This window comes from Fringilla coelebs (assembly GCF_963513975.1).
Source record: "Fringilla coelebs genome assembly, chromosome: 5".
Lineage (NCBI taxonomy): Eukaryota > Metazoa > Chordata > Aves > Passeriformes > Fringillidae > Fringilla > Fringilla coelebs.
This window is the reverse complement of record NC_140033.1, coordinates 28803379-28925274: the sequence shown is the minus strand read 5'-3', so window position 1 is coordinate 28925274 and position 121896 is coordinate 28803379. Positions and strand designations below refer to the sequence as shown.

Genomic DNA, 121896 nt, shown 5'->3' with positions numbered 1-121896 from the left:
CTGTTTGCACAGCATCCTGCAAAATGGCATCCTAGTCTGTGACTGGGCTCTGGTGCACTCTGATAATAGAGGTGATAAACACCCGTGTCCTGTCTGAGGTTGCAATGATGCATGAGAACCACGCTGTACTTGCAAGCTTTTAAGCGCAAAAGTAGCTTGCTGCACACAGGGACAAGGTAACACCTGGTTTTGTATTGGTACCCATCCCGTTCTCCCTTGGCCTCAGGCCAACGGGATGCTTCAGAGCAAGACTTCTAAGCAGAAGTTCATATTCCGTTTATTCCCGTTTGTTTCTTATTGTAAATCACGGCCTGGAGCAATTTCTGTGGGAAGAAGCGCAAGACAATCTAGACGCTAACGGGAGCAACCTTGGGCGATAACAAGGGCGGCTCTAAGACAAGAGCCTGCAGGCCGGCCGCAGACACTCACACTGCCGGTCTGCTCGTTCTGCCCAGCACCGCCTCCCCGCCGGGGCCGCCCCCCGGCGCCGGTACCGCCCCCGCTCCGCCCGCCGCCCCCAGCAGCCCCCGCGTTGCCCCGGCCCCGCCGCCGCTCGCAGCGCCCGAGCCGCCGGCGGAGCGAAGGTGCCGCCGTGCGCGGCCCGCCGGGCGCCGCGGCCTGCGGGCGCCGCTGGTTGGCGGCGGGGGGACACGTGAGCGGGGAGGCGGCGGCAGCGGCGGGGGCAGCAGCGGGAGTTTCCCCGACAGCTGGAGGTTGCGGCGGCGGCTCCTCCTCCCCGGGTCCCCGCTAGAGCCCAGAGACCCCCCGCGCTCCTCCTTATTGACAAACGCACAAAGGGCCGCGCCGGGGCCGGGCCGGGACGCGTCTGGAGCCGGCATGGGAGACAAGAAGAGCCCGACCAGGTAGGGGCAGCGGCGGCGCTTTCTCAGTCCCCCGGGCCCTCCGGGAGCGCGCGGCCGGCGGCGGTGGCGGCGGGGGCGCCCCGGGGGCGGCGGGCGCGTCGCGGCCGGTGCTGCCCCTGGCGCGCGTGTGTCTCCGCAGGCCGAAGCGGCAGCCGAAACCCTCCTCGGACGAGGGGTACTGGGACTGCAGCGTCTGCACCTTCCGCAACAGCGCCGAGGCCTTCAAGTGCTTGATGTGCGACGTGAGGAAGGGCACCTCCACACGGTGGGTCGCCGGCGGGGGCGGCGGGGGAGCGGCTGTGCGGCCGTGACAGGAATTGGGGCCGGGGAGCCGCGGTGCATCCCCAGGGTGTGAGGGAGGGCGGCCGTGACGGGAATCGGGTCTCGTTTATCAGGGGTGGGGACGGGAACACACAGCCTCCCCCGGCCCGGGGCTCCTCGGTGAACCTGACCCAGCGCTGCGCCGGCGTCTGTAGAAACAGAAATAATAAATACCAGGAAGGGCATAATTACCTGCACAGCGTAACCCTGGAGAGATTGTGCCCTCTCACGAAAAAGAGCTGTCCCCTAGGGTGTGCCTGCTAATATGCTCACCCTTTTAATTTTTTTTTTAATTTATTTAAATTTTTTTTTTTATGTGTTTAACTTTGCCTCCTACATAACCCCCTTTTTATTATTATTTGAAGTATTAGTATTATTTTAATTTGCTTTTCATCACAGAGCATCACCATGCAGGTTTCCGAGGGGTGTAGGGGGTGGGTTATAACCCTTCAGTGTTTAGGGAGAAACTGTTAGCTGAATTGTGCTTTATGGAATTGTCTCCCTGTGTAACCGTGACTTTCCAGGAGGACCTTTTCTCTATACACCGGTCATAAAGCTTGCGGTGGATTAACTGGTTCCTGCGCCTGCCGGTGGCCTAAACATGTGTGCTTGGGGAATGGAGGCTTTTTACAAACGAACTTGAGTGCACTTGTAGCCATGCATGCTAATTAATGGAAGAGAAGGTTGCTCAGGAATCCTTTCTTACCGTTACCATACCTATGGGTTAATCCTATCAGCAAGAGAAGTTTAAATGGCAATCAAGTTGCAATCCTATCAAAAGCCGCAATTACATTGTAGATATTGGTCAAAGCAGTGCTGAGTATGACTTGCAATAAATGTTACATGTTTGAAATCGTAAATGCAAGGTTGCGTCCAATTACTTGTCAAAAATTATTATTCTTTATTTTTGGAGCTAGTTTCCCTGACTTCTGAAAACCAGAATAAATATTGGAAGGACTTCCCATAACTTCAGTTGTGAATATTAGTTGAACGTTTTGGTTTGTTTGGTGTGTGTGTTTTTGTTTTTTTGTTTTTTTTCTTTAAACAAAGGAAATCAGTAAGGTAAATGTGACAAGAGGGAATTGCATCTGTCACATATATTATGGTTTCCAGTTATAACAATGGCATTATATTTATATCACAGAGAGATGTCTGCAAATCGGCATTGTTCAGCAAAATAAGACTGATGAATTAATGCCAAGTCTTTAAAAACATAATAAAAAAAACCCTCTTTAACATCCAGTCAGTTTGATAAGAAAAGTCAGTTTAAAATGATGTTTTATTGCTTTGGAAACTCAGCTGGATAAAAGCACTGAAACTTAACAAACAAACAAAAAATGGAGCTCCTGAGAAAGAAAAAAGACACTTTGTTGCAAACTTACTTAAAAGATTAAATATTCAAGTAGGGAAACTAGAAGACAATGAAAATATTTCTTTCTTTGGTTTCCACTTTCTCCCTGACAGTGACCTGGTAGGCAAACTGTGGTTGATAGATTTTTTTTTTTTCCCTCTACTTAAACTCTATAACAATGTGTTCCTGAATAGGTGTATGGGACTATTTTTTTTTTCCTCCTAAGGTTTAGATGGGTTGCATCTTCATATGACTCCAAAATCCAGGTTTTACACATGACATGAGGTAGATAAGAAGTTTTAGGCCAGGCAGCTTTTGTCTCCAGTTCTGATATATGATTTGAGCCAGTAAGTAGACCTTTGTGTCCATGAAGAGAATCATTAGGGTGCCAAAGAAGCACAAAAGGCCAGCTGGGTAGTTGTTTTTTTGCTTGTGTGTTTTTTCTTTTTTTCCCTAAGGACCTGGAGTCCAAGTGACCAAATTATTACCTTGGTAAAGCATTTGTTGGTGTTGCCTATAGGACAAAATGGTTTTCATCAATATGGGGCAGGATAACAATACTACCATGGCACTGAAAATGCATTAATTATTTATTTATTTTAGTCTTCCATTTTGAAGTTTGATGTTAGATTAAGGTGATGCATCAGCATGGTTGTTGCTGTGCAATAATTCTTACTTAGAAGTTTTAACTGTGTTTTATTTTACTGATTAGAGCTTTGTCTATAAGACATTGTAAAATGCTACTTTTTTTTAAAATTCAGAGCAATCTCTGTCTTTGTGTTGAAATACGTAATACCTGATTCTGCATGTTAAACTTCATTAAATGTGACCAGATTTGCAGGTGGAAAAACAGGCAATTATATTGAAGCTAAGTGGGTTTGAAGGCCACTGGAAATTAGGCGCAAAGTTGATTAAAACTTTTTTTTTTAATACTTACTATGCGCATTTACAGAAATATTTTCAGGTACGGGTAGGGTTTGTGGGTATTTTCACTGTTGAATAATTTTTTTCTCTCTAAAAGAGTTATCTTTTGTGCCAGAGGCTAGAAGTGGATTATGCTCTTTAGTAATTGATAGAATTGTTAAGATTAGTGCAAATTTTTACAATTCCTTTATTATATTTTATTTCTAGACTGAATTTTCAAAGCAGATTAGATAACGGAGTAAAATTTAGTTTTTGTGTATGGCAGTATTGCATTGAATGGTAAAACTGGGTTGTCCTTGGAGGGGGATGTCCCAAGGGAAATCCTGGATGCTGCAGGAAGTGGTGTAACTGATTCCCACCTCGTACTAAAGGGGTGCTGCAGCGTGGTGCCAGTTAGATGTGCCACAAGTCAGATGTAAAACTAAGATGCTATCTGCCAGATGGATATCCCTCTACCTATTACTCTGCAGCTCTTGTCAGACATTAGTTTGGTAATGTCACTGAGGATCTAAACTCTCCATGTACACATGGCTTTAGTATTTACTTTCTAACCTAAATTATTCTGTTTTGTTGCTTGGGTACTGAGAAATTACTATGTTCCTCTTGATAGGAGAGGAACTGAGTATAGTAATTTTCTACATGTGACCTTTAAGACATTTTGAAATTTTTCTAGATGAAAGATATTATATAAATGTAAGGAACATAGGACTGTAATAAGTACTCCTTTCTTGAACAAGTCTCCTGCTGAAGTTCATTAGAAGCACAAGTAAGGAATAGTGAATAGAACCCTAATGTACTGTATTGTAGAGGGAACTAGTAGCAACTGCTATATTTAGATTGCCTAATAGTTTCCATTATAAAGAAACTGTATGACCTTTTTGAGAAGGTTTGTTTGCAAAACCCATTGTAGTTTGGCAAGAGGAAAAGTCTTTAGGCTAAATAAGTGGTCTGATTTCCTTCCCCCATGAAATTAAGTTTTGCTGAGACTTAATCACTTGGAAATCTTCATTCCCCTTTTGTCACTCATGCTGTACAGAAAAGTCTTTGGTAGTGCACTGAAAAACCCAGACTGGAACTGAGTAAAAGCAACAGAGGCAATGATGATATGCTGAAAACACAGAATTATATGGCTCCTGGGGAGGTTATAATGGGGTTGCTGAATTTGGGTTGGCTCTCACAATTACTACTTTGTCAAAAGACAGTTGCCTCCACTGGCAAGCTACCATTTCTTCTTCTGTTCTTCATGGCATTATCTGAATCAGGAATGTACCAATACTGGTTGACCTTCAAGAATTGGGCTGGATCCTTGGACAGACCTTATTACAGCAAGTATTTGCTCTCAGTTTGTCTGTCTTTCAATAGATGTTTGGATTTTGCTTTCCTTGCCAGCTAACACCATTAATCACTGTAATTTAGGTGTGTTGTAAAGCTGAAGATTAAGAGTTTGTGTTGCTGGGAAGAAGTACACAAGAGGATTGGCATTCTCTCTAAAGGAATGCATGTTTCCTAGTCTCTGCTGCCTTCTAGGAGGCGGCATTACTGCCCTATTGTTACCTCTCTGCTTCAACTTCCTCAGAAGTGTTATTAAAGCTGTTGTTATTCAGTTAGCAATAGCATCCAGATTTAAAATTACCTGTCACTTTGCTTTCCTTCATGTGTTTTTTATGCATGTGGTCTGATCTCTAGTTGCAGGATCCTATTCTTTTTTTCCATGCTGTTACAAACCACTTCTCCTTTCAGTGTGAATGATGAGTATCCAGGGCAGTGTAGTGAGAGCTACAGGAGGAACTGCAAATACTGGCTTTTTAAACTTTGAAGTGCTTCTAATGATATTCTGCTAAATTCCTGTGTAAACAAAGGAAAAACGGATGCAGGGATATAAGGAATAATTTTTCCTTTTCTGACTAGACAACATTCTGTGATTTTCAAATTACAGAAAGGTGCCACAAGTGTGGCTTTAAGGATAAAGAATGTTTTCTCTAATAGTGAGAATTCTTGTGGCTAGTAGTAGGGGAAAATTTGTTATACAAACATGTATTTTATGATTGTTATGGTTTTATTTTATTTTTTAGAACAACTTTCATTACTTGCTTTGAATTAAAAAAAAACTTAATCTTGTCAATGAATCTGAGTCTTAGTGCCTGCTGTTCAAGTTCTTTTTCTTTTGTTTGACTGGGGGAAAGGGAGTGTAAGAGATGAGACAGGTACAAATGACTTCTGTGAAGTTTTTTGAGGTTTTCCTTTTTTTTTTTAAATTTGGATTTAGGAACGTTTTATAAGAGGTTCCTATTTGATACACACATTGAGTGAGCTCTTATATGCAATATCATTCATAAAATAGTCCCTGAAATTTGTAGTCAGAGTGAGAAAGTCTTGTTTTGTAAGGATGAATTTTTGTGGATTTGGGATCTCTACCTCTTAATGTCCTTTACTGCTGAAGTAGAGATAATATATAACCAGCCAAATGGGGACATGGCTTCTGCATTCTATGATCTATTGATCTTCATCACTGAATTGTTCCTTTTCTCACAGCCTAAGGTATGAAAAACCAAATTTAAATCCCACCAGACGCCTAAGAGTGTGAGATATAGGGAACTGGGATAGAATCTTTCTGTATTTCCTTGGTATTTGGTTGATGTTCCTTAACTGTGCCTGAGTGTTTGGCCCTCTAATGTATTTTATAATCATATCTGATGATCTCCTAAATATGAGATACAGGTCTCTGCTTGGAACTGCTGTGAGTTTGTTTTGTGCTTTGAGACTCATAAATAAAATGTTTAATTTTTAAACTTGGATATCAAGGTCATTTTTCTTCAGAAAACATGTGCAATGTGTTTAGTCATGTACCATCTGGATGTTTATAAGCACAAATCAGTTACATTTAATCAAATCTGGTATTTGTATTTCTGTTGAAATGCAATACTGCTGAGGACAGAGAGTTGGTACTTCTCTTGTATATCTGGTTTAACATGTCTGTTTCACAACAGCTTGTTAAGGACTCTTCTGCCTTCCAGAATGCAGCCTCTGTGTGTGCACATGCGCGTGCGTGTCGGGGGGAAGGTTGGGAAGGAGAAAAAGAGGAAGAGCTGCCTGTCATGCTGATTTCACAAATACATGACTGAATCAAGCTCAACAGAGTCAAGAGCTCGTTCCTTATGGTAGTTTAGAGAAGGAAATATTTGCAGGAATGAAGTGAATGGAAAAGTCATACAGAGCTTGGTAAAATATGGGTTGTGTATTGCAAGCTTTATGGTTTAGTGTTATTATTAAATTATGAAGAGTAGAAAGAATAAATAGTTCTCTTGCTCTGTCGATAGCCGTTGAGTAATCCAGTCATTCTGGACTTCCAGTTTTATTTTTAAAGAGAGTTTTTAAAAATAACCTTTGAAATTGTTCAGGAATTTATTTAGGAATTGTTTTCCCTGAAAAATATAGTGAAACTTAAGAATTCTGCACACATAATTTTCAATGCTGTTATAAAACAATGAATTAATTTTTATTGATTGGGTCGCTCTGTTAGATGCTCCTCATGGGTGGAGTTTGTATGGGCAATAGAGAATGCAATGGACAGCCAAGCAAAAGAAAATCAAGCCTGTATTTTAGAAAGGAGTAGGGAGAGTATTGTTGACTTTTTTTTGAGATTAAATCTCATGTTAAATCTTTGTAGTTTTGAACCTGACAGGTATTTTAATTTGTTGCTCTAAGAAGCTCATAAAAATTGTAATCTACTTGATTCACTATGGTCTGGTATCCTTTTGTATCTTATTGTTACTTAAGTAGGGCTTTTTTTCATGTCGTTGTGGGGCCTGCTGTGCTTTGTGCTGTCTTTTTTGGAATACATAATTTTCATTTTGAGTCACCTTCATGCAGGATTGTCTTGTCAGATAGTTCTCACCACCTCTCAGCTTGATTCTTGTTCTATTCCTCATACCTTGTCCAAATTATAATTAAAAATATTAGTGTCCCTGTAGAACCTCACTATAAATGCTACCCCATAGATATATGTAAATATACCTACAGTTGGTTATTGGGAACTATTAAGCAAGCAGACTCAAATTTTGAACTTCATTCTGCACAACTTTGTCCTCATCATAGTTTAACTTAAGTGGGAGAATATATTTTTACTCTGTTGCGAGTCAAGACTGGCAACGTGTATTTCTTCTCTCCTAGTCAGCAGGGCTCCTAGTCCATTAAAGAAAGAAACTGGACTGTCAAGCCAATTGGCTTTATCCTTTAATGCTCTCAATTCTTAAATAATTTCTTTCTAGTATCTTTCTGAAATTGAATTAGATTGAAGTTTTTATTTGCCCATCTTATGATTTTTTTCCTCTCATTATTTTCTTCTGCAGTACTTGATGACTTCTTTCACCTTTCCTGTATTCTCTACACATCTTTTTATGAGGGTGAATTTCATTAGATGCTGTTGACTGCCATAAATAACATTCAGTGGTCTGTTTCTTCTATTCTAGCTTGAACTCATACTCCCTTGTTTAATTTGGTGATGTGGAATTAAATTTTTGTGTGGGTACTGAAGCAAAGAAGACTTTATGCCATCCGATGTTTGCTTTCTTTCCATGATTAAGTACTTTCCTTTGGGGCATAAGTAGTGTGTGTTTTGATTATATGTCGCTTTGGTTGCTGGTTTTTGTTTTGGTTTTTTTGGGGTTTTTTTTGGTGGAAATATCATCTTTGTTTTTAGTGCCACCAGTGGTATTCTATGCGTCTTTTATAGGGAAAATAGTCTGTCCTAACTAAATGCTACTAGAATTTGAATGAACACCTAATATGAGATGAGGTATGTTAAAAGAGGAGATTACCTGGCAAAAAAAACCCTCTTGTATCACTTATAAAGTGATGAGAATTTGCATTTTCTGCCCTTAACTTTTTATCCAGTTTTTCCTTGATTGCTGTGACAGCCCACTATGCCTGTTCCTGTTTAAAACTTGATAGAAATATCTGTACTTTTCATCTTGAAAGTCAGGTTAGAATGAACAGTATGCTTTGCAGAACATCCTCAGAGTATCAAATGATGTCTTTTCTTGGCTCATGCAGTCAGCTACAAGATACTTTTGAAGTAGGCGAGTTAGAACAAAATACTAAGTGTTCAATTTTTATACTTTCACGCAGTGGCTTATCCTGGTTTAAGTAGGACAGAGAGATCCTGAGGATTGTCTGTTCTCTGAAGTGCATTCCACTGGTATGTGCTATGCTGATGTAGAGCAGGCTTGAACTTGGAGAGTTCAGCTGCAGAATGTTGTTGGGAGGCTTTTGGCTGGCAAACTTTCCATCAAAAGTCAGATTGAAGACTAGAAGATATGACCTTGATGTCTGCTACAAGTTTTTTCTTGTTTTCTTAGGAATTGAGGGGTGGGGAGGAAACAAGCAATTGAAAATTTTCCTATTCTAACTTACTGAAGATTTGGAACCTATCTTTAAACTTTTCCAAAATGCTTGACTATACTTTCACTGTACCATATAGCTCATATGACAGTGCCTAGTAGAAAAAAATTGTGTAAATGAGTAGGGGTTTGAAAATCCACTATGGAAATAGAGTTCCCGACTCTAAAAGCTGAAAAAAGTTGGTTTGCTACATGCTGTGAAAGGAAAGTTATTTGTTATGGCTATCACTGAAATCTGTGATTAGGGTCATGCACTAGAAATTCTGTAATTGATTTAGCATAAAAGACAATGTGACAACTCATTCTCTGGCATCTTTTTAGATTGATATTCATCTTAATGAAGAACATTATGGAGACTTAATATTTTTAGGGAAAGTGTGTAGCCTTTTCCTCTGCTTAAGGTAGAGGAAATTTACCTCTTCTAAATCTACCTGAGGAAAACCTTTGTGGGGCTGGCTCTGAATGGAAGAAGTTTCTAGATTGCTTCCAACTTCTGGGAAGATGATACCTGCAGTGCAGAGCAAATACGATAAACCAGAAACAAGCTCCTTCCAGTGTGATCACAAAACTATCTGTACCAAGTGTTGGCCCTGTTCAGTGCAACAATGACTGTGCTGCTGCATCAGTGTGAGCCTCGTATTTTGCATGTCTTTTTGCATAGGTGCAAGGTTTCACAGTTTCTGCAGGAAAGGGACAGAGGAGCAGTGTGAAGGATACAATCCTTTGTGGTGTCGGCATTTGGAAGAGATCACTTCCCCGTGTATCCCAAGTATCAAGGGGTCTAGGAGACTGTAACCACTCCTTTTTCTGTAGACTCCCAAATACTGTCTCCTCAGAGGATATCATTAGAGAACATTGAGCTTCCTGACCCCTGCTCATATGTAGCTCATTGTCATCTTGGAAACATAAATTAGTTGATACCAATATCTGTTTCTCAAGCAGGGTATTTTCACTGAGCATTGGTGCACCACGGGTTGTGCCATATGGGGAAGAGTTCTAACAGCAATATACAAGAGGTTGGAGCCTTTTAACTGGTTGTTGGAGAAGTAACATTTGATGGCTGCTTTGAAAACTATCCATGAAAATGAACTTTGTCCTCCTAAAGGTCCTGATACAGATAGTTCTTAGAGTAGGCTGTTGTGTACTGTACCGGTTGTCTTTAGGAGACTTGCTGGCCTCATCTGTTAAATGTCATCTGGAAAATAGGGCATTCCCTTTAAGGGAATGATTAAATAGGGACACTGCCTCAAGGGGTAGTTTTCTGCACATTTTTACAGTGACTGATAAAACCATATGGGTCATGTGAGTCTATTCTAATTGAATCAGCTTCTATTGAAAGATGGAATTGCTAGAAATGCACTGAATGGATGAATTCCAAGTAAATGATTCATACTGGAATATGAAAGCACAAATTAGAGCTGTCTGAAAGTTAGAATTCAAATATACATAGGATGTGTAGAAATTGCATTGCTACTCAGCTATATGCAGATGGATCTATATCATGTTTTTTCATACAGACCACTAGCTCCATTGTTTGCACTGTCATAATTATTCACTTGCATTATTTGCAGAGGCAGTGAAATGGCCTGTTAACACTCTAGCATATGACAGAAGTAATGGTAATGAGAAAAAATAATTTTGGATGGCAAAGTGTTGAAGATGCATTTAATAATGAACTGCTTCAATGTAGCAATAATTACTAGTTTCTCACAAGACGGCTTTGTGTGGTGATTAGTGAGGTCATATTCATGTGACACAGCAGGCTAAATGTAGTTTAATCTGATAGTTTTTATTCTATGAATAGCTTAATAGAGTGCTGATGACTGAGGAAGAGTGAGCTGATCTGTGTCAGAACCCAAAGACTGCTGCTCCTGATAGTGATTTAATTTAATTGCTAGCAACTTGTACTTGCATTACAAGAACTTGGCAGTAAGAAATATTTTTTACTTTTCACAGGACTTAAACTGTTAAAAATCAGGAGTGGCATCACAAGATGAACTGCTTGCTTCTGTGTAGAAAACAGTTCGCAAGATCTAACTGGCCACAGCATTTGCAATACCACTTAGTATACACATTGTCCCTGATTTCCTGTTTGCTTTAAATAATATCAATGATGTGCTTAATAGTCGTTGATGTGAGCCTTTTTTATTAGGAGGTAAGTTGTGGCTTACTGGAACTTGATCTCAAAAGCCAGCAATAGTAATGGAACAAAGGTTTGTGCTGGATTTATAGTGAAGTTGAAAAAGCAACTTCTTTTGTTATGGAATATGGTTTGGCAGAACCTAAAAGCTCTTGTACAGGGTGCTGCAGAAAGAGATTGTGGACTAGATATGATAGTCAATAAAAAGTTAAGTGTAATTGTAAAAAGCAAATTTTTGCTTTCATATCAAATTTTTTTTTGCTTATGTATCAAATCTAGAAGAAAATGTTAAGTTAGTTGAAAAATTGCCTGACAGAAGAAAATGAAGTCTGAAATGCTGTAGCTACTAGTCTGCAAATATATGGAAGGATATATTGAAAGCTGTTGTGTATTTTGTGTGTAGTAATGCTTAACAATTCTCTAATTATTTGGGAATTAGCATTTTAGATTTGACAAAAATAGTCCCTCTACTATTGAAGTTTAAAAAACACTGCATACTTTTAAGTGTTTACTGTCAAACTAATACTTGAAAATTTCATTGTCTTGAAGCACAAAGAAAGATCAGTAAAAAAGGTAGAGAGTTTTTTGCTTGGTTTCTGTGCAGCCAGACTGCATATACTTACACCTTAATGGTACAGATTTAAGCAGAAACTGAAATAACCAGCCTAAAATGTAACAATTAAACTTTTTCCTTCTTACTTGGAAGTTTAATAAGATTCTGCCATTCTCTGTGTCAAATTGGTTGATGATTGCCAGCATTTTTACTTTAGGACAGCTACTGCAGTACCTTGATACATGTATGCATGTCTTGATTGTAGTTAATTTTTCTGTATTATAGAGAATTCAAGCCTTGATAAGATTATGATGCAAAATTTAATTAGTTCCTGTTTATTTTACTTAACACTGACAATACCATTTCAATGCCTATACAAATGTAGGCCTCAGCCTTCCAACATTTTTTGTGAATTCCTAGTCTCGAAAAGAAGAGCATTCTCTTTGAAGTTAAGCTCTTCAGAGGCAGAGGTTAGCTCAAAGCAGGGAAGAGTCAGATAGCTCTGTATGTGCTTAATTTTTAGGTGAATGTTTAGGTGAAGTTGCTTGTATTTTTTGTCCTTGAAACCAGTTACATTGGGAGGGAAAAGACACTCTGGAAGAGACATAGGTACAAAAATCACTAGTGTTAGTGTACCTGTTTTGCAGAAGACTTTTTCACTCTGATAAAGAGTGAAGAATTGGAAATGTTAACTGTTTGCTTGACATAGTAACTTATCAGTATATGGGGGTTAGAGAAGGGAGGTAACCCTCAAAAAAAAACTGGCTAATGGGTGGGAGGAAAGTTTATTGACTTCTTAGTAAGGTTTACTTCAGGGTAATGTGTTACTTGTTGCAGAAACTGAATTTGGAGTATCTGTATTTCGTTCTGGAGCCATCTAGACGTTCTGCCATCTAAATCTACATCACTGATCCATCATGGAAAATCACATTCCAAAGCTGCTGGTTGCACACTGTTCTGTGATATGCTGAGTGAAAATCTGCCTAAGCTCTATTACAAAATTAGAGTTAGATCTTTGTATAATTAATGTCCTTTTGAAAATGCACAGGAAGCTTCATACTCTCATATTGCTGCAATACTCAACTATAGATGTGCCCTGTAAAAGTTACTGAAATAAATGCTGTAAGAATTGCTCAAAAGATTGATATCTATGTGAAGATGTTCTTATATGTTACAGGAGTATTCATGTCTTAGAAAATCTTCTACCTAAAACCACTTCTTCACATCTTTCAAGTTGTTTAAAAAGCTGCTTACTGTAAAATCATGCCTCTATTTTTCTCCCTGTATATATCTACTTGCTTTCAAGATTAGGAACAACCACTTATTTTTTAATTATTGCTCTAGTTACTGTGTTAAGAGGTAGTTGAGAATGTGGACATTAGAGAAACAAGGACATGTACTACAGGAGTTTTTAGTAGAGACTAGCTAGAATATGATGAGGAAGTAGAAAGTATGTGAAGATAAGCTTTTCTTGACATTGCAGTAATGACTGGAAAAATGGAGATTAGAGTATTACTGTGGATATCAGATTTCTATTAGCCTCTTGAGACATTAATATTTAGGATAGATGTGAGTGGAAAATGATCTTCAAATAAATTATAAGATATTTAAAGTCTGTACGTTTGTATTGCAAGATGACTCAGTATAGTAATGAAAGAACAGAGTATAATTTGAATTATCAACTTTGTTCTCAACAAGATTTTAATGCCCTTAACTGTATTCTGTTTAGCCTTTAAAAATACATATATGAAACAAACATCAGCAAATCAGGATTTTTATCAGGGTTTGGAATGTTTACAAGGCATTTCTAAAATGATTGCTAGATGAGGGAGTAGCAAAAGCTGGTGGAGGAAGAATAGTAGTATAAGAATGATGCTGGAATTCCATTTAAAAAAAATATTAGCTGAGTCAGCTCAGTTAGAAACAAAGGAGCAGATAGAAAGGAGATAGAAATCTGCCGGGCATGAATGAGAGAGGGATACAATCATCTCTTCTATTTACAGAAGGTTGCTTTTAAGCAATTGTCCTTCATAGGTAGTAGATGAAGAGGAAGGTGGGATTCAGGAACACTTTAGTGGTTAGCAGCTGACTGACTTTCTCTGGAGCCCAGTGAGTAGTTCTAGGTATCTTTTCCTACAAGCTGATTGACCTTGTTCTTTTATGCTTTGCACAAAGATACTGAATGGGGAATGCCTGATTGATTTTAGAGTTTGTACTACATTAGTCAGAACTGTGATGAGTGTTCTAGGTTTAATCCATAGTGCATCAGCATACCCTGTCTACAATGCAGTTTTTGGAATGATCTCCAAGACTTTCCCAAGGAGGCACCATAGAAAAAGTCATATGTGAAAACTCTAAAGGCAAAAGCATTTCTTTTTTGTACTGATCCTATTTGTTAGCAGTCAGCTTCATGAGTTTGACCAAAGATGACATATATAAATAGATTATTTACTACTCACTGCTACTTGTGAGACCTCTTAACTATAGCAGTTTTACTAATTCCTGTAAAACCCTGGAGAGTAAAATTCAGGGCACTAATTGACTAGACTACAGGTTTCCAGAGAATGAGTCCTATCATGCCATTTTGGTGGGACAGAAAGAAACTGATGTTCAGAAACATGCTGAATTCACTGCCTAAGCCCTGTGCAGTGAGGGCCTAGAAGCAGCAAGAAGTTGAGTAGAAGATGTGGGAACTTGCATTAGCTTGGAAGCATTTATTCGGTCCTCCTGAATCACCTGAAAGGGAAAAAAACTTTAAATATAAAAAGTTTTCATTTTTAAGGAAATAAGTCTATGACCAAGGGTAAGATGAAATCAGTCAGGTTTCTGTTCCAGATATTTCTAACTTCTCTTTCTTGAGGAATAAATCTGCTGTCTTGAACAAGAAGTCCATGTCTTCTTGCAGGGAAGATAAGTGTAGACAAATGTTACTGCTTAAGGATTGGGAGTGTCTTTGAATAAAACCTCTTTAAGTCCCTGAAGCCAATTTGGTTTGGTGATAGGGTTTTTTTCCCTAAGAAATGGAGAAAAGGATGACATTCATTTGCAAAGTTGGAATTTTGAAATGTATGTGATACCATGTAGAGATTCTACATTAAAAAATGTGAAAAAATATGAAGAAATACCACAGGCTTTGTTTTTCTTGGGACCTTTTCTTTTTCTGGGAAGGAAAACATGGTAGGAGATAAGATATTGCTGATCAGTCTTGAACTCTTCTGATGAATAGGCAATTCCAGGTATATAGTAGTTACCCTTCTGTTTGATAGTATCATGATGATCATAGAGGTCTTTTCCAACCTAAACGATTCTTCAATTCCATGATAATACCTCTCTCATTGAATCCTGCTGTCATCCAAAAGGTAACTGATCAGTATTTGGAAGAGAAATTTGAGTCCATTAATCCAGAATAAATCAATACCAATAAATCTTGGGCAGCTAAGACATAACATCCTTCTGCAGGAACAGTGTTTCACAGACAATTTCTTCCTGATTTTTAAGATAGGACAAGTTTAATACAAAACCAGGAAGTAAGAGGAATTAAAATTGTATCAGATTTTTTGATAGCTAAGTAAAACTGGACTAGATTATTCTCTAGTTATTGGAGGAAAAGTTTAGCAGGTAAGTTGACCAGAGCCCAGTAGTAGACTTAAATATCAGGTTTAATGTGCTGTTTGAAGTTTTTAGATAAATTGTGTGTGTCCCTAGTTTTAGAAAACAGATAATTTGCCACTTGAGACCAGCCTCTGGCAAGAGCTATTGGCCTGAATTGAAGCCAGGAGGTGGCTGGACTTGACGAAAGGGAAGGAAAGGATCACAGTAAAATGGAAGCTCTTCTTCCATTTTAAGCAGAATTGAAGGATATTCTTGATCCAAGTGATCTGTTGAAGAACATCTTTCAGCTTGATTGAATGCTGAGGTGACAGCATTTCCTTAATCTAGACCCATTGCGTTTCAATTGGGAAATTGTAATTTTAATATTTCTGCAGTAGTACAATATACAAAACGGGAGATAGAGCTTCTGGAAAGGGTGTGTCTTTGAGTAAGTTGCCCATTCTTCAGGATGTCTGAAGCCTCTAAACTGCACATTATAAATGACAATACACTTCCCTCAACAGGTTGGAAAAAGCAATGAGATTTAATTATAGCATCTAGATTTCTGTATAGAAAAATATAGGTTATATTCTGACATCTGTGGATAATGGGAGGATATGGGTACTGGTTCCATGTGGACCACTTCAAGTCCAGGATGGCTCCCCTAAAATCAAAGCGAATGTGTTGGCTGCTCTGTTGGACTGTTGATGTCTGTGCTTTCAGCAGTCTCGCTTGGCAGCACTGTGTGCTACTTGGCAGGCTTATTTGGCAGGCTCTGGCCATTCAGTATATGTGGCACTAAATGGACAAATCAACTCCCAACTTTACATGCAGGGTAATCTCATGCTAACACAGAACTCTATTGAGATGTAGGTAGATTTGGGGTTGGTTCATGGAAAAATTATCACAGTTGGCCCCATCATGCTCCTTGTTTCCAGACTGTAGCAGATGAATCCTAAAGCTGATCGACAGGTAAGTAGTTCAGGTCTGTCAGAGTTGGAGCTTATACTCTGAGTAGTACAGAAGACATTAGATGCTTTGTGGACTTTTAATGGCTGCAGAAGCAGAATTGTGCAAATGTAGTTGTGCTCTGTATAAATTAAATTCAGCTAAACACCAAGATGCTTCAGCATTAAGCCAGTTTGGTTGTCTGCATGTTTGATGCACAGCTTGGGCAACTGAGAGCTTACTGTACTTCTGGTGTCTGTGTTGGTCATCAGTATTGTATAGATATTTTTTTTTTATTTTTGTTCTCAAAATGGATCTGCTTTGCTATAATGAGACCAAGTTATTCATCATATCAAATTAGTCAACATACTGTTAATGTAGGTTATTGGTGAATACTAGGTGAGAGAAATCAAGGAGGCATGTACTGCTGTGAGAGGTCCAAAATTATTTACGTGCATGTAGGTATTGTGTTGAGCTCTGGGTAATGGAAATGACTCAGGGCAACAGTTCCTGATACCATGTGGTCTTCTTGAGTATTTTTCATCTCTAGGCATGTAAATTTCTGTGCTACAAAGATTTTTTTTTTTTTAAGAATGTCAGCAATGAAAACCAGTTAATCCTTCGCAGTATTAAATATCTGAGAATGTCAGTACTGAATGAGTTTCTGCACACCAATCCTAAAGCAAAGACAAGTTTTTGCAGTCTCTATAAATATGCTTTCTAAACCAGCAGCTAGATAAAACCTGGTAAGATAAAATGTAGCTATATCTTGCAACAAGAAGACTAGAGTTAAAATGATGAAATCCTTGTTTTTGAGCATTTATGGGAATTTAAGCAAAGACAAAAACTTTATCCTTGTATGTTTGTCTTAGTGACTGTTGGCTGTTAAATGTTAGTTTTCCTAATTTTTTAAAGGAGTCTATGAAGTGCCTATCACGTAGGACCTTGAAAACAGCATTGGAATTAGATAATTAAAAAAACTGTAATGGATGAGATTGGAATAGAAGTGTAGGTAGAAGTAGGGCTGATGTCAGCTTAGAAGAAAACACTGTCTGAAAAGGAAAACTAGGTAGAGAAGGGGAGTGTAATATTCAGAGATGTGTTGTTTATAGATCTCTTGGAAGCTCAGTAAATCAGTTTCTTGATATGACTACAGTGCTTAAAGCATGAAGTTCACCTCTGGAAAGAATTGCTAGTGCTTATCTTCTGTAACAGTGTATGCCTTTCTTAGTGTTCTCCTTTCAGTGACTAAAGTGGAATTACTAGGCAAAAATACAAAGCTTTTAGGGGCTGGATAAATAATGGGTATTGTTTTTATGAACATTTCTGCTTGTAGTTCTGGAATGTTCAGTTGTGGTGGTCCAATAGTGGTCCAGTGATAGGCAAAAATGGTCGTAATCTTAATGCAGACGATTATAGAGCTTCTTTCTAAACACCAGTTAGCTCAGGTGCTCTTGAATATTCTTAAAGAGCAAATTACCATAAATATAAACAAAAGGCCATATTAACATCAAATCTACTTAATCTGTAGCAGTGTATTGCAAGGAGTCTTTAACTGGCTTTGAAAATAAGTAATGTAAAATGTTGTATTTTGGCAAATCATCAAAATCAATTTCCTGTTACAGGGACAGTTTCTCTTATCTTCTCTAAAATAGCCTTTTCTCTATGAATTTATTCATGCTTGAATGACATGATTCAGCTGCCACTAAGCAGGAGCAATTCTATCAGGTTCAAGCTTCATGAGGGCAGTAGAGTTATCTCCTGATACCTGCACGGCTTGTGAAGCACTTGGTTACAGTTCATTAGCCCCTTTTGAATACCTGGAGAAAAAAATTGAGCACTTGAAAGGCATTCCTAGTGTTGAGAGATACATTACTTTTTTCTCAATGTTTTTAATATAGGAACCTTGAATGCCTCATTTAATAAATCAGAATGTGAGAAAGCAGATAATAAAATTTAGGACAGAGATGTAACTGATAGCTATAGAAAAAATTGACAGGAAAAATATGGCTGTTTAATGGAAGGAATCTCCTGTCACAGCAAAGCCACATATAACTTCTTGATTAATTTTTAGTGCATCTTCCAAAATATGAGTTCTCTGTATTTTTTGTTTGTTTGTTTGTTTTTACCAACTTCTTCTCTTTGTTGCAGGGATTTTTTTTGGTCCCATTCATTTTATGGTATTAGGAGGAAAGTTCTAAGACCAGGACTTAGAACTAAGCTTAATTTCCTATCCGTACTCTTAACAGAAATTATCTAGTTTTCCCTCAGGAACTGAAATGGTTATAAATTCAGATCTTATTTGGCTAAAATTGTTTTTCTCCTCTCTACCCCTTTCTAACAAATTTCCATAATCATGGTGTTGTTCATGCTCCTGGGAAACAATTCATTGTGTGTTAAGTTCACTAGTGTCTTGTTCATAAGTAACACGTCCAATCATTCTCTCAGGTCACTGTATAGTAATGATGGGATTGTCACTTGACTGTCAGGACAAACTGCATCCCTATCTCCCAGAGCAATCTTCAATTCAAGACAGATCATCAGTTTTCTTTATATATCACAACTGCTTTCCACCTGAAATTATAAGCTTGTGTATCAATTACACCTTGGTGGTTTTGCTCTGTTATGAACTACTGTTACAAAAGGTTGAAAAAATTCTGAGGCAAGTTTTCTTAAAAATGTCTTATATATTCTGTTAACCCACATATTTATAGTCTATTGAGACCATTTGAGTTGTTCAAATGGTCACTCAATGTGGGCTCACTACAGTGTGTGCTTTGCAAGATTCTAGTGCTGTAAGCTGGGTTGTTTTCATTAAAGGGATTTGTTCCTCTTCTTCCCCCCTCCATGAGTCAATGTAGGCTCAGTTCATGAGTGAGTAAGGGGTAGTCTAGTTTTTATGCCAAAGTTCTATTGTGTTGACAATTTATTAATAGTAATTCTTTTCATTTATTTTAATTCATTAAGAACTTACTGTGAAGACTCATGAAATCTCAGCTGATTAATATTAAACTCTCTTTCCTACACTTTATGAGTTCTTGTAATTTGGATTTCAGTCTGTAACTTGAACTATTGCAATCATTACTGAAAATATAACTTGTTAATGGGAGCTGCCTTGATTTCCTGAACTTGTTAGTTTTCTCATCTCTTCACCCAAGCAAGAAGTGCCAGTGGTGTGATCCTGTGAGTTGGGATAACTATGTGTGTGAGCTGATAGCTTCTGTTGCTTTGATAACGGTTTTGTATTTTCAGAGTATCACAGTGCATATAATTTGTGCTTTTTCTATTTTAAAAGACCTAACATCACAATCCAGCTAACAAAACCCAAGAGCTTGGCAGGGTGAGCATTCATTTGGAGAAGAAATTTACATCTTCAAAGTGTTAATAACAGAAACTTTTTTTTGTATGACTTAAAATTTCTTAATTCCAAAACTGCAGAACAAGTAAATACACTTGCAATGGAATGAGTAAAATGTTTCATTTCAAACTAGGATCATTGTATTCTAATACAAAACAGAATAGAAAATTAGTCTAATTCAAAATAATATTTTGGGAAAATGTAAAAATAATAAACTGTTGAAATTCTTTTGCCTGTTGTTGCTCTTTTCACACTGGTTTTTAGTTTGGATCAAAACTTGGAAATGAAACCTGCACTCTGTATACTGTTGGAATGTGGTCTTATGTTTCTGTTGCCAGCTTCCAAAGTGTATGTGTTCTGACAGCTATATCCTACATATTAATTAGCAGTGTATTTTTTTCCAGTGAACAACATGATGAAAATTATACACAACAGGATTTATTATTGCCTCCAATAAATTTGTTTGAGCTGAAAACACTTGAATTTTATTCTATAAGGCCAACAATGGCTTTAGCTCTGATACCTCAAAGGTCAGCTTTTTCCTTTTTGTGATAAGGATTGTCTGCTTCTGTATTGGAGTAGACTCAAACCAGACCATTCCAGCATTTGAAGGGGCTGGGAGTGGGTGGTAATGTAATTTCTGGAAGAATTGTCTTTTGGAGCTCGCTCTGAGCTCTCTGTCTGGATATGACAGCTGCAAGAAGAGGGCTCATTGCAAATACAGTCTCTAAATACTATAAAATAAAAAAAAGGGTATCTCATTTGTTGATAATGCAAGTAAGTGAAACAAAAGGCTATAATGTGTTTAAATTTTATATGCTGTCTTAATGAAGTATTAGCAGGCTGTCTTAATGAAATATTAGCAGCAAGATATGTTTAAACAATATTTCTTCTTACAGTGATGGTTAATGTTAATAACTGAACTGTAGACAGTTTGAGACTTGAAAAGTCTAAGCATTATGCATATCTATATATATGTGTACACAGGAAACCTCGGCCTGTCTCTCAGCTGGTTGCACAACAGGTTCCTCAGCAATTTGTGCCCCCTACACAATCAAAGAAAGAGAAAAAAGACAAAGTAGAAAAGGAAAAAAGTGAAAAGGAAACAACAAGCAAAAAGAACAGTCATAAGAAAACCAGGTAAAAAACTTAGAAACCTTTGCAGTATTCATAAAATGTCATTTACAAACAAAAATAAAGTGTTCTTTGATTTTACTGCTTTCTAAGTGCTGTGGCAAACAGGTTATATATTGGTGTGAAGTTTTATTGGTTTAGGCTGTCTATAAAATACGAAGAAGACCTGCAGTGTGTTCTTGTGGCCAGAAGATGGAGATCAGCTGAACAGAGAAAGACTTTTTAAGGGTTATTTAGTATATTGCTTTAAGAGTTTATAGAAGTTTATAGTTTCATACCATTTGTTGATAGGCAAATTGGTGATATTAATCTCTGGAAAAAAGAGGGGATGGGAGTCATTAGTTTTCATGCAAAATAGTAGTGGGAGGAGAGAGAACCAGTACCAGACTACAGATGAGTAGGGAAAATAACTTAGTTATTGATAGCCTTGTAGAACCCTTCAGCTTTGAAGGGCTGAACTAGGGCATAAATTAATGTGACAGGATAAGGTATGTCAATTACCTAGTGATAGAACTCTCTTTGCCACATCTGGGATGCTGAAGGACTCTTAGAAGTGAAAGCATGAAATATTGCAGTACAGACAAGCAGTTGTAAAAGCCTTGATCTTGCTGTAAGGAAGGAGAGTGCAAACTGCTAAACAAAAGCAGCAGGTTTAACCCCTAATTCATCATGATCTCAGCATAAAGTTATTGTGGCAAGAATGCTGTGTCGAAAAAGCTGAAAAGTGTGTAAGACATGTAGTCTAAGCAAATGTGGGAGGAACTATTGATTTTTTTTTTTTGGAAGCACTCCAAAATAGCCCAGCCAAGAAATATCCTTTGGGATTAGTTATGCAGAGAAGTAGCAGATGCTTCTGTTGTGCCTGAAATAGGATCATTAGGATCAGAACAAGGGAGAGACTGAGAGTCAGTAGAGAGCAGTCATTAGAAAAGTCATGGTTACGATTAAGGACACTGAGGTGCTATTTCCTTTCATTATTCTTTTTTTAAATACTTTTTTCAAATTTACAAGCTTACCTCATGCAGCTGAAGTACTTCAGTTATGAAGTATTTGATGTTAGCATAGTGAGCTTTAGTTAAGCCTATTATAAATTGAAATATTAATGAATAAATTGCAGTAATACATTAAAAATGCAAAAAGTGAGATAGGGAAAGATTAAGGAAATTTGAAAAATAACTAAAATAAAATCTTGGACCAAAATACCAGTATGACCTTGCATTAAGAATTGATTTTTTTTTTAATGCTTTAAACAGTTTATTTCTTCCAAGAATTATTTCACTAGGTACAATAGTAAGTTAAGAGTGCTTGATTAGTTTAGGCAGATTTCTTCAGTATTCTTTGAGAAAAGGATAGCCTTTTCTTTCTGCCTTAAAATGGGTATATTGTTGCTGGAAACAGCTACAAAAATCTTCATGCACACTCAATATAATTAATAAGCTCCAGGTACACAGCACTTGCACAAGTTGATAATTCTGAAGTTTTCATTCTATTCCCATGATGCACATCAGTAGATTTTCAGGTTTTTTCTGAGTTGCTTCAGCCTCAGGGGAGGATGATGTCAAAGCCTATCTCGGTTGTAGTGAAGAAAAGACATGTGTTGTTTCAGCTGAAGTGAATGGGAACCAATTCTACTTCAAAGCTGTTGATAGCGTAAAGGTTAGAGCTTTGCTGTTATCACACCTGCAAACATGTGGTGTCATTATTTTATCGCAGCTTGAGCCAGTGGTAGCTGTGGAGTCAATTAAATGCACAGACTGTGCTGTTCATTACTGCTTGTATGAATTCAGCTACCTGGTATCAGTTTTTCATAGTGATCATGGGAAAGGACTAAATTGAAAGTATTTTATGCATATGACTAGCAGAAATATGATAGCAGAACATAAGTCAAATTATTCTTTAGTTCTTTTTGTTGTGAAAAATTAAACAGTTGAAAGATTGAATGAAGATACTTTGTCAACACTATGTATCATTCATCTCTGCATAATTTAAAACAGAGCCTACACCAGGAATACCAGTTATACTGTGAACACAAAGTCCAGTTCAAATAGTATACTAGTGGTCCTAGTGAGGTTTTGAACTGAGGTAACACCTGCTGCAAGTTAACACTGTCTGTGCTGTTGAATTCAAAAGATGGACACCAACATCTTCATTACTGAACATAATTTTCTACTTAGAATTGTTGCTTCAGGCTGCTGCAGAGATGGATGTTTCCCTGGATCAAATTTATAACTTTACATAGTCACAATAAAGAAAGAATTGGCTTTTAAAAGTAAAAACCTTCACATATTGCTGCATAGTGACATTATTCAAAATGTCAACTTCTGAATAGTTTTAGGAGATGGTAATATGTTATATTCAACTATTTCAATGTAAAACATACTAGGAAACACTCCACTGTTATTACTTCTGATACTTTGTTTTACATATTACATGTTGCAAAAAGAAGTCTTATATACACATTTGTTCTCCTGAGCTCCTAAAAAGTAGGAAGGAGACAAGGTAATTAGATGGTGTGTGTGCTTTTAATATGATTATTTGCTTTATTTAGGCCAAGGTTGAAAAATGTGGATCGAAGTAGTGCTCAGCATTTGGAAGTTACCGTTGGAGATCTGACAGTCATTATTACAGACTTTAAGGAGAAAACTAAGTCACCACCTGCTTCCAGTGCTGCTTCTGCAGATCAACACAGTCAGAGTGGTTCTAGCTCTGACAACACAGAGAGAGGAATGTCCAGGTCATCTTCACCCAGAGGAGAAGCATCATCACTGAACGGGGAATCTCATTAAAGTTTATTTTCTCCAGTTTCATTAGTCTCTTCAAAACATGCAAATACGTAAGTTCTGTCACCACATTTTCATGACAGATTAGTCATGCATAATTGATATGTTCACTGGTACATAATGCAGTTTAAAAAAACAAAAGAAAAAAAGTGCAGTGATAGTAACAGCATGAAGCTGAGTCAGGGGAGGTTTAGGTTAGATACCACAAAAAGTTTCTCACCCAGAAGATGTCTGGGCACTGGAACAGGCTCCCCAGGGAAGTGGTCACAGCACCAGCCTGACAGAGTTCAAGAAGTGTTTGGACAATGCTCTCAGGTGCATGGTGTGACTCTTGGGGCTGTCCTGTGCAAGGCCAGAATTTGGACTTGATGATCCTTTTCAGTCCCTTCCAACTCAGCTTATTTTGTGATTCTGTAGTAATTTAAATGCTATCTACAAATGCTTATGAAGCATCTTCAGACCAACTTTTTAATCTACATGTGTAAGGGTGCCATGAAAATGTGGTTTGAATGTTCATTATGCAGTGTTACCGGTATGTCCATTTTCATTTTTAGTTTAGTGAATTCTAACACAACTCTTGGAATCTCTACTATTGGCATGTACTGAATTTAAATTTTTATAACATAGTTCAAGCTGCCTAAATATGTATTATTTGAGAATTGTGAAACATAGTTATATGTATCCAAGTCAAAGATCAACTTAATCAATTATTGCTGCAACAGAATTTTCATAATAATTATCTTCTTAAAAACACCTGCTGGTACTTGGTGTGGTTAAATAGGAAAAATGTTATTAAAGAAAACATTTGTATGGATTTTTGCCAATGTTTGACACATTTTACTAGATTACTGTTACTGAATTATGTTGATGGTTTTAACAATATTTTTTGACACTTAAAACACTTATTGTAATGTTTACAAGCAAAATAGAAAACACATTCTAAGCATTGATTAGTTAACCTTGCAATTCAGGTAAAGTACTGCATTGTCGCTGTACACTGGTATTTTGTGTTGTGTAACAAATACTGAACCTCAGATGGTGATGCATTTGGCAAAAACTATTTGGAAATATGAAAGTTTGGAAAAGCTTTAAAAAGAACAGATCTGCAGTTCTCATTTCTGCTTAGTGCTGTTTCCTTGCCCCAGATTTTTCTAGTGTCACATAGTCATTTATTTTCAGTACAGGAATATCAGATGTTGCACAAGAATAAGGAAATAATAATTCTTTTTTTTTCTTTTGTTCCTGAATCAATTTCTTTAATATTGAATTGGCCTGTTAGAATATAATATGTCATAAATCATTTGAAAAAGACTCAGTATCCTACTTTATGGCATAAGCTGTCAACATTTACGCACTTAGCAATATACTGATAAAGAGCAGAACTATTTACAATACCATCTGGTATTATGTAAAAATACCAATAAAATATTTTTGTGAATACAGATTTTGCATTTTTGTTTACAACCAATAAGTGTTTTGATACATACATGCAATTCATGTATAGATTTTAAATTATATAATCTGGTTCAGTACAAAAGTTCATTTAGCTCTTTTTAGTGAGGTAGGGCACTTACACTCCCGTGAGCCTTTTCTTTTTCTTTCAAAGTAAATATATTTTTTAGCCTATGTGAAAGTTGGATGGACCTTCTTGGTAGTGAATCCAGCCCCAAATTATTACCCACATATGATATGTCTTCTTAACGGCTTAAAATAATGGATTTTTGTAGCCCCTGACAATTGTGATGTTTGGTGGTTTCTTGTAGTAATGTATTTTTCTGTTTTTAATGCAGTACTTCTACAGGCACAATGGTACTGTTCTATTTTGTAAGATGCTAGTTGTGAAATACAGTTAGTTGCATAAAATGAGAGTCTGATGTGATATCTGAGAACATACATACCTCATTCCTTGGTGTTGCTGTTTAAACTTTTTAGACATCAAATGTTAATTATAGGCTGTTTCAGATGGATAACTACTGACCTGTTTATTATGTATTCTGCTTTATCTTACTAAAAATAGGATGTCTGTTCATTGCTGTTACCTGGCCAAATTTAGTACCTGTAAAACATGCTTTTTAAGGTTCTTAAATGTTTTTGGGGCCGGGCTAGTGTTCAGAGTTAACATACACTAGTTTTTAAAAGAAAAAATACATGTTTCTCAACTTTATTTTTTTATATTTTATTTTAGGTGGAACTATTTGCAGAATATACTGATGTAATGGATTACAAAAGAGCTGAAACTGCTTAAAGTAAGCAGTTTAAGGATAGTAAATCTCATTGCAAGAAGTTTTATGAAATGTGTTTCTAATTTGAAATGTAATGAATTCCAACACATTTCAGAATTCCTTGCAAAGAAATAGTAATCTATTACCAGTATTTCACTAAATGGGAAATGCATTTTTATTTAAGTTTATGTGAATAAACCACCCAGCACTGCCAACAAAAGGATTCTATCTTCAGAATTAAGTAGCTATTTGGTTTGAAAGGAAGGATGGAGTGGATTTTACTATGATTCAACTGTCTCTAGAGAATAATCTCAAAAATGTGGTACAAGTATGGTTATCAAAAATAATGCAGAAAGTCTCAGTGTTCGTTATGGAACAAGACATTGAAGAACAATTTCTACTACAGGTGCTACAGAAGTCAGCTAGGATCTTAAAAGCTGTGGTGGTTTTAACTGAACAATTAGGTTGCTAGAGTTTTATTGCAATGATGCTTGTTTTAGCATTAAGCAAAGTTAAGTTTTTGCCTGTTGGTGATTAAAAGAATAGGACAATACTGACAGCAGAGTAGACAAATTCTAAGCAAAATACTGCATTTGAGTCTGTTCATAATATAATTTAAATTAACTTCACTTTCATAATTTCTAAATAATTTTGACTTGTAGTAATCCTAAATCCTTTTTTCTAACTGTAAATATATTTAAAAGCATCTTTACTCCATTTATAAAAAGTGAAAATTTAATGTTGTAATGTGTTCTGATTAGGTATTTTTCTCTGTGATAGCTCTCTGCATAAGAACTGTTATTTGTTAAATCTATATATGCATCAGTCTTCAACAGCCATACATCCTGGGATGTTCATGAAATGGTGGCCCCACAAGGACAAGTGTGATAGTGTTCCATGTAAATGAGTCCCTTTATGTGCTGATTGATTGTCTGGTTTCAGAAAGGAAAAGGGGGGAGAAATGGGGGAAAATAAGTATAAATAGTTCATTGATAAAGTGTACAGTAATTCAGTCTTTTATCTTCCTAACTTTGCTATTAATTATAGGTGGTATAAGAAAAAGAACAAATATACTGTTGACTGATCTCTTTTTTTCATGAATTTAAATCTAGGTATATGAGATAAAAATTCTTCTACTCAGTAGCAGGTTGAATTATACCATATAAAATCTTGATTCCAACTAAGGAGGTAGTAATAAATAAATTACATTTCAAAATTTAAAATTCTTACTATTAAGAGTCAATAATTAAGAATATGACTGAAGTTTTAACCTATTATGTGTTTATCTAGATATTTGATGTTTTGGAGCATAGATTGTAAAATCTCAAAAAAAGTTTGATTTTATAATTTGTGCACTTTACATTTTTTTTTAATATTATGAATAGCACATTTTCAAGTAGCCATGTGAGACAGTACTTTCTAGGATTTGTTCAGTTGGTTCACTGTAGTGTTTAGGCAGGTCTTCTAAACTTCACATCTTGCATCTTAAATTCTTTACTTTTTTTACTCTCCTGTCTCAAAAGCCTGACAGGTTCCTATCTTTTGCTGATTGATTTTACTTTGTTAACAGGATTGATTTGGCATGAAACTGTCTCTTGTGTACTTTTTATCCAGGGTTCTTTAATGGTATCTGTTTGGGTTTTTTTTTTCTGTGACATGCCTTATTTGGCTCTTCTCCCTCCTAGGGAGTCTGGGTATAATTAATTCAAAATCAGAAACTGTAGGGAAATAGAAAGGCATTTACATTTAATATCTCCAAAGGCAACAGCAAGTGCTATACTTACAGTAAATTTAGCCTGCGCTTACTCAGGAACAAGACAGAAAAGATAAAAAGTTAATTCTGGTTTTGGCTAGTGGACCAGTCAGTCAAATATGGCATTTTGAAAACGCATACTTCTATCTCAATGTTAAGATTTGGGTGTGCTGGAAACACAGCTTGAGCTTTCAGAGGTTTTCTTAACCTGAAATTATGCCCCAAGTTATGTCAGAGCAGTCTCAGTTTGAAAGATTATAACTTCAAACTAGCAAAAACCATACAGTAAAATCAGTCAAACTGTAGAAGCTCAGATGGGGTTTTTTTGTGCTGTTAAAGTTTTAAAAAGATGAGAAACTGTTAAAAGACACTTAGAAGACTTGTCTAAGACCACAATCATATTGAGCTTAGCTTGACATCTAAAGAACCCATGTTTTAACAAGAATTAACAGGATTCAACCACTAATTCAGTGCTCTATAGAAATTAGTGTAACTTCCTGTCTAGAATTGAATAAATGGTACAACAGCAATGGAAAACTGAATGCTTGCTGGAAAATACTATTATCCAACAGCAAGTGATGTTTATATGGCTTTCCTAAGGCATTATGCCAAAAGATTGTGATATGTCTGTGAATGAGGCCTAAACTGTACCATTAGATGCAAACAGTGAAAGAAAATACAGTGAAAAAACAAATTAGTTTCAGATCCTAGAGTCTTAGTAATGCAGGAGTATATGACAACCTCTCTTTAACTGTGTTGGTAAAAATTAATAAAAACAAACCACCACTGAATCACTCTGATGTATTCAATCCTAATCTTGCCCCTTTTATTATAGAAGACAGATAAAAGTCATCAGAATGAACTTGCTCTATCTGCTAATGGCAGATTTTAAAAGCAGACAGTCTGCTGTGCACAGGAAGTTTTAGGTGTACTTTTAAGAAGTTAAACATGGAAGATAAAGGGCAAAAGCATGTTCCATAGCTCTTAATGATTTTTATTAAGAACGACTACAAGAGATTGCTGTCCCAATTGGGGTTTTGTAAAAGACAAAATTGTTACCTTATCTAATCGCTCTTTGTCCCATATGCTTAAAAAGAAAATTACCACTAAAAAAATACTGTTCAGTAACAACAGTCTAAAGAGTTGTTCTAAAATTTCAATTATTTTCTAGAAAGTACGGCATATCTTGGCAGATGGAGGGCTATTTGAGCAGGACTGTTTTCAGGGTCTAGGCCATCTGGAAAAGTGTAGTCTTTGGTTACAGAGTTTCCTGTCATGGTTTAACCCCAGCTGGCAAGTAAGTACCTCACAGCCCTGTGTGCAGTGGGGGAGAAAATTTGAAGAGTAAGAGTCAGAAAACTCATGGGTTGGGATAAAGACAATTTAACAGGTAAAGCAAAAGCTGCACGTGTAAGCAAAGCAAAACATTCATCGCTTCTATGGGCAGGCAGGTGTTCGGCCATCCCCAGGAAAGCAGAGCTCCATCACAGGTAGCTGTGACTGGAGCAGACAAACACCATCCCTCCAAACATTCTCCTCTTCCTTCTTCTTCCCTCAGCTCAATATGCTGAGCACAACACCACATGGACTGGGATATCCCTGTGGTCACTTGGGGTCAGCTGTCCCCTCACAATTCCTTGTGCACCCCGTGCCTCCTCACTGATGTGACAGTAGGAGAAGCAGAAAAGGCCTTGACTCTGTGTAACCTCTGCTCAGCAACAGCTGAACTATCTCTATGCTATCAACAGTGTTTCCAGCAGAAATCTAAAACACAGCCCCATGCCAGCTACTGTGAAGAAAATTAACTTTCCCAGCCAAAACCAGCACATCTGTTTATATATACTGATCTTGGTCAAAGCAAAGTGAACGTGCTTCCTCAAGCTTTTAAGACATGTAGCTGTAGACCAATGGAACTCTAATTTACAGTGGAGTTACTGAGAAGATAGCTGAGGGAAGGAGACTATTGTATTTTTTGATAGCTTGCTAACCACATGCATGTAATTTTCCTCTTCTGTATGAAGAAGCAAAAGGATGCAGAAAAAGGAAATAAATGTGACCCAGGCTCATGAAATGTGGCTTATGACCCTCTTCCCAAGATCACAAGATTCTACAAACTACAAATTTTGTTTGGTTCAAAGATAGTCCCAAGTATTTGTCATTAAAGAAGGATGGAGTTGTTCAATCACTTTGCATCTGTTAAGACAAGTGAGGAGTAAGGCCAGTTCTACTTTCTAAATACCCACTTGTGAACACAGAGATCTAATTTGCCATTTATATGCATCTACTATATCGCTGTCATCCATGAATAATCTGTTTCAAGCTGATTCTTGTTTGCACAGAATAAATAAAAATGCTTCAACGTCAAGCCCAGTTCCTGATGGCACAGATCTCTGAGCAGGAAAGTCTGGCATCTGACTGATGATCTTTCTGTAACAGCCTTCAGCTATGAATTAATCTAGGCAAGGGAAATCTCTTCAGGTTACATGTATTGTCATTACTCTCACCTATGAAGGAAACACATTCTGATTCCTGATACCTTCTTCTCTCTTTTGTTTCTCTTAAATACATTTATAGTATGAGTGGATGCCATGAGTTTGAAATTAATTTATTATGCCTGCTTTTTTAAGTGGGAAATTTGACTGCTGTTCCCAGTTCTTGAACTATATTTTGGTTTCTTTAAGATCAACATAATCATACAGAATAATGTTATGTGGGAGCTTAGAGGTGAATATCAATTTTGTCACTGTTGCCTTTGTTTCCATATAATTGACTACATGAAGAGATTCTTGCTGAGCAAACTTAGTTACATTGATTCTGTACCATTCAAGCACTCTGTCTGAGGTACCTGGCATTCTGTGATGCCGATTATCTGCATTTCTGCAAATTGTATTGTTCTATGCTGGCAGGCTTCCAAATGTGGCAAAATAAGCAAAGTTCTTTTCAGGTGATGGAAGCAAATGTTGCCAAGTAAAATGCTTTTAGTCCTCACTAGAGAAGGAGATCTGAGGAGCATGCACAGGTATTGAATGCTTTCTCTGCTTTCCTACAGAAATTCCAAGTAGGAAGCTTCTGTTTCTAAAATGTCAGACAACTTCAAAACCCCTCAGAGTAATAAACAGAGTAAAAAAAACCCAGAGTAATAAGGAAGGGGGAAGGAAGAACAAAGAAAATGTATTTTCAGAATAATCCCTAGAAGAGCCATATAATGGCTTCTTTGTCTTTTTTGTCTGTTTAGTGTTCCTTTCTCTGTGTAGTGTATTGGAAGTAGGCAACACACAACACAGTTTTGATGGCTGTTGGTTGAATGACATTTGGCCTAAAGATGTAGGGTTTTGTGAATTAAATAGTAAATACCATTAATATTTCACTCTTGCATACAGGTTATTTATTGAAAGGGTGGAAGTTTAGATGAAAGAGTTAGGAACAAAATTAATTCCTCTCATACAATTAGCTACTACACAATTTTAAAGGGTCTAATTCCTGGACTGCTAAAAAAAGGATAGCTTTATGTTGCAAGGGTGATATGAACCTAGACTAGAATGCATGTGGCTTCTGAAGAGTTTTGTGGCCAGTAATTCATATGGCTGTTTTCAGTGATTATTCCACACCTTAACCTGTTAATCTTGAAGCGTTGTTAGAGCATCCTCTCAAACAAATCAAAACTACCAACAGTACTGTCAGATGCTCTTAAAATTTTCTAAGTGCCTTACACAGAGCATCACTGAGGCAATGATTCAATTGTAAGGAAGTTTGATAAAAGATTTACTCCTCTGGTTGAAGTCACAGGTTGTTGGCTGTAACCAAGGTTATATTCCTGGTTATACACATTAGAATCTTACATTATATTGCTGATATGAGTACCTAATTAAAAACAGTCCAGAAATTTTTGAGGCTTTCAATTTGTAAAACACCCATGGTTTGTAGGAGATTTTTTCTTCTAGCCAATTGTGATGGTCTACTGGAATGTCACAGAAGTGAATAAAACTTGTAAGTATTTCTGGATGCTTTCACATTTCTCAGCTTCTCAGTCAAGGACAGTATTACCTTTCTTGGGAAGGGGGTACCTAAGTTGGTTTTGTTCACAGGGATTATGTTCATCCAACTAGTTTTTTAAGGATTTTATTATTAGAAAAAGGGCTTGTTATTTTGAAAACAAAAATCTTACCTGCCAGGTGTCTTCCCCAAAATGAGTAAGTGCCTTTTCTGTTCTGACTCTTAGAAGTATTTACTTTGTCAGATTGAATCTGAATGTCCTGGATAAACCAACTATTAAGTACCAAGTGTTACCAATGGCTTGAAATCCTTTCACTGAAACAACAAGAGATCAATTGTAAGCCACTTGAGTTGTTTTGAGACCTGATGTTATCAGAAGTTTTATAACTGCTATGAGTAGTATACTTCTAAGAACAATGTAACCTTTCAGGAACTTGATATTGATAGGAAATAAATATTTATTAGAAGAAGTATATTAAATAAATATTTATTTACCAATTTGAGTAAGAGAAAATGTTACACCATGGGGGCAACAGTCTTGCTGTTAGCAGTCCTGACTACTTAATGGAAAGTAAAACTGAGGCCCTGGACTCTAACTATTAAAAAAAAGGGTAGTATTTGGTGAGAGATTGGGACTGTGAATCTTGTGTCCACATTCTAATAAAGTAATTTTTCCTACCTAAGTTTTTACCAATTCTCAAGCAGAAAAGAAAGCATGAGCAGATATCAGTAAGAGGCCCTCTGGTTTAATTGGTGCTGCTTCCTATCTCTAGTGGATTTTTTTTTAAAATTTTTTTTAAACTTTGCTCAGGACTGGTACAGCTGAAAGTATATTTTCCCTTCATTCTTAAGCCTAGACTTTGAATGGAGTTTCTCTGAGACACTTTTGTAGTGAAATCGTATTCCCTACAAACATTGAAGACAAAAATAAACATCTCTGTGAATGAAAGATCTTGTGTGGTTGTAATTTTTTAATATACACAAATTTAATTTAAAAAATCTAAAGGTACTCTAAGAAAAACATAGTATATTGATCTACTTAAAAGCTTTCTGTGTAACACTCAGAAAGTGCAATTTGCATTATGAGATGCTACAGATTTTCTGTCTGATAAACTATGTTCAATTCTATCATAGCTCTCCTTTAAAGATGACCATACATTAACCCATTGGAATACTGCCTCCAACTGACCTCCAACTGACCTCTTCCTGACCTCAGTTTAAAGACTATATTAAACAATTTAAAATTCTGAAAGCTCAGCAGGAAAGCTGAGGGGAAGTGTCTGGAAAGAAAGAAACAGTAGGAATCACAGTGCAAAGACTATTTTTTTTTACTGTGATAAATGGTACACAATTAATGATAATGGAATTGTTTAAAAATTTATATTCCTATAGTTATTTCACATTGATGACATATTGTTGGTTTCAGAGGAGCATAAATAGGTGGTTTTGATGCCTAGAATAGTGACACATATTGAAATGCCTTTCCCAGGAATAAATTAATACTTCTTGCCTTTGAAGAGTCTGCCAAGGACGTATTTTTGGTGAAAACTAATGTAAGTGGACTACAATCTTGATTGGCATTGGTGATGCTTAGGGTGTGTTATGATAAAATGGTAAATAAAATTAAGTTGTTCAGAACCCCTCTCTGAATGTATTATTTGTACAGTCTAGGAGAAGATGCAAGAGTACAAATGGGCAATTTGGGGATAAACAGCAGACTTTGGGATGCTAAGAAGCCTCTGCTAATTTATTAGCAGAGATGATTCATTACCACTTTTGGTTATGATGGAAGTTGAGATATTCCTGGAAGTACTGCTTCTGAAGCAAGAAACTATGAAAGCATCCATGCTTGCAAATTGAAGTAACCAATGAGGTAAGAAACTTGAGAACGAGGCTTTGTCTAAGGCTTCAATTCTTCACCTCCCATGTTTAGTTCTCTGAACTGTTACTTTGCAGCATGAGGCAAAGGTCCTACAAGGCATTCTTGAAAGAAGAAGAGTTGGAGTTTCCCATTTGTGTAGCAGGTAACTGAAGTGTCGGCCATGAGTGTAGGAGCTCATGCCTGCTCCAAGGAGGCAGCATGTGAGGCTGGTACCTCCTTGGGTGCAGAATGCTTTAAATGCCACCCTGTCATTTGGGGCATAGATCCCCAAGTGCAGGCAGCAAGTGTTGAGAAAATGTTGACATAACTACCAAATTTGGTACTAGCAGAAATACTGACTAAATTGGCATCAGATACCAGGTCTATTGTCACTAATTAAAGGGGTCTAATTTAGTCTTACTTACTCATCTATTTTGCAAGAACAGGAGGGATTCAAAAGAGGAGAGCAAGTTGTTAAGCCCTTCTATCGCCCTTTTATTCATTTCTTCCTGCTACTGACTGTTCGGCAAGACTGCTACACAATTATGGGTCTGAAGATCAAAACAAATTTCTTAAATTCCACACAAATGTTTTGGCAGCCATGGGAGATCACAGCATTCCCCTGCAGATATGGGCCTGGTGCCTGGAGATAGTTTAGGACAGTCTCCAATTTTATTTTACCCTTTCTTGTCCTGAAAAAGAAAAGAAAAAAAGGGTAAAAACTAAATTTGTAAAGCTACAGATTAAAAATGGGCAAAGGAAGGCTGAATTATGCATACATACAATCCGGAGTTAGCAAAACTTCAAATTATTTTGGGTGTTTCAGGCTCAAAGTTCATCACACACAATATCCAACTCTGCAGTGGAATGGTCTGAGAGCAATCCAGTTGACACCATAGTATAGGCAGTGTGATGGCTGCACACTCCAGGGCAGCGCAGGGCAGGCTGGCTGCTCACAGCAGGTACTTGGGTGAGCTTCAGGCACGGCCGAGACTGCCACCAAGTGTGAGGGTGCTGGGTACCTCAGGCACTCATCTGTGATTTGGCTGTTCTATCAGTGTTACAAGAAGCAGTCAGTAAAAAGGGCAATATTAGTGTCTTATGTCTTCCTGATAATTCAAGTACTAAGTGCTTTAAGCAACTACCACGTTTGACTGGTTTTGAAGCAGTCATGGTTTTGAATTTGTAGTTATGAAAACTGAGCAACCTTTAGAGAAAAAGATGTAGAGAGACAGTAGGATTTTATTTCTCTATCTCTGACATTGTCTCTACATTGGTTTACATGTAAAATTCTACTTGAAGGGGAAGTAAAATCAGGGTACAGATGAACAAAATATAAAGGTAAATAAATTGGCAAAGTCAGTCAACACTTTACCTGGTTTGACTGACTGACTGACCACTTTCCAAAACACCTCCTTACTGAATGACCATCTGTTGTCTTTCCCATTCAAAATAGGAGCTACTGGCTCCAGTGTATCATCTGGCTTGCAGTGCTAAATGGCTGTCAGAGACCTGACAACTCTCCTATACCTCTGTTTCCACTTATAAGGACAGCTGGCAGTTGTAATCTAATTTTGTTTTTCATTTTAGCTCTTTTCTAGACGTAGTTTCACTTTTCAAGACATGCAGCCTTTTTTTGATTGGAAATAATAATAAAATGATAAAACTTTTACATCAAATATGAAATAAACCCCACCCCTAAAATTCATTGTGGTCTGAATATTTCCTGGGCTAATACATTCATTTTAAAGAACTTTAAAAAAGTGATTAGGATAACATACTTAGTACAAGTAGCATAAATTCGCTGTGTGGAATCTGCACTGTTACTGTGAAATGGAAAAGGTAAAAAATACCTTAGATAACTACTTTCAGATTATTTGATACATTTCATCTTAAAAATTGAACTTTCAAGGCATAATGTGCAGTTACTGTTGTGCATGGTTACTGCTAGTAAATATTTTTTCTATTAGAGATAAAAAGATACATTATAGAAATTTAAAAACCCTGATCTGGTTATTGGGACTCAAAACACCCGATGCTGTAGCAAACCACAGCAGGACACAATAAGGACTTTTAAACTTAAATATAGTTATGTATAAATAAACAAACGAGTAAACACCAGCCCTTCTTACCTTATTTCTATATTTATTGTATATGACGTATTTGCATAATTACGTTTGCTTTGACTCTTTGCAAAAGTACTTTAAACACAAATCATAGAATCACAGAATGGTTTGGGTTGGAAGGAACATTAAAGGTCATCTAATTCCAACCCCCCTGCCATGGGCAGGGACACCTTCCTCTAGACCAGGTTGCTCAAAGGCCCATCCAACCTGGCTTTGAAAACTTCTAGGGATGGGGCATCCACAGCTTCTCTGGGCAACTTGTTCTGGTGTTCCACATCTTCATAGCAATCTTTTTGTTATAGCTAACCTAAACCTACCTTCTTTCAGATTAAGGCCATTCCCCCTTGTCTTACCAATTACATATGCTTGTAAGAAGTCCCTCTCCAGCTCTCTTTTCGGCCCCTTTAGGTACTGGGGGACTGCACTTAGAGCTCCCCAAAACCTTCTCTTCTCCCAGCTGAACAAGCCCAGCTCTCTCAGCCTGTCTTCACAGGAGAGATCCTACAGCCCTCGGTCATCTTCACGCCCTCCTCTGGACTCTCTCAGCAGGTCCATGTCCTTCTTATGTTGGGGACCCCAGAGCTGGACCCAGGACTACAGGTGGGCTCTAATGAGAGTGGAGTAGAGGGGCAGAATCCCCCCCTTTGTTCTGCTGGCCACGCTGCTTTCATGCAGCTCAGGATCCATTTGGCTTTCTGGGCTGCGAGCACACATTGCTGGGTCATGCTGAGCTCCTCTGGTTTAGAGACAAGGATATTTCATGGGATGTTTCAAATGTTTTGCACAAGCGCAGGTATATGGCACCTCTGCACTTCCCTCATCCTTCAACATTCTAAGCCCACTGCAGAAGGTCACTAAATTTGTCAGGCACAATTTGCCATTAGTAAAGCCATATTGGCTGTCACCTATCCTCTTTATTATACCCACGCTAGGTAGGGTCTTTGGAAAGTTTTAGATGATGCAAAGAAACAAAAGTCCAACATGGACAATCCCTTCTGGACTGATGTTCGGGAGCTCCAAATGTAGAAATCTTTTCAGAAAAGAAAGCACTTGACACAAAAACATTGGAAAAAAGGATAAAAAGAAAATTATTTTTGTGCTCCTAGAAAGTATTCATTCTGCTTTTTTAATGTAGTAAACTACTAAATGCTGCGCAAGTCTAGATATATAGATACTTATTGATTTAGAGCATGAAATTTGAACTATTTTAAGAGGAATGATACAAATATTTTCACTAATGTTTAATAACTTACAGTTGTTCACAGAGGACCTATTGAATAAATTTTGAAGTGCACTGTTGATAAAGAAATAATTGATTCAAATTAGAAGAAATGAGGGAATTTTCAAAGTATCACACCAATTCCTAAACAGTTTACAGGCAGCTTACTTAATTTTGTGCACTATTGTCCTCAATGTTTTTCCTATTTCTGTTGTCCTTGGGTGCTATTGTGATTACCAACAATAATTGCAAAATATTTTAAGCTCCTTCTTGAAGTAGGTTGGACACACTACAATGCTAAACAATGAGAGCTAAATAGGAAAGGAATGGGGGAAGGTAATAATATTTTGGTTATCAATGAAAATTGATTTTGAGAATTTTTGTTAATATTTTTATACATTAGGAAGTTTGAAGGCATAGATGCAATAAGAGTGGAAGGCAGTTGTACCAAACCAAGTCTTTTTCTTACAAGTTAATAGGCAGGGGAAAAAGTGATTTCTGGCAGCAAGAGAATAAGAAGTGCCCCAAGAAGTCTGATGATACCATATGTACAACACATGGCAGCAAAGCATTTTCCTCCTACTTACCCAACCTTGCAATCTATCATAGCCAAGTGCTGACACCGCAGCTTGTATGAAAGGGCACGTGAACATCAAAGGAAGTGTGTTTGCCTTTGAAAAACCCTTAACTGGTCTGCATACAGGGCAGTGTTGACACAAATCTATCAGCACAAAATCTTACTGCTTCACCAACTTAATTAATGGTTTAATTTTGTGAAAGAACAAAACCAGGGGGAATGATACAAATGCATCTGATTAGAACTGTTTTGGTTTTTTTTTTTAATTTAAGTTGATCTGATTTATCTCTTTATCTAATGAATTGTTACAATGTTTGTTTCCTTTTCTAGCTCACAGTGACTGCTCTTATGACCCTTATGAACCCACTTGCAGAAATATCAGATGCTGATTCTTTAAAAAATATTGTCACCTGTACTTTATTAAGATAGTTTTTTTTCTGGATTTGAGCTGTTTTCTGGAGGTAATAAATATAATTGAATACTAAAGATACAAAAGATACATGGCTAAATAACTAAATTCTAGTAAAGAAAAGGATTAAAGATTTAGAATCATTAATAAAATGAGAGAATCTTGCATCTTATTGTAACTCTTCATGTTTTAAATTAAGACTAGCAGACCTTGTAGCATAAAATGTCACGTATTGTTCATAAACTATTCATGGTGAGTAATAAAGATATATAATTATAAATATTTAAAGAATTTATAAACTTAATTGGGTAATTATATACCATCTGATAATGTTTTTTTTCCTCAGTGATGCAATTTAGGTATGGCATTTCAGTAACTTTTGCTTATGCTCCTTATTCACAAGGCCAAGTTTGTAGTAAGAAGCATTTTATCTTTAATCAGACTAACTGATACTTAGATTAAATGGGCAGATTTTGCAGTTTGAAAAAAAGCCTTGTGTGTGTGAAAATTCAGCTGGTTTTTTCTCCCCAGTAGCAACAGAGGGCTTAACAAAGATGATTTATCTCTGACCTTGCCTTAGTTATATTCTTAGAACACTGCAGATATATTCTCATTCATTAATTATTCACATATTATTGAACAGCACTGAATGAAGAGAAGTCCTTAAATTCCTACTTAAGTAATGATAATAATAAAAATTAAAAAAAAATTCTCCCTCTATTGCCTCCCTTTAGCACTCCTTATTTATTTTCTCCTCTTAAAAACATAATTTCTTCTTCTGAAGCATAAGACCATGATTACTACCCATCTGCCACATTTATTCTTGGTGCTACTATAACACCCTTCAGACCTCATTTTCCCTGGCTGGAACAGTCTTCCATTTAAAAGACAAGTGTCACACCTCAGCAGGGAATAAGTGGTCTCTGCTTTTAAGCTTGCTGTCAGTAAATACTCCATTATATCTCTCTACTCTGATTCTCATGTCTGTGTTACTCACGCCCTGCCATATGGACTTGACAGTGTGTGTAAGGGGCTGTGAAGTGGGAGAGTGCAAGAATTCCTGACACAGGTCAGCAGGTGCTGTGAGAGCAATGAACCTGATTTTGAGCACAAACACAAAATCAGGGATGCTGAATGGCAGGCTGTGGCAGAAAGCACTAAGAAACACAGAACAGAGGGGCAGAAAGCCCAGCTAAGAGCTTGCGTGGTGCTTTCAGAGCTAGTTCTTCCTGCAATGCAAGCCAGTAACCTCCTTCCAGAGCTCTTTTTACAAATCCTCTGCCATTTCATCTGTGACTCTCATCACCACCCTGCCATCTTTGGCCCTGATTTTTCCTCATCCTCCCTAGTTCCTTATTTCTCTTGAATTCTATGTTTTGCTTTTTTCTCAGCCTCAATTTCCCTGCTTATATCTTTTGATAATCATCCCAGTATCTCCATTGCAAACAGAGGTGAGTAGCCCATATTTTCTGAGGGCCACCTTTTCTCCTCATTTCTTTTTTGTTTTGAGAAAGAGGAGATGAACAATTTTGGCATTTCTTCTCTTCCAACTACCAGAGTCGCCAGCTGGCATCCTGCTTTCCCCTTCTTTCAAGCACAGCCAAGGACAGCAGTAAGCTGTGGCTCAGGTTTTATGGGCATTCACATCCTTAGACCACAAAAGCTATAACAGAAATATTTTTTATGGTTTATTGGAAATCATGTTGGCATTTTTCTTAAAATGCAGGGTTCTGAATGGGGATATTATCACTTGTTTTAAAAAATGATGTTTCTAGTCCATAGAAAAAAATGTGAGCCAAATGCACTGTAAGGACAAAGAAGTAAGCAGAATTATTCCAAATTTGTATTTTTTTAAAACCAGTGCCAGAAACTGAGGGAGCAGCACTGAATAATGACTTTAAAATACTTACTTGGCAATAGTATAGGTTAGTTGAACTGTTAGGCCTTTGCTCAGTGGTCTGGGCTAGAGAGAGAGGATGCTCTACTGCATTGGATTCAGCTGAAACCCAACCAGTACTCACCCCCATCTAGCAAGATGTACAGCTACTATTTCTTCTGCCACTTCCCAGACCCACATTTTGTTGTCCAGAAGCATGACTTGGTGAGCTAAAATACCCCTATCTTTGCTAGTGCAAACAAATCCTTCAGGCTCAGTTCTCCAAGCTTCTCTGGCCCAGCATCTCCCTTGCCCAGCAGCACCCATCAGTTCCTCCGGCCAGGGTGCCGTGCAGCCACCTGTGTGCCACGGCCAGCAGAGGGAAGGGGCCTGGAGTCCAAAGTGATTTGCATGCTCAGACTGCGTCTGTACAAGGAGAAAGGACATCTGTGGAACTTCAGCTGCTTAAGGAATGAGTGGGCATATCACAAAATGGGTAAAGGTTGGAAGGGCCCACAGTGAGTCATCTGGCCCAGCCTCCCTGGACCAGAGGGTCCTCCTAGAACACGTTGCACAGGATTGTGTCCATGTGGTTCTGGAATTTCTCCAGCGACGGAGACTCCACAACCTTTCTGGAAATCTGTTCCAGTGCTCGGCCACCTGCACAGTAAAGAAGTTCTTCCCCATATTCAGGTGGAACTCTCTGTGTACCAGTTTCTCCCATTGCCTCTTGTCCTATTGCTTGGCACCACCAAGAAGAGCTTGTCTCTATCTTCTTGGCACCCTTCCTTTAGATATTTATACGTATAGAATATCCTTGTGCAGAAGCAGCTGTGAAGCTTTCACACAGGAAAAGTTAGTGCAACAGAAACATTGACAGCAAGGAAAGAGTGTCCTTTTGAGGGAGTTTTAGCCCTTAATGAAGACGCACACCCTCTAACAGCTTTACATTCTTCCATATTGAGGCTCTCCAAACTGCACACGGGATTCAAGGTGAGGCCGCACCAGTGCGAGCAGACCGGGACTGCCACCGTCCCTACTTTGGATACTTCGTCGCTCGACTTGTCCCAGGGACCAAGTTCGGGAGGCCTGAATAAGGGCGAGACCAGGCTGAACAGGGGGCCGCGATGGAGGGAGGGGCGCTTTTATTCTCTTTTGGGGCAAATAAACCGTGGGCGCCACTACGGCCCCGCCCTGCGGCCCGCCCGGCCCCGCTCCCGCCCCTGGCCGCCCCGGCCCGCCCCGCCCCTCGCACGCCGGGACGGCGCTGGGATCGCGCCGCTGCCGCTCCCGTCGTGCTCCCGCTGCCGCTGGAGCCGCGGGCCCGCCCGGCTGTGCCGCGCCGGGCGGGAGGATGCGGCGCTTCGCGCGGGTGGCGCTGCTGTGCCTGGGCTGCGCCGTCTGCTCGCTGCTCTACGGCCTCAGCCAGCTGGCCCTCTCCCTGGAGCAGGAGCCTGGCGGCGGCGGCCGCGAGAGACAGGCCCGAGACCCCGCCACGCCCGGCGCCCGGCGGCAGGCGGGGAGCGCGGGCCGAGGCGAGGCGGGGACCGGCAGGTACGCGGCGCGGGGCCGGGGCCGGGCGCGGGCGGCGGTTCCCGCCGCATTCCTGCGGGGAGGGCCGGGAGGCGCGGGAGCGCGCCGCTCTCCGTGCCGGCCGCGGGCGGAGCGGGGCCGCGGGCGCCCCCGGCTGCGCGGTGCCGGCCGGGCGGCGGCGCCGAGGCCTGGCGGCGCTTTCGGGGGCAGCGGGCGGTGGTGTCTCTGCGCTCCCTCCCGCCTGCCGCGGGCCGGGTACTGGCAGTTGGGGAAGCCTTAAACAAGCGAGGAAAACTTTCAGGAGTGGCGTTGCCGGCGACCGAGGCCGCCCCGTGCGCGTCCCCGCGGCGCTAAGCCCGTCCCTGGCTGCTGCTTGGTGGGACGGGGCCAGTGAAGGGTTGCGTTTCCTTCTTCCAAAAGGAGAAAATTTCGTGGTGCTCCTTCAGGTCTGAAACTTAGTAGCTGTAGATTATCGGACATAACTTCAGTGAAGCAAAACTGTTTGTTATGGGATACTTTAATACAGCCAGTCTCCTCACAGAAAGCAGTGAGTTCTGTTCTGTAATTAAAGGAGTGCGTGTCCGAGCATCTCACACTCTGCAAAGTTCTGCTGCCTTCTGTCAGCAGAAATTTTAGTGTGGCCAAATGGTGATTGAGATTATGGAATGGAAATTTCTAGTTTTCCTTTAGATTATAGTTTTATAATCCTGTTCACCTGTGGCTACTGGAACCCTAAAGCCAGGAAAAGAGGAGTGATGAGAAATCTGTTACTGAAAATGGAGGAAGAATTAAGACCAGACCATTCTGGGCCAGTCTAGCTCTGCCTCTGCTCAGATTCCACGGCAGTTTAAAGCAAAGTGAGTTTATTGGTTTGGCGATGGTCACTGCTTCCCAGGGCTGTACAAGCTCTGGCGCCCCCCAGTCCTTGTACTGCTTGTGCTGCTCTGAGCATACGAGTGAGTTGATCTGGTGCGGTGACCTGCTTGAAAACTACCTTGTTTTTGGCCAACTCAGCGCTCATCATGTATTGCCTCATCATGTAATTATGTAAGTGTCGATGCTGTTGTAAAGGACTTATGGAGGATGGCAGGATGACAAACTCTGACTTAATAATCTTGGAATACCATGAAACAGCATTCTGAGTTACTAGGGGTGGAGTCAGCTGAAATGTGAAACCCAGCTATCGACTGGTGTAGCTACTTAAAAGTTTTTTCCCCGTGTTTTTGTATTAGTTCAAGTTAATACAGATTTTAACATGAAAAAAATGTAAGGATAATTGTGCCTCACTTCTGGTTTGTGAAGAACCACTCACTTCTTGTGAGTGGTTGAAATCTACTAGTTCTAAATAAAAATATGATGAAAAAAACATATGTATGGTATTTGTTTTAGTAAAGAAAACATGCGGTTTAAATAAAGCAAACTTTTGTTGGGTAGAAGATAATAATGTAAATAAATGATTTATACTATTGAACACTGAAATGACTTTAAGCTGCATCATGCTGCTAGTAAGCAAAAGAAGAACCAAGTTTATTTTAAAAACTATACTGTTCTAGTATTTGTACTAAAAGTGTAGGTTTTAAATTAAATATATGAGTGGAGAAGAGCCTCAGCAAGGTGCAAGAAGCTTCTTGCTGCAGTTATATCAGATGAGATATAAATCTTCCCCCTGTTGTCAAGTAGAAAAGTTTTACTAACTGACAAAGTTCTTTTCTAAAGGTCTCAAGTGGCACAAAGCATTCCCCTGTATACAGTTTTTGGGGGTACATCTCCTTGCAAAACCAGTGTGGGTTGTCACCTGTGTGGGAATTCTTTTACTTATAAACTGCTGTCAAGCTGAAGGCTCAGGATAAACATCCCCTGTTGTAAGTTATTGAAACATGCTGTTTGTACAGAAAATGCATATGCAAAACTTATTTGTGAGTCAGACTCAGAAAAGAGAAAAGGCTTTTGTTTAAGGAAAAGCTCTGTCCTGTGGCAGTTAAGAAATGTCCCACTGAGTTTTCCTTTAGATGCCTTTGTAAATTATTCTTGAGTGTTAAACTGCATTCGTTCACTATTGTAAGTGACACACACATCTTGCTGGATGTATTGGTGTTTTTCAGTTTTTATACATCAGCTACTTCTCCAGTAGAGACTGAGCACTATGGCCACATATCTGTTTTATGCCCACTTCTGACTGTCTGGTGATCCTGTAATATCCTGAAGGGTGCATAACCTCACAGAGTAAATTGCATTTAGGTCACCTTCTAATCCTTGAAGTTTAAATTTTGTATGCATTAATAGTAACTTTCATAAATGGGTTGCTTCAGCTGTGTTCACTGATAGCTTTAAAATACAGTTCAGCAAAACAAATCTATAATCTGAGGGCATTCATACACTCAGCAGTGTTTTTCTGTTTTCTTTAGCCAATAAGTGTTTTCTTTGCCTGAATAGTCTAGGTTGGGGGGTGGAAAGAGCTCGATCATGCTCTGGGATAGGGGAGGGAGACATTAAACTTTCTGTTAGTTTTTGGAAACATGCAAGCATGAAAACTTCAAGCATCGTATAAGGCTTTGGAATACTACACCTGGAAGAATTTAGCAATGGTGGTGACATATTTAAGAAGAAAATGACTTTAAAGGATAGTACCATATTAAAACAAGAATTACAGGTTGAGGCAGGGTCCTCCAATAGGCATAATAATTCACAGGAATTTATTGAGTAATCAGTTTAGTAAGGAGTTGTTTGTTTCAAACACTGCTCTAGCCTGAGGAACAAGAGGACTGGAGACTGAAGGCTTGTGTCTTGAGACTTGATATAAACAGCTGAAGAACACTTTAAGAATTTAACAGCTAAACATCTTCATAAATGCCTTGGATGCAGGACTGCAGATGATACAAAACTGGGAGGAGCTGTTGACTCCCTTGAAGGCAATATTTTGTCAGTATTGCCACTTCAGTTAGGCAGATAAGGTTCATCTTTCTATTCAGGTCCAAAAAAGTGCTATTCTAATAATAGCAATTTTGAGATATACAGAAGGAATCAGTCTGTTGTCAGTTCTGTGAATTTAGTGAGGCCAGTGAATTTGACCCTATTAAGATGGAACATGTTTCCCTTACGCTGTAGTTTAGCATTTTTGTGCTGCCAGCCATACCGTTCTGCTGTGTGGTGGCACTGATGTTTGATTGTACCAGTCTCTTGCTCTCTGACTGTTCTGGCAGAGGGAGAGTTAAGTGGATTATAGTGCATGGAAAAGGGTAGAAAGTATATCCACAAGCTTAGCAGAAGAGGGTGGTTATAACAGGTAGTTGGTTCTTTCCTTGGCCTGTATACAGCTGTTTTCATTGGTATCAGAGCTTAACCAGCAGTTTCACCAGTTTGCTTCTCAGCTGTTCTTATTTTAAGAAATCGGCCCAGAACCTGTCGAAGCACTTCAAAATATGAGGTAAACTTAAAAGGATTAAATGTTCAATGATTTGAAATTGAAACTTCATTTAAAAACTCTCCTGAATTTGGCAAGCATTTGACCAGCAAATATTATTTGCATAGGAATGTTGTGAAGCAATGAAACGTTATCAAGATTTTTCCAGTTAAAAAATTGAGGTATCAAGACATCTAGCGTTGCATTGACTGTCTCCTATCTAATAAAGCCATTGCTTCTATGACAAACTACATCATAACAAATTTGTGGTATTGCTGCAGATGTTCAGAAAATCTGTTGAGGAGAATTAGAAATTTTTAGTGCATTTTGGAGTTGAATTAAGCATTTATCATCCCAGTTTTTTGCTCCTGTGTGATTATGAGCAGGAAGGAAGTGCATCCTTCCTGTTCTGCTGCACTTGTGGGCCATGCTGTAGGAGAGACATGAGTCTATTGGTTGGTTCATGCAGTTGATAAAACTTTGGTTGTTAGTGAAAGGAATTTTGACAGGATTGTAGTTGTCAGGGCTGCACCCCTCACCATTTGGACATTCTGCTAAGTTTGCTGTGGAGTTACAGTAGTACAAATATGCCACGTGGATTGAAAAGTATTTCTGATAACCATGAACTCCATTAACAAAAGGAGGTTACCACTGATTGTTGAGAGATTTCTTGTGGTTAAAACTTGACTTCCCTGAGCACAGGGTCTCAGTCTACATGACTGCAACTTATGCACTGCTATGTATATCACAAACTAATTTGAAATTGTCCTTTCATTCTGAAAAGTTTTCAGGTCACAATATAGACACCTTTTCTATGTCTGAAGTACTAAAATTTCTGCTACCCAGGGATGTTGAAGCTAGATTAACTGATAAATGTAGTTAAGAAGTGGCTGGTTGCTTAAGGAAGAGATGCTTTGAATTGGCAAACAGATTCCTGAGAATGCTTCTCTATGGCACCAGTGAATGTTGAAACTTCATATTTCTTCTTTTTTATATTTATGACAGTGGTATGTTAGGAATTGTCCAGCCCAGTAGTGTGATGAAGGCAAGGCTGCTGCATTTCCATGTTCCTGGGTATCCAGGCAGTAGCAAAGTGGGGCATTTATTCCAGTGGGATCATAGGCTTAGTACAAACACACATGGCTGGCCAAAGAGATCAGCGCACAGGAAACAGTACTTGCACAACCACAAACAAGTGTCCTGATCCTGTTCCTTTCTCTGACTTATCAGGGTGAAAGGTTTTAATGAAAAATACATCAGTGTATGTAAGGTGGATTCCTGCAGTGGCCTTAGACACTTGGTCCATCCAGGAGCAGGCTCCTGATCCTCTGGCCTCCATTGTTGCTGACCTGAGCGTGTGAATCCTTGAGGCCTGCAGACCCAATTCAGTTTCTGGTACTCACACCCTCTTGGATGTGCAGACACACGTACAGTGTATGTGCTGGACCTTTCCAGTTACTGGCCTTAGCCTTATGGCAGCTGGGCACAGGATTGCCTCATGAAAGGGGGTCTTCTGGATGGCTGGTCCTGACCTCATTAGCCACTCCTCAAATGCCAGGTGGCCAGCTCAGACTTTCTGGTGCTTGCAGTTGCCATCCCTGAGACCCTAATCTCTTGTGGCTCTGTGAGAGAGGTTCTTTCGGTAGCTCAGACTCACTGTTCTCTGCAGAGTCTGGCCCGGTCTTAGGGCCTGTCTGGCAGCTGGCTCCCCAGCCTCTTGCTCTGCCTGCAGGCTGCTCTGGTGGCTGAGGTTACCAGCCATGCGCCCACCCACGCGCGGTGTGCACACGCGTCTCTCCATCCCTGGCTCCGCAGGCTCATGGGCCCCTGGGACCTCTGGCCATCTTCTCACTTGCAGCCGCTCTGACCTCTGCAGGTGCAGATGGAATGGAGCCATTCCCACACCCAGGAAAACAGAAGGCTTCACATGTGACTGGAACCTCTTATCATCTCTTATGTTTTTTGCATTCTCCTTCCTCCCCAGTCCACCTTTGATCCCACAATGAGTCCTACACCCTTTCAGGCAGTAACCCCATTAGGCAGTTGGTAAACTGGCCTGGGCAGTCTCTCCTGTTACCTAGGCTGGTGGATGGGTCAGTCTGCCTGGTTCATGAGCTCTCTGCCCTTGTGAATTGGGACTGTCTTAGGATACTCCATGTGCCTTGTTTAGTTTGTTTCACCTTACATAATTTTCTACTTTCTATTTGTGGGGACTGGCCTTTAATCATATAACAATAATAGATGTGAGCAAAATATCCCTCCATAGTACTGAAGGTGACTGTTCCTGTCTGACTAGTAACCTCTCTGAGGTAACAATGACTGTACCTGTTTGTGAACAGGTACAATGCAACTCCCTAGCTGTATAAAGCAATTGTTTGTAGTCCAAGCTTTCATCAAATTTCATTTCAAGTAAAAAAATACCTTAATGAGTGGCATTTTAAATGATCTTAATGTGAATAACAAGAAGAAAATGTTGTCCAATTATTCCAGTATCTTAACCCTTTATATGAAAAAACTTTGGGGAATATGGTAGCATGTGGTCAACTGAGGGAGATTACTGTTGGCAGGAGAATGTCTTGAGCTAACATTAGGTAAATTGCATACATATGTATTGTAGTAACACTTTTGTTTTAAATATGCAGTTTATGAATCAAACCCAAGGCTGATAATCTTGTGCTAAATGAAATGTTTGAAAGGCCTAATGTGTCAGAGGAGTGACACGGCCATTACTTCAGATTTGCCTCTTGCCTTGGTGGTTTGGGTAGGGTGATTCTCAAGACAACTAAGAAAACTCTTGTTGACAACTGAAAGAAGAATCTCCTGTAATAATAGCATAATAGTCTTCCAAACCACAAAACTCTTTTGGAGAGATTGTCTATTAATTTATCTTAAAAGTAATGAGAAACAGTTACTTCAAAAAGCTAGTAGTAGAGATCATAAAGATTGTTCTTCAGATAAGTGCAAGACCTTATGTGCCTTGGAGTTTTTATAAAATTTCGGAAACCGCAAAGAATAACGCAAGAAAGAATCTGTCTGAGGGAACTCATGGTTTTATACTTCGGTAACGAGTAGTGCAGATAAACCTGGAAGAGAGTTGCAGTCTGTATTTTCACTTTTTGTCCCTGGGTATTTATTTGTGGAGAGCTTTCTTAAGTCATGAAATAAATTTACTTGAAAATTCTTGTGAACGCATTTATCTACAGAATACAAGGATTTCCTGTGATCTAGCAAAGAACTGCACCATCCCCCACAGCACTTAAATGAGGCTTTGTGAAACACTGTATTTATCACGTTGTTTTTCTCAAGTGTTACAAAAAGCAGAAATTACTAATCTTGACATTTTTTGATGCTACATTAAGCTATTATTTTCTGGTATTTGCGAAACATTGGCCTTCACAGGTTTCAGATTATGCTACCAAGATGGTACTGATTAATTTCAAACTTGCAAAGCCAACTTTCAGTAGAGTTCTGAGCTATAGTCCTTAAATACTGCTGATGAAAATCAGCAGGTTTTGTGTCGGCTTTCTTGCACATGTCTTTCATTCACAGATACTAACTTTCAAAGGAGAATAAACACTACTGGCTTTGTATCACCAGGGCAGGGAGCAGAGAAGGTCACTCAAGAGAGTATCTCTTGCTTTACAATATTCTGCTTACTCATTTCAGATCGTAATTCTTGATGTTGATTTTCTCACCAGAACTTTTGAAATATGTACTTTTGTTTCTATTTAAAAATATTTCCTATATTGCTGTTCCATTAAATATTGTGGTGAACTAGTAAACCCTGCTTTTTTTAGCTGTTAATGTAGCAGAAGTAAATAAATTAGTCTTGCTTTTAGTATGTAGGAAAAAAACTTGTGAAATGTTGTGATTACTTCTGTATTGCATTAATCATTTGTTATGAAACAATGGAATTCCTTGGTGCTGCTAAGTCCTGTTTTTAATTAAAAATCCGATTTGCACGTTTGCACTGACTAGAGTAATGGGTGACTGAGGATTGTGTTAAATGGCCAATGTAACCTCAAAAATGAAAAGTTACAGTTGCTCTTCCACTTTGAGTAAGCAAAGGTATTGAAAAGCTGAAGTTCTTTCTAGCAATAAGTGTTGCCATTCACTCATTAAGCCCACACTGTGGGCTTAATTTAAGCCTAGAACATAGAAGGATCCTCAAAAATCTCAGCCTCTCTGGTTTTTTTCATTCTGAAAATATATGGAGAGGAAAGGCTAAAGAATGGGACCATTGTACCTTTAAAAAATTCTGATTGGCTTCTAATACCTTCTCCTTTGTATTCAAGTTGCATTACATAACCAGTTTTCTGCCAGCTAATTAACTGTTCAAGTTATGCTTGAGCTAGGGGACTATCCATTTAAGTTTGCCATAAAATCAGTAACATTTATATAGGTTATTTTTGTCTTATTCTGTTAGGTGTAAGAATTTGTCTGTATCTTTCTGGAATTCCTATTGGATGCTGCCCTCTGATGTTTGTGGAATGAACTGCTTTTGGGAAGCTGCTTTTAGGTAGGATGTTGTTAAATAGTACTTTATTGTTTGATTGCAGACAGATGTAGCTGATGTTTTTTGGCTCTTTAGCAAGATGGCAAAACTAAATATCTTGATTACTTCACATTCATTTCACCTGCTTATATTGTGGTTGCCTTTAGCTGGGTTTTTTCTTGTTACATTATGTTCTGGAATGGTAGACTCAAGTGTTACTACCAAGAGTAGATTATTTCAATTATATTGCTTCATTATATAGAAACTTGCTAACATCTGTTAAAAGCCTGTCTGAATAGTGTCTGAAAAGTTAATGATAAATTACTTTCCTAAAATAAAATTTGCTGCACACTAATACCCATGATATAACTTGCAATAAAATGATATGCTCAGTAAGTACATGTGGATTTTTTTTTATTCAAGTTAAATATTATATAGAATTTAAGGAGGGTACTTCATAAAAAAGCATTGAAGAGACCATTTTGAATGTTCTTTAACATTTAGTATGTTAAAGAATAGACTGTCTACCTTAATGCTTCATTTTTAACAATAAGTTTAAATGTTTTGATGTGGTGGTTCAGATGCTTTAGGCTGTCAGATTACACAGGTAACGTGAAAAGAAGTAAGCTGCTTGTCAGGTAGTTCTCTGACCTGCATCGTTCTCTTCAGTATATAACCGAAGTTGTAAGTCAATTTTTCTTATATTTAAAATTTTGCTGATCATCCTTTGATATGGTTATCTTTTCCTGTTAGTATGAAGCTTGAATATTTCTGGTAGAGCAAAGGAGAAGAAAAGCGTAGCTTTACAAGACTTACTAATTTTTTGAAAAGTATTGTGGGAAAGGCTTTAGATCCCTTATTCCTCTCTGCTTCTGTATTGTCAGTGCTTTTTAAGCTCAACAGTTGTCAAGAAATTCCTTATAAAGGTTACTTAGATTGATTTTTATTCTGTTAGTGAACTTCATCAGCAATTTAGGGCTGCTGAGTTTTTCTCATTGCCATTGGTAGCAATCCATACTGTGTCAATCCATGGGGATGCACATGACTTTGTTAGGCAGATTTAGCTATCTGAATAGACAGAAATCACTTTTTTTTCCTTATAGATTATGTTTTGGGAGTTTAGCTCTATGAAGTTTAGCGAAGTGGAATAAATGTTGTGACTGAGGGTGTAGGGGCTTAGCTTATGCTAGGTAGAGGGAGGATGTGAATGTAAGTTTCATTTAATCCTTGGACATCTGGGCCAGTCTAACACTTGTAGTGTTGAGACAGTAGAGGGTCTTGCTGTCTTCTGACCCCACTAAGCAGTCCATGAAGAAGTCCATGAATACAGAGTAATCCACAAAAATAGTAGAAAACTTCCTTTCTGGATATTCTGTCAGGCTTGAGGCAAGTGGAACCTTGGCACCAGAAATGGACAAATCTCATGCAATTTATTTGCACATGCCTTTAGCTGTAACTTGTATTAATCTATTAAGAATTCCATATGTGGCTGTGAAGACAATTCAGTTGAAGTATGCATTGATTATGACTTTACTGGATGAGTACACTTTCAGGTGAAACATGGTTCATGGTGAACACCTAATGTTTTCAGAATTTCGTGTTTATACATTTTGAAATTGAAAGAAAAAAAGCCACTTAAATGAGTAAAGGGTGTGTGGTGTTCAAATTAAACATTTCACATTAAGCTGGATTGTTTTATAATATCTTACTATTAAATTAATCCTTGTATGTTGTGCTGACTTCAGTGCTTGTTGAATTCCTCAGTGAGATGCTCTAATTTATCTCAGAGTTAGAATGTCTCCTTTCCATTTTCCACTAAGTTTTTAAAACATTGGGAGCTTTTGGATTTTTAAATATTTTTGTTGAAAAAAGGCTTATTGTCTCTCTGTTTCTAACTTGTAATTCCACTTAGCTTTTTCTCCTGGATGTCAGAACCGCAGGGATTTGTTTACCCTTGAGAGAGCTTGGCATAGACACTTTTGAAATGCAGCTTTCTATCTTATTTCCTCTAAGTAGCTCTAAGTGTATTAAGTGAAAACTAATATTGTATAGATTTTTAAGATTCAAATATGTGTGATAGAAATGTTGGAGACATATAGAAGAATCTGGAAAATTTTTAAGAGAGAGATGTGTGTATAGAGACTTCAGTATGAGTCATGCAATAGTTGAAGATCATTTGAAATTGATGACCTCTGAACAGGTGCTGGTTCTAATAATGAATAATAAAGATCTTCAGGTTAATTAGTGTAAGATCGATTGCTTTTGCTGTGGGAAGGATTTTATCACATTTTATCACATTTTTTCACCACCATTCTGATTATGGACTTTATTCTGGCAGAGTATTTGTTAGCTTTCACCTTGACAGAGGAAGCATGAGATTGCTTTTACTTACATTGGTATAGACTTTATTAAAACTTTAAAAATGCTAATAAAGATAACATGAGGCTCAGATTTTCCATGGTCTAGATGATGCTTTTTTCTTTTCTAGTACACCTTTCAAGGTATTATCTAACTGGTATGGCTGGTTATTTCCTACTGAGACTGACTAAGAAGTTCTTAGGGGTCATCACTATGGCTGACCAGGTTGATTTCAGTTGCTGGATGTTGCAACTAAGCGGGTTTAACTTGTGTTGCCTGCTAAAGTAGAAAGTTTCACTAAGTTTTGGGGTATATTGAGCTTCATGTGGTGTGGTTATATTGAAATTGATTCTGATAGTCCTGAAAAAAGGAATTTCTCAAAATTAGCAGGCTCATTGGAGAATGGGGCTTCTATTTTTATAGTCAATTTCAAATTACTCATATATGGTAACTTCAGACCTAATCTACTAATTGAGTTGGCAATTGAGTAGATTCCATTTGGACATCATATGCAGTGGTATCATTAGTGTACTTTACAAAAATAAGCTCTTGATTATTTACGTGTTTTACATGCAGTGCTGTAGTAGAATGTTAAGCTACGTAAAAACTAGAATTTTCATCACTTTCAAATCCAGGTAATTTCTGTAGTTACCTTGATCCTACTTGTAATAAGTGTGGGAGTGATTTAACAGCTGGATTTTAATCAGTGTAGCTTTGCTGCCTTCTTACTCTGCCTATTTGCCTTGTTTTTTCTGGTGACTAAAGGCTGCTAGGTTAGGTTTCTTAGTGGTTGATTGATTTAGATCAAACAGGGCATTGAAAGGAAAAAGGATGTAATAAGTAAGCCATCTCTATTGTACTTACATATCTACCATTTGATTCTCTGAGGTATATCATAGTGTCAGCTTTGAAATAATACAGTTTGATTATGTGAAAATACTTTCCCTGGAGTTTAATGAATATAATTAATGTTTTTTTATGCTAATGATGAAAACCACTTCTATTACACCAAATTAGATGGAGCTGTATACAGGATATTCCTGAGGTTTTGGTACCCTCTCACCTGTGCTTTCCAAGTGTTATGTGAGAATAGGAAAACTACCATATACAAGTAAAGGTGACCTCTACTGCAGTTCTTTGTGTCAGAGGACAGAGCTAAGCTTTTGTGGAACTGGTGGGTATTTTAGTGCCAATAAAATTTGTGTTGGCTCTTTTTCCCCAGGAAGTGCAGCTGGGATGCCATGAAGGTTCTAGAAAAGTATAACCTGTCAAAACATACCTCTGTAGCTTACTGTCAAATTACAGCTTTGTAGCTGTAATTGACCTAGAAATGCTAATTCAATATACAATGTGTCATGGTAAACATCTTTAAATACAAGGCAGTGTCTTGACAGACAGGCTCTGGAAAACCTTGTTATAGCAGATTCACTGAGGATATCCTATGTTCTTCTCTCAGAGGTTATTAACATTAGAATTAATCAGTGTAGAATGAAGGGATGCACTTGGCACAGAAATACTCCAGGGCAAGGCTTGTACCGGGCCTTTTGCTGCTGCTGAGTAGCATGTTTTAACATACGTGGTTTTTACTCATATCGTCAAAAGTGAATTGTTTTAAATGCGTTTCCTAAACTCATCGAAGTATGTGGGGAGGTTTGTCTCAAGTGTTTTGTTTATTTTTACTGTCCCTACCCCTCATGTGTAATTAGTATCCTCACAAAAATTAAATTCTCTTATTTCTTGCTAAAGACTCAAATCCTGTCATGGCATCCTGCCATGTATCTTCTACTAGGTTACACGTGCCTTTCTCTTCTAATTTTTTTTCCCTGCAGGAGCGAGGACTACCACAGTATTGGATTTTTTTGTTTTTTAGAAATTAGGTCTGTCAAGTTTTCTTTGTTAGACTATCCAACATCCTTACTAAAATATAGTTTGTATTTTAAAAATTTTGTATTGTAAAACATATGTGTTCTTAAAAGCAACTCTATTGTTGCTTTTTTCCAGCTTTTCCACTAGGTTCTCCCACACCAAAAGATGGAGCTATTATTAATTAGAAATGGGCATATAAAGAAATCTACATTTTTTTTTGTTTTTCTGCTTCTCAACAAGTTTTTTGAAGGTATCTCCTCACTTTTGAAAATATCTTAACCCTTTCAGGACCTGCATTTGACTTTCACTAAAGGTTCATACCAGAGCTGTGATTCCTGATCCCAAACCTGTTTAGCTTCAGACAAGTTACTTGATTTATTTTTGTAGAATAAATTTTATTTTGCTAATTGTCAACTCAGCAACGGAACTGCTAAAAAGAAAACGTATTGCCAAACGTATGGCTTATAATCACTAAAGGATGTCTTTTCATGGAGTCTGGAGTAAGGACCACAGTTCCAAAGTCTCCTACCTTCTGCCTTATTACATTTCTGAGATCTAATAGGTCTCATTCCCTTGTAGTGAATAGTCCAGAGAGGGGATGGTGGTCTGTTCTTTCCAATGGCTTCTTGCTCCATCTGCTTCAGGGATAAAACTTGGTGTTGTGAATTTATGGATCTGAGTGCAGCTCTTTTCCATTTGGTACGAGCTGAAATTCAGTTTTTATTAGCGCTTTCTATATATATATTTTTTTTCTTTTTTTTGCATTTTAAGAAATAATTTTTAAGCACAGATTTAAAAATATCGGACTCAGTAAGTCTGAAAGTTACAGAAGAGGTTGTGTGAGCAGAGTGATTGTAACAACATTAAAACGTAATCAGTTTTTTGTTGTGCGGCTTAAAAATGTTCTTTTATTCACAGAGGTCACTAGATGTAGAAATAATCAACTACAGTTTTTGAATCTTAGTGCATTTTAGAGTTTCTTAAGCATAATTTTTGTCATACTTTATTCATGGTAAGCTATGTGTTACATGTAGTTCAGGAGCTTGGCTTTCAGCTATGCAGTTTGTGTTAAGTTTTGCCCTTATTTATCACATGACCTTGTAATATCTCTGTAGGCTCTCATGACTTCAGGGCTTAATTATTGTAATTCCCTTTTCAGTGGATTAGTGATGAGGCTAATCTGCTGCTTCCAGCTTGTTCACACTGTGGCAGTGTACTTATTTCTGGGTTTCAACTGCCCTCATCACATTCAGCTTGCATTGTGTGTTTAACATTACTACTTACTGCATGGTGTAATGTTTAAGTTAGCTTTATGTATAAAGCATGTCTTGATTATATTTCAAGATTCTTTTTTTTGTGTGTGTGTTAACCTGAACTAATTTTCAGATTTTGCTTCAAGATTTATGAAAGATTTCAATCTGCAGATTAAATCATCTGAATATAGATGTCTGCATATTGGTGTCTATGTCAGTTAGGTCTTAAACAGTGACTAAAATTGAAAGGGCATAGAGGATGATCTGGGTGACCAGCCATTTAGCTGCTGAGATGTAAGTGGTTGGGGTTAATCAGGAAGCACCTGGATATCCTAGACAGCTTTTTAGGACTAGTAGAAACAAAATGGTCTCTGAAATACTCAGTCTTTTTGGTATCTGGAGATCAAGTGGGATATTTTAGAACTTACTAAATGGCACTATACCTATGATGAAAGTTGATTCAGGCCTTAGGTGTTTACTTTGAAATAAGATGGATTACTCTCTATACTCCATAACCTGCTCACTAGATCTCTATTGGCTTTAATGAGACTTTGGACACAGTTGAGGTTAGCATCTTCATTTAGGTGCCCTATTTTGGATCTAAATCCGACCTATGAGGTCTTTCTTCCATGTGATTTTTAATAATGCTCCAGACCTTGACTTAAGACTGGCTGCATAATCTAATTACATTTTTTATGGAAAAAGGAGTTTTTTTTTTCCAGAGCATTAAATTCTTTCAAAACTCATAATGTTTTTTAAATGCAGTAATTATTTATGGCATTCAAATTCAGTAGTTTTACAGTGATAACTTTGCTTATGTTTTGCCTTGTGGAAGTAAAAATAATGTGTGCAGCTCTTTTGTGCCTTAAAGAAAAGAGACATATTTGCATATTATCTATTGCAAATTTAAAGGAAAACTTGTCTGTATGTATTTACATGGTTGCGTAAATTGAGCGGAGATTATGCACTAAGAATCACATCTGGTAATTTCTGTTTCGAGGAGTCTCTCTTCAACAAGTTTCTAAGAATGGGTGATTTGTCAAGCATTTCTCTATTGTTAGTAGTTTGGTAAAGTCTTTTCTAACTTCAGACTTGGTTTTGTGTGCGTAATTTGACATTAAACTTGTAATTTAAACCTTCAGATACTTTTGGTTCTATTAGCCCCCTCCTCCCATAGTCTGTGCAAACAGCTCAAGTGCTGCATAATATTGTTTTCCACATGGGCTTTGAGTTGATGTGTGTTTAAAAGCTTTGAAAGCTTTTCTGAAAGCTTTTCTTTCTAAATCTGTGAAATCCAGGAGACTTTTGGTATACCTACTTTGTTTGCCGCCAAGCTAATGGTATTTGCCTGATGACAATTTTAGTCTATTGTATAGAAGTAGTGAAATAACTTTAAAATGTGCCCTGTATAATACATTCCAGGCACATCTCACAGTAACTGTTGCACAGGTGTCTTCAGGAATAAAGGATTCCCCAGTCCCCACTCCTTGCAGTGATGTAGGCTCAAGGCCATGGACAGTGTGTGTGGTCAGTGTACCTGAGGGGTTTCCCAGAACGACTGGGAGCACCAGGGTACCCCACAGGGCCATCTGAGCTATCAGTTTCCCCCCTCATCCAGTCCACGTTGTACTCCTGCAAGATGGAAGGACAGGAGAAAGCTTTCTGTGTGTCAGTGCTTGGGTGAAGCGCTGAAGGGTGTGTTTGTAAAAAAGGACTTGCTGGAGCAGCAAATGGACAAAACCTAGATCAGTCAAAAATGTTCTTAACAGAACTTCTCGGAAGTAGGTGTTATCTCACTTTTGTTGTTGAGTTCAACTCTGCTGTATTTGTCATTTTTTCCTATGTCGGTGTTTAGTTCAGGGAAAAGGGAAAAAACTAATGTATAGACCTAATCTACTGTCAGCCTTTGACATTTTAATGTAATTTCATGTAGTCATTCTTTTAGCATAGCTATTTTGATGAATTTCCTTGCTAGTAATGAATAATAAGACTGTAAACAATAAATGTGTATAGACATTTCTAGACCTTTTTTTCCCCTTTGTAGGCTGGGGTGGTGGGAGTGATTATGAGAATGGTTCAGGTTAAATGTAAGCATACATATGAGTATGTTCTGTTTTATACTTTGCTGGTTTAAGTATGGTAAAGGATATTTTGTTAATTGCTTGCTGCAGTAAATAGTAGAGTTTTTCTTTAAGCCTGTGCTAGAAATAATGTCAAATGAAAAAATATTTTTGTATCAGATATGATTATATGAAAACACATCCTGAGAAAATGCATCTAGCAGTGGTGGCCTGTGGTGAAAGACTGGAGGAGACTGTTACTATGTTGAGATCAGCCATTATTTTCAGCATCAAACCTCTCCATTTTCATATTTTTGCTGAGGACCAATTGCATGAGAGTTTCAAAGACATAGTAAGTATTCAAAAATGTATTCAATCAAATTGTAGCACAATCTGTAGCACAATGTACATCAATTCTACTTGTTTGATAGAGTGGCAGAAATGCAGGAATCTAAAGTAATAAGGCATTTGTAGTGTTGGATGGGGATCATTGAAATTTTTTCATGTGTAAGAATCCCAGCTGCAGATACCAGAGTTCCTCCTAGAGACAGACCAAAACTTTCTGATTTGTCATTTTGAATCTGTTAAATACAAGCCTGATATTCTGAACACAAACCAGTTACCTTGTGTGAGCTTATTTAGAGTTGGCTTTACAAGAAAAAATTGTAGATCTGTCCTTTTTTTGTCTCTGTGCTTATAGCATGAGTCAGTCTTGTATTGTTTAGAGAAAGTGGAACACCGTCTAATTTTAGTAAATTTCAGTTAATTGAAATTACTTTATAACTAGAGTAGTGGTTTTAGAAGCTGATGAAGCTATAACTGGAGGGTTTGACTGTTTTTGAGCTTAAAATGTCTTATTAATTGTGACATTAGTATGTTGCACATGCTAATTTATATACACTGTTATGCAAACAGTAGCTGTGGCAAAAATGGAGTAAGATTAAATTTGGAAATATTTCATTGGCATTTGTTCTGTGGTAAGTAGTTAGGAGAGGAAGAGTTTTAATTAACATACTTCTTGTAAATACTAATTTATTTTGCTTCCTGTTCCTTTTGCATGTGATCTGATATGATGTGTTTTCTTCACAGTGGCTTGCAGGTGCCACTTTTTATTCAAGTATCAGTTTGAATGGCGAATTGATTTTTTTTTTGTTATAAAATTGAAGTAATGTTTGTGATTTCTTTTTACATAGCTTGAAGAATTCCCCTATGAAGGAAAAGTTAATTACACATTGTATCCAATAACATTTCCATCTGAGAGTGCAACAGAATGGAAGAAATTATTTAAACCATGTGCTTCGCAAAGACTATTTTTACCAGTAAGTTACTTTGTAGTAGGACAATCCAGAAGTCTGTTTATGAAGCATCAGACTGTCCTTGTTAATGTGATTTCTCTTTGGTTTTAAATGAAGAACTACTACTACTCCTTAAAGTTACTTTTTTGACATCCAAAAAAACCCTCTGAATTTAACATTTTTCTCTGGCACTAGTACCCTATAAAGTCCTTTTCTCACTTAATGCATTATGGCACAGTATCCTCAGAAAGAGGTGTAGGTCATATCATCTCAGAGGTGAGATGGATTTATCGTACCTCACCTCCTCATTCCATTGGAAAGTCTCTTGTATGCATGAGTCTGAGAAGTGCTGGAGAAAAGGAGACAAGAAATGGGCTCTTGTTGCCAGTGTTTTGTGCATGTGCTCATCTAAGACACTTCAGAGGCCATGCTTCAGGCTTGGGGAATTAGAGCCATGGCAGCTATCTCCCAAAGGTGGGGGTCTTAGCACTTGTTTGATGGGCTGCATGGGCAAGCGAGGGAGCAGGAGCCAGAGAGGAGCTCCTGTTAGGGTGTCACCTGGCCTCCACCTTCACCTAAGGAGCCCTGACATAGAAAATGTAGAATGAGTGCCTTTGCAACGCTGTTCTCTATGAAAATTATTTCCCTCTACAGAAATTCTTTAAAATGTGAGCAAAAGGAATGATGACAAATTTGTTGACTGCAAACTGTCGGTGTAAAGTGAATTTATTTGCATATGACAAAAATTTGTTTAACTTTCTTGTGTTTTATTAAGAGAAGTTCAGTAAGACTTAAAATTTTGGTTTTAAATTTCTTTCCCTCACAGTTAATCCTCAAAAATGTGGATTCACTACTGTATGTTGATACTGACATCTTGTTTTTGAGGCCTGTTGATGATATTTGGTCTTTTCTGGGAGAATTCAACTCCACACAAATTGCTGCAATGGCGCCAGAACATGAAGAGCCTCGTATTGGGTGGTATAATCGGTTTGCTAGACATCCCTATTATGGAGTAACTGGAATTAATTCTGGAGTCATGCTAATGAATATGACACGTATCAGAAGAAAATATTTCAAGGTATGTGTGTTGCCTCAATTGCATTTTTGGTGGCTCTCCATCTTTTAATTCTATTTCTGTTTCATATTCATATGTATTTTTCAAAATGTTTTTTCTGTTATTGTAAAAATGCTCTCAAAGTACACTGTGCTTAAAATAGGATCTATTTTTAAATGTCATCCACTATAAGACTTGAATTTCAACTGTGCTTGATTGATTTATTTTTATTTAGTCCTGAGAGATCCTTTGACTTGATACAGTTTGCTGTAAATTACATTTGCCAATAGATATGCCCACTTTATTTCTTCACTACAGGCATCCCAGAAAAACAATTATTGTAAACTTGTAAAGCGTGTGTAGTTGTATGGCCAGGAGGTGGTGCTAAAACATTTAGTAAGTGTTGAAAATGAAGATTTCTAAATGTTGATCTTTTACATTGTAGCCAGGTGATTATCACCCTAAGTATCTTTTTATTTCCTTTGAAGTCCTTGTTTTTGTAGACAAAGAAGTTCATCATGAAAGTAACTATTACTGCATGCATGGAAGCAGTGCACACAGCAGTAGAAATGGTCATTGCTTCTCAGACTTGAAGTTTTTTCTTATGCACTTGAAACACAAGTACAAAAGCAGTGCTGTGTGATTATGTTTGGGGGAAAGTACATCTCTGTTAAAGAGAAGTTTGATTAGGGAAAAATAATCATGCAGTCAAAAACTTCTGGAAGAAGCATCCATAAGAGGAGCAATATAAATTTGCAGAAGATATTAATTCTCTCTCATTTCCAGTGTGATAAGCAGCTTTCATTCTAGCATTCTTGCTATGTATTTTTCTTGAAGGAAATTCAGAGAATTTAAGAGAAATGGAGAATGGGTTATCTCAGTTGTAGTTAAAAGTAAAAAGTTATAGTAGGATATGGCTGCTTTCATCATGGTGTGTATATATATATATACACACCATCAGTGAAATCCTGCATTGTCTACTTTGTTTTACTGATTATAGCATATGGAAAAATGAAAATACTGAAAAGTATGAAGAGAAAAACATGGGATTGAAAGCTACATATATCTTAAGCTCTGGCAGTGATTTTCTGTATAGTGATTTATTTTCAGTGTGGTAAATACTAAGATAAAGTTGGTCTTTTATTCACACTGTGGCAGAATTCTGGTTTGGCTTCTCAGTACAACTAAGTGTAGCTGAGTCTATACACAGTGTGCCTGAGAGTGTATGACTTTTGCTTGTGACTGATAGCAGAGGAACGACTAATCTCAAACCTTGGGAAAAGAGGTAGACCAAATTCAGGGGTAGGGACTGTCCTAATACCCCTTGCCGGTGACACTGCAGATGCTTTTGGACCTTACAGGTGACAGTTCCACGTTGTGTCCCATTAACTATTCCAGTGAAATACAGTAGAACTAGAAAATGCTTCCTTGTGTTATGGGAAGGTGTGAATTTGTTTATATTCTTTCAGGAGGCTCAACAAATTCTTCAAGGAGTATATAAGTTCTGGGAATTTTTTTATCTTTTTAAAAATACCTGTAGACCTTTTTGCATGGTACTGTAAAGCTAGAGCATTTTTCTGAAGTTTTGGATCAGGATATTCGTCCAGTGCTATGGATTTAAAACTGGGTTCTTTGTCTGTTGTAGCCCAAATTACAAGCTGAGCCGCTTGAGGCCTTTAAGCATCTTTCCTCCATTGTCACATTGATTTTTAAGAGTCAGGAGGATCCAGAAGATGGATAAATAAAAAATAGAACCAGAGACTTCAGCCAATGGTTATAATGTTCATCTGGGTAGCAATAACCTGTAGTTCCATGTACTGCTCCAGGATTAAGTAATCTTTTATCCACTTACCTATTTGAGCCTCCTCAGTCTTCTCAGGAGTGTCAGGATATTTCAGACAAGCATCCCAGCTCCTTGGCTGTCGGTGGTGCCTAATGGATGTTGTTCCTTCAGGTCCTATCTTATTTATCTTGTGTGTGAAGTCTCTGTGTGTATGTACGGCACAAATACATGCACTAAATGCACACATGTGTATGCTTGTATACAACTAGATGTGCATGCACAGATGTGTTACTGAATATTATACTGCATTATACTGGTCATTATACTGCATAACTGCACATGGCACTAGAATTCTTAATGAAGCTTCTGATGGTTAGTGCCTACATGTTGTCTCTGCTAAGCAGCAGTTAGAAAATGGGAATGTAAAACATTCAAGACTGTTTAGGATATAGAAGAGGTAATGGTATGTGATTTTTTTTGTATTTGTATACATACAGATGTAGATTTTTTTTTTAAAGAGATGTAACAAATGCTACAGCTATGGTGCTTTTAAACAAAAAAACCGATGAGGCAATGTGAATAGAGAGGAACGACTTCTGTCACGTTTATTGAGAAGGTTATTGATGCCTGAGATGCAGGCAGTCAAGGAAGGGAACAAGCTTTTAGAAAATCAAACAAGCACCTAGTAAATTAACTTCAGATAGAGTGCAAAGTAGTGGTTCACGGCTATGCTTTAGAAAAAAAACCCAACAAGTCCAGGGAGCTTCTGTGACCTAGACCATTATAACTTTTTTTTATTATTCATTGTTGCTTAGGGTTGTACTTTCAAGAAATATGGTGAGCCTGCACAAAACCAAATTGCTTCTAAAAGGAAGATTCCTGTCTCTTACCATTTCCTTTTCCCTACTTTTCTTATTTACTTGGTTGTAGCCTTTGGTGTTCGGTTCTTTCTGTGATTCAATTCAGTTTGCTAATAGTACAAAAAAGAAATCCTTCTGCTGGGTAATTGGAGTACATCAGTATACATAAACATGCAGTAAGTGTTAGCACTACATTGTTAGTGTAAGAACAGGGTAGAATCATGTAAACAGAAGGCAGAGGGCTGGCTCTCCCTTGGCATTAAGGAAATTTAAATTGGTCAGCTGTTTGTGGGACACAGCTGCAGTTTGTTTAGATATTGCTCTGTAATTTGAGAATTTTTCCTCAGCTTTGTATTTACTTCTTAGAATTTTAAAAAAAGTAAAGGCTAAATGTTTAACTTTAAAAGCTAAAAGACAGCTTTTTAAAGTCTGACTTCAGCCTTGGTCAGGCAGAAGTTTTCTGGTACAGAAATGAGTAATGACCAAGCTAAACAAACAAACAAAAAACCAGCCCAAAATGTCAGAAAATACTTTGATGTTCCTCCATATATTTTCTTCTTGCACCTTTTCTTCTGCTCAAATAAACTAGAGTTTTGAGAGTTCTTAAGAACCTGGTTGTATCAGTTTGATGTCATCACAGAAATGCCTACTATCATTTGGGGTTTTTTCTCAAATTGCTAAAATTCTTTGCATGTTGTGGAATACTGGAGAGAAGGCTTATATTCTTCACATTTTAAAATTAATGTAGAATTTTTTCTTTCAGTTTTTTTACTTGAGTAACTTCTAAAAAGCAGTTCTATCAGAATCCTACTTCTCAGGCTCTTTCACCTTACAGTGGAATATTTTAAAGAGGGGAAACAAGTAATTATTCAAGTAGTTTCTTTTGCTCCTACACTGGTGTCATTATATATCTCTGCTATTTTATTAATTTATAGCTCTTTTCTATTTATGCAGAGGTTATGGAAATATTACAATTTCCAGTTCTTAAATCTGACAGCACTGTTTGTCAAGTAGTATTGCTTCTAGACATCTGGCTATGTGATGCATGTTCTTACCTGCTTTGCATCTTCTTGGGATATCCTCTGGATTTCTATGCTATTAAAACTCTACAAGTGAAAATAAAATTCTATTAAATAATGTCTTAATTTAAACTTCAATTTCTATGTGTTGCTCTAAAATTGTATTTGTTATTGTATATTCTTGTACCATGATTTGCCTGGTATGAGTGAGGTAATTTAATTCTGTTTTTAATTCTTAGCATTTTGCCTTAACTTAGTCAGTATTCTGGGAATTGCAAATTTCAGGTGAGGGAGTAATCTTTACTGACTGTGATTCAGTCTTATTTATTTGCTTTTTTGGAAGGGTTTAGCTTAGTGTTAAAGCCTGTGTTTTATTTTATTTAATCACTTTGCATTGAATCTAATGATAATTCTTACTAGCTAAGAATTTTCTTGTGCATTTCTTATGCCTGTGCTCATTGAATACTTGCAGGCAATCATAATCATAAATTTTTTAGGAGAGGAGAGGCTGTAATATTCTGTTTGGCTTCTTGCATAATATAAGGTATAGATCTTTTTTTGTATTAATTCTTGTCTGAAATCTCATAGTATTTCTTGGTTTAGTCTTCAGTTCTGAAAGCCCTTCATATTTGATGGCTGAAATGATCTGAGGGAAGAGTAAAAACTGAACTGCAATTTTATGCACTTTCTAGTTTGTCAGTGTAAAGCTGAGAGAAAGAAGTCTTTGATACTGTAAATCTCAAACTGAGTATTTTGCTCCTGGTAATCTGTCTCTTAACATGATATTCTTGTATGCAAATCTGAAACTATACTGGAGTTCTAATATAATTTTTCTTTTGGCAACTTGCTTAAAAAGAAGCAAGGGTACAATGCTTGTACTTGTTCAGGAATTTTCTCTCTATGGGACTTACTGCTATTCCATCCACACTCTCAAAACTGTGAAGTACAGAGTACAAAGTGAGCAGCTTTGTTCCTTTTCTGTTCTACTTGAGCTTAAATAAAGTGTAAAGATAAGAGATTAGCTTTAGAATATGTAACTGTTTAAACTGCAGATTTGAATCCCTTTGTTAACATGGGATTCAGTGTGGGCCAGTTTACTCCAAGTAGCTGCTCCTCAACCAGAACCTTAGAAGAACTTCTTTTCTTTTGAAGTGATTCTGCTAAATCAAGAATTCAGGAATTTGGTATCAGCTGTTGCTTTAGTTCTTACTGACTTTTGCTAGTGAAAAGTTGTCCTGTTGATGAGGAAATTCAAGTTCAGTAACTAAGTAAACTAAGTTCAACTTGATGAAAATACTTTTGAAGACCTTTGAAGGATTTCTGTATTTTTGTATACTACTTTGTAGCCAGTATTTTTTATCTGTATGTGTTTGGAACGATTTAAGAATTAATTTTATACTGAGCTGGTTTGAAGTTTTGCGGTTAGTGTTAGAACCTGTGTATATTATAACTGTGATAAAGAGAGAAATTGCATGACATGTGAATATTGAAATACTCCCCATCTGTTTGCTACATGACTTAAATGCAGTTTTGGTACTGGATCCTTCTGCTGTATAAAAAATCCCTTGCTATTCTTAGAATTCTTGGTTTAAGATGTTAGAAGGAAACTTCTCGGTAAGTTGATCATTGAGAAATAAAGCATATTGGAAATGTCTGTAACGAGTTTCCTTAGATAGACTTGCTGGTTTAAAGGGAAGAAGCTATCTATACATTTGAGATCTGTACCTTTGAAGTGCAAGCTGCTGCGATTCTGTAAGGCAGTTCCTTCCCTGTAGATGTAACTGTCCTGAATGTGTGTGGTTTTGCTTTGTTCTGTTTAACAGAATGATATGACACCAGTCCGCTTGCAATGGGGAGAAATTCTGATGCCACTACTGAAGAAGTATAAGCTGAACATAACATGGGGTGATCAGGATCTGTTGAACATTATGTTTTTTCACAATCCAGGTAAATCCACATTGATTGTCAGCCTAACGCTGTGAAGTTATCTTTTCCATGGGAAACAAAATCTCCAGGAAAAAAATCCAGGAAAATATTCAATAAGCAGGCTTTTGGGTAAATACCTTCAAGGGACTATTCACTTCTTTAATTCTCTGACAGCATTTGAGACAGTTCTGGAGCTTGCTAGAGGGTAATTAACTGTTAGATTTCAAAACAACTGTACAGAAATTTATAAAGCTGTCTTAAATAAATAAAGAAAATATTGGTTTATTTCCTGAAACAATTTTGATACTTAACTCTGAGCTCTCATTTTTCCATACAGAAAGTCTTTATGTCTTTCCTTGCCAATGGAATTACCGGCCTGACCACTGTATCTATGGAAGCAATTGTAAGGCAGCTGAAGAAGAAGGTATATTTATTCTTCATGGAAATAGAGGTGTTTACCATGATGATAAACAACCAACTTTTAGAGCTGTCTATGAAGCGATAAAAAATGTAAGTGATTTTTGCATTGTACTTGTTATTCTTTCGTGTATGTTTATCTATAGTATGTTTATGATGTATGTTTATCTGTAGTACACGTATTTTGTAGGCATGTTGATATTCACCTTGATTGCAACAAAGTAATTTTTTTCACTTTTAAGTAACATCAAGTGTTTTTACCACTTTTTTCTCTTTTATGGAGTTCCAGTAAATTCCTGTTTTGATGAGCATCTTTTGATACAGAGTGTAGACTGTATTTAGGTTAGGATTCTAGAACCATGCCTGTAGTTGTCAGTGTTTATTTAAAAGGCTTTATTCTCATTTATTTAATAAATCAGCTGGTGAATTGTTTCCATGAGCATTTGGGCATCTTAGTATATCTGAATAGGAAGGGGCCGACAACGATCACTGAAATCCAGATACCTGGCCCTGCACTGGACCATCCCCGAGAGTCCCACCATACACCTGAGAGCATTGTCCGAAGACTTCTTGCACTGTGCCAGGCTTCTTGCTGTGACCACTTCCCTGGAGAGCCTGTTCCAGTGCCCAGCCACCCTCTTCTGGAACCTTTTCTGAATATCCAACCTAAACCTTTCCTGACACAACTTCAGGCCATTCCTTCAAGTCCTGTCACTCATCACCACGGAGCAGAGATCAGTGCCTGCCCCTCCTCTTCCCCTAACAAGGAAATTGTAACTACAGTGAAGTCTCCCATCAGTCTCCTCCAGACCAAACAGACCAAGTGGCCTCAGCCACTCCTCACACGTTTTCCCCTGAGGCCCTGCACCATCTTTGTGGTCCTCCTTTGGATGCTAATAGCTTTATATCCTCATATTGTGACCAAAACTGCTCGGACTGCTTACTCAAAGTGAGGTCACAGCAGTGCAGTGGTAGAGAGGGACAATCTTTATCTCCAGACTGAACAAGCCATCACCAGAAACTTCCTTTTTTTGAAGATTTTAAAGTGCAGAAAAAAATCCCTTCTTCCCAAAGTTTGTGTGTATTTACTGCAACGCTTTAATACCTAATTGTATCTAGATATGGATTCTAAAAATTTTTTTTATATACTGTGTTTTGACCTTTTCCAGAAATTCAGTGTATTAATATGTTGCCGTTCCTTTAAATACTAAGCACAATGACTTCATGCTGCAAATAAATCATCTAATGAACCATTTATCACTGCATCAGTATACTCACTGAAGAGCTGTAAAACTTAGCACTGATGCACATTTTAATGTAGCAGGCTACTGTGTGTGTATAACCTACAAAAATCAAGAGTATATTTTAATGTTGCTTTATTACACATTGTCATATAGGTATAAAAATGAAGAAAAGTACTTTTGGGGGTCTGAGAATACATTGCAGGAAAGTGATCGTATTTCCATAAAAATATTATTTCTTTGTTTCCTTTGAGCATTGTCAAAAATACAAGAAAAAATTATTTCCTTTTATTTATGATCCCATTTCATATGTGGATGCATCAGAGAACGTACGTAAACCACTACTGATTCAGTGGTAATGAGATGAACAAAATTATGTTACTTCAAAATGCTGTTTTAACTTAGCATTTGTTTATAAAAAACATTGCAGTGTTGAGCTAATGACAACTTTATTTCATGCCCATGTTAAACATAGCATGTGTTTGACCATCATTCAATTTAATGAAACGTCAGTACCACTTTTTATACTGCTGTTTCATTATAATTTGATAAGACTTGTATTACTTAAAGGTTATATGTCATTTGAGAAAGTTACCACAACAAAAAAAATATCCAGAAATCATTTTAGAGTTGTAAATTTTTAATTGGGTAACGTAATTTTAAAAATTTCCTCCTTTCCTGTCTGAATACATTCATTTGCTTAGCATAAAAAAGATCTTTCTTGTTAGGTTTATTGAAAGCAGGAGAGTATACTTTTGTAATTAAGAGGTGTTTTTAAATTATTGCATTCAGAAGCACTTGTTCTTGAAAACATTTAATAAACCTATAGACAGCAAATATGATGCTGAAAATAATTTTTATAAAACTCTAATACCTCTGAGTTATGACAATCTTCCATATTAACCTTAAATTTTCTTAACCTCTTTACAGTATTCATTTGGAGATGACCTGGTTCATTCGCTGCTGCAGCCCCTAGAACGGGAGTTACAGAAAACCACGCACACATACTGTGGAAGAGTATACAAAGTATTCATAAAGCAGCTAACAAAAAGCATTAGAGACTTATATGCCAGAAGATCAAAGGGAAGGTGATTTTTGACTTCTAGCTGTTACATCAAGAGACTGAATTAACGTAGCTGGTCAAAAGGTGCAAAATTCTATTGCAGCTTGAATGGGCTCTTAATGTGCCCAGAAAAAAGTTTACTAGCATACATAAAAATGAAGAAAATATTCATGTAATGAAGAGCAAGAACTTTTTTCTGCAACGGTGACTTTCTGGTTTTTTGAAGTTTAATCAGTGCTAATGTTTGTCTCATATCTGATGATTTGGGTGTTACTGACTTCTATCGTCAGTAATTTTAGTCTGCATAATTCAGTTATCTAATGATAAATGAACAAGGAAGAAATGAAGATGACTCTGTTTGGGAGCGTACCTCATATATTGTCTAAAATTCTATTGAACTGTGAATGTAGCAATAACTGAGTCAGCAGCACTAACCTCACTTTAAAGGTGTGAGCCTTTATGTAAACAAAGTTGTTTACAAGTGCAGAAAATACTCTCTTATCAAAGAAATGTGTTGTAATCATTGACAATCTGTATGTGCCTTTATATGTTCATCTCTTACATGTTGAAGTACTGTTTTGACAATCTTGTTTTGTTTATCTCAGATGTGAACTGCACACTATAAATATGATCTTCTGAGAAATTAATGACTAGTATGTGATACTAGCTTTCTCTGTAGTAAATACAGAGACTTTATATTAAAAATAATTTGTTTCAACAACGTAGAGCCATTATCACCAAAAGGTAGAGCAGAACTGAGGGGTTTTAAGTAAAAATCCAGTTTGAAGTTGCTTGTTGTATAATACTTAGAAAAATTTCATGGTTTTGCAGCTTTATTGGGCATTTTGGAAGTCGAAAAAAAGCCCAATAGTGGAAAGCTGTTGCTGTTGTATTTCCATACTAGGAATTATTACCTGATGGTTATTATAGAGTATGTAGTATGTAAAAGTGAAGAGCTGTAGTAAGAGTTCTGATGCTTCATCAGACTGTGTAGTAGATGGGGTTTTTTAGAGAATATATCCTGTTATAATATTTTTTTTAATAAATGGCTTTAAAATAGTTTTGGGGCAGACCCTGAACTACATTGAATGCATTACTGTCGATAGGGGGATAGTGATTTGCAACAGGAAAGTATTAGATTTCCTGCAATTATCTTAGTGAAAAAACAAAACCTTCTGTTTAAGTAATAATTTTTTTTTTCTCCAGAGAAAACCATGAAGAAAAGGGCTGAATTCTAGTGTTACAGTAAAATATTTAAACTTGCATGGTATGAAATGTATTTGTAATGTATATATGAACTTAGATAACCTGTCTAAGTGAGATGAAGTCTTCATAAAGTGAGCTTGTGGATTCCAGGACAGTTCCTGTGTGTTGAACATGGAGGATCCACTCACTGACTTGCACCTTCATCCCAACCCCATTTTAGAAACTTAATTTTTGTAGCTGTTTCCTTGTCAAAGATAGACTGGCTCTGACTTCCAGATCCATGTGAGCTGGACAAATGCTTTAGCAGTACAAGAATACACTCCACTGTCAGCAGAGTTTGTATCCTGCTTCTAATTTCCCTGCAGGCTCAGGGTATAAATTTTTGGGATGGAATCTAGGAAGCAGTCTGCCTCTCATGTGAGTCTCTTCTTTCTGTGTAACCTTTTGAAGCCTGAAAATGTAGAAATCTCTGTGAAGGTCAATACTGTAACTGACTGATTTTACAATATGCAGTGCATTATTTTTTTACATAAATACTGATTTTTGTATCAATTTGTCTTCAGCTTTTCTTTGTACTTGTACTGTGTGTTTGTACTTAAAAAAATCTTTCAACTTCTTTTTTGTGTTTGTCTTCGCAGGAACTTTCAGTTTTGAATTTATTTTTAGAGTGTTGTAGACATGTCAAGATAACTCCTAAAACCTAATGGACCATTTAAGCAAAAAAGGGGAATGTGGACCTTAGCAGCATTCTTTCCACTTAAATTTCAAATTTTATGGGGGAGTAGAACAAAAATAATTAATGTTGATGCTTACTGTAGCACAAAAATGCTTACTTTGTGCTTATAACTAGAAATGTTTACTTACCATATTACAAATAGCAGAATATGGCCTTATGCCATAGGTTTTGAGTAATTTTTTAATAGAAATGAAAACAGCTCATCTTAGTTCACCTCCAGGTAACACTCGTGAACCCTTTAGAAAAGTTTTGAAAAAAGCAAGAAGCTTCCAGTAAGTAAATCTGCAGAGTATTTGTCTGTTTCAAATATATTTTTAGTTCTCTAGTCCCTGTGTTTTAAATGTAGGAAAACCACCTACCTTTACAAACAAAACCCCAAATCTGGCTTTTAAGGGAAACATTTAGAGACACTAAAAAGACTGGGAATCCAGATAACATGATAGAAACCAGTTATGCTCCTAAACATTTCAGTACCTGATTTGTAAGGTTAGATGCTTAGAAGTGTAGAGCTTACATCTAGCTTGGGAATTCTTATCTCTCTACTTTTAGAAACATTGTTTTTTCTACAAACATAGTGAGTACTAACAAATTACAGACCTTTAGCAATCAAATTTTTAATTATTTATTTGTTATAAAGTTATTATAAAGTTTGATAGAAAAATATAAACGTCAGGAAATAGGCGTTCAGTTTAACTGAAGATAAATCTGTCTTCCTCATGCTTGATTAGTCTCTATGTTATGGTACCATTATTCTGTCTCTTCTAAAGGGATCACAGTGTTATGGTAAATAGATATGTGTGAAGCTGTTATCTTATCTGGATGAACTTCTGTCACTCATTTTAGACAGTATGAAAAGCAAGCTGTCCCTTCATGGGACTGAAACATCCTTGTGTCACTGCCAGTTACTAAGGCAGCATAAGCCTTATGAAAATGTCTGTCCAGTTGTTTGTAGTTTTGCTGAAATTTAGACTGTGGTGACCTTTAATGACAGTTGAATTGGTTTTGGTAAGCATTTGGTTTAAGCTTAGAATGATTAAGAAATCAGGTTTAGAGGTGGGGGGAAATATTTTTTGTTATTCTTATTTTAATCATATTTTAAAAGAGTATGGAGTTGCCTTGTGCTGGTTTTGACCTAAATTTGGTCAAGCTGTAAACTTCTGGCAAAATGCTGATTGGAAGACTGAGCTGTCAGTGTATTTCTTGTTTTGTACCAGATTTCTCTCCATGCTAGACATACTCCAACCATTCAGGCTTTCCACGCTTCCATCTGTACACTCTTCATTACAGGATGACTAAGAAGGCAGCTGTCTTTCTTTTCCTTCTCCCAAATTATGCTTCCTATCTACACAGCATGGAAAAGAAAGTAGCTACAATCTTGTGGTGGGAGGAGGTTATGTCTGGGTCTGTTTGGAAGGTTCAGAAGCAGAACATGCAAGAGGTATAGCTGAAGGTGCAATGTGGTAGCTCTATGTGCATTCTTGGGCTCTTTTTTTTGAGTGGAAATACAATGAACTACTGCTGCTTATTAACTCACATTTATGGCTGTCATGGTGTTTGTGGCAGATTAAATGGGGTGAAACTGAGCACTAACTTCAGCTTATCTGTAGGAAAACACTAGGCTTCTGGTTTCTTCTGCCTGGTTTATAAAGGTGTCTCCAAATGTATAGACATATGTAGAATTTCTACTCCTTAGAAGGCTTAAGTTATTTTTCATTGTCTGTTTTCTGGTTCAAATTGAAGGATTTTCAACTATCAGACAGGTTTAACAATAGCCATTTACTGGCAATATGATTTATTTTTTTACTTGACTAAGTGGAATATTCATGTACAATTAAAATGAATGTTCAGGCTTTTTGTCCAGATCTTTTTAGTAAATTATCAATTTTTGAGTAGCTACTGTTTTAACATTCTCTCTCATGGTATCTAATGTGATCATGATAGTTATTGTGGCTTTCCTGCCCACTTTCCTGCTTTGTGAATGGATGGCATTTGAGACAGCTCCAGTGATCTTGTGTGTTAAATAAGTGGAAGAGAACTGTAACGTGAATGTGTGACTTCTATTAGCAGAAAGTGGATTCTTCTGTAGCAGGGACAGTAGAAGTAGGAAATAGTGAGAAGGTACTTCTCATCACCATAGATCTCGTGAAAGATCTTGTATCTGTCCTATGGGGTTTTTCCTGTCAGTGTGAGCATTTTTCTATGCACAGGAACTTAGAAGTGATTTCACTGTTTTATTTCTAATATCCTTGGATATTTTCTGTTTCTTTTTTGGAAATTCAGTTTTGTCCAGCTGCATTTTCCTGTATATTTGAGAAGAATAACTGAAATTCCTACAGAGTTTTGCACAAATAACAGCCCAGTTATTTGCTCAAGTTGTCCAAGTGGGCAAAGCGTGAGCCCAGTGAGTAAAAAATAACTAAACGTGAGTGTACGCACCCTGGGTTCCCTTAGGAAAACAAAAAATGTTTGATCTTTTTAACACTACAGAGAAACATTTGGCAGCTTGCTTTCTGTATTCACCTGCCATATCTTAAATAATGTAGGATAATTTCCTATAGAAATGCAGGCTGCCTCACAGTTGCATTGTAGTCCTAGTAGAGTATTCAAAACTATTACTCAGGTTTCAAAACAGAAGATGTTTACAGAGGTAATAGTGAACTTTCCACTTCAGGAAGTGAGGACGAAATCTCATTTTAAAGTAGTTCTCAAAATCTCTCTCTTGTAACCATTTAGTGGATCTGTACAAGAACAGCTTGTCCTGCAAAGTTGTCATGAAATCTAAGATATGTTTGTCTCCTATGCCTTTTCAAGCCTTCGTGGGCCTATTAAAATTTTAAGTTTCTTGAAGGAATATTGAGTAATTGGAAATTCTTGTGTTAAAATTCAGTTGTGTCTCTTCAGTTTTGTGGTTGCTTTATACACAGCTGCAGTCAAATCTTGAGGGAGTCCTCATTTAAACTTAGGAATGTGCATCTACCTGTTTATTTGCTTGCAAATTTCTGCGGGGCTTCTTTATGCTCCCTTCTGCCTTTTCCCTGCACTGCTTTTAAAAGATAATCACTTAGCTCTTCTTTCATTTGAATGCTTATAAAAAATTGCAGGAGGTATTATTACAGTCTCTTTGCAGAAACCTGTGATTAGAGGACCTGTATCCGTGCTGTGGCTGGGTTTTATTTTTTCTTTTTCTTCAGACTGCTATTTGGTGATGTTCAGGTAGGAGGAAGTTTGCAGTGATCAGTAAAGTCATTATATTCCTTGAGTGAGCATCTGGTAGTTTCTTCCCTGAGTATCTGTTCTCTTAGGGTGGGTGCATGGCTGCTGCCTGCCTGCTTCATCCATACGATTGCAAGTTTCTTTAGTCAAAGCAATGATCATCAGTTCTGTTAGATCTGGATTTTAAATGCTTCTCCTATATCTGGGTGCCACCTTAGTTGCACAAACCAGAGACCCAGTCTATTTCCACTTACAGATCATACAATCATAGAGTGGTTCGGGTTGGAAGGGACCTTAAAGCTCATCTGGGCAGGGGCACCTCCCACTAGACCAGGTTTTGTTCAAAGTCCCACCCAACCTGGCCATGAACATTTTCAGGGATGGGGCATCTACAACTGCTCTGGGCAACCTGTTCCAGCATCTCACCATCTTCACAATAAAGAATTCTTTCCCTGATACCTAATCTAACCTTCCCTCTTCCAGTTTAAAGCCATTCCCTTATCCTGTCACTAAAGCCCTTGTAAAAAGTCCCTCTCCAGCTCTCTTGTAGGCCCACTTCAGGTACCAGAAGGCTGCTCTAAGTGTCCATCTTTTATTTCATTTCCTTGTTTTAGTTTCCAGCTAGTCCATAGGAATAAAATAGAAAACAAGGAATGCACAATTTTTCACAACAGGAGCTAGATAACTGCAGATTTCTGAGATACAGTTAACAATTTTGAAATAGTTCTCTATCCTTGAATCTAATTTCTGATTTGGTGGATGTAAGGGTTAGTGTCCTTTGTTCATCAAATGATTTGACTTTCCCTGTGTCAGCCCCTTATGTGGAGGGATGGACCGATAATTCTTAAAAGACTGATTCCTTGTTTGCTGTGCATTTCAAGGAAAAGAACTGTAACTTGTCACTGTAGATCCTTAGTATCACCCTATTTAAACTCTCTGAAACTAGAAATAACTTCCCTGTTGCTGCTGTATTGTTGTACTGGTTTTACTTGTTTCTTGATGGTCATGCTTAAAGGGGAGGGGAAATGATGCCGTTATTTGCATCTCCTTGATAGTTCCTGGCCTGTTGTCTTTGAATTGCACATGACCCTTAAAAACCAACAACTAAACCCGGTTTCAGAGTCTGGGTCAAAGCCAGAGATTAGCACTTTAACACCCTCATTTAGGAACATGGGTCATAGACCATACTCATAGGTTAGACATCAGGACAGTTTCCTTGTTCTGTTTTACTAAAACAAGTCTACAAAAGCAGGACTTCTCAAGTCTGATACAGTTTGTTGCTGTTTTAAGAATGCCAAGCTTCTAAAATGCAGGCATGTTATATTCTGAAAGCGTGTTAGAAGCCTTTAAGCATGTAATATAACCCCATGGTCTGTAAGTCTTATGACTACTTTTCAAAGTACCTGTTGAACTAATATTCTCACTCAAATTCCCCTTCCCCTTTTTTCCACAGATAATTTATTGATTTGTTTGTCTCCTTGGAGCAAAGCAAACATTTGGGAATTTGCTTTAATAAATGTTCACTTGAAATCAAGCTGAATTTTGCAAGGGGAGAAAAGAGAGTGTGAAGTTTGTTTGCTAGGGGTTGTTTCTGCACTTCAGACCTCTCTAAGGCCACAGAGTGCAAACTTGGGGTTTACTGGTGGCTTTCTCACCACTTGGAGAAGGGCTGCTAGATTGTGCTGTCTTTAATTTTCTCATTACTGGCATTGAACAGATAGCTAAAAGTGCTTTTTGTGCCTTCCTAAGTGGCCTTTCCATTTTATGCAGCTTGTATTAAATTATTAAACTGAGATGAGCAATTTATTATCATTTTCTACTACCTTCATATTCTGGGAGGTCATTTTCCCTCCTGTTCTTCCTTTGGGTCATTTAATATCATGCCCTCATTTTCAGAATTATAATCTGGGTACAACAGATCCATTTCTTCCTCTATGTCTTATGCATGTTAATGTTCTGCCAGTCATTTCTGTACACATTTTACTAGAGTAATTCACATTAAATCGGTCTGTAATATTTATAAGAATAGCTTTGGAATGCAAAAGTAGATGTAGAAGTTATCCTAAAATGCAAATCTTTGTGGTTGAATTAATGAGCATTTAGGGCATAATTTTTTAGGCTTCCAAGGAAATTAAAGCAATATAATCCGTTTCAACTAATGACTTAAGACTAGGAAATCAAATTTAGTTAAAGCTGATGTTTTAGCCTTGTAATGCTGCCTGACCTACTGTGTCTCACTGAGCAGCTGGTGTCTAAGAAACTCTGCTTGCCTGTTGGATTTCAAGAAACTTGTGTCAAATATTCAATGCAGTTCTGACTAGTCACTGGTATTGCTATTTTTTAAATTTTAAAAAATTTTCTATGTTTTACTTTATTATTTTGTTTAACATTTTTATGCCATGGATAGTATTATTCAAGGTGAATTTGGATTGCAGCTCTAAGCCCAAGCAATAAAAAACCCCAATTTTGCTACCCGAAGTGTGTTATGTATGTTTGTCTTTTGATTTGATATTATTCATCAGTTTTGTGGGTAAAATTGATGTATTGGGGTTTACTACCTCTCATCCTTTCTGCTTGTTCTTCCTGGTTTGTCTCCTTTCTTCCCTACCCCTCCAGTCTACTTGCTGCTTGTCTTCTCCAGGAGTTGGTGTCACTCTAGTTCTCTGATCTTTCTGCATCTCCCTGGCAGTTGAATGTGTTCTGCCACCAGGATGCAGAACTGTGCTTTCAGAGCTGTTTGCTGTGATAAGGTGACTGTACAGGTTCAAGCCAGAAGGGTTCCCAGGAGCAGGCATGCTGCTTTCTCCGCAGAGCTACTGCATGAGCACTATGTCTGGGCACCTAAGCGTGTTCTTGACCCAGTGTAGTGCATAAGCAGTGCTGTTGCTGTCTGTTTCTTGATTGTAACTTGGGGAATAAATTGAGTTTCCCTTTCAGCTTGGTATGGACTATTACAAAATTGTAACCATATTTATTTTTCTGTAGAGATGAAGGCTTTTTACCAGAGGTATGCTTTCAGGAAGAAAGCTTGGCAGTTGAAGCCATTACAACTGAAAGGAGGTGATCTGAGCCATTCTGCTTGCCTGAGGCAGGCAGGCTCAGCAGGGCTTCTGAGAGCAGCTGAGCACCTGGCTGCCAGGGCACCTGGTGTCACAGGAGGGCTTGGTCTGTGCCCTGTTCCTGTACGTGCTGCATGACCTCTAAGGAAGAAGCAATCTTCAATCAACTCTTCTTTCTGTGAAGGTACAAGGAGAGGAAATTGATTTCTGACTTCAAAAGGCCCCAACAAAGTTTTAGAAGGATTGCTGAATACAATAGAGTGCACAGAATATAAAGTGGTTTTGGCTGAAAAATTAACAGCTGCAAATAGCCCGTTGAAACAAACAGGATTTTGAGAAGTACCTTCTTCACTGGTCCATAAAACAATGAATAAACTGAGCAAAAGTTAGTGGTGGTAGAATACTGCATAAAAACTTGATCAATATCTTATTTTTGCACTAATCCTATTTTGCCTATTTTGATTATTCTTTGCCCAGGGTGTAATTAATGAAAATTGATTTAACTTGAAGAATAAAGCATTAACAGTTCTCTACTGTAAGAAAAATGAAGTAGCTAGCAAATTTGCAGGTTTTTTTATGTGCTAGACCTCAAGCAGTCTCTAAATTAATTAGAAGTCCCTTTATTAGCATACATTTGTCAAATAATACATTGAGAATTTTTATATATTTGCACAAAATAAACTTAGGTATTTTTATAAATTTTATTTTTATAAATTTATAAATTAATACCTTTTTGCAAATACATGTATTTTGAGAGCACCACGTTCCTACACCATAACTTTATAACTCTTAGATGTGAAAATGCTTGTTCTCCACGCAGAATAGTATTGTGTCTCTGAAAAGGTGTAATTTTTAGAGGAGTACATTTATGTGGTGCCTTGTGCATACCAGCACTCTTCATTTCCATCTAAATTATGACTCTCTGAGGATGCAAATTTATTTTTTGTGTCAGTAAAGCAAGTGTCCATTACCCTAAACAGCACTGGAAAATGCAGAGAATTTTGTCACCCACTGGCACCTTGGCAGGCATTAGAGGAAACAAACTGAACTGAGTTTCTTAAACAGAACAATTTAGCAGTACTGTGTCTGACTGAAATCACTGGCTCATGCTTCAAAATACCCCATAAGACAAAGGAAATACAGTAATACACAGTCTTCAGCAAGAAGGAATAATAGGACCTTCCGTCCTCTTCAGAAATCCTCCCCTAATTAGTTTTAGTCCTGAAAGATGTGTCAGAAGCTCCTTGAAGTCCATTAAGCATTTTGCTATTGATTTAGTATGAAAGTGTTCAGATACCCTAGCAATGGATGGCAGCATAAAGCACTGATAAATCAATTAATAAAGTTTGGCCGTGGTGGGGAGGATGTTAGTTCATCTAGTCTCATCAGTCATATATCACAGGCCATCAAATTTCTCCCTCTTACAGCTGTAATGAACCCAGTAATTTATTTGACCAAAGGATAAGTTGTGTCCAGCTAGCCCATGCCTTTCTGAGAAATGTCCAGTCCTGGTTTGAGTGCATGAAGAAAGAAGATGCTTCCCTTTGCCTGATTGTTGCAATGGTTTGTTGCTCTCACAGTGATAAGTGTGTTCCTCATGTCTCATTTGAATTTTCTGGTATGAGGTTTCAGCCATGGATTCTTTTTATGCTTCTCCCCACTGGGGCAAAGAGGTCCTTAATATGCTGCAGTTTCTCCTTATGGTGATACTAAAATGTAGCAATCACATCACTTCTCAATTTTATTTGGATAAATTGAGTTCATGGACTTTTACTCAAACACATCTCTTAGGTTTTGTGGCTCTTTTTAATACCTTCATCAATTTTACAGAAGCCTCCTTAAAATATGGGCACAGTATAAAATATACAGGATTTGAGTATAGTTAAATATTTGGTAATTTTAATACATAGGTAAAATTTTCCTACTACTTTCTAAATTTGTACATTGAGTGCTAATGTTAGCATACTTTCCATTCCTGGGCTTGGATCTTCATTCCTTGCTGTGGGGGCATTTGTCTTTGTTAGAGTGAGCTCAACCTAATGCTGTTTCTTCACAGTAATGCAGATTCAGCTGTGGAATTGCTGCTTGTTATCACTGTACCAGGTATTGTCATCTGCAAACTTCATCAGCTGTGATTTTATATTTCCTTCCAAATTACCAGTGAAAGCTTTTAATAATGTTGTCCTTCATAACTTCACTGGAAACAGCTCTTTGATAGAGATTTTCTATCAAAGATTATTTGTTGAGAGTGGCCAGTTAATCTTGCAGGTTTTTTGTGTTTCTGTTTTTTGTCTGTAAAGCATAATTTCAGCTTCATGGAACAACAGAATATATTCAGGAATAAATATACTTGTTTGACAAAGTTTATTTTCCTGGAAAGCACATTGATTACTTCTGATTGTAGTATTTTGTTTTAATTTCTTTCCAGATAACCGTGTTGCAACTTCTGTAATATTTTTTTTGTATGTGACAATAGTCTCATAGCAGTCTTAACTAAAAGTTACTCAGTATTTTAAATAATATTAAAATTATTTAGATTGTTTTGTGGAGTTTTCTGGGAATTCTAAGATTTGGTGAACCTATTAACAGCAGTGTTCTTCCAGAAATTCTTTCATGATTTCCTACTGTAAATTGTCTAGATCTGCTGAATTTGAAATGTTTATTCTTGGTCAATGTTTGCTTAACTTTCTTCTGGTTTGCTAATGGACACTAAAGTATTTCAACACTAAGATGTGATGCAAACATATTTTATTTCTGAATTCAGAGGACTTACTTGAATGCCTTCACACTATCAACAACATTAATTAGTAATGAACAGAGTTTTAATTTCTTTTGTTCTTAATTTATTCCCAAAAGTACAGCATTGTATCCCGCTTAATTGGGAAGGGAGGTGGTGGGAAGAAGTGTTGCTTTTCAAATTAATTCATTGGTAAGCACAAATACCATAATATAATTTTAGAGCTGGTGTCTTGGAGATGTGTTGGAGTGATGTCTTGCTAAGAAAAAGGAGATATCCTAGTCATTTATTTGCTTTGGGATCATGCTACAAGGTTCAGAGAGGCTGTGACACAGTATTGAGTCGAACAAAAAATCAATACCCTTATCCCTATCTTTCCCTCTCTCTGTCTCTCTCTCTTTCTTTCTTTGTTTTGTGCACAAAGTTGCCTGTACGTGTGTAGTACAGAGACACAGGGAAGAACATTCCTTTCCCCACCTTCTAGATTTTTTTAATATCCAGATTGAACATAGGAATGGAAAAGTAATGGATGATGGATGTTGCATTCACTTTTCACGGATGTGAGAGAGCTGAAAACTGAACTTCTAGAAACATCTTAGAATCACAGAAGGATTGAGGTTGGAAGGAACCTTCAACCCCACTGCCTAGGCAGGGCTACACAGAGCTGTTTGCCCAGACTGTGTCCAGTTGGCTTCTGAATATCTCCAAGGACTCCACAACTTGCAAGGGCAACCTTTGCCAGGGCTTGGTCACCCTCACAGTAAAAAAAAAAAAATGTTTCCTGATGTTCAGAGGGAACATTCTGCGTGTCAGTTTGTGCTTGCTGTTAAAATTATTGAAAATCAAACTCCTCAGGGAATGTGCATAATGCCCATTCTCTTCAGACAGCAACAAGGAGTGTTTTTGCTGGCGAGGCCAGTACCCACTTCAGAACAGAGTTTGTGTCCTGGAGTGTATTTTCTTCTTAAAGTTAACAGTCTAGTTATATCACCTCAGCAAATTACTAGGAAATAAACAGATGATGAACTTTGAAGGAATGGAGATGTATTTCCACGAAAACCTTTCTGCCACTAATAGAACACTCAGTTTATTTCCATCAGAGTGTTTTAGCTTTTGCGTTTGTTGTCCTTGAATGGACCTGTAATTTACTTTTATATGGCAATTCTTTGAGTTGCAAACTTGAATTGATACAAAACTATTATTGTATTGTAATTATTGTTAATGGTCTCATGTGCAGTTATATTGGCTAACAGTTCTGAAGTACTTATTTCTGTTGCATTTATGTAAATTTAGGTGCAACTCAGTTCTTTTTTATCACTGTAATAATATTGGACCTCATAACTTTGCAGTGGAAGAGAAGGATTTTTGCCTGTTGTTTATACAATATACCAGGTACTACTTTTCAGATATTCTTTGGTGCTACCTGCTAGGACCTAGCCCTGAGGCAGATTAGAGCACAGCATCCTGCTGCTTTTGTGAGTGGCCAATTGTTTGAGTCATTAACCTTTAACATTTCAGTCTTTCACACTGCCTTAATGAGGGACTCATGCATCAGGAAATTTATAGCTCCTCTACTGAAAACATATATTGGATTCATAAGACCAAATTCTCTGAATTAATGGCTCTAGACCACCATTTAGAGGAAATTCTGTAGCTTGATTAATCTCATCCAAAGGTAGACATATAATGTAAATACAAGAAATTTTACTCTAAAAGCAGGTATTTTTTCCTGCTGATAGAGATTAGGAAGTGAGCTTAGAATCAAGCGCCACAATGCAGGTTCCTAATGTGAGCTAAGGTGCATTCCAGCCAAAGCTGGATCCATTTAAGGTTTATTTCTTGCTATTCCAAGTATTTGTGAATATGTCCAGGAAAGAATTTTTCTTCCTGAAACATTTTTGAAATTATTTAAATGCTAAGTGTTAGTCTGTGGTTAAAGATAAATCAGTAAGTGATTCATGTTCCACTTCCTGGCAGGATAGCGTTCTGCATTAGGGTTTCTGATGCAAATACACATGTAATTGTTTTTCCCCCCTAGCTACTATATCTGAAAAATCCAGTCTGTGTTACCCTTGTTATTTACTCTTGTTAGTAACCTCTAAGGTGATCTGACAATGATAAGTGAAGTTCAGATTGGGCATTAGAAAAAGGTTCTTCATTGAGAGGGTGGTCAGTCATGGAAACAGGCTCCTCAGAGAAGTGGTCACAGCCCCAAGCCTGCCAGAGCTCAAGGAACATTTGGACAATGCTCTTGGCCTTTTGGTTTAGTTAGTCCTGTGAGGAGAGTTGAGCACAATGGGTCTTTTACAGCTTTATGGGTCTTTTACGGCTTGAGATATTCAGTGATTCTAAAGAAAATTAGCTTCAGGTCTACTGACTGTTGCAGCATCTACACATTACATCTCTAAACTATTGCTGATCTGAGAGTTTTGGCTGATATGTGAATTATGGTAATCTCTACCTCTGCTCCTCAGTCAGCATTTCTAATTCCGGCTGCTGGGTTGTTTCCCAAAGTCCTTTTGATCACAAAAGAAGGCCTTTGTGTAGGTAATGCATAATTAAAATAAAAAATACTGAACTTCAGAGACTGATAGAAGACCCTTCTGCCTTTCACTTCTGGGAAGTAATCCATCTATGCCAACAAAGCCAATTAGAAATTTCCACAAGTTTCTGTCTTTCCATTTGTGCTCTGTGTACGCTCCTAAGTACTGGCTAGACAGCAGCTTGAACAAGTCTCTGCCAAATACTCACATTTGAGGTCTGGACTAATTTTCAGCATTTTCAGCACAGAAACCATATTCACCATATTCCCACCTACTCTGGTGCAGGGTTGAGTAGACATAGAAGCCAAGTAACAAAATTTCTGGGCAAAGGTAAGTGCTGAGGTGTCTCCAGGGAGCTCCAAGCCTTCAGCCTGACCTCAATGCCAGGGAAGGACATGGAGCAGAGCATCTTGAGAGCTGTCATGCAACATGTGCAGGACAACCAGGGAATCAGGCCCAGCCAACAGGGGTTAAGGAAAGGAACCTTGAGCAACCTGAGCACATTTGGTGACAAGCTGATCCATTTGGTGGGGAGGGAAAGACTCTGGGCGTAATTTCCCTGGACTTCAGTAAAGCCTTTGAAACTGTCTTCCATGGTGTTCTCCTGAAGAAACTGGCTTCCCATGGCTTGGGCAGCTGCAGTCTTCTCTGGGTTAAAACTGGCTGAATGGCCAGGCCCAGGGAGTGGTGGTGAATGGAGACACATCCAGTGGGTCAGTGGGGTTCCAGTGGCACCAGTGGGGTTCTCCAGGGCTCAGTATTGGGGCCAATCCTGTTTAATGTCTTCAATGATTTGGACAAGAGGATTGATTGCATTGATTGATTGTAAGTTTTCAGATGACACCCAGCTGGGAGGGAATGCTGATCTGCAGAGGGATCTGGACAGGCTGGATCAATGGGCTGAGTCTGATGGTATTGGAGTTCAATAAGGACCAGGGCTCCACATGGGTCACAATAACCCTGCACAATGCTACAGATTGAGGGAGGAGTGGCTGGAAAGTGGCCTGGTGGAAAATGACCTGGGGTTATGGTTGACACCTGACAGAACATGAGCCAGTGTGTGCCCAGGTGCCCAAGAAGGCCAATGGCACCTGGCCTGTATCAGCAGTAGTGTGGCCAGCAGAACCAGGGCAGTGATTGTCCCACTGCACTCAGCACTGGTGAAGTCCCACCTTGGGTGCTGTGTCCAGCTCCCCCTGAGATGGAAGGAGCAGCAGAGATGTGAGGAACTGACTGCAGCCCCCATTCCTCATCCCCCTGTGCAGGGGCAAAGGAAGGGGAGAATTCAGGAGTGACCTTGAGCCTAAGAAGAAGGGAGGGGTTGGGGGAAGGTGTTTTTAAAGATTTGGGTTTATTTCTCACTGCCCTACTCTGATTTCATTGGTAAGGAATTAATTTTCCCCCAGGTTGAGGCTGTTTTGCCCATGACAGTAACTGAGTCAGTGATGTCTCCCTGCCCTTATCCTGACCTACAAGCCTTATGTGCTATTTTCCCTCCCATGTCCAGCTGAGGAGGGGAGTGATATGGCTTTTGGTGGGTACCTGCTGTCCAGCCAGGGTCATTCTACCACATAAGGTTTAGTGACAGTAGCCCTTCCTCACTATTTCCAGTCCTGAGTTTTATAAGGAGATTTTGGGAGTGGTTTCTGAGTGGATTAAATACTGTTTTCCCTTTGATACTGTCAGGCATTTTCCCTGGGGCTGGCTCCACTGAATTCAGAGCTTCCCCTGCCCCATGACCATGGCTCTGTGGCAGTCCCACACACCCAGCACACCTCTCCATTCCTCTCCCCATTAATGTGGGGTGAACCTGCAGCATCCCCCAGCTCACCTGGCTCTCACGACTCCCCAGGGTGGCTGCAGCCGTGCTGCAATGAGGCAGGCTCTCAGCTCCAGCCCTGGATTAGGGGTTGGTGTGAATCCCCTGCAAACCATGGCTGTGGGTACTGGGGCTCTCTGGCTCTCTAGCAATCACAGGAAGAGGCAGGAATGCCCACCAGATTCCTTCTCATGGTCCTGTTCATCTGGTCCATCATATGCTTGAGGGCATCCTTGTGGGATCTCACATGGCAACAGAGTTTTATTCCCAGCTGTTCCTTTTTCATCTGGAGACTGCAATAAAACAGTGAGAGGTTGTTTTTTGCCTCTGGAAGATGTAGCATTTACTGTAACAGTGGTTATCAATGCCTATTTGGGTCTCTTACTGCTGGTCTGCTGGGTGGCAAAACAGCTTGCTTTTTAACAGCTTTTGCATTGGTATCTTGCTGCTTTGAATAGCAGGACTAATTTGCTTTGCATTTCAATAATGGAGTAGCTGAAAGTCACCTTTAGTATAGTCTTTATAAGTAACTAATCTTTTGATACCCTATGGCTTTGAATCAAGGGTTTTAAATCAATATTTTCTCTATAAAGTTACTGTTTTTCTTCACCTTGCACTCTCTGGACTGAAAACTGGTGGGGCACATTTGGGAATTTTAGACAACATGGGATAGGCAAAGAATGAGGTGTTGTGTTCTTTTGGGAAATGCATGAAATTAGGAAAATTAAGTGGCACTCACCTCAATAAAACCTCTGTGTTATCATTGTTTTCATGCAGTTTCGTTCTTAAATATCTCTCGGGCACTAATTGAAAAGGAAGCAGAATTTTGTTTTTCAGGAGGCAGTGAAATCTCAAACAGCAATTAAAAGACAGAATGGTTTGGCAGTGTGTAATGCAATTGGTTCTGTGGACAGGAAGAGCCCACAAACTGCTTTGCATTTCCTTCACATTTGGTCTTAGTTTTAAGAGACCATTACTACTTACAGTCATCTAGGAGCCCTAGTTTCAGCAGAATCTCAGGGGAAAGGGAGCACAACAGTGCAGCTTTACTAGCATCAGATGTATGTTTTCCTCAAGCTTTTTAGTTTGCTCTCTAAGTCTGTTATATTAGGAGTACTACTACAAGCTGTGTTCTTTGAACTTCTTCATATGTATATTTTGGAGAGAAGTTACTTGGTGCAAAACTGAGTTTTCCTAAGAAAACACATGAATTAAATATAAAATTAGTTTCCGTTTTCTTGCGTGAGAATTCAAGACTTTCCCGTGGTCTGCAGTAAAACAGAAAGAAAGTGGCCATGTTTTTGATGCCCAAAGCCTTCATTTTGTTAAAGAAGGTTTTCATGATGGGTTGGTTGTTTTTTGAAAACAGATGCTGTAGACTTTCGACTGATCACTCACTCCAGTTAAGTGATGTAAACCCAGAAAAATGAAAAAACACATGTAATTCAATAGTTATGAGAAATAAGATGTTTCTAAATCTCTTCAGCCTCTATAATTGAAGAATAAACTGGACGATACAATTTTGATTTTGTTACTTCAGCAGATGGGAAAAAAAAAATCATCCAGATGTTTTCATCCCAGACTAGTGTGAAGGATCACAGTACTGCATTTCTCCAAGGAGAATGACTTTTCCTGTATTCTCTCTTGGACTTCCTGAATGCTGTGTAAGTGCTCAGTGAAGGGGGAGAGACAGAGGAGTGCTGAAATTTATATACTGGGGTCTCACTTTTAGGGTGAATTCTGCCTACTATTGGTGGTGTTCTTTTAGTCTAGTTGTTTTCACTAGTCACTGACAGCTTAACTGTTAAAGTAAAATCCAGCTGGTAGTCTCCCCTTGACTGTTATTCTTTTTAATCTCCTCTCTGGATTCATTCCCTTGTTCCCCTGACTGATGGGGGCTGCTGGCTGGGCCATTTCCACAGCAGGCTGCCCTGCCTGGGACTTGTGGTGCTCCCCTGCCAGCATCCCAGGCCACTCCACCTGCCTCACACCTTCACCCTACACCTGTGCGTCCCCCTGTGGTCTGTCCATGGCCTCCAGACTCACCATCCCACCCTTAGGGTCACCCTGATGGGAATGTTTCCCCTGTTACTCAGCCTGTTTGCTCAGCCCACAGTGTGGGAGGCTGTGACAGAGGCTGCAGACCCACCTGCCCGCTCCCCTCTGCTTCTCCTTTGTTTCAACCTCTCACGTGCTGCCATCAGCCTAATTCACCAGTTCATGGCAAGAGACAGCTCTTTACTGCTTTATACAATTTCAGCTGCTGGGCATCAATTCTGAGATAAACCAGCCATCATATAAATGGTATCTTGACACAGCAGCAGCCCACAAAGTCCAAATGAAATGGCAATGACAAAAGCAGATCTGTCCAAATTAGGATGATGGTGGCAGCTCCATCCAGTTAAGGGTTCCCTACAGACCAGACCGTGACTACCCTTTCATTTTGGGGTCTTATCCAGGTGCTTCTGTAAACTGGACCAAAGTGTGGATTGTGGATCTCTGCAGGCTGTTAATAGAGCTGTCTGACTTGGTAACGATTGATATGAAGTAAGTTATGCAAGGAACTCTAATTTCTTATTTACACAGGCCTGCAGAAGGGCAGTGACAGAGGCAAAGTACAGCTTTTTCCTTTAAGAGAAGGAGTCAGAAATGGCTTGTGTTTCTTCTGTCTGGTCGATACAATAAAATATCCTTACACATCATGGACATGATTTAGAGCTCAGGGAAAACAATCAAAACATTTCTACTGCTCTTAAAAGTAGGGAAGGTTTGAATCAACCTTTTTTATAATAGGTTTCACTGAAACCATGCTAAGTGAATGACAGGGCTGAAGTGAGCAGAACACTGCCAGCCTTTTCCAGCAGGTCACAGAGATGTTTGGTCACTCTGCTTCCAGGTTTGCATTCATTGCTATCTATCCACCTGAAAAGCTGCTTAGATAGTCCTCTTTCCTTCATTCTAGCTCCTGTTGTGAGGCTATAATAAGTATGAAACCCCTCTCTGTTTGTGTCACACTGTTAGGTTGCTGTTGGTTTGGGGATTTCTTGTGCAGGTTTTGTGCACCTATCACGTTGTTGCCCTTCTTTGGACATGTGCCAGTACCTCAATATTATTCTTATAATGAACAGCCCAAAATTAAATACAGGAATCAAGGTGTGGCCTCACCAGTGCTGAGTACAGAGGAGCACTCTTTGCCCTGGTCCTGCCGGCCACACTACTGCTGAGACAAGCCAGGTGCCATTGGCCCTCTTGGCCACCTGAGCACACCCTGGATCATGTTCAGCTGCTGTTGAGCCACACTCCCAGGTCCTTTTCGGATGAACAGGTTTCAGGCACTCTTCCCCTAGCCTGTAGTGTTGCCCTGGGTTATTGTGGTTCTGGCACTTGGCCTTGTTGAATCTCATACCACTGGCCTTGGCCCATCGATCCAGCCTGTCCAGATCCCTCTGCAGGGCCTTCCTTCCTTCCTTCCAGCAGAACAATACTCCCACTCAGCCTGGTGTTGTCTGCAGACTCACTGAGGATGCACTTGATCCCCTCGTTCAGATCATCAGCAGAGATACTGAACTGAAGGACTCCCCCAGTTCCCTGGACTCTCCTTCCAGCCCCTCTTGTAGATGGGCATCACATGTGCAAACTTTCAGTCACCTGGGACCTGCACATCGGCCATGACTGCCAATACATGATGGAAAGGGACTTGGTGGGCAGTTCCACCAGCTCCCTCAGTACCCTGGGGTGGGTCCCATCTGCTGCCACAGACTTGTGTGTGCCCAAGGTGGGTAGCAGATTTCTAAACAATCCCTTCTGGATTATATGGGGGCTTCATTCTGATCCTTATCCTCATCTTCTAGTTCAGGGAAGATTCCTCTGTAACAGTCTTTTCCCACAACAAAGAACCAAATCCTCTTGGGCAATACTGCAATTAGCACAGTCGTTTGCTGATCCCCAGAATACTCCTGTTCCCATTAGGGCTTTTTCTTACAAAGACAAGGGCAAAACTTTTTTAAGATTGTGACTCAGTTCCACTGCCAGTCTTAGAGCTGCTGTGGCTGGGTAGGGAGACCTTGACAAATGAGAGGGCTGGGTAACCACCATCCATATAAAGTTCAGTGAGATAAAGTGCCAGATTCTGCAGCTGGGGTAGGGCAGCCCTGGATGTACAGACAGACTGGGGAATGAGATGATGGGGAAAGCAGTGCTGCAGAAAGGGACCTGGGGCTCCCAGCTGAGGGCAAATTGAATATGATACAGGCACAGCATTGCCAGCCAGGCAAGGGAGGGGAATGTCCCACACTGCTCTGCACTGGGGCAGCCTCACCTCGAGTGCTGGGGTGCCACCATATAAGGAAGATATAAAGTGATTAGAGACTGTCCAAAGTCACTTGGACTGTTCAGCCTGGAGAAGGGGAGACTGAGGGGAGACCTTACTGCAGTCTGCAATTTCCTTGTGAAGGGAAGAAGAGGGGCAGCCACTGATCTCTGCTCTGCGGTGACAGGACTTGAGGGAGCAGCCTGAAGTTGTGTCAGGGGAGGGTTAGGTTGGATATTAGGAGAAGGTTCTTCACCAGAGGGTGGCTGAGCACTGGAAGAGGCTGTGGTCAATCTCACAGGAAGAGAAGTGCTCACAGCACCAGCCTGACAGAGTGCAAGAAGCGTTTGGACAGTGCTCTCAGGCACCATGGTGGTGCATGTCCTGTGCAGGGCCAGGAGCTGGACTTGATTATATTTGTGGGTCCCTTCCAGCTCAACATATTCTGTGACTGTGTGATTATTGCTGATTTGTATTGCCTGTTGTTTAGTGGGCAATTTAGAAGAGCCTTGGTGACTCTTCTGAGCAACTCATAAAGGGAGATGGTCATATCTTGGGATGTCAGGCTCATTCTCTTCAGGACTGGGAAGGATCCACTACATGCCTTATGGGCTCTTTCAGCTGGTGACTATGAAATCTATAGTCTGTAAAAGAGGCAGTATTTCCTCATCTTCTACAGGAGATGGTCTTGATGTTGATTTGGGCATTTGGAAGTCTGAAATTTGAAGATTCTTTTCTATTCGAAGGACAGAAATGGATCACTTTCCATCACTCTAGTGCTGATCAATGGTTCATGTTGGACACGTTGAAGACAGGTTACCCTCAGGCTTGCTGGGCACTTCAGGAGTCACTGGCATCACTTTTCCTAACTCTCAGATCCTCTGCAGCCTGTGATGTGCTTGAACTAAGCTTGATCTGCTTTTTGAGATCCCCCAAAGAACTCTGGCAAATAAGGGTCCCTCAAAAGGCTCATCTTCAAGTGGCTACTGACCATGAGCAGGATTTGCACAGAGATGTGGGCCCTGAGCATATTAATTTTCCTTTTCCCAAGGTGCAGGCATACTAACACAACTTCTGAGTGGTTTATCATAGCAGTGTTTTAGCCCGAGCTAGCAGGTCTGCCAGATGACATGTCAATATAGTAGCCTATAGATATACATATATAGGCTTTCAGATTCTGTGGTTTTGAAAATCACAGCCATGCTAGTCCCTCCAAAGAAACAAAACTCCATGCTTTGCTTTCTCCCTGTAGCTTTTGACAACTTACTGTGAACCCTGGATCTTCATGTGTCTCTCTAATTTTGGACTCTCTCCATCCAAAGCTCATCGTCATGCATTGTTGGATGACAGTGACCTTCCATATATGCTAACTATTTGGAAAACTTAAGGTAAAGATGGTTTTCTTGCAGCTTTTGTTCTGAAACATTTGCAGGGCTGTACAGCAGATGGTGCTCTGTTTCCCTTTCTGCTAGATGCTGTTGTCATTCACTAAACTTTTCAAACTGGAGATTATTAGCAATGTTTTCTGTACTGGCTGAAAAATTGGAGCCACATATTTTCAGGGATGGTTTACTTAGCCATGCACTGGTTTTGTTTCAAGGAGCAAGAGAGCATAAAGTCTATTTGTGGGTTAATTTACAACACTAATCTATCTTCCCAGTGCAGTTAGAGCAGAGAAGTGACTTACATTTATTAAGGTATTCTTTTCATGTTTGCAAACCAGTGCTTGTTTTAAATGGGTAATTATTCACTAAAATGAACGAATCACAAAGGAAAGTACAGGTTGAATTTAAACATTGAATCGCTAAAACTATCAGAATCTCTAAATCCAGCAAAGAATTTCACAGCTTAATTAACCAAAATGTTTATCCAGGTACCTGAAGTTGGATGAAATAACAATGTGCTCTTTGTTTTTATGCTGAGTAGTTGAATTCCTGCTCTAGCTCTTTCAGCACAGTAAATTCTGTTTTCTGGCACTTGGCACAGTTAGCCCAGGCTTTCAGGGGCTTGTTTCACAAGTGATAGCTCTTAGATGACTAGAAGTGGTGTGGAAAGTCAAATCCTTTTTGAGGATTTGGTGAGATACAGCTCCATAAGCTTTGAAATATTGCAGACTGCAGTAATACCATAGTAATCTTCAACAGCATTAACAGCTTAAACAGACAAGCCTATATAAATTGGTTTAAAATCAATCAGGTAGAGAACTTCACTAATTCAAATTAATAACTCTATGGGCTGTACTGTGAATTATCAGATTGTGCAAATTAGAAAGCAGAAGCGTGGGGCAAGGCTCATGGAAATGAAAGGAAATACTCCCATCAGCATTACTGTGCTGACATTATCCCCTTACCTGGATTTCCGTGACAAAGGCACCAAGAATACTGAAGCACAATAGGTAACTTGCTCATATGGACAATTTTGCTCTATTTGCTATCATTTTATGATATTTTCTCTTTCACTCTGTGGCAATGTGCTTGATAAAAAATGTGTTTCTCTTTACGTGGTGTTGGAGCAGAGAGCAGCAGTGATTCACCTGAGCCAAGGGCAGCTGCTGTGCAGACACCAGCTGGAAGGACAGTGCCTGGCCTCACTGCCCAGCATTTTGCCCCTGGAGGCTGTCCTGTGAACAGCCTATCAATAAGACATCTTTCTCTGAACTTCTGGGATTCTGTATATAGTATTTCACACAGGGATCTCTACATTTGTAATTCAATCAGAAAGAACAGACTTATAAATTTAGTATTTGTCTTCTTCATTCAGAGTCTTGCAGTCAGTCCACCTACGAAAAGATAAACAAAATTCCATTTCTGTTTGTTGATATCTACTTGTTAGCAGAGTATATATATATCTCTTAAATAGATCCAAAGCGTCTGTTTCTCATAGAAAATTTTATTTTTTAAAAATAAATTAATGGGTTTTTTCTTTTAAATGTGAGGAAGGTGGTATGAACATCATCAATGAGAAAGGAATCAAAATCTGTATCTGTCTTTTCAAGGCAATAAAAAAAAATATGGATAAATTTGTTTTTCTGACTTGGAGAGCATTTCCCCCAAGCTGTTACCTAAGAAATGTGTCCTCAGATGGATGGAAAGTGAACTATTAAATATAAATGTGGTTTGTCCCTGACTTAGAGATACAAGGATCAAGACATACAGAACAAAAATAAAAAGAGGAGATAAAAATTTCTTCTCCATTTTAACATGGTTTCATGTAGACTTATAATTATCAGGTGATATGTTACAGCAGTGTATAACTTCCACACTGGGGAGCCAGGACAGCTGACTTAGACAACTCAGATTAAGGCAAAATTAATCTGGACTGGCAACAGATGGAACATGGGGAATGAAAGGTGGCACTTCAGAGTGCAGGAGGTGGCAGAAGTCAATCAGGCATTGAGTTCATTGCACAGGGCTCAAGAGTGGCACCGAAGGGGCCTGGGTTTTCCCTAATGCTTGGCCTTTATTGAAACCAGCTGAAATACAGTAAAAGTGGCATATCTCATATACAAGCTGTACCATGGCCTTCAAAAAAAGTGCTAAACGGATAGATTGCCTCTGTCACCCACAAAGGAAATCCTGTGGACAATGAGAAGGGAAATCTGATTCCCTTTGAGGCCATTTGAATTCAATGCCAATATGTTTTAATCCAGCAGAAAATGGTGATAACTATATTCCTCCTTCCGCAGTTGGTTTGATGAAAATTAACTTTCAACATCTACATCTGATCAAATCACAAGCTAAAATTATGTGCAAGCATGAAAAAGATGACGGCTTATTCCATAAATACACACTTGGTAGTAACTTTCAAATTATGTTAGCAGAGTTCACACAGTATTAGTCAAATCCCTGTCATTAAGAAATGGTATTTCATAAGAAAGCTGATAATAGGATGCAAAGATCCTAAAATTATTAGATGATGACTTGTTAATGGGAATTCCTTTTTGTCATAACCGGTGATTTTCAGTTTACTCTAAGAAAGAGATCTCTCTCTGATGGGAGATGGTAGTATAATAAAAATCTGGAAATTGTGTAAAGAAAAGAAACTAAAGATTGAATAATAGATTCCATGATTTTGTAGAACCAGGATGATTCAGTTTTAAAGACATTGTTGGGGAAAATAAGGTAATTCTAAGGCAGAGCCCGTGCCACTGCACAATGTGTATCTGTCAAAGCTCACCTCCTACTCTTTTCTCCTGTGGGCGTGCAGGATCTCCCTTTCAAAGCATCACTGAAATCCAAAGAAGGCTTTGTACAGGAAGCTTTCTGCCCCCTCTGGAGCAAGAGCTCTGGCTGCCAGTCTGACCACACTTCAGGCAATGGCAAAGGTCTCAGAGAAAGTTCTCTTACAATTGATGAGAAAACTTTATTACAGTTATTAAACTTTTAGTATTACAAGTATTAGTATTTAGTATTACAAGTATTAGTATTACAATTTTTTCCAGGGATAGAAAGACCATTTTTCACCAAGTCTAATTATTTGAGGTGATCAATATATCAGCATACCTCTCTCATCAACACTTTAATTTTAACTTTGTAATTATAGGTCAGAATTTCTGGGTCTTGCCTTTCTTTGTTTTGGGTATACTACATTAACTAAATATAAAGAGGTTAGGTTTCATTGACAGTTTTCATGTGTATTTGTGCACTGGTAGCATGACATAATGTTTGTGAGGACAAAAAAAAGGCACCCTCAGATTGCCACAGGAATGCTCCCCACTCTCTGTTGTCCCAGCAGCACCAAGTGGGGCTCAAGCTATGGGTTAAGGAAGGGCTTTTCCTTTACAGCCTGCACACACAAATAGCATTGGTACATCTCTCTTCCTCAGAGGGACCTACCTGCTCTCCTTTCATTAATTGGCTTTTATGGAGGAGAAGGAATGTCATCTAAATGATTTCGGCTCCTGGGTGAAAACCTGTATGATTTTTGAAAGAAAAACACTGCAGTCACTGAATGTCAAAGCAGTGATTAAAAAGCAAAAAGCTGACATGCTGACATGGATACCACTGTAATAGGGTATGTCTCAGTGGGAACCCACTGCCACCATCAGCTTTTCACGGTTTGTGTACTGCTAATATGAAACGAAATGCACCACTAGGAATACTGTTGCATATCAGACTATCTTATTTCATAAATTATTACTATATTACCCTTTAAATGTCCCAGTGGGTATAGCAGCATCAAAATATGATGTAAAAACAATAAAACCAAGCAAACAGTTATTATTAGGTATGTACAATAGTTTTTAAATTCCTTTCTCTTCATTTTTATCCTAAATAAATTAACAGTTTGCCACAGATAGGGTCATTCAACCACCTCGGTGATGCCCTTGTTTTGAATTGGAACAGGGTAGGTAATTACTACTGGGAATGTGTTGTGACAGGCTTTAAGAGTGGGTAAACTGGAGAATGACTTTTGATATTCAAATTTCCCCTCGTTTCCATATTCTGCTGCTGGCACTTACAAAGGAAGATGTATGATGTGTCTCATCATGCACTTGGAAGGGCTGAGAACTCACACATCTTCTTCCTTCTCAGCTCTCCATCTATGAGCCAGTTGGAACAAACTTTAAGCAAGAAAGATGAAAAAAAGTATATATGAAAAGTCATATTTTCTCATTTTCAGGAAATCATGGAGGACAGCTATTCAGAAGCCATAACCTCTGTGGGAAGAAGGCTCATCCGTCAGTGGCCTCATAAAACCTGCCTATTCTATTTCATGGGAAGTTCTGCAATTTGAAACAAATTCCTAATCAGAGCAAATATGTCAAAAATTCTGCATAATTTATTTTTTACTTGTTTCTTATATAATTTTACTTCATGCTGGGTTATTAAGTCAAATAAGTTTTCAAATATTTAAATATTTGAAAAGAAGTTAATTTAAAAAAAACAGTTCTCCTCCAAAAGACTGAATACGTTCTGTTGTTCCTTAACAGAAAGTATTTCCAAGGGAAATTAGAATCAGGTATTGTTGAAATAATCAATTAGACCATTCACCAGTCAGCATTTTCCAGTGGAGAAATACTGCATCATAAGATTTATGAGTGTATTATTCATTCAGAATAATTTCAATAAAACCAGAAAGGTTAAGATTTATATGATTTGTCTGAAGGTGAGAAGTTCTATTTAAAACTGTGTCAAAGTTCATTTGGGAGATACTGTCTGATCTTTACAGATAGACCAGAATATAAATAATGCCCTGGCAAGCAGTATTAATAATGTCTTTGACAGAGATATCATTAATAATCACAGTTTAAATGGCTACAACTCCAAAATAAAAGGTTATCATGGTGCAATAAACCAAAGAAGTACACTCAAATAGTTTATGGCTTCATTAAAGTGGTAAGCTATAATTGCTACCTTGCAATCAGCAAATGCTCTATTTGTAGTGCAGTCAGCTTTATTTAATGCGTAACTTTCTCTTCAGAGAAGGGAAGCTTATCATATTTTTCTCGTATTTCAGTGGACTGAAAGTTTATTCTTTGGCAATATACTAATAACCCAGGAATGGAATTGGGATTATGAAGTATCTGATGCCCTTTTTGTACATTTATGATGTGCCTCAAGCAAGAGCACTGCTTGTAAAATACAAAAGGGCTAAAAAGAATGTAGTTGTCATGACAGTATATGTGTCCAGATTGCAAGCCAGAAAACTGTCACTGATAGCTGGGATATAATTGACCACAGTATATGATAAGCACATTATTGATTGATCAATGTGACCTGGTTGTATTTGAAATGTCAAAGAGGGAAATTGAGTTGTCATTTTATATCATGCTCTTTTTCGAGTAGCAGATAAATACTATAATTAATGACTTTTCACTAAGGTTATCTAAAAAATTTAGGGAATATTAAACATCACATTCTTCACAGTCACCATAGGTGAATATATTATTGATGAATATTGATAAATCTTTGCTTATGTGAAACAGGCATCAAAAGAAGTGAATGTGCTTTAAGGTTGCTTTTTAATAAGACATCTTTTCTGATTATATTTTTTCAATCATTTAATTAGGTGAGTTGACTCATTTTACCAAATTACTTTTACAATTTAGTGAGGTTTTATTTGTCTGTGGCAAACCGGAATATTGAACTTGAAGGTTTAAGTTGCTTCTGTTGAAATCCATTGTGAAACTCCTGTTGTCTAGAAAAGGATTGAGGGCTGACACATGGCTTGATACCCTTTTTCCCTATTTACACAAAAGAGCCCTGAATTTTCTCAGGTAGTTGGAAAAATGTGCTTTTGTAAATGGATTTCCAAAAAACTTTCTCAGCCTTGCAGTAGATCTCAGAGTCCTCCAAGCTATTATGGATAAAAAAAAGCCAAAAAGCATCTGCAGCAAAACACTGAAATGTTATCACTCACCATTTGCCTTAAGTATACCTGTGAAGGGAACTCTGTGTCACTAGGGGACTTATTTGCCAGAAAATGCAAAGTCTCCAGCATTTTGAAGGAAAAGGATAAAAATGAAGACTCAGAAGTTTACCTGAATTACTTCCACCTTCATATTTAATTTTGGCAAATTTGGATTTGAGTCATGTCTTTCAGGTCAGATATTGTTTGGACTTCCTAGTAAGATAACAAATTCAGCTGATGGTGGTATGTTATGACGTCCTGGGAAGTCCCTGAGTGTCCAAAGTTCTTTCAGTGTTTTGACTTCTTTGTATCAGTTCAGTTGTGCAAATGCAGGATTCCTGTGTGGCTTCAAGTGCCCCTGTCAAGGACATGACACTTGTGACAGCTGTGACACTTGAACCTTGGGAGATAGGTGCCCTCCAGGATCGACACCCAGAAGGCAGCTGGGATGTCCCAGGGTTCCTCTGCTAGCTCTGAGCACCTGCATTCAGGTACAGAGCTGAGCCCTAAAGTGGCTATGGTACAGTGGGCTTCATCCTCCTTTTCTCATGTGGGTTATTGACTGAAACTGCAGAGATGAAATGGAAGCTTGGCCACCTAGTTCACATGTAAATATGTATCCAAAGGCATGCAGATTCTCATGTTTTAATCTGGGGCTGAATTCTGACCTTTGTTATGTGGGCAAACATTTTTCAGATTTATATGAATCACTGGAAGAGTGATTTTTCTGGGATAATTTTAAAAATATGGGGCTTGTCTCCTTTGTCAGTATCTTGGAAAGGAAGTGGGCTTCATCAGAAGAGTGAGTCATGAAAGAGAATAAGCCAAATTTACCACAATACATTTTAAATTTTCTTAGATAATCCCTTTTCCAAAGCAAAAAATAGCAGGTAGAGCCTTACTAAGTTGTTCTCTAAAAAACAAAGCCTACTCAGTCTGCCTTCTCAAATCCTTTCAGGATTTTGACATGGCAGGTCACACACTATCCTCAAGTCCAGTATTACACAGTCAACGTAATCTTGAGTTGTGCATCTGGGAGAAGTTTCATTTTCCACCTGAGACTAAATGAGGAAAGACTGAACAAAACTTCAGCCTGTCTCAACTAGTGCAGCAAATACAGAAGGATCATTATGGTCCAGGAGTTACACTGTCTGGTAGGAGAAGGCCATTCCTTATCAAAGTCATGCCCAAAATGCAGCCTAGCCTACAGTTTATGGTGAGCATTGTGCCTCTGAGCTCCATCATCAGGAACCAACCTGCCATAAAGCTCCTAAATCTTCCAAAGAGTTGGAAAACAAAACCGTATCTTTCCAAAGGACAACCAGTTGTTTGACACAGTTATATACTCTGGGTAATGTTTTGAGCAAATGTTTAATTACAAAAGGATGGTACCTAAATTGCCATAATTAATCTGAACCTGTGCTAGAGTTCACAGCAGCCAAGACTTTTTACACTGCTGAATCACTCTCATTGAAATACTCAGTCCTTAAATAGCAGGAAAAGCTGCTATTAGAAATCTCTGTAATAGCTTTTATGAAAGCTATGGCTAATTTAGAGCCCAATTAAACCCAGAAATCCAATTATTTCTGAATAACATAATTGCAAAAATGTAACTAGCACTGTAAGTATGCACTAGCTATTATGGAAGATGCTTTAATAAAAGAAAATCAGCTCTGAGCCACTGAAAAGATACGCTCTTATCATAAGGATGGTCTGCAAATTTCAAAATTCTTCTATTTTCACTGCTTTGCACTGAGGGTACGTAAACCTCGGTGCTGTGTAACTGCTGTTACATGCATTTTATGGCTCCAGTTGGGGAGCAGATAAAAGATGCTAGAGCAGAGGCATTTGCAAGTGCCTGAACAACCTCTGTTGAACCAGACAGTAATTGTTAACTAACTGTGGGTGTGATTGTGAGTCTGGCCACCTACACGCACAGGAAGGTTAGAGAAAATAAGGCAGACCAAGCTCCTACCACGGTCTGACAGTTTTGCTCCTGCTGGGAAAGAGAATGACTCCAGGCTGCCCATGGCTTTGCTGCTGTCCTGGTGGGCAGCAGGACAAACCCAGCCCTGAGCTGAGCTCCTGGGGGTGCTGGCCTTGAGGCACACCTGCCTCAGCTCTGCAGTGCCTCGGCGAGGGCAGGGCTGTGACACCCTGCTGCTCCCCAAAAGCCCTCTCAGGCAGGCAGCACGGAGAACTTCTGCTCTCAGAGACACTGCTGCAGCTCTGTGCACCCAGGGCTGGGCAGGGGTTATAGGCAAGGATGACTGAGGAGGAATTATGATGCCATTGGAAATACTTCATAAACTCAGGGACAGACTTTTGCTTTGGCATCTCCATGGAGGTAAGTGAAGCAGAGGTTCACTTCACCTAACCTAGCTATCTGCACTAACTGTACACTTTTTTACCCCCAAAGCAGCAGTTCCAATTTCAATTACTACTTAGGAGAAATTTCCCTCTTGAATCAACTGGCGTTCACTGGAGTGAATATTTTCCTTGTTAAAGTTTAGCTTACTGACTTCATTGCAATCTGTGTTGTGAAAGACAACATGAATAAAGCCATGACCCTAAAGGAAGGCAGAAGCAGGAGAAAGAATGGCTTGCTGAAGGAGTGAGGATTTTCAAGTTGCTGTATATGTTAATCATCTCATCTGCTCAGTCATACACAAGGAAAAAAAAATTTTATTAAATGATTGAGTTCTATTACAGAAATACTTGCTAAAAACCCAAATAACTTCAAATTAATAGAGTGCTGATGCAACAAGGTTATCACTCAACACTGCGCATAAAGCTTTACGCACCACACCTCCTAATTTGATGGAGTTCAAGGTCATTCAAGAAAAAATATTTAGGTTTTTTTTTGAAGACATCTGAGTCATGAGCATTTAAAAAGCTATCTGAACAGAGCTGGCAGGAGGAATTTATCATTTCAATTCTGGAAACACAAGAAAAGAAAGGAAATAAACTCCAGAGTATAAGGTAAGAAAAGAAAGTTCTCATTTTTCATATAAGCTCCCGTCAATTTGGCATGTTTAGACACAGTAACTTTGTTTAATATGTATTGGAAAATAATTACCTTCAAGGGAATCAGATACATAAAATGTAAGGCACTAGTTTTACATTTTGATTATAGAAGGTTAGTAGATGTTTTGTGTTGACAAAAATAACTTACTGTGTACTATTTAAGAACAGAGCTTGTGATCCCAATTTGAGACCATTTTGGTGCTAGAAAAGTACGTTTTTGTAAATGATGCTTTTAGCATGAGGGAATCTTTGAAAGCTGCATTTGCAAATACCAAGGTTACATGAAGGATTTCTTCAAAAATTGTCAGATCAGTGATCAGGAAAAGATTGCACAAATAGAGTGCATTAGCATTGTTGCTTTGTAAAATCTACTAAAGAAATAATCTCAGAGAAATTGAATGATTCTGCTACTGCAAAACATAATGATTTGTGCTGTTGGAGGAACTCAGCCAGAATCCAGCTTGTGTGAATTATGGGTCTTTATAGCCAAGTACTTGGTTAAATTTTTTTTTAATTTGGTTTTGCCATCATGTCAAATTTACATGTTTGAGGTATAATTACCCAGTCTGATTACAAAAAAAAAAAATTACTATAATTTAAAAATATAAATTAACATAAAATGACAAGCATTAAAAGTTAATATCAACTCAGCGTTCATTCTTTTGCATTCAAATGAGTCTTATTAAGTTATTATGTCCATCCAAATATCAGTATAATTTTCAAGTAGTACACAATGTGTTTCATAATCTGTCTCTTTCCCTTGCCCTCCATTAGCTCTGTTGTTTCCCTACAGTTTGTTACTCCAAGAAACCATTTTAGAACTACGTTGTTTCATTTTTCACATAAAGTGCATAACTTGAGCTTAGAAATACAATTTTGATGTGCCCAAGACCTTTAGTGACCATGTGTTGACTCTAAATATACTGGTACAGGCAGTGGCCTTTTTTTGAAATGCACATAAAGAAGCAATAACTGAATTTTAACAAGCAAATCAACCCAATTGGTTTAGAATTATGATGCTTGGCTTTCTAATGCATATTCAGAGTGGTAGAAAAGAAAGTATGAAATTTAATTGTACCATAAAACTGTCATAAGAAAATATATACTGAATATCAAGCAGGATTACATTTCTTCAGTAGTGATCATCTGTGGAAAACCACTTAAAGAACTGCTGCATTTCTCATGCTGTATTTCTGGTCAGAGAACAGTTCTAAGAGCTACATCACTGAAAAAAATGAAAAAATGTGATTCATTTGGTTCCTCCTCTAGAGTTGAATGTTTCTGCACAAACTCTGGTACTAATGTCTGTTGGTACAAAAGGCAGATTACTGAAAAAAGTAAAGCAGCTCCTATAGTGCTTTCTGGTTTTACAACACTAGTACAAGACCAATAGCAGTCTGGAAGCTACAAAACCAGAGAAGTATTGCCTGATATCTGCAAGGGCCCTTTGAACAATTTGTATTATTTATTTCTCAGACAGCATAATCATAAAATTTATACTGTCCCTCATTACATGTGGAAACACACCTTATCATAATTTCTATTACACTGCAAGAAATTCATTTTATGCACATACATGAATTCAGCCATTGAAACTGTTTTTTATCTTCAGGCTGATATACACAAAATAGAATCATTGTGTACAACATGGCATGTGTACATGTATGCATGCACCAAGACATCTCTGAAAAATGAGGTTTCATATTTTAGTAAAGTGTTTTTACATCTGTCAGTGGACATGCTGCATGAAACTGACTCAAATGTCTTGGAGTCCAAGAAAACAATTCTGAGCTAACTTGGATGGTCTTTAAACTGCCCATTGCCACTGATTTCACCAAGCTGAAGACAGAGGTGAGCCCATTAGGGAACCAGTAAATTAAATTTACTGATCATACTTCCAGTTACATATATTTAAGTGCATAACTAGTTAGTGCAATCTACTATGATGACAACTAATGATCCAAAATCATTAAAGAAAAATAATATTGATGATATTGTGCCTTGTCACTGCAGAAGGAGTAAGTTTAAAGAAAAAAAGATATTGTTCTTCTTATTTTTTCTCTAGTCATTTTTTTAATCAAGCAAGAAACTGTTGTGGAGTCAGTATTTGTAGCCCACTTGTTTTTTTTTTTTTGTTTTTTTCTTTTCTTAAGAGACAGATAGCATTCCTGTACCATTTTTGTGTATGACAGTATTGAGAAGATGTTCTTTACTGCCAGTACCGTAATCTCAAAAGCACAGGACCCAGTTTGAAAGTCTTCCTTCCAAAATCACTTAACCTTTTCTTAAGTGATGCATTCCTCCTCTTCCCAATATGGAGACATGGCAGTGGAGAAGTTGTGTTTGTTGTGCCCAACTCTGCTTCTAGATCTGATTGAAATTAGGAGACGTGGGGTGCATGAAAGCATTCTCCGTGCTGTTCAAAAAGAAGTAAAATCTGAATTGAAGTCTTTGGTCCAGCTGGTGCTGACACAGTAAAGTTTTCATCAGGCAGAAACAAAAACCCATCATGAAAAAAATTGTTACGGGAATTTGCAGGAAGACACTGATGAGGAATTCTGTCATCTGTGTCCGGCTGAGAAGTCTTCTCATCACCTGCCTGGGACCTTGTAAGTGACCCCTGTGAGCTGTGAAGATATAGTGAGTATCCTGATAAGCAAAACTGGCTGGCCAATAAGAAAAGAACAGCTCAGTCAGTGATGATCTTAGGCTCACAGACAGAGATCAGTGTGTTCATAATAAGTGACTTAACTAGTTGGCATAACTTTCTCCTTGCAGTGATTGGCATTACTTGACCTTGAAGGCTGGCTGTGCCTAATCAAGTGCCTTGGGTCTTTGGACCCTGTGGGATGTGTTCAGTGGTGAAACTTCTCATACAGCCTTTGCTTTTCAGTATACCAGGGCACAGTCCCCCTGTCAAAGCAATGAAAAATAATACCTAACACTAGGACACGTGGGTGCTTCTGCCCTCAGGCCGCTGCTTAAAATCCAGCACAGTGTCCAGTCCTATTCTGCTCCAAAGACTGTTACCAAGAGACAGGTGTCTGTGGCCTGATTTCACTCAGAAACTTGTATTGGCCTTTTTCTAGGGAAAATGTGCTTACATGGCTGCTGACCTGCCCGTGTCACAGCAGAAATGGGGATTACCTGAGGGACTCCAGACAGTAAATTGGCATTTTAACCCCAAAGTTAGTCCTTCCATAGCACCTTTTGTTGCAGGCACAGGCCTGTGTGCCCCGGTCCTGGTTGTCCTCTGTCTTTTCTGAAGGGCAATAGGATTCTCATCCAGGCATTTTGTGAGAACACTGAATAGATTTTGAAAGAAAATACTTCCATTTTTTCCATCACATACCAAGGAAACAATATCATATCTGTGATACCTATGCAAGTCACCATTTTTATTTCTAATATAATTTTGTCAATATGCAGTCTTAGGGGTTTTGAGTAGACCTGTGGTCTCCTCCCAGCAGTTGAGAATTTGAGAGAAGCAAGAGGCACTGTGAGAGAGATGAGGAGAGCTGGGAGCTGGGGCAAGACCAAAGTGAAATAATCCACTCACGGTAAGCTGTGTTTTGATCACATGTCCTGTTTCCTACTGTGCACATGGTTTTGGGGTCTTTTCTTAAACATACAGACCATTAGCAAAGCTTCTCTCATCTGAAAGGAGGAGGAACCAAGGAGACTGAGGAAGGGGAAGAAAAGTTGCAATTACCTTGTGTGAGGTAGTAACATACAGAGCACGTGCACTTACAGAGGTGTGCGAGAGCTTCCTTAGTCCCTCCCCAAAGAAGGCAATTCCTGCATGCTACTTTCAGACATTCCTTCACTCCCCACGTCTCTGGGAGAGGACACACACAAATACTCATTTTCCTTCCCATGGTTGGAGTTGGAGGGCTCTTTTTTTAGCAAGTATTCCCCAGGAGTTTCAGCAGACTCAGGACAATGTGGTGTGCTAGTGAGCCAACACTTTGTTAGCTGGGAAAGGCTCCCCTTAAACTTCCTTAAGAGCAAGCTACAGACCATCACCAGCACAACAAAACTGCCTTACTTAGAAGTGTGGCAGTGTGCTTGATTACATTTACATTCATAGTTAATTGCTGGCACTGCTGAACATATGAAAAGATAATTATGACAATGGTGCTGGTTATTTTTAAATGGCTGTATGAATATACATTTTTTAAATCACAATGTTGAGCGCATGTCTTTATAAAATGAAAAATGTATGTCTGCTATTCATTCATTAGTGAAAAATTTGCATCCCCAGTAAAATATTTAGCTTTGACTAAAAGAAGGTTCATTACTTTTCCAAAGCAAAAGCACAGAATGGAGTGGAAATACTCCCTGAGTTTTTGTTGGCGGTGTGATAGAACGGTGAGCAACACAGCTGGGAATGCTGAGGACCCCAAAGATTCCTAGTGCCTACAACCCAGATGTTGTTCATGCCTCTGCTACTTCCATCAGCAGAAGGTAAATGTGTTTGTGTAAAAGAAAGGGCAAACAGACCACTCTGTGTGTACTGAATTTTAAAAAATATATTATTGAAAATATACACTGAGACCTGTTTCAAAGCATACCAGGAGGACACTGAAAGTTATGTTCTGAGGCTCTCTTAAGCTCCTTACTTCTTAATCTGCTGTCAAAAAGATTGCTGACTGTCCTTTCAGTGCAAGGCAAGAGTTAGAAGGTTGAGTGGTAAGACTCCTGATCTCTCTCTCACAGATACAGACTCAAAGGTGAAAGGTGTGTGAGTACTTAGCTTAGGAAAAGAACTTCGTTGTCCAGCAAAAAGAAATGAAGAAATCTGTGAATATGCATGTTTCAAAGCGTGTCATTGAATATTTGTGACTCTCAGGCAGGCAAATTAGCAAAATAGAGAGATGAACAATGAGTGTGTAGGGTGGGGGAAGGATCCTTCCATCATGCTGGAAGGAAGACATGATGGAAAGGATCTCCACCAGTGTGATCTCTATTTGCAATGCTAATTTCCTACTCTGGAGACTCTGAGCAGCAGTAACTTAAAAAGTGTTCTTCAAAAATCTCTTTCTTCTTGCACACTGAGCTGACATGGGCAGGGAAAGTGAAGAACAGTTGCCCTTACATAGTTACTGCCAGCATGCAATGCACTAGCACTATTGGCACATGCCCTTCAAACCTTCAGTTATTTCTTGGTTTTGAGTAATTCTATGAGAAATTGCATGTTGGGGGAACTTTTGGCAAATTCCAATTAAATATTTTTCTTTGCAATTTCTTTCCCCAGACAGTCCTATGACGTAGGACGCTGAAAATATGGGTTTAATTTGTAACAGTGAACTTCCCCTACATGCTGTCACTGAGCTCTCTCTGTGGTGTTTTATTGGTGGTAGGAGTGCTTTCATCAGCACAAGGATATGTGCAAAGCCATTGAAGTCAGGGCATATTAACAGGCATGGTGAAGGCAAAAATGACATCCCTTGAAATGGGAGCTAGTAAGACACTTCTGAAGCTGTCATTCTGTGTTATTTGCTGAAAGCTGGAACTTCTTCAGACTAAGTGACAGTCCAGAAGGAACACATCTTTTTCAAAAAGTTCTTCAAAATTCATTTCTGTATCATGTAATGATGACAATAATAACCTTTCAGTGTATTCTGGCTAACAAGTCACTTGCAGTTTTGCTAGTGAAATTCAGTGGCAATTGGATCAGCCTCACAGTGAAGAAAACCTTTCAATAGCAGCTAAGGGAAATAAAAGAATGAGCTCTTCTGGTCCCTAAAGACTTTAAATCTTCCAAACATTTGCTTTATCCTTGTTCTCTTTTGGAGGTGAGTGGAATTCACCCTCATTGCTGGACTTGAAGTAGAGCTCTGCTGCCTGGGTGATTGCACAAGGGATTTGGGGATCAGTCAGGATCCAAACCAAGTCTCAGCATCTCAGTTCCTTTCTGCAGTAAGTGCTTCTTTTATATGAGAAGACAGAAAGCTGTACTGGTGAAATCAATGACAAAACTCCTGCTGCCTTCATAGAGGCTCATTTTCATTCTAAAAAGTGATGGTATGTTTGGTGCTACTAAACAAAAAGTTTCAGTAGGAATCTCCTAGTAAATGACATGTTGGTTGATCCTGGACACAGTCTTGAATAAAAACTTATTTCATGATTCAGATCTCAAAGAAAATCAGGTGAGCTTAAAGATCCTGGGAACTTTAAGAGTACATAAATACATGCCTAGGAGGCAGTCATCTTCTGGCACTGGAGCTATTCTGACTCACATAGTTACCTGCTGAGAATGCTCCCCTCACTCAAGAGCACTTTAAACTTGCTTATCCTACAGAAATAAGGAATTTACTTTCCAGCAACAGCATGAAGAACTAACACTTTTGAACTAGTGATAAAATTGTGATGTCTGGCAGGTCACAAACCCACAGGTAACTAATTTAGCATGTGTTCCTGGGCACAGGAAGGGAGCAGGAGCATAGCTTCTCTGCTCCCAGAGCTGATGCTCGGCTCTGGGGAGGACTGTGGACTAGGATGGTGGGAACCAGGCCCCCACGAGGAGCAGGTCTGGAACAAAGTACCTGGACAAGCAGGATGTGCACAGGAGATCCTGAAGGACAAGGATGACAGTGAGCTCAGGCCTGTGGATATTAGTAGGACAATGGGCTTGTGAGGGTTTGGGGAAGCAGGGCCCAGAAATAGATGGGACCCAAGGCCTTGCTCTGAATATTACAAGACAATGAACACACAGATGCCAAACTCATCAGCTAAATGTGGGCTTCAGCAGACATGAGGGCTGCTGGGGGAAGAAGGAGGCAATCTAGCTGTGAAAGCAAGTACGAGCCTGAGCTGATGATTGCCCATTCACATCCCCTGAAGTGTGAGAGGTGAGCCCTTGACAAGCTGAGCTCCACTCAACACGCTGCCTGTGCACACACACGCACTGCGGGCTGACCCTGGCCAGCAGCAAAGCCCCCACAAAACTGCTCACCCTCCCTCCTGTCCCAGGAGGGCAGGGGAGAAAACAGGAAGAGGAAAAGCAAGAAAGCTCAGAGATGAAGACAAAGACATTAAATAAGTGAAAGAAGCCAGGCAAAACATAGTGATGCAAAGGCAATGATAGCTCATCACCTCCCACCAGCAGACCCACGCCCAGCCAAAGCTGAGCAACCTCAGCCTTGGAAGCCAAGGCCCCTGCACCTCTTTTTTACTCTAACCCATTGCTGAACATGACCTAATATGTCATGGAGCATCCCTTTGGCCAGCTGGGGTCAGCTGTCACAGCCACATCCCTTCCCAAATTCTTCAGCCTAGCCACTACAGGGTAATGAGAGGGCAGAGAGAAGGCCTTGATGCTGTGCAAGCACTCCTCAATAATAGTCTAAGCATTGCTGTGTTCTGGACATTTTTTAGCTACAAATCCAAAGCTTAGTACCATACAGGCTAAGAAGAAAGTTAACTTCCCTTGGGGCAGACCTGTTACAGTATGACATGATGTTTAATTGTATTATGCTGGGAGTGTGAAAAGCTTTCCTGAAGCCTTATTAATTCAGACAAAAAAAAAAAAAAAAAAAAAAAAAGAAAAATGATCCCTTCCTGTGTGGAATAAATAGAGGAGACAGTACTGTTGTACCCCAGAGCTCAATGCTACCCTCAAATCTGGCAGACATTGAGCCAGAGCATCTCAAATGTGGCTGCTCTGTGTCCGAGGGATTTCATGGACTAAATCTGTGCATGGTTGCTCTGACACTTTCAGTTCACATCATACTGGCTGTATGTGCATGAACCATCTGTGTACCACACATGCCATTAATTTGGTAGACCCTGGGGCTGCCAGATTTCTGGCTAGTCAGATGAAGCTACTGTGTAGGTATTCCCATAAGCTGACATATCTGGAAGTCCAGCAAATGCAACAATCTCTTTCCTTCTTCAAATTCTTACCAGCTTAAATTTCCAGAAAATAACCAAATTCAGCTGATTTGTACAATGCATTCTGATATATTGTACCACACTTGCAAGAGCATTTTCTGTTTTATAGTTTACCATTTCAGGGGAAGAGACTTATGAGAGACAGGTGAGAAAAATATGTGTGCTTTATACCTAGAAACAGGGTTTACTCCAGTGTTTTTTAGTTGATGTGCCCAGTATCCTCAACAGAAATTTTTGTAGCAGACTTTGGTTAACGTTGGGGGTGCATAATGAAGGCTTGAGAGAACAATACAGTACAAAATAAGAACAGGACAGATTGCTCACTGCAAAGATAAAACTAAGAAAAGGAAACTAATTATGCACTCCATGTTCAAAACCAGAAAAAATGGCAAGAATATTGTGTAAAGCCTTCCAATTTTCTCTTGTGTGCTGCTTTGCTGGTGCTCTATGGTTGTCTTTGTAGTGAAATCTCTCCTAAAAACTACTCTCTGGACACACCAGAGCACAGCAGCTCTGTTGCACATTTATCTAACTTGGGGATCAATATGACTGACCTGCTTCATTCAGCTTTAGCATAAAGAAGATTGAGAGCACACAATTGTACAAAAAATTCCCCTCACACACCTCACCAGCTTGAGCACATGAATACTGTCGATTTTTGTTTTTCTCTTATGTACTGCTTTTACTGCCTGGGTTCCCTTGTGACTGTCTGAGTAGCTTTGGGAGCAGCTGGAAAGCCTGCAGAGAACTGATGTGGAGATGCCATGTACTTCCACCTCCTGTGGAACTACATGACATCAGAGTACATGACATCAGAGTCTTGCAGTCAGAGCTGTCCCTGCTCAGTGCCAGGGACAAGGCTGCACCAAGAATAGGAATGGATGGACCCCACTATGCCCAGGTTAAAGAATGCCCCCACAAAAAAAAAAAAAAAAGATAAGTTAGAGTCAGCCAGTAAAACACTCCATGACTCTGGTATAAAATTAGCAGTGATATTTAGGGAACACATTGCAGAGCGGAAAGAAGGCTGGAATATATATTTGATCATGCATAAGACAAAATAGGACAAAAGTATTTTTTCTTTCTTGTTAGAGATACTGAGACAGACAAATATCTTTTGCCCTCTTTAATTTCTTCTGCTCCTAAGAGAAACAATCCACCAAACCCTTGAAAACTTGCTAACAGCTTAGGCTAACAATGGCACAGTCAGTGGCAGGGGTTTTTTCCAGAAGGCCCTGAGTCCATGCAGTGCAGAGGATAATAGTGAATCAAGCAAGAAAGAATACACATTTTGCCTGAAAGGGCTGTGGCTCATTTGTAAGTCTGGTCATGCTAGACATCCTGTAATGCAGGTATGATCCTTCCTGTCAGCTTCAACACCTTGTCTGCACTCACCGGTTGATTGATCTGTAAAACTCCTCTTGGCTTCCAGGAGCTGGAGAAAATCACAGAACAAGGTCTTGCAATTGAAGCTTGCAGCATGAAACACGGGCAGGAGCAAGGATAAACTGAGCTTGCACAGAAGTGTTATAAATCTCTTGTTTTCTAATTTCTACAATTTTTTTTTTTTGTTAACATTTTTGTAATGCTTTAACACTACTAAGGGAACGGCAGAGAAGGGCAGAAATGATAGACTAAGACTATCCAAAAGTTTGGAAAGGTCAATTAGGAAAACTTTTACAAACAGAGTTTAACATCACTGGGAGCAGGTTGAGGGCCAGCAGTTGACAGCTTTTTTTCTTTTTTTTGTGGGTGAAAGTCAATAAACACTGCTCATATAACAAACCAGTGCTTTACCAGATGTCTGCATCTTTGTTTGTTTGTATGTATTCTTCACACTGTTCATGAAAGTTCCATTAGAAACCACTTTTCAAAAGGATTAAATTTCCTGCCCATGGATTACTGCTGTTTCATACCCAGTGAGACGGTGTTATTGATTCATAAAATTAGGGCTTTTGATTTCATTGAATGTGAATGTGTGTTGATTAATATTTACACACTCCACTGAGGTGGATGGTGCTGTGCAGACTGTAGAGATTACAAGATCCTTGTCCTAGGATGCTTGCAAAACAGACAACACAATGAATTACATTGACTGAGAAGAGTCACAGCGGGGGTGAAAGAGGAAAGGAAACAACAGAAAGCAAAAGAAAGGGAATTTGTTTCATGAAATACTCATTATTTACAAAGCATGACCATCAGGTAATTTGATTCCATTTGGCTTTTATTTTGGATTTGTTTTTCACTTTGTTTTATTAGGTTTAATGATCAGGCATGGGTGAGATAGCACATAACACTAGGGCTGAGATTAATGATGAAAGGCCAAGAGAAAGCTGTGGCTCTTGAGGAGGGATTTCAGAAAGAAAAGCATTTGGTTTTGCACTCATTAGAAGCAGGCAGGCTCAGGCACAGAAGAGTTTCACACTTGCGTGAAACTTTAAATTAACCACATGTGTAAGTCTTTGTGGGAATAGGGGACTAATTGGGTAGATTAGAATACAATTAACTGTGAAGTCTGCTAGCACTAACTGACAATGTTCAGAGAGTGGAAAAGCTGATAAAATCCTGCCTAGTTAAAAAAATAGTTATGAAGACATCTGGGAAGGGAAGGGAACCCTTTGCCATTACAGGATGAGTGCCGGCAACACAAGCACAGATGAACTTGGTGCTCTCTACTGTTGCTATAGCCTTACTCAGCTACACTGAGTTTTCTTCCAACATCCATTTCAATTATCTCATGTCAACTAAGCCCACTACTGACCTATAGAAACCTTCAGCATTCTCAGTCTTTGCAAACAGGAAGATACTGTGCTGCCCCAGAGCTGGCAGGGTTGGGATGGCTCATAAGCACCTCCTCCAAAATCTATCACCACTTCATCACAATGTCTCCTGAAAGGTACTAAATTCTTTTAATTACTACTTTAGGACATGATCACAGTTATTTGTGTTAAAACTTTGTGAGTATATTTCCTCAGCATTCAGTCATCTAATAAAATATAGATAAAAAGTTCTGCCAGAACTTTCTAAGAGATACCAGGTAGTTTATTTGATTCACACATAAAGCTTAGTAATATATTAAAAAGGAGTCTCTTTCCAAGGTACTCATATTCCACCTGTGAAAGATGCAGAAACCATTCTTAATAGTTTGGAATTGTCTCAAATTTTATGAATTCTTAAATGAAAGGCTGACTTTCCTAAGGTCATCCATCAGATAATATGATTTATAAATACAGTTTATATGCCTGGTATCTGCAGAAACCTGGAATTCATGCTGTTAAGTCTTAAATAATTTACAAAACACTTGAGAAAAGTGTTTAAACATTTTATCTTTTGGAAAGATAGCATGGAAGAGTTGGATGCTGTATTTGAATCTGTTTGACCTTCAGTGCTTAACTGCCCTTCACACTGCAGTGTCTGAAGCCCTTTGTGTCTAAATGGGATCTCTGACTGAAGAAGTGTGTGGGGTTTGCTTAGGCAGGTTTTGATGTGTGTGTGTATGGGGTGGCTTCTGTGAGAAGCTGCCAGATTCTCCCCCTGTGTCAGAGAGAGCCAAGGGCAGTTGTATCCAAATGGATCCACTGGTGACCAAGACTGAGCCCATCAGCCGTGGTGGCAGCGCCACTGGGATAGCAGAGTTAGGACAGGGAGAAGGGTCCTGCACAAGAGCAGCTGCACCCAAAGAGAGTACTGACAATACTGCACAGAAACAACTGTGCAGACACCAAGGTCAGTGGAGAAGGAGGGGGAGGAGATGCTCCAGGTGTCAGAGCAGAGATTCCCCTGCTGCCCAAGGAGAAGACTGCGGTGAGTCAGGCTGTCCTTCTGCTGGACACGGCAGAGTAGGGATCCACCTGCAGCCCCTGGGGGGCCAGCAGAGGCTGTGACCCCATGGGAAGCCCACACAGGAGCAGGCTCCTGGCAGGACCTCTGGCTATGTGGAGAGAGGAGCCCATGCTGAAGCAGGTTTTCTGGCAGGATTTGTGATCCAGTGGGGGACCCATGCTGGAGCAGCCTGTTCCTGGAGGACTGCACTCCATAGAAGGAACCCACAATGGAGCAATTAATGAAGAACTGCAGACTGTAGGAAGGATTCATGTTGGAAAAGCTTGTGGAAGGCTGTCTCCTGTGGGAGGGACCCCAATCTGAAGCAGGGAGTGTGAGGAGTCAAGGAGCAGCAGAGACAATGTGTGATGAACTGATCTCAGCCCTCATTCCCTGTCCCCTTACACCATTGAGGAGAGAAGGGAGAGCATTTGGGAGTGAAGATGACCCCAAGCAGAAGGGATTGGTGTGGGGGAGATATTTTAAGATTTGGTTTAATTTCCCATTATTATACTCTGATTTGATGGGCAATAAATTTAATTAATTTCCCAAAGTCAAGCCTGTTTTGCCTGCGGTGCCAATTGCTGAGTGATCCCTCCATTTCCTTATCCTGACCCACAAACCTTTAATTCTGTTTTCTCTCCCTGGTCCAGCTGAGGAGGGGAGTGATAAAGCACTTTTGGCAGGCACTTTGTACCCAGCCAGCATCAGCCCACTGCAAGGAGGAAGGCAAATGTTGCTATGCCTCCAATGGTGGCAGTGATTGAACTGAGAAACTTGTCAATTCAATACTGGTGAAAGTTCAGATGCTTGGAGTTGGAAAAGAATAACCTACATGGATGTGACTTTGAGCTGTATGTTAATGGAAATTTAGGTATTATTTCCAAGATAACAAAAATAAAGTAGTGCATATAAATGTCTGACCAATACAACTTTCTGCTTCTTATGGATAAATAATTAACCCTGAAGTCTTTTTTGCTTTTCCTCCTAAAAATGCATTCAGCAGCATATATGACCTTACAGATGATCACATACACAAGTGTGTATTCAGGTATGATCAAAGACAGCCCCATCTTCCATTCTCATATCCTGAGTCAAGGTCAGGACTGTCCTGCATCCAAAGATGTAGGAGATTGTATCCTCCTGCACAGAATTGAGATCATGATGAAAACAGTAGTTACAACATGTTTTATAAAGCACAAAAATTGTATTATCTGAGATGCAGGGTCAAAATTACTTCTGTTGTTTCCTCTAACCTCACTGGAAAACTGATCAATCCACGAAGTATTTCAAAATTAGTCACTCCCACTTTTACTGTGGGTGTTGGAAAAATTACTTGAAAAATATTTCCAACTGAGTTTCTATTGTTTATAAAGATTTTTGAAAGAGAGTTAAAAATTTGGCTTTTTTAAACTCCCCATTGGACTACAAAATCTTTTGTTAAAGTGGAGCCCTGAGTGTTATGCATTAATGGTGCTTCACGCTGACCTTATTGCATGCTGTCAGATAAAGGGTCAATTTCAAGACCTCCTTGGCCCTGTCAAGTACTTACCCCTCTAAAAAATGTAAGTGAAACCAGGGTGCTTTGTGCATCAATACAGGCTGAGCAGTAAAGACGAGAACTCCATGATCTAGTCCTGAGGACTAGTTAAAAAACAGAGGGGATGCAAAGCTTTCTTCTGTGTTATCTGAATTTTATGATAATGTGCTTGTTTTGCACACCATCTCTGATGGTTAAAAATCACTTAAGAAGAGTCACCTCTGATTTTTATGTATAAGATATAAAGAAATGTAGCAATAAGATTATGTTTGTAATATAAACATGTTCATGAAGGCAATATCCATAAATGTGAGCTGCTGTTGAAGTAAATGCTCTTATTTTAGTATATTTCTGTTGCTATGTGTTTTCTATTTCCTTACTCCCATTTGAGCCTGCCAATCTCTATCCTCTATGCTTTCGAAATTAAAGTAACTTCTTTTTGCCAGAACCTTTAGTAATTACTTATCATTAGGCTGCTTGGTATTATATTGCTTTAAAAAGACTCATGCAAAAGATTAATCTGGTATGACTTTGAATTATACTAATGGCCACAAAAGGCCTGAATACATTGTGCATGCTCTAGAATATAAATCCCTATGTGCAAATATTTCAGCACAGGATTCAGCTTGAGTAACTTATATACAACCTGGGTGCATTCTCATTTTAAGCACAGCTTTTCCATTTTTGTCAACAAAGGGCAAGATGTTTACAGTTGAAGTGAGTAAAATTCTTGTCCCTCAATTTTTCACTCATTTAAAATATGCTGAAATTATTTTTTTAATACACCTTTTCACAATACACATTAAAGAAACCCCCAAACTCTGACAGTCTTAAATAGAACTTTTTTTCTTTTTGCTGATATAAACATCAGTTCTTAATGTGGATTCAAGCATTTGACTAATTTAAAATTTATTTTTAAACTGCTGTGAAGTTATATTTGCAAACAGCTGCTGAGCATGGCCCTGTAGCTACCTTTATCAGTGTTTTATTATCTTGACTAAGCTTGTAATGGTGATTCTCTGCTCTACCACTGACATCTTAATGGCTGCCTCACCAGTGCTATGTTGTAGGAAGTATGTGGGACTGACTTTTACATCTATAATGATATGGTAATGTGAATCATTACACAGTCAGTGTTGGTTTATTGGCATTATGGTTTAACATTATGAGGGTATTACAGTGTCAGTGCAAACAAATACTGCTGCTTTTAAAGTAAGCAGATGAAAGACAGAAAAGTGCTAAAATAGTTGTAATATTAAATTCACAATAGCAAGATAGTGTTTGCTTAAGGCAGCCCCTAACCTAAATTCATGTGTTATCTGCATAATTCAGCAATGCATACTGTGCAGTCATCTCCTGGTGATTCCACAGCATCAGGAAGAAATAACAAATGACCCAGGGTAAATATGTTTGGCCATTTTGAGCATTATGGAATTCACCCTAATTTTAGACCCTATCAACTGGAAGATCAGAGCCTGCAGTCAGAAACTGTCTGATACGGGGAACAATATGTCTGAATTTCCAAAGCCAACAGTGTATAAAATAGATTTGTTGTTGTTGTTGTTTTGTTCCTGACTTTTCAGTTCCAAAAGGAGGCAGGTTAGAAGAAAGAGGAAACAGCAGAAATCAGACAACGCTGTCTGATAAGAACATTTGTAGATCTAAACATCAGATCTATGAACAAAAACTCTATAAGACTGCAAATGGATCTGAAATTCACATATTCAAGTTTCCAGAGGAGGGTTTTGAAATGCATTTGAGAAAAGTCTGTTCCCATGGAATCCCTATTTGCATGCTCCATCTAAGAGCATGCAAATGGCTATCAGGCTTTCTTATCTAAACTCTTCATACAAAATAAAATTAAAAAGAACAATTTTCAATAGACTTGATAGTAAGTACTTTGATAACACCTCGCAGGATATTTGTAGTAGGCATAGCAAAGAACTGCTAAGGGAGGACTAAAAAAGACTAAAAAAAATCAGTTTTACACAGATTTTGTGTTATGAAGGACATGGTAATTTCTATCTGATAAGAATAAGCAGTTTTATCTACATAAGCAATACTGTGGTGCAACAGGAATAAATCTATAAAGCAAATCAGTTGGTGCTGTGGATCCGGCAACCCAGCCCCATTCTTCACATTTTGGAGATTTGCTGCAGTTTAGTTTGTATCTGGCTCTTCTGGTCTCAAGGACTCAGCAGTGGTTATGGTGGGAGAGGATCCATGTACTTGATTGCATCCTCTGGTTTAGTTTTATCTGAAATAAGTTCAGTTCATGCCTGTATAGCTCTGCACACAAACACTTCTAAATTGCCTCAATCAGGAAGTTCACTTCATGGATGTGTTACTGATCTGTGCTAAACACTAACAGAGCTCACAGAATCACAGAATATTCTGAGCTGGAAGGACCCACAAGAATGATCAAGTCCAACTCTTCAGTGAATGGCCCAAACAGGGATCAAACCCACACCTTTGGTGTTATTGACATGCTCTGACAAATACCAGAGGATGTGCATCTGGTGAATCTCGTGCTCCTGATCCAGTCCTGCCAATGTCAATTTCTTGGGTAGCTCTGATGATTTTTTTCCTCAGTGTCCTCCTATCCCCGGCGGAATACAGGTGGTGTGGAAAATGAGAGTTTATGAAACAATCTCAGCCTTGAATTTGAGGCAGTATCACTTCTGCAAGGTGTTCCAAGTGCAACAGGACTGAAGGCAGCAGGAGGCAGAAATTGTGTGTGTAGTGATGTATAGACCAAGGGGTAGAGGATACAGACAAACATTTGGTATTGAGCCACTCTTATCACTGACCTTATGGAGCTCTGAATAATCCTCCTGTAGAACTGATCATTGCATTTTAGAAATAACTGAGGTGTTTATTATTTCCCCTTCTTTTGCTCAGAGGTGATACCAGAAATCCACTCCTCTCACAGTTAGAAGCCTTTTAATTTCTGGATTAAGTTTGTTCAGGTCAGTACAGACCCATTTAATCCTGAGTCAGTCTTGTGTCTGTGGAAAAAAGTCTGGCAGTGGTAAATCCACCAGGATGAATTGTCCTTACTGGAGTTTGACCCTGCTGGAAATACTGGTATAACCTCAGATTCCTCTGGGGTCTTCTTATTGCCATAATACACTGTCACTTCACAGTTATCATGCACCCACCTATATCCAAGTTTGTCTCTTTTATTTCTAATAGGGGTTTACCTAGCTTTTAACAGAAACTTTTTCTGTAATAGAATATTTTTACTGGCATGAGCTTTCATGTCTTTTATTAAATTCTCTCCATTACTTAATTCTTAAAGGTTACACAGCCCCTGTATGAAGGTTACGTAGCCTGTTTAACACTCCACTCTGGATCTTCTCTGCAAAGAATGCCTCAGCAAATTTTAGCAGTGTACCTTTTTTTTCCCCTGTATCTTGTTCATGCAGAATCCTTCCAGCCAAGGGTTTAATTTTTCCATTGCATACAGGATCATCTTTCCTTCTGCTAGTTAGCTATGATATGTAGAAATCTCATACTTATGTCCATCTTTTACTCTTTCATAAATAATTCCTCATTTGACATTGAAGCTTATAATTTCTAAATACTCTCTGAATAGCTCTGTTTAATCTGTCTTAAAAAGAACACACAATATCTAAGAGTTAACTTGTAAACTTCTAAGCAGATTTATATTAACAAGTTGAGCTACTTTCAGTCAAGCAAAGTGCTCTAGAAAAACATGAGGCCTGTGCATAAATCCCCAGTTCTAGCCATGTATCTGTTAGGAAATACATCCTCTTAATCAAGGCAACATGGACATTTTACCACTGAAATATTTTGGGTACTCAGAAAGTTTGAAGAATCTGGAGGCCCTCAAAACCAAAAACAATTTGTGGGCAATCTGGTCTGAGGTTGAAGGATATGATGAAGAACTTTTTGCATCATTCACCTGTGTTGTCAGGATCATTTCAGGTTCTGCTTATCTTCTAAACTAGATCTCTGATTTCCAGTTTTTGGCTTATAATATCAAAGGTATTTCCACGTGACTTACTACAGTGAAAGTAACAACAGCAACAACAACAACCTCCCCAAAGAATTAATAACTTTACTGTTATATTAACCTCACTGTTCTTATATTAAAGGTGGAACCATTCTTTCAAGATCCAGAGTAAACGTATGGCAAATAACTGCAGAATTTCAAGGTCTCTGCAGCCTGAAAAACACTTCAGCAGCTGCTTGTTGATCACTGTTAATGCACTCAGCAGTTGGTTATTTTCAGGTAACTGTCTTCAGGAATAGTTTGCCACCATCAGAAAGGTTTCATTAGTAAAGAACCAAGAGTAGTGCTCAGTGTAGCCTTTGCCCAAAGTTAACTCTATTGACTGAGCTGGTGGCTTGAGTGATATCTGAGGATGGCAGCTTCAGGATTGCTCTGCAGATTCTCTGCTTTGTGCTTTGCAGTCATATTTAAAAAGGAGTTTAATCCTAGGTGGAAATCTGTGAGATGGCACTGAATAGTTAATTTTCATTGTTAAAGCCTAGATGGACTATAGTTGGAAATGAATCCTTGACACTGGAGATATGGAAACAGTCTGTGAACAGGCATCTTTTGGACATCATGGTTTTCCTTTTGTATCCTCTAGTGGTTCTCAACTCTTTAGAGATGCAGACTGACTAGATGTGTGAACCTCTGCAGACATTTCTCATGTAAGTCCCTTCTACAGTATGTAGAGTTTAGCTTTTCTTAATCATCTTCTGCAAACTCTTCAGAAGCTGGGCACAAACTCCTACAGGTCTCTCAATCTCTAGCTGAGCTAACTGTGTTTGGTAATGAAGGTATTTTATGTTAAGGGGTCCTGTTTTCAGCTTGGAAGGTAATTAATCCCATAAGTGCTGGACACTTATGTGGCATAGACAATAATAAGGATTGTGGTAGGAAAGGGAGACTGTTTGTGTTACTGCTCTGGAAGCAGGAAAAAATTGAACCTGTGAGGCCAGTGAAACTGGACTGGTACCTTCTGTGTGAGGATGGCAGAAATGCTGTTCCAGGTACTGTGCATCCAAGAAAGAAAATTCAGGACAAGAGCAAATTATGAAAAGTAAGATTGTTGTTATTGGGAGGGATCAGACTAAAGGAAGAATGTGGAGAGGAGCATAAGGAGATAGTGTGTCCTTTTTCAGAGATGTGGGAATCCAAGGGTCTTCTTGTCAAGAGGTAGAAAACATATCTATAACAAAGCTTTGTAATATTCCATTAACAATGATATAATTTTTAACAATTCATTTGTGAAAAGATTTATATAGTATATCTCCAGGCAAGATCTATGGAAACAACAGAGGCAGGTGCCAGCAAAAGGGAAAAGAGAAGTTCAGAGGGTAGAGTAGGAAACCTACAGAGTGGCATAATATGCTTGGCATGTAGATACATATGTATAGCTCATCAGGTCTTTCTCTTTGCCTCTGTCTCAGCAAGGAGTAGCTAGTTATCTCACCCACTGACCTATGTCTATCAGCAGGCTGCTTGGCTCAGGCAGCCAGGAAACTAAATCTTCACTGCAATGGGAGAGGTGGGAATGCTGTGAGGGACTGCGTGACACAGTCCAATAAAATACACAAGTAGAGTGAGAGCCTGTCTGCAATGCCTAGAAAAATCTTCACCATTTTCTTCAGTCATTGTATCCAGCTGCGAGCAAACAGCCCAAGCTCTGTCAGCTCAGCTGGGGAAGGTGTTCAGCAGAAATTGCAGCATAAAGTGCAAGGGATGTGGAGGAGGGCACCAGTGGGCTCTGCGTGCCATGTGCATCTGGGGTGCCACAACACTGGTCTCCTACTCATTTCTCAGAGAAACAAACTGAGCTTGGGAGCTTACAGTGTCCTTGCAAAACCCCAAGTTGTCCCTAGCACATAAACACAGGTTTGCAGCATCACTTGCATCTGGAAGTATTGCTCTGCAAACCCATTGACATGGTATCGCAGCCAGCTTTAGGAGAAAATTAATTTTCCCTGAAAGACCCAGCTAGCATTTCCATTTTTACAGAGTGAGTCGAAGAAGGAGGCATTAGTAATTTTCAGACCTCTACTGACTCCAAGCAGGTCAGACTGACAAAGGCCAAGCTACTTCCAGGGAACCACAACCCTCACCAATAGGGCATAGGCTGGGGAACCATTGGGTCATTTCACATATCAGGAGGCCACAGTAAAGCCATTGCACACCAACAATTTTCAATAACCAACAAATTTGATTATATTTCAACTACTGAACTTTAGTTTAAGTGCTTTTTCACTCCTCAAGATGACCCTTGCTCTTATTGCTCAGGTGGACATTGAATGCATAACCACTCTCACATGGATAGGCATGCACAAATAAATCAAGAGCTAATAGTACAGGGTCAGCATCGTACTTCATCCAGCAGATGAAGCATCCCTCCATCTCAGACAGTTATCCTTGTCTGCCAGACCCCAACTCAACCCAAGGAGAGATGCAGAGTTCAGGCTGTGATGGTACATTATTTGCTTGGGCATACTGATTTAAGAGGGAGCTGAGGATTTTCAATGTAAATCTTTCAAAGCCTTTCAGAGAGTAGGGTGCCTAATTCTATATAATTATAATAAGGAGTGACTTTCCAAATCCCTCAAGATTACAGCGTTCCTAAACTTCAAAGGAAAATCCATTTATAGTTTACTCCTGAAAGCTGTTGAGACAGAATTTTGATGTGAGTTGTCATTAGGTTAAGAGCATTCAGAAAAATTTACCAACTTCGTTGTAATATCAAGCAATTTGTCTTGCTTATGTTTTGCACACTCTTCTACTCATTGTTTCCAGTTTACTCCATAGCATTATAAGGGGCTTCCATTTGGGATTTTGGATATTTTTATCAGTGATCTTCCCTTGTATTTACCTTTGGTGCATTCATATACCTCTGGTCTTTTAGTCTTTAGTTTGATTACAGAGTTTTAGTTTGAGACAGAGTGCTGAGAAATAATTTGTTGTCTCTGATGAGCAGGGTTTTGTGAGACAGATAGTCCAGGAACAGCAGACCTAGAAGGACTAGAAGCTTTCTATAGTCCTTTACATTTGTTCTATGGACTCAGCAGTTATTCTATATTGCTGTTGATTGTTGGGAGCTTGACTCAATGATCTGTGTGATCTTTTGCAGACCTATGCTCCAGTATCCATTCCCATAAATGCATGAAGCTTTTAAACATCTGCTTCTTGCCCAAAACAGCAAACACTTCCTGTCCCTCTCATTTTACCCTGTGAATTATGAGTTTATCAAATACACTGTCTTTTAAGTAAAATGGCTCAAAGTTCAAGTTCCATATTTTGGGAACAATACTAACCATTATGCTGCTGGTTAGTCTGGATAATGACTGGCTAGTGAGATCATTACCAAGCTGTGGCAAATCTTCTTAGCTCTAAATATCTTGACAAAAGGCTCCTGATAATGACTGCTTTGTCAAGAATTATTGATAAAATTACTTTTAAGGAATAAGAAAAGGTATGTGAATGAATATGGTTTTTTTCTTCCATATCAGTAGTGTTGAAGATGATAGTGAAAAATTAGGAAATGGGAAGCTGGCACTGACAACCAGCTTTAGGGTTACTGAGTGGAGCAGTTGGTATGTAAGTGGTATGAAAGGTGGTCTGTTATTGTAAAATCAGGGTGCCCCCAACAAAGGACATGATTGGCATCTGACTCTAGTGATTCAAAAGGATGAAGAATTGCTTTATTAAACTATATTATATTACATTAATATTGTACTATATTAAAAAGATACTATACTATACTAAATTACATACTAAAGAAAACTTGTGACTGTCTCCCGCCAGCCAGGACACAGCTTTTTCTAACTGGCTAAGGAAACAAAACAATTTTCAGCAGAATCCAATTGGCAAATCACTTCAGGTAAACAATCCTCCTAGCACATTCCACGTGTGCAAAAACAACAGGAGTAGCAAGGGGAGATAAGAATTGCTTTCTTTTCTTCTCTCTGTGCTTCTCCAGGAAAAAACCTGGGAGAGAGAATGATCTGTCTCTCTGTTCAGGGAGTGTGAATGCCACAGTCTGTGTTGTGTCACAATACACAGCTGCACAAAGCTCATCCTCCTTTTCTCTAACACAAAATTAAGAATGGTAATTTTTGAAATGAGAAGCGCAAATATTAAATGTGTTGAATTGCTTGAAAAGTTGTGTTGCTCTTCACTGTAGCTGCATATATTGAGAAGTCACATTTGCAGAACACAGATTAAGCTGAGATGGAAGGGGCCCACAAGGATCATGGAGTCCAACTCCTGGTCCAGCACAGGACCATCCCCAAGAGTCACACCATGGTGCCCGAGAGTGTTCTTCAAACACTTCTTGCACTCTGTCAGGTTGGTGCTGTGCCCACTTCTCTGGGGAGCCTCTTCCAGTGCACAACCACCGTCTGGGTGAAGAATCTTTTCCTGATATCCAACATAAACCTCCCCTGACACAGCTTCAGGCCATTCCCTCAAGTCCTGTCACCACAGAGAAGAGATCAGTGCCTGCCCCTCTTTCCACATAATACCTATGCTAACTCCCAGAGAAGTCTGGTTGCTGATACGCAGTAGTGTTTTTGTCTCTTGGCATTTTAAGGAACAATGGGTAAATCAGAATATAAAATCTGTCTCTAGAATTCAGCTGAAGGGAGAAGAATTGGCAGCAAACCCAGGTTTTTATTTTATTGATGTTTTCCAACTCTTTCTACATAGTTTACTCTTCTAGACAACTGTGATAGTGTGTTTTTTACACAGAAAGATAAAAGATCTTGTCATGAGCAAAAAACTACAGAAATGATTCTTGCAACTATCCAGACAAATCCTTCAAGCTGGAGGTGGTGGGAGCTTTTGACAGAAACATATTGGAGAGGGAAGAGAAGAAAAGCAAAGCTCTTCTGTTTGAAAGTTATTTTCCATGACACAAGGACTACAGAGAGATCTGGCCACCCGTTGGTGCCACTTCAGTGGCCCAACACACCAAAGAGCAGTGCTAGGATTTGGAAAAATACTTTTTCCAAGAAATCAAAGCGGTGATTCTTCCTCTGTTTGATCTCTGCGCTCTTCACAGAGAGTAGGTTAGATTGCATTACAGGAAAATCAGACTACATTACGAAAAGAACCTATTCATGTTTGAGTGAAATTGCTATAGATGGTTTAAATTTAGGGAAGGCCCAAGTAGAGCTTTTTTAGCTGTTATTCACTACAGCAAGTTCTTGCTGTCTGAGAAATGAAGTTTGCATCCCTAATTTTTTTTTCACCTTTGATAAAGCACTGGGCAGCAGTACTAGTGGGAATCCTTCTGTCAAGACATTTGTTCAGAATCTGTCAGCTGTAACAATCAAGTCCAATGATTGAGTGGGACAGGGGAGCTGTGCTAAACAGTTAAATCTCTCTCACTTCTGAATGACACTTGGCAAACACTGACACATTTTCTTATTGACGTGCTTACTAACTTCCTTGAATGTTATTGGAAAAGATATGTGCTCACTGAGGAATGAAAAAGGACATATCTCATTTAAGGCAGAACCCCCATTCTTGTTGCATGTATTCTAACACATCTTGTCTTGCAGCCAAGAGCCACAGGCTTGCCCATCTCTTCTGTACTGACAAACTGGGGTTGGGTTTCACAGGTAACACATGGTTTAATCCTAGTGTATCTCACTAGGTTTCCTTGCTTTTCCTTTTCCTGCACCATAGGTTAAACATTACTAATTCAGTTTTCATAAAATGGTTTCAGTGTCCTTTCTTTTCATGAGGACGTCTCAAAGATTGCTGTGTAATATTCTCTAGCAGTAGGTGTGAGCAGGGGATTGACTGGACTGACCGTGTACCACAGAGGAATTGGAGGTGGCTTTGTTTACTTTCAAAAGGTTTAATTCTAGCCATGCTTTTTTACATGACCTCTAATTTTGAGGTTAATGGTTTGCTATGCTGAGGCACCAGACTACATTATAAACTGGCAACTCATTCGTGGGAGTTGCCCACCATCAGATAGCCCTGTCTCCTGTTTGAGGCAGGCTGGAATCTCTCTCCCACTCTCAGACCCAATGAGCCAAGCAGCCATGCCCATCAGTACCGTGTTTTATGGAGCACCTTTGAATTGTGAGCCCAGTAGGCCTAGAGAAGCTCCAGGGTATGAAATGAGCCTCCTCTCCGGTGGCTGCAGTGCCTGTGGTCCTTGGGGTCTGCCTCCCTCCCTCCCACAGCTGGCAGGCAGGAGGGATGGAGTGGCAGCTGCAGCTCCAGTCCTTCACCCTGCTGCTTGGGGTGACGGGGGAACGCAAGAACACCAGAGGTTGCTGACATTGCCACAGAGACAAAGAGAGGTGTGGGGAGGTTGGGCGAGGTGCAGGCTTGTCAGGAATGCATTGTCCCCCCAGGCAGGGTGACTCTGGAAGCCACAGCTTCCTCCAAGCCATGGGCAGGTCTCAGTCTCTCCCCACAGGTTGTGTGAGACATGGGAGAGGCAGGTTACCAGGTTCTAAGTCTCAGAATGCAAATTTTCAGTCTAAAAATGGACTCAGATGAGGTAAAAATAAATGAGCTAAAAGCAAATAGAATGAGTGCACAGGTGAGTAATGGCATCATGACTGTCTTTGGGAACCTGTGTTCTTTCAGAGCTAATTCCTCTCCGTAATATTAAGGGCCCTGAATCTTATCTGTATATTGACTTATTCATTAACAGTTTGTGTCTATGAATAATTCACCATCTACATACTATAGCTCCACTTTAAATGCATTGCAAAGCATATATTAGACAGAGATTGACCTCTGCTGTGGTTAACATCATGATTTATTGTTCGAGGAAGCTTCAGATATATTGACTTGAATCAAAGCCTGAAGGTTCAATTAAAGTTGATACTGTATTAACAAAAGGCCACAAGTCGCATTCCTTCTGTACTCTGCTTTGTGAAAAATGTCAGTTCTCTTTCTTTAATTTTTTTCTACTGGGGCTGGAGTATAGCTGTGATCATAAGCTGCTTGCCTAGCTCAGCCTGGCCTTCCTGTTTTATTTAGCTGCCTCTGGGACCCTTGCTAGAACATTATTAATGGGATGTCTTGCTCTAGCCTGAAAATAGTATTTGTGTTTTCATCTATACTAGTAAATGTTTTTCTTTCTAAAGCCATTATTTCAGTGTAATGTGGCAGATTCTCTGCCTTTTTCACTTTAACCCAGGAGCAAGCCTACATTGAAAAAAACACAAAGAAGATCCTATTCCAGTGTGCTAAAATGGAATGGGATTGCTAACAGTAAGGCAGGACTGGGAACAAAACACTTTGAATTTGCCTCTGCTTTTGTCCCTCAGAGTTGGAGGTAAATGAGGAAAGAATATTTCACAGACAGGCTAGGGAGTATGACCTCCTCTCTATCTGCTGCATCTGATAATGTTCCCATTTCTCTCATGATTATTAGCGTGACCTTTTTATCCCTTTCCTTTTTCCTTTTCAAAAAAATGCTCTGGTATCTTTGCACCATCACCGTGTGCTGCACATTTCATTGCTAAGCAACAATCAGCAGTGCACAGCCTGGGCACCACACATGAACTTTTACTTTCATCTCCAAAGCAGAAAAACTTTCACTCTGTATTGCTGGAGCTCATCCTTGAAGGATGTG

General features: G+C 38.8%; 2 protein-coding genes across 4 annotated transcripts; both read left to right on the top strand.

Annotated features, from left to right (window-relative positions):
* The first annotated feature begins 544 nt into the window (after positions 1 to 544).
* On the top strand, positions 545 to 32756 carry YAF2 (YY1 associated factor 2). Its single transcript, XM_084206200.1, has 4 exons — positions 545 to 863; positions 1003 to 1128; positions 20436 to 20588; positions 23131 to 32756. The coding sequence occupies exons 1-4, from the start codon at positions 838 to 840 to the stop codon at positions 23366 to 23368; spliced, it is 543 nt and encodes a 180-aa protein (XP_084062326.1). The 5' UTR covers positions 545 to 837; the 3' UTR covers positions 23369 to 32756.
* Positions 32757 to 40691: 7935 nt separating this feature from the next.
* Positions 40692 to 68767, top strand: GXYLT1 (glucoside xylosyltransferase 1). Of its 3 annotated transcripts, XM_084206305.1 has the most exons (8): positions 40692 to 40952; positions 48758 to 48850; positions 56544 to 56715; positions 57557 to 57682; positions 58485 to 58736; positions 64198 to 64321; positions 64638 to 64810; positions 66889 to 68767. In XM_084206305.1, exons 1-8 carry the CDS (start codon positions 40753 to 40755, stop codon positions 67048 to 67050), a joined length of 1302 nt encoding a protein of 433 aa, XP_084062431.1. In that variant the 5' UTR covers positions 40692 to 40752; the 3' UTR covers positions 67051 to 68767. The 3 variants fall into 3 exon arrangements, with proteins under 3 accessions (XP_084062431.1, XP_084062429.1, XP_084062430.1); XM_084206303.1 differs by lacking the exon at positions 48758 to 48850; XM_084206304.1 differs by lacking the exon at positions 40692 to 40952 and having other exon boundaries at positions 48768 to 48850.
* The last annotated feature ends 53129 nt before the right edge of the window (positions 68768 to 121896 follow it).

Bases quoted from the DNA above. Each gene is read 5' to 3' on its own strand.
- YAF2 (XM_084206200.1), top strand. From the start codon at position 838: ATGGGAGACAAGAAGAGCCCGACCAG. The intron at 864-1,002 runs GTAGGGGCAGCG...GTGTCTCCGCAG, and splicing joins GACAAGAAGAGCCCGACCAG to GCCGAAGCGGCAGCCGAAAC. The intron at 1,129-20,435 runs GTGGGTCGCCGG...ATGTGTACACAG, and splicing joins AGGAAGGGCACCTCCACACG to GAAACCTCGGCCTGTCTCTC.
- GXYLT1 (XM_084206305.1), top strand. From the start codon at position 40,753: ATGCGGCGCTTCGCGCGGGTGGCGCTGCTGTGCCTGGGCTGCGCCGTC. The intron at 40,953-48,757 runs GTACGCGGCGCG...TTATTCTGTTAG, and splicing joins GGCGAGGCGGGGACCGGCAG to GTGTAAGAATTTGTCTGTAT. The intron at 58,737-64,197 runs GTATGTGTGTTG...TCTGTTTAACAG, and splicing joins TCAGAAGAAAATATTTCAAG to AATGATATGACACCAGTCCG.